This window comes from Microcebus murinus, chromosome 15 (assembly GCF_040939455.1).
Source record: "Microcebus murinus isolate Inina chromosome 15, M.murinus_Inina_mat1.0, whole genome shotgun sequence".
NCBI classification, from domain to species: domain Eukaryota; kingdom Metazoa; phylum Chordata; class Mammalia; order Primates; family Cheirogaleidae; genus Microcebus; species Microcebus murinus.
In genome coordinates this window covers 24,236,353-24,373,508 of record NC_134118.1, presented here as the reverse complement: position 1 = coordinate 24,373,508, position 137,156 = coordinate 24,236,353, and the positions used below count along the sequence as shown (strand labels likewise).

The following is a 137,156-nucleotide window of genomic DNA, read 5'->3' as shown; positions in this document are numbered from 1 at the left end:
CACGATTCTTTTATTAACTGGAACTTCAATTTTTCCCTTGTCACCAAATTCAGTCTGTCACCAAGTCTGGTGAATTCTTCCTAAATTCATCTTTCCTCTTTTATTTCCCCATCATGGTTGTAATTCTGACTCTTCTATTTCTTGTTTGGGCTGGCTATTTTACAACTTCTCATCCCTCTATGCTGTAATTCATCCTCTTCAGTGCTCACAGTGAAATGCTCCTCAAATGCACTTCAATTTTATATGCCCCATTTTCCTGTAGCTTTAGAATTTAAAAATAAGCTCTTTGGTATGGTATGCAAAGTCTTTTAAATGGCTTTAAGTCACTATTCTCGCAGTGTGGTTTAATATAACAAGCATGGAATTTGTAAACCCTATGAATTGTATTTGAGTCTGGTTTTGCCCTTTACAAACTATATCATCTTGGACAAATTATGTAACTGTTTCCAGTATCTTTTTCACGTTTTTTTCTTCCCTTTTTTCTCTCCCCTACCCTATTTTAAAGTCAAAGCATACTTCAAGCTAATCTAGTGGCATACTTTGAAATGTTTATATATGTCATTTCCATCTCTCAAACTGCATGCAATCTCTCATTCTTTTGCATTCCTACATCAATTTCTTTAAGGAACATTGTGATGATATGTTTTATATTATCAGCATACTTTCCCATTTTAAAATCTTCCTAGTAGATTGTAAACAACTAAAAGTATAATGCTGGTCTTATAAATATGGCACACAGTCATATAAAAGAACTTGCACAAATACATACAGGAATTTTGTGTGGAACCTGAACAGAACTCAAGTGTCCTTAACCTCCTTCCATTGCATTATTCTGCCATCATGGCTACTGCTGAAATGCATGTTTTCTGCACTTGTATGCCCTGTGCAGTACTATTGACATAGTAGTGCTTACTTCTGTTCTCATTTTAAATTGAATGAGAGCCACACCTGACTGGCTGGGGCCATTAAATATGCAGGGAAATTATGAAACAAGTAGCTTGTTCTAATTTCTACCACTGAGCTCTGAGTAGTCCATACTCTTCCTCTCCTTCTAAGGAACACTTTAATTCTAATGTTAATCTAGATAGAGAATTTATGTTTAGCAATCATATTTCTATTTAAGATAAAATAAAGGAATGTAAAATCACCCATGGTACTTTTGGTCCCTTCATATGTAAAGAAAGAAAACAATTCTGGAAGTAAAATAACCCTTCTGTACCAATATAAAAGAGAGAGAAAGAACACGATTTATTATTGAGTAAACATTAACAGATATTTACACACATGTAAGGTAGCACAAAAGTGACAAAATTAGGACAAAGTCTCACATATTTTACACAGTAAAGCAGAAGAAAGAACAATAACTTCTTCTATCTCCTTGAGATACAGAGGTTATAACTTGTGATAATCTCCTAAGAGACTTCTAAATGAATTCTATAGGTACATTTAATCATATGCAAAGGTTATTTGGCCCATGACATTGGAGATATTGGTACATTGTTAAAATTGGAGACTGGGCTTAATCCTTAGAAAGATTTATCTCTATTCTCAAGGGTAGAATAAAAATTTACACTTAACTATTTTTCCAAGAAAACTCTCTAAGAATAGGAGAGGAGAAATTACCTTTTTACACTATATAAATTAAGAAAATTATTACCATTTACCCTTACACATACCCACCAGATTATTGTTACTAGCATACGATTTTCATCCCAACATTCATGCAATTTCTTACTCTGCAATCTCTTTCTGTGTACCATAAATTCATGGAACAGCTGTGATGAACTTACTTCTCCCCACAGGTCATTGTGGAGGAAAAACCAAATATGATCCAACCAAAGCACCTGGAACTCCTCAAGGGTATTATTGATCAATTAAGTCTTTAAGTATTTATTATTTGGAGGAGTTCTCAAGACCAAGTTTTAGCAAATTAGGATAGTCTCTTAAGCTCATCACTTCGAAGGGGTGAATTTAAGGAGAGGAATTGAGAACAGCCAGAGTACTATAACATACCATAATAATTAATGTTTAGTATTGCTCATGTACAACCTAGATGTAATTCTAAGAATTTTGTATGGGTTATATGTTTAAATGTAAAAAATACTGTATACATTAGACTTTCTTATATATTTAAAAGAAGGATATTGAGTATAGGTTGCTCAAGATCACACAGCTAGTATATGGAACAGTCTGTTTCCATAGTTTGGTTGGATGCTATGAGGCCATCTGGTTGGGCTAATAGAATATGGTGAAAGATAATAGTGGTAACTAACTACAAGCTGTCCATGATTACGGACAAAATCAAACCATAAACTTCCAATTCGCAGCACAATAAGGTTCTCATTGCTTTGGGATATACATATTTATAAGCTTTCAATGCATCCCTCAGTGATTTTAACCTCTAAATGCATAAACTTCATGTATCTTTAGTTTCTTCAGTAGGACTATCTAGCCTCCATGCCAAAAAGCCCTGCTTAGTTCACTAGAGAGCCATAAGTCAATAAAAATAATCTTAGAAACCTAAACAATAAATATATGAATTACTTAAAATGATACAGAAAGTATATTATAAGGGACAACAGGGTGTACTTATTATTTTGTATTCTGGGAAACGTGAGGGACAAGTGGCCGGCTTTTTTGTGGAGTGTGTATGAATTGTTGACCTAGTTAATGTCTGTGAGTTTTCTATGTATATATATGCACAAGTATATCCCTAAGTAGGAGCATTTTTAAATCCCAAGCAAGGCTCTGCTGTTGCCTCAGGCCCCTCCTGGTTTCCTCCAGTGTCTGAGCAAATAACTGCGCAGAAGGGCGGGAACTGACTGTGGTTTCCGCCCCTGCTCTTGAGGTTTTCAAACAGGTCCGTTATATTATTATAAAAGGCTGTGTGGGGTTGTCAGAGTAATTCTGTTGGGAGGTTTGCGTCTGAGCTTTGACTATGTCTGGGCGAGGTAAGGGTGGCAAGGGCTTGGGCAAAGGGGGTGCTAAGCGTCACCGTAAGGTGTTGCGAGACAACATCCAAGGCATTACGAAGCCTGCGATCCGGCGTCTTGCTCGTCGTGGCGGAGTAAAGCGTATTTCTGGCCTTATCTATGAAGAGACTCGCGGAGTGTTGAAGGTGTTTTTGGAGAACGTGATCCGCGATGCTGTTACTTACACGGAGCATGCCAAGCGCAAGACTGTTACGGCCATGGATGTGGTATATGCACTCAAGCGTCAGGGACGCACCCTCTACGGCTTTGGCGGCTAATTCTTAAATCCAATTATTTTACAAAGTGAAACGGCCCTTTTCAGGGCCACCTATCCATTCATTTGAAGGAGTTGGTAACCATTTTGTAATAGTTGCTTTTTGTGAGTGTTTAGTAACGTGAGTCTGTACATTTCTCAAATGGTTTCTTCACCATTTGTTAATTTTTGTTTAGTACGTTTTCAACTAGTTAAAAGTTAATTATTCCATAATAATTATTCCATACTTTGTGTGTTTCTAGTGTGCCATAGTAAAGGGGTGTGACATTTTAGGACGGCCAACTGCAGGTAACACCTCCGAATAGTTGTCAGGTAAGCACGGCAGTAGAGGTGGAGGGCAGCATGGGAGGCAGGTGGCAAAGGCTGGTGCTGCTGCGAACAATAGGGGAAAAGCCTAGTTGGTGTCTAGCCCCCGGGGCCCTGTTCTATGCTGAAGATAAAATGGCGTCTTCATGGAGCTCACGTGAGAGGGAGTGTCGGTGGTGAGGACTAGCAAAAATAGTTTAAAAGTACGCTGAAGGCAGTAAATCCTGTGGGAGAAACAACGGACGTAGGTAGGATTCACAAAGTTTTAAGAGTAATGGTGGAACAGGCCAACTTGTTTGGCTCTGTTTCTCTAAGGTGTCCTCCCATCTATCCAGAACTACTGGTTTCTCTCTTTGAAGCCAAAACAAACAAACACTTTTATTAATGTATCCGTGGCCAGTTTAAATATATAGTTATGCTTACTTTAAATATATAGTTTAAATATATAGTTATGTCCTTTATGTTGGCTCTCTATCGTGAATAATGTTAGTCTTTATTATGAGTCTTTTACCTTAAATTACAGATGAGAGTACTGTGGTTGCATGCCACATGTGACAAAAAGTGCTGGAATGGGCCTTTCCAGCTCAGGTCGTCATGGTTCAAATCCTACCTTCTTTCCTCCTACACTTCAGGAAATGAGACAAAAATAAATCAGCAGTGTTCCAGTGGGTTATTCCATTTCTTGTTCTTAACCACTGTAGACTTACTGCAATCTCTTAAAACTGTCAGTATGCCATTGTATTATTTGGTGTGCTCACAATAAGTTTTAATCTGTGAAGAATATTGTCTAGGCTGGCATTTTTCCAATAAAATTTGTTCACTTTGTTATAATAAAGGCATAGCTGGACAGGCGGCTGTCTAACCTCCTGGCCTTTCTGGCAGCCGATGTGAGAATGTGGCTCAGTTTTTCCCAACAAATGTCAGTAGAACTTAACAAAAGTTATTTCCAGTTCTGGGCTTTAAAACTTTTCATGTTGCCGTATTCTCTCTTCTCATGAGTTATAATGGAGATGATATTTTGACGCAGTAGAGAACATCAGGCTCTAGGAGGTGACAGAACACTGACCTGGAAGGAATGAGGTTTCCTGATTGATCACAAGAATCAGACCTGCTCCATAGAGCTGGACAAATCATGATGGATCTGTTTCATGAGACAAAAATATTAATAACTGTCTTTAAGCTCTTTTATTGTTAAGTCTCTTTGTTATAGCAGCTTAACTTTACCATACAAAATACAGGATTTTTTAAAAAAACTTATTTAGCATTGAGGAATTTTCTTCCACTGAAAGCTTGAAAAGCTGATGCTAAATGAGCCTCTCAGTATCTCTTCCAATATGTTCTATTCTAGACAGAACACAGTGGAGCTCATTACATTTTAGAGACCAATGAGTGGACTATCCATATGTTTTAAGCAGTTGTAATCTGGATATTTTAATATACTGTGTCCCCTTAGGTGAGTAGTTCTTAACAATATATGGAACAGAAACTCTTTTGAGAATCTGTTGCAAAAACAGATATATGGACATAGAAATTTTATGGGGCACATATATCTTCTGGGGCTCAAGTAAATCCCAGGATTCCATGGATTTCTGCCAACAATTAGAGGTCCAGGATTTCAGGGCCTGAGATATAGACACCCAAAATTTAACAATACAGAGAAATAGGCAGACATAATACTAAAGAAAAGAAAAGAAAAAAAAAAAAACATTGAGCAGGTTTGGAGTTTATTTTGCCATTTATGTACTGAGTACAATAGACCTATATATTCTTAAGAAGTTAGGTCAGGTTTTAACATTTTATAACTCAGAATGCAAGGTAGCTTATTCTTAAAATTTTTGATTCAGGTGCCTGAAGGCCCAAACAGACTGAATTTCACAAGATTTAGTAGTGAATAAAAGCTGGGGAGTTTATCTTCCGCTTGATTAAGAAAGAAGGCCATGAATTTTATCTTGAGACCCTTTGAACATGTCTTTCATGGACATCTTAGTAAATATATTTAATAAGGCCTGAATTTGTAGTAGTCTACACCAGTAAGCAAATCATATGTTAAGTTTATACAAAACATTCCCAATACCCATCTTGAGGTTCTGGGAAACCTGTACAGAAGGATGGTTTTTTGGAATGCATCTTCAGTTAAGTTACTTGACCTCTCTGTGCCTCTGTTTCCTCACCCGTAAATTATAGTATTACTTAGCTTATAAGGTTTTGAAACAAATAAAGTTAAATATTTGCTAAGCATTTTGACCAGTGCATGGCACACGTTAAACACTTTATATTTTGACTGTTGTCATTACTGCTATTACTATTATTCTTATTTCTCATGACATTAGAGAGACCTAGAGAAAAAGAAAGTGGTGTTTGAACCATGAATATGTACTTGAAGTTCCTACTCTCCCATTTTGTATCTGTGTGGTCTGTAACAAGTTATTAACTACTCTTCCTTTATCTATAATGTGGGAGAAATTTCATATTTTTGTTAGGACTGAGACAATGTATGATAAATAATATGAACATATTCAACAAATATAAGCTTGTATATATTCTGAAAATGTGGTGAGTGTGTTAATTAAAATTCTTTTGGATGCCAATATCAAAAACCAATCTCAGGTAACAAAATAAAAACAAAAACAACTCTTTTGAAAGGTTGCTGACTACGCTTAAGACATTGATGAACACTTCTGTGAAGAGAAAGGCTCATCTTTCTCTTTTCTTTCCCAATTTCTAGAAAAGTGAATCTTATTGGTCCAACGGGGTAGGTGTCTGCATCAATCAGATATAACAGCCAAAGAGAGAGCTTATAGTATAATGTGACTGGTTGAGGCATGGCCCTAAATGAAGCTTTTCCCAGGGAAGAAGGAATAAGAAGCTGTCCCAGATAGTGGCTGGGTTGCTCTTCAGTACCCATAACCCACCTTCCGAGTGATCTCCATTTATCATATCCAAAACTTATGTTTGTTATCATCCAACTATACATCATACTTGCTTGGCCACATTCTCATTCTTCAAATAATTTATTCTTTAGACCTGGGGTCCCCAACTTATGTTGAGTTGTATAATTATTTCATTATATGTTACAGTGTAGTAATAATAATAGAAATAAAGTGCACAATAAATGTAATGCACTTGAATCATCCCAAAACCACCCCTACCCCAGTCCGTGGACATACTGTCTTCCATGAAAATGGTCCCTGGTGCCAAAATGCTGCTGCTTTAGACTTCTGCTGATTTTCTTCTAAGCTCACTTAACACAATTTTTTTTTTTTTTCAGACAGTCTCTCTTTGTTGCCCAGGCCACAGTGCCATGGCATCAGCCTAGCTCACAGTAACCTCAAACTACGGGACTCAAGTGATCCTCCTGCCTCAGTTTCCAAAGTAGTTAGGACTACAGGTGCAGGCCACTATACCCAGCTAATTTTTTTTTATTTTTAGTAGAGATGGAGGTCTTGTTCTTGCTCAGGCTGGTCTCGAAGTGATTCTCCAGCCTCAGCCTCCCAGAATGCTAGGATTACAGCTGTGAGCCACTTTATCCAGCCTCAGTTACTACAATTTAGGATTTTTTGCTATTTCTTTTCTCTGAAGTTTGGAGTGCTTATGGGATAAACTCACTGCTTTGGTCTGTCTTCATGAATAATCTCCAATCCCATTCTAGGCTGGCAACATTAAAATTTCTATTTCAATATTTTTATAATTTCTATGCCCAGTCCAGATGTTGCCTCTGAATTCCAGATGCACATATACAACTACTCATGGACATCGCCAATGGAAATGAATGCTTAAGGTATTTTAAAAATAGTTACATCCTATTCTCCCAAATCTCATCCTTTTCTACAAATTTTTGATCATCCATCCGAGAACTTCAATAGCACTATAGGGCAGTGGGCAATCATACAATCTCTATAGGCATACTGCCTTGTGTTGAATCCAGTCCCATATCTTGTTTATGTTCTAGTCAGTCAAAGGGTGAGAATAGTTGATTCAGATGATAATATATGCTAAGTAGATAAAGTGAGTTAACCATTGAAAAGAGCTTGGCACAGTTTCTGAAACATATAAAGGGCTCAGTAAATGTTAGCTACTTTTCCCCCACCCATTCAACCTAATCCATCAATAAATTCTTTTGGCTTTTTCCTCTTAATTCTAACTCTAATAATTTTACCAGGATTATTGTAATTTTCCATTTTTCTCCTCCTTCATTCTACTTTTAGTCATATCAAATTTATTTTCCACATAGTAGCCAAAGTACTTAAAATCTTGGTAGTTTGCTAAGACAAAATAAAAATATGAGTGCCTTCCTTTGGTGTATAAAGTTCAACATGTTCAGGTACCTATTTAATCCCAGCCTTATCACTTAACATTTTACCTCCGTTCACACAGGCCTTCTATTTTTTGAGCACAGAATTTCCCTGCCTTAGGGTTTTTTGTACCAACAGTTCCCTTAGCCTGGAACTTTTGGTCCCTAGACCATTGATTTCCTTGTTTAAATCATCAGCTAGTCATTATCATGACATTTGGTTATATTTTATTTTTTCACAGCACTCGGAACTCCTTTCTATTTGAAATTATCTTGCTGAATTGTCAACTTGTTTATTGTCTCTCTTCTCCCAATAGGTTGTCACCCCAGGGAGAGCAGACTCTTGTCTGTCTTGCTTACTGTGGCATCTCAATGCCTGGCACAGAAGGAATACAATTAATATTTCATGAAATACTGAATGCAATCCCTTCAGCTACTCTCTGATTTGTTTCTTTCATTCACAGCTCCATTACTGCTGCGATCTCTATGTCTTGCACCTTTAAAATGCAATTATCACTATTATTTCCCTCCAGTCCATCCAGCCTCCTTCCACCAGAGGCATCTTCCTATAACCAGAGCTGATTATGTAATTCCCTGCTCAGAAGCTTTCTATAGTTTTTTATCATCTGTAAAACAGATGTAAACTTCATAGTTTGACATCCAGACCCTTCACAAGCCTATATTATAACCACATCTTGACCACAAGGATAGTTCCACATGGGCAAGGATCTTGGTTAGTTTGTTCATCTCTATAGTAGATATTCTCAAAGTATAGTCCCAATCAGCATCTGTATTTCCTGGGAACTTTTTAGAAAGGCAAGTTCCTAGATCCCACACAAGAGCTAATGAAACAGAAACTTTGGGATGTAGACCAGCAAACTGTCCTTTAACAAGACCTCTAGGTGATTCTGATTTACACTCAAATTTGAGGACCATTGTTCTTCATCATCAGTACTTAATTCACTGCTTGGCACCTGAATATGAATGAGTGGCTATCCACTTTGTACATACTGGATGTTCCTTCTGTCTGCCTGGAGAGTCCTTGTATCAGGCAGTGCAAGTGCCACCCTAAAAGCCATTTTCCCTACTTCCTTATTAATACAACCTTGATTTTGTTCGGGTATTTCCTTGCTCTCTGCCTTGGGCTCCAGGAAAAGCAGGGTTCCTCCTGTCCTTAGAGATCTGATTATAATTCAACCACACCTATCCCATGTCCCTTACTAATGATTGGCTTTGCACTGAATATAGTGTCAGTTCTTTGAAGCTATGGAAATCCACAACAATGAAGACCAACTTCTCCAAGAACATTACGATTAAGGTGAGATGGTACTCCTTGATCAACAAACATTGTGTGTGTGTGTGTGTGTGTGTGCACATATTTATGTGTTGGGTAGGGGTATACAATCAGGGCCACTTCAGGTGGAGAAACATTGCAAAGGCCTAGAAGCTGAAGGGGTCTTGGGGAATTCTCAAAACTGGAAAAACAAAAACAAAAACAGAAAGAATGGAAAAGAAAAAAGCAAGGAAAGAGAGAAATAAAGGAAAGAAAGGAAGAAAAAAGAAAGAGAAAGAAAGGAAAGAAGGAAGGAGGAGGGAAGGGAAAGAGAAAGAGAGAGTGAAAGAGCTCTGATGTTGGGGTGAAGAGTTAAGTGAAGGCCAGAAGTTGCAGACATTGAGGACATACCATAGCATAGATTGCTGATTTTTTGCTTAAAGCAGTAGGGAATCATTAAAAGGTTCTGAGCAGGTATAATACATGATCTGGTGGGCTTTTAAAAAAGATCACTGTGACTCTGGAATGAAAACTGGATTCATTATTGATGGAGGAATTTCAATATTATCTCAAACTAAAACAAAGATGAGCAGATGAGATTGAACTGCAGCTGTAATTTGGTGACCTAAAAGTAAATACTCTCTTCTATCTTTGTGCTTATTTTATCTTGTCGAGAGAATGAACTGGCTAGGAAGGCTGGCTAGAAGTGTTTCTCAAAGGGCTTCCATAGGACAGTGATGGTAATTCTTGGGTGGATTTGGTATTTCCACTTATGAGTAAGGTGCCCCAAACAAACCTTTTTCACCTACTTCTCAGAAAAATCCTCTACCAAGCAGTGGCCTGAGAAATGGGGGAGGAAAAGAAGTTCTGCTGTTTATTTTCTGGGGTTTAGTCTCTTTGGCATTATGTGATCACAGACCTTAGACTTCCAGACCTCAGTGTTCAGCATTCCAATGTGAAAAGGCATTTAATTCCACATTTTTTTTCTTTCTCACTACCTCTAACCTGCCTGGGTCCTTTTCTCTTCTTCCTCTCCCAAATCGCTCATGGCTGTTGAAACGAGCAGAGGTAGGAGAGCTGGAGACAGGATAGGAGAGACAGACTCGGATTGGAACTCACAAGTAACAGAAATGGCTAGATTGGAGACTGCAGAGCCAATTTCTATATTCCATGGCCATACTACTGGGGAAACTGAGGCAGTTGCATGCTGTGAAGAATACTGTTGATGCGAGTCTAGGAGTCTAGTTTGTGAAGCGAGATAGGGCTAGGGTTGGGTGGGAAGGGAGAGAGGATTTTTGTCTTTTCCTTTAAATCTTAAAATAAAAATCTAATGACGAGAACCTTTAAGTAGTAGTTTAGGAAGAGAGAAATAAAGCAAATTAAGCATTAACTAGCAGCTGCAGCTGCCCCCTAAAATAACGTTTGTGAAAAACTTGGACTCTTGAAGGACTCTAAAAGCCCTAGGCAAAGGGTATGAAGGAGTAGGTAGGGTAAATGGAAACAAACAAGCAGCTTTGGGCGTGGGCGAATACGGGGAGGATCACAGCGAAACAATGTATGCTTTTTGCAGATAGGCATTTTCAAAAGTTACTGTAGCCTTACACAGTTGATACTTTACATAAAATAGAAACCATAGCTTCACCAAGCGCTGCCTCTAACCTACAGTGCCTACGTGTTTTTAAAAGATGCTCCTTCTAGCTACAATAGATCAAAGTGCCAGAGGAATTAGCAGTTTCAGCTCATGTTTGCTTACGCAGCCCCTTGTACAGGGAGCAATTGTCAGAACCATAGCTAGTGGGTGTGCCATCCGAGAATCGTGTAATGCTTTTGAGTGTTGCCACTTACCTTAAATAAGCATCTAATCCACAGCAAGATTACATGCTAGTGCACAGCTCCAATTATTAAAAAGGTAAGTGGCTCTCCTTGCAGCTGCGCTTGCGCTTCTTGCCATCCTTTTTCTGTGCCTTGGTCACTGCCTTCTTGGAGCCCTTCTTTGGGGCAGGAGCAGACTTCGCGGGCTCTGTCATAATTAACTTTAATATCTTGGGGGAAAAAAGAAATGAAGTGTGCAGCTCAGGATCTTGCTTATTTGTACACAGTATTATGTAAATGAAGACTTACTTTCCTAATCCCTGATTCCTTCTTTTGTTGTGGAGTATGCATGCAAATGAACGATTGTAGTTCTACTCTCCTATTGGTCATATCCTGAGACCAGATTTTCTGGCAATCAGGCCAACTTCTTTTACCTAATTAGCATTTTATATAACAAGTTCTTTTCTGCCCAAACAATTCAGATTAGTTTGCTTATTTTAAAAACTAGGAATTGCTTTATCCTATGTTTTGAAAACCCAGGGAGACGAAGCTCGTGGAGTCATGTCTTTGAATTGTGAGACTTCTTTAAAATCTGGAAAAGCAATATGTTTATATTTGAATCTAGGTAGATTCTAGGCCAGTGGGCCAGAACTGAGAACTAGGCGACTTGTGATCACCCAGATAATTCTGAGGACACTGTTTCCCACCTTGTACAGAGTGCACAAATGCATCATGAAAATAAAGGGCAGGGAACAAATCCGAAGACAGAAAGTAAAATAACATTGCTTGAAGGGAGGTAAGACAAAAAAGAATTCTTTAGTCAATATGGCTACAGTCCTTCCTACTGGAAAAAAGCGAAACACATCTAGTTTAGCCACAGAGTGAGGATAAGAAATAAATAGTTCTTCAGTCTAACTAGTAAAAATATAGATTTAAAAAAATCTAAAATGGAAGATCCCAGTATTTTACAGCTTTATTTTTATTACTGTTATTTCAGGCTAAAGCAGGTTTTTAGCTAATTCTTCCATTCCCATCTTTCCTTCTGCAGAGAGTCCTTCTTAAATGTGATTGTCCTTTTTTTAAAACCCTCACTACACCCTCCCTAGATGGTCTCTCCCACCCCTCTCATTCTCCAGGCAAAAAGGTGCCAGCACAAACAGATTTCCACCCTGTAGCTAGTTAATGTCTAACAAAAACGCACTATTGAATTTATTATGTCTTATCTTTATTTCACAAAATAGTTTGTTTTGCTCACTTCAATGATGAGGAAGAAACCTCACAAGGTCAATACCTTTATTTCTTCCTTATTACCAATTTAGCCAATGTAGCAATGCTCATAATAATAACTTTCTGTATTTCTATTTATTTAATTCTAAAAACCCTATGTGATGAATATTACTATTTTTTCCATTTTACAGAAATGGAAATTAGAGCACCCAAGGCACAGGATCTTCCCCTCCAATCCTACTTGATCCTATCAATTATAATTGGTGAAGCCAGAATGATGATTTTGGCAGAGTCTGGAGTCAGTCTAGGCCCTCAAAGGACAGACTCCAATTGCCCTGGTGGGTTGTGTTAGAAAAAGAGAGAAATGCTTCTTGTTGTTCTTTTCATTTTAAAAGCATAAGAAATTGAGTACTTCTTTAATGACTAAAAGAGATTGTTAAAAATGAAAAAGTTTTGCCTGTACAATGTACCTAGTCAGTAGAGAAAGAGTAGAAATACAGACAGAAAATTTAAACTGTATTAAGGAAAAGTAGCAGAGGGAGAAAGGAAAAAATTGACATAATGGAGAGGCAGAGAGGAAGTGTGGGATGAAAAGAGAAAGAAATTTGCCTAAAAAGGATGAGCCAATATCTTGGAAAGACACAAAATGTACATATACAGAGAAAACCATAGAGGGATCCAGTAATACAATCTGCAACTGCAAGAAGAAAATCAAGAGAAGTGCACATGAATGTCCGTAACTACATCTTAACTGCACATATCAAATGTTCAACTGATAAGACAGGATTGACACTTGTAATTGATTGCAATGAAGTAACATTGCCATTTGTGTTTTTTAAAATTCATGCTTAAGACTTTAACATTCCTACACTTTTATGTCTATTTAACTAAAAATGGTGATCTGGGACATAGGTAAAGAAGAAAATTATATGAGAATTTTTTAAATGTCAAGAATCTGAGTGGCCCTGAGATTCCTTATGCCTGATTTTTAAGTGTTTATTTTAAAATATTGCTTCCATATAAAAGACCTTATGCAACATAAACAAGAATTATGAAACAAATGCCTGATACTTAAAAATCCAGCTTAAGAATTAGGTTGCCATTAGTAATTTACTACTAAGGACCAAAATAATGATCTAAATCCCTTCAACAGATTAATGTACACTCCTTGGGCTAAAAGACCCCTGAAGTTTTAAATCCCTGGCCATGGCAAGACTGGAGGCTGGTCATGTCTCATTTGCTGCCAACTCCCTTCTCCTAAAATCATTACTAGATTTTCTCAAAAGCCAGCTAGGGAGAACAAAAGGCTAGGAAGACCCCTTCTATTACTTCATGAGACCACTGGGTGCCCGCCTGCTGTTTTTTATGGTTGTGACAAGACAGATACCCAGGTTCACAATGAATTCCTTCTTGATAAATGACTCTGTGCCATAGACTGGTTTTGACCAATCTCCTAAGAATCAGCAGAACTTGGTTCTTACATTTTACCTTTTAATGTATAGGACCTATTATAATGAATTTAAATGTTAAGTCTCCACCCTGCAATGAACATGGAATATTTGTTACTGTATGTTTCACATGTGTTAACCTAATGTGTCTCCTAGTCTCCTTCATGAATATTCGTAAGCCCCCTCCTGTATCATGTTGAATATGTATAACAACAGGATATAGCCACCCTGATTAGCATATAGTCTTACTTCTCCTTCCTCCCCACTGAAACACTGCTCTTGGGTTTAGCTTCATTTCCTGCCTGTGGGTCTAGCACCATTATAAATAAAGCTCTCTTTTAAAATTTACCTACCTTGTGACTCTTTTGCAGTTGACACGAGGCTTTGTGTAATTTTCTCCAATTTCATCTGTTCTCCTACCCCATGCACACCCCAAGATATAAACCACTATCCTACATTTTGTTTTAATCAGTTTTTGTTTTTCTTTATGGTTTTATCTAAGTGTGGACCCATAAATTTTACCATGTTTCATTTTGCCTATTTTTATCTTCATATAAATGAAATCATAAACTGTGTAATTTTATGATTTTTTTCATTCAAACTGATAGTTTTTGAGATTCATTCATGTTCATATATGTTACTTCAGTATCATCATTTTTAATTGCTGAATAGTGACATTGTTTTATTCAATTTATTGTAATAGACATTTGTGCTGTGTCTATCTGGGATTACTGAAGTCATTACTTCTGCGAATTTTCTTGCATATGTTTCCTCATATGGATGTGCACACATTTCTCTAGGATATATGTAACAGGATGAGAGGTTGTTGGAGATAGTCACATGGAGCTCCCCAGGATGAAGACACATCAACAGATGTAGGGCACAGAAAATGGGAGGCCTGGCATAGAAAAATGGCAGGCCATCTCCTCTGCCCCTTAACTTCTTTACAAGTTACCTATAATTGTTCTGAACTATCATAAATACTGACCATGAAAATATTAGGGTGGAGAGAAGCATTTTCTACTTTTTATTTCCCAGTAGGTAGTATTTTTCCAGCTGTTGAGATTTTAGAAAAGTCTCCAGAGCTTTGTTGTGGAGGAAATTGGGAGAATGAACCCCTATTGAAACTGAGTTAGTAAACCTTCCTTATAGAAAAGTCCTAGTGTTGTACATCCTGAAACACTCAAAGAGAAAGGCTGTTTTCCTTTTGTTCTTTCCAGTTCCAGCAGTTCCAAGCTTTCTCTTTCAAAAAGCAAGTCACTTTCTGTAGAATTAATACAAATCTTGTTAAACTAACCCTTATATTCTAGTTATTTTTCCACCATTAACTGCCCTAGCCCAAGCCCTTTTGTCTTTATCATGTTTTCATAATTACTACATTGTTGAGCTCAGTATATAAGCTCAACTCTAACTGCTTCTTTGGGGATTCATTTTTTTTTTTTTTTCAGATATATACCTAAAGTTACAAAGGTTGGTTTTTTTATGTAATTAATTTTTTGCTACCTCATCTTCAAAGTGATTAGATATCTACTGCTATTTCTTATTCCATCCTTGAAGTTAGATCATAAGTATTTGATTATCTTTAGAGGGGGCCCAACTCATCCCTTTATCCAGAACCTACTCCCCAGATAATCAATTCTCTCCCACTAAAATAAAATCAATCCATTCATGAGGGAAGAGCAATCATGACCTAATCACCTCTTAAAGACCCCACCTCTTAATATGGTTCCAACAGGGATTAAGCATCCAACACATGAACTTTGGGAAACACATTCAGCCATAGCATAGCCTGGCCTTGTTAAAGGGAGGGGGGAGGATAGAGGCATTCATGAGTCTTATTTAAGTCATATAGTGAAAGGTGGTTCCTTGCATTGAGCCACTTTGGAGACAAAAAAAGGTGGGAGCATTTCTTTAACCATTGCTGTTTTCCAGGATCACAGGGCTCAGATAAATGTCAATATCATCGGCTGCAGTCAATGACATCTTATTTAAATCTGATATTTACAAAAAAACCCCACATAAAATATTAAACACATTTGGTTTATTTTAATGTAATCTGAAATTAATGAAATATATTAATTATTTATATGAATAAATGTTGAATACCATGAAAATTGCCTTTCCAGGTATACCTTCTGAATCCCTATTGCTCTAAATTTTTTGAGGTAGTAATTATTCAGTGAGCTGAAGGGTGTTACTTATACCACAGGATTCTTAGTTTAAAAACAAAATTGGCTAGTACGCTTACAAATAAGTAGATTTCTCCAATAGACATTGATCCCACAAAAATTCTCCCCAGATCCCAAAACAATGATATTTTTTCCAGGTTTACATAAAATGGAACTCAAAATAATGGTAGATATTAACTTAAATGTAACATATTCTTTTTTTTCCTTTAAGAATATGCAGTACTTGACTTTCTTTTTCTGAGTTATTTCACTTAAGGTAATGGTCTCCAGTTCCATCCACACTGCTGCAAAAGTATTATTTCATTCTTTTTATGGCTGAGTAATACTTCATAGTATATATATACCACATTAAATGTAATATATTCTAATGTATTTTGCTGTATGACTATGATTTCACGAAATTGTATAAGTTTTCTTTTACCTTTCTCAGAAAAGCATATGTCCATATGTCAGTTTTGGAATATGTCAAACATTTTATCTTTTTATGATGTTTACTTTTTAGATAACACACAAGAAATGTATGTAATAAAATGTGCCTTAGAGAATGCTCTTCTTATCTGAGTCTGAAAACAAATCATGCATGGATTTTTAAAAATAGTAATCAAAAAATAAAGAAAAGGGACAAATATGCCTGAAAATATTTACCAAGAGAGTTCAAGTATAGCAATACTATTAGACAAAATAGAATCTAAAGAAAACGTATTTCTTGGGATAGAGAGAGAAATAAAAGCCCTCCTGAAGCAAAACACCAAAGGACTAGGGGACTAGGGAAACTACAATAAACACATGAGCACACAGTTGCCCAGCTAGCTAACTAAAGGAAAAATCTCTAATCCCTCCCCCCACCCTTAACCCTGGAACAATCAGAACAATAAAATTTAGAATCGGAAATTAGGATGATGAGCATACTAGCTTGGGTTTTCTGGAACAAATACCATTACTAGGATTCTGAGCTTTGGGAATTATGTTTGTCCCTTAAGGAAGAGAATTCTAGGTTCTTAAACAGAACTTAAGACACGTAGCATAAAGTCAGGACCATTTGAGAAAGGGTAGCATTAAAAAAAAAAAAAATCTAGCACAGGTTCCTAGGAAGAAAACTTGTTTGTCTCTACAGAGAACCATGCCTCAGAGGAGTCCGTCCAGTAGAGGCTATCTGGGCCATGTATTTAACACTAAATTTACATAAAGTCTCTGAGCTTTAATGAACATGTTCTGAAATTAAATCTACCCAGGTTCATAGCGCCTCCTAGTGCCTTACAAAAGCAAATGTAAAAGCTTGAGAAGGAAAGCATCTTGAACCCAAGTTCTTAAGATCTCCAAAGATTGTTTTGCTATTATTGAGCATCTATTATATATCATCAGACACTCTATCAGGAATTTGGATGTCCAAATATAAGATTATAGTAAATATTACCAAATCAAAAAGAAAAATAGATACTATGGAAAGTTAGACTTCTGAGCAAACAAGAGACTTCCATCTTCCCCTAAACCCCCAAAGAATTTCGGATATTGATATTATCATATAGAGAATAAAATTATTTACTAAAAGTTTAAAGAACAAAATAATTAAACAATCAAGGAGCAAGGGACAATCAAAGCCAGGCAGATTTGAAAAAGAACAAATTAGAATGTCTAGAAATGAAAACAAGCTATATCTCATAGTGATAAAAATACATCAATAAGACTTAACAATTGGGACCTTGTATACACCTGACTATAGAACCACTGACTATATAAGTCAGTAACTAGCAGAATGAGAAGGAGAATTTCAAATTAATGATTGTAAGGTAACATTTCAATATACTACTCTTAGAAACTCATATAACAAGCAAAGAAAAATCTTTACGGTTGCAGAAGATTTGAGCAAGACAATAAACAAACCTGATATATCTATGATTCCTGTATTGACACAGAGAACATCCAAGTTTTTTCTAAGCACATGTTGAATGATTTCAAAAATTAATCCTGGTTTCAGAAAAAAAATTATACACACTATGTTATTTTATCATAATCTACTTAAAGGGCAGTAGAAAAGTTATTTTTTTAAAAGATAGTAAAAATAAAATAATCTCTCTGTATGCTGGGAAATTAAAAACCACACTCCTAAATATAATGGATTAGACTGGAAAGCATAAGGGAAACTATATAATATTCTGAAACAAACACAAATGAGAATAATACATAAGAAAATTACATGATGTACTTGATGTGGTACTAAAAGAAAAGCATATGATGTTAAATGCTTACATTAAGGAACAAAACACATTGAAGATATGCAAACTAGGTATTCAGCAAATGTAGTTTAAAAAGAACAGGAGAGTAAATCAAAATAAAGTAGAAAGGGGAGACATTTTAAAAGAACAAAAATCAACAGAAAAAAAAAGGAGATGACTCATAAGCCAAAACTGTTCTTTGGGGAAAAACTTTTTAAACTGTGTGTGTGTGTGTGTGTGTGTGTGTGTGTGTGTGTAAATTATAGGAATAAAGGGAAAGTAATTCTCAAAAAGGAGATATAAACAGCCACAAGAGAGCCTTTTGTGGTCGTTCACTCCTGAAATGCTAGCACATTGGGAAACCAAGGTGAGAGGATCGCTGGGAGCCAGGAGTATGAGACCAGCCTGAGCAAGATGGATACCCCTCATCTCTAAAAAAAATAGAAAAATTAGCTGGGTGTGGTGGACATGCCTGTGGTCCCAGCTACTTGGAAGGCTGAGGCAGGAGTCTCTCTCAAGCCCCTGAGTTTGAGGGTGCAGTCAGCTATAATGATGTCACTGTGCACTAGCCTAGAAGACAGAGCAGCAAGACCCTGTCAAAAAAAAAAAAAAAAAAAAAAAAAAAAAACAACAAAAACAGAATGCTATGGATAACTTTTACAAAAAAATTAAACAATAAGAAAAAAATAAGCAAATTAAGTAATAGTTAAGCAGAATAAGCAAATTATACTGAATTAATAGAGTAGGCAGTTAAAAAACAAAATCTCTCCTATGCCCTTCCACCCAAATGATGCCAAGCTCAGATTTTTCAAGTTTTAAGTGAATTGATGATCTCTAGTTTTTTTAAAGAGACAGGGTCTTGCTATGTTGCCTAGGCTGGAGTACAAAGGCTATCCACAGGAACAATAGCAGTGCCCTATAGTCTCAAACTCCTGGGTTCAAGGGATACTCCTGCCACAGCCTCCTGAATAGCTGGGACTGAAGGGATACACCACTGCATCCAGTATGATCCATATTTTACATAATCTGTTTCACAAGAAAAATAGCTCTCTTATTTTTTCTTTTAAAATTGTATATCCTTATTATTCAAACTGGAAAACAACAATACAAATAAAAAAAGAAAGATAGAAAAAAGAAGAAAATAATTTATAGCTTTGTCTCAGTTAAGAACATCCATTTTTTTTAAGAGCCCTGTTTAAAACAAGATAAAATGGAAAACAAGAGGCCATATTATTTTTTTAAGAAAATAAAGGATGTTGTATGGAATTTATTCCAAGAATAGAAGAAATGTTTAGCATTATAAGTCTGTCGGTGTAAGAGATCGATAAAGAACTACAAAGTCAGGGGTGGCATTTTAGAGAAAAAAAAAGAACTATGAGGTCATCTCTATAAATGCTGAGAAAACATTTGATAGAGTATCTTTCATTTTAAACATTTTTAACAGACTAGAATGAGAGGAGCTCTTCTTAAGGAGTAGCTACCGTGAGCTAACAATTAATTGTGCAAGTTTGGAAGGATTCCACAGAGTCAGAAACAAGACAAGAGTCCTCAGGCACTACTCCTATTCAAGATGGCATCACAGGGCCTGGCCAATATCATGAGACAAGGACAGGAAGTAAGAAGGGTAAGGATTCAATAACAAAACACGATTATCTTTGTTGTTTCAAAATAATATAATTGCCAACGTTAAATTCCACAGTAATCTATAAATAAATAATTAGATCTAATAAGAACTCAAGATGGTTGGTGGGCATAAAATATAAAATGAATATGAAAATGCATGCCTTTCTATAGACTAGTAATTTCAATCTGAAATTGAGATAGAAAAGCCAGACATCCTTCACAACATTCTGACAGATTCTATATCCAAGAATAAATATTTAAGATCTACATGAAGAAAACTATGACATGTCATTGAAGGACACAAAACAAGATCCATTTAAATGACGAGACAGGTATATGCTGTACTGCACATATTTTGTGATGACTCAATATGCTATATGCTCAATAAAATGTTCATACATTCCAAAATAACCTAAAAACTAAAAAAAAATGCCAAAAAAGTCTGCTGGATATTTTGTAGAGCATTATAAAATTCATATTGATAATAAAAAAAAAAAACTAGTCAAGATGATTCTCAAAAGGAAGAAAGAGAGAATAGTGGGCCTTGACTTAGTACCATATATGAGGACATATGAACCTGCAATTAAAAGAGTGTGGCATTAGTCCTGGTATAATGAGCAGGTTAGTAGAATGGAGTTAGACATTCTTTTTATTTTCTGGGAGTCTCTTTACTGACATTTTCTAATTGTCAATTGATAGTTCTTCAATGAATGCTTCTAGCCTTTTAGTCTGAACTTTTGTATCTTTGGGAATGGGAAGGGTGAATATGTTAAAATATTTCTATGATCCCAAGCTTAACTCATACTATTGGCTAAAGGAACCTGGTTGATTCATCAAGTTGGTGAGTGCTTTCAATGCAGAGAATGGGGCCTTTGTCTGCATAGAAGATGTTGGTGTGTCATGCAAGATAAGAAGCATCCCTTAAGATGGAGGAGGTGGTAGTTGAGTGGAGGTGTACGTATGATATTGGGAGAAAAGTACTGTGCAGTACTGTTATGGGCAGACTGAAAAGTAGAAATCTCATTGGTCCTGTGAAATGCAAGGTTTTGTTTTTGTTTTTACCTGCTATTGAAATTCATTCCTTAGAGTTATCAAGAAATAATGTCTTTAGTGTAATGGTTAAGAGAAGGGACACTGGAGCTAAACTGCCTGTGTCAGAAAGCCTCTGTCATTTATTAAGTGCATGACATTGGGCAGCTAATTTTAAGATTCACTTGATATACTCATGGGTAAAATTGGGATAACAACAGTGCACAGGTGTGTTATAAGGATTACTTATAAATGTGTCTGAGTGCTTACAAAAAAAAGTAAATGAATAAAAATAACTCTGAAGGGTTGTCTGCTATATGAGACAACAGCTGCATTGTCTTCTTTTGATTCTAGGGGCTTTTGCCCTCGCGGACCCTTTCCTCTATTAAAATAACATTATTTTCTTCAACCAAAAACTTCGCTTTTTCTTCTGACTTTAGAAGAAATTAAAATATTTTCGTGAGCCTCTAAAAATACTGTGGGCCCTAGGCACTGTGCCTACTGTGCGTGTGCCCTAATGGATGTCAGTCCTGCTTGCATCTGAAGATGAATTTTTTAAATATATATGTTCAATTAGGAAATAATTATACACACTTATATATATACATACATACACTTAATCCTTACACCAAGTGCCCTACAAACGTGAGTCCAATAAATAAGGATGGTTCAAGCAATGTCTCCTTGGAGTTATGACGGGTGTCTTCAACCTCTGGAGAAGCAGGGAAGTGCTAGCTCCCCAAGAAAACAGGGAGAGGCTGGAATATTGAAGCTGAAATTTGCACCCTGCTTCCTCAATCCTCTCCTCTTGGTTCGAGCCGTCAGAAAAACAGTCGAGAGAGGAGCAAAAAGACCAAGGGAGGGTTGCTGCCCTGTTTCTCGGTCTTCAAAATTCTCGACCCTCTCTTTTCATCTGTAACTGGCCCCAGCCGACTTTTCACTCTCCAAGTCAGGTGGTCTGGAGGCCGCCAAAAGAGAGGGTGTGGGTCGGCCTGGGAACCACCAGGGGGCGACCAACCGGCAACCTTCCGGACGCGGGCGATGGGCGGATTTAAATGTACAGGCTTCTCCGGGGCCAGAGTGACGTAACGTGGGCGCCGGCGTAACGAGCGGCGCTGTTGTGGGTAGAGCTGGGGAGCGGCAGAATGGCGTTCTGAGCTAGCCAGCGTTGGGGGGGGGGGGGGAGGGGGCGTGGCGAGACGGCCCTATGAGGAAGCGGGCGTGGAGGGGCGTGGCGGGCCCTGAGAGTCATCCCCACACTTTGGTAGTGGCACTGAGAGTGGGATGGCGGCTGCCCTTTTTCAGGATCTCTCACCTCCAGTTTGAAATTCTGTGCGATTTTTCGGCTTTGTGTGGCTATATGGTAGTTGCATTTTAGAGCAGTTCCATGTCCTTTAAAACAAAGTTCTCCCAAATGTGGTCTCTGGACCAGCAGCATCAGCATGATCTGGTTTTAGAAGTGCAAATTCTCAGGTCCTACTCAGATCTAATGAATCAGAAACTATAGGGATGGGGTCCAGTAATCTGTTTTCAAAAATCCTTGAGGTGATTTTAGTGCACACTCAAGTTTGAGACTGCTTCAAAGTATTGTGTTTCTCTTAATCCAGCTACTGGAATCAACCTCTTAAAAGGCAATTTAGCCTAAACTAAGCTGTTTTAACTTTAGGATCATTACCAAAGCCAAACCAGTGCTTGGGCCTTACCCACTCAGACCTTGATGCCATAAAGTGAAGATAGGTAAATAAGTAGCTAGATAGATGTATAGGAAGGGAAGACCTTAGAAAGATTTGAATCAACAATGAATGCAGAATTTCAATTCTCTGAAGATTTTATTAATATTAATTATAACATTTCATTTACAGACTTTCTGCCATCCTCTCATTCAGGCTTTTCCTTGCAAAGGTAGTCCATGGTAAATAATGAATTCCCAGTAACTAGTTCTGTACAGTAGTAAATTCTATTTTTGTAACTCAAAAAATAAAATGAAAAAGCTGAAAACCTTGTTTACTTTCTTCCACTCAGGTAATGATCTTTTGTTGAATCAGTGTACAGCAAACCAGGATGGGTTGGATTTGGATGGGATACTGTATGACACTAGTCAATCATTCTCAGGCAGATCAGACTTTTCATATTTCATAACTTCTATGAATAGATTCATATTTGCAGTTATTTTATGCATTGATTTCTTCTCTGCATTCATATCTCTCCCCTGATTGAAGAAATAAAAAGGGTTTAATTGTTAGGTGCTGAATCTCTGCTTCAGTGTTACCTACACTTTAGTAATTATTAGCATTAACAGATAATGACTCAAATCATGCTTAGTCAAGAGATATCACTGAATAATATGATCTTTGTTTCAAATCCTCCAACTATCTCTCTGGGGTGGGATTCAAATAATTCAAAAGCTCATATTTTCTCCTTTTAGTTTTTGACCTGAAAATAGTTGGACACATTAATTTTATTTTATTTTTTCTTTTTCTTTTTTTCTTTTGAAGCAGGGTCTCACTCTGTCACTCAGGCTGGAGTGCAGTGGTGTAATTTTAGATCACTGCAACATACAAATCCCAGGCTCAAGTAATCCTTTTACTTCAGCCTCTTGAGGAGCTAGGACTACAGGCTCCTACCACAACACCTGGTTAAATTATTTTTTTATTTTATTTTGTCTGTTTGTTTTTTTGTGGTGACAACAGTCTCACTATCTTGCCCACGCCGGTCTCGAACTCCTAACTTCAAGGAATCCACCTGCCTTAACCTTCCAAAGTGCTGTCATTACAGTTCTGAGCCACCAGGTGTGGCCCGTTTTTCATTTGAATTCAGTAAAACGAAAAATATAATAATTGCTCACGATTGCTAAGTGCTTACTATATGTCCATCACTCTTTTAAGAGCTTTTTCATGAACTATCTCAATTAATACTTGAAACAACTTTAAGAAGGGGTCTACTGTTATTATCTTCTTTGAATAAACAAGGAATGTGAGTCCCAGAAAGTCTGAGTTACACCTTCAATCTCATTCAATTGAACCACTGTGACAATTCATCCCTGGGCTCTAGTCCTGTTGTTATAGACATATGTGCACTTTAATTACTTAAGTAATTATGTCATGGCAGGGCCTGGTGTCTCATGTTTGTAATCCTAGCACTCTGGGAGGCCGAGGCAGGAGGATTGCTCGAGGTAAGGAGTTCAGGACCAACCTGAGCAAGAGCAAGATCCCGTCTCTACTAAAAATAGAAAGAAATTAGCCAAACAACTAAAAATATATAGAAAAAATTAGCCGGGCATGGTGGCACATGCCTGTAGTCCCAGCTGCTTAGAAGGCTGAAGCAGAAGGATTGCTTGAGCCCAGAAATTTGAGGTTGCTATGAGCTAGGCTGATGCCATGGCATTCTAGCCTGGGCAACAGAGTCAGATTCTGTCTCAAAAAAAAAAAAAAAAAAAAAAAAAAAAGTAATTATGTCATGTTGCAAATACTTTTTGAGTCTACTGTGTGCCCAGAGCAGCCTTGAGCATTAGGGAGTCAGCAGCAAAAAAAGAGAATCTCCCTGCCCTGATGGACCTTGCAGTCTTGAGAATGGGATGGGCAGGCAAACTATAAATAAAATTTATGTTAGTGCTAAGCATAATGAAGAAAAATGAATAAAGAAACTTAAGATTGGAGATAGAAGGGTGTTATTTTTACATTTGCTGGTCAGAGAAAACCTCCCATATGTGGTCACATTTTAATCCACTTAATCCAATATACAAGAAACGTGGGAAGTATTTTAGTTACTATGTGACAAATATGACACCCAGCTGAGACATCAAATAAATAAAAAGGTCTATTTACTTTTCTGGTTCTTTTTTCCTTTTTTTCCCCTACACTTTGCTGCAGACTTGTACTTGGTCTCTAAACTTTTCCCCTCCCTGTTATAGTAACAGTTTGCTTCTTCCATTCCTTTTCTGAGTCCTTCTCAATTTCACCTTTTCTCTCTCCATGTGCCTCTCTCTTTCCTAGAAAGTAGCATAATTTGGCTGTAATATTTATAAAATATTGCATTGTATTTATGAAGTACAGCTTAACATTGCCAAAATTTTAAACAAAATAATATTAATATTACTGTATTTTGTTTATTACTCAAAAACTGAGATAAATATGTTTGTCTTAATGCAATTGTTGGGTCGTAGTTGTCTGTTCTTAGTGCGCTCTTGGCTGAAGAATGACCAGACACACCAAAGTAAGGCAAGCATGGGGTGAAGTTTATTGAGTAAAATAAGATACGTTCGTCAGACAATGAAGCGCAAGGACCCCCTGTCATGACAGGAGGGCATCAATTATGGTCTGGGGTCCTGTATTATATTGCCTAAGCTGGGTCTTCCTCTGGTTCAAACATCACCATTAAACCACTTTGATGGACAGTTGGGAGTTATATAACCTGAGTCTTACTGCTTATGCAGATCTCCCATGAGCCTGTCTGAAAGCCCATTTGAGGAAGTGAATCACAATGTAGATTTAAACTAATGACATGACAATTACCCTTAGGTTGTTCTAGGTCACCTTCCAGACCCTATTGTCCTGTGGCCTAGGGAATCCTCTGCATTCTTCTGCATTGGGCCTGCTAAATTCTGATTGGCAGATCGGTAGGGCGTTGCCTCCTCCACCAGACGTGGCAATTGCTCCAGGAGTCTGTCTCCTCCTGGGGAGGGCCGAAGGCTCACACAGTCTACCTAACGAAATGAGTCTGGTAGTCCGCTTGTGAGTCCAAGTCTATTCACTTGCCTGGAGAGTTCTAAACTACGAGAATTTTTTTATTTATTTTTATTTTTTTTTAGGCTTTAGTGAATGAGAAAGAAAAATGAAAGCAATTAGCTGGAAGTCTCCTTGACTAAGGCCTCTCCAGGAGGTCCAGTACCAACTTAGCCCTCTGTTTCTCCAGTGCCCAAGCCAGTGCCTAGCCCAAAGACATTCAGTGATTATCTCTTTAATAAGCTGATTTATAAATAAACACTGAGCAATAGCCATGATACATTTTACTAGGGAATTTTGACACATTTCAAGAATCTCCCTATAATCCTTTATGACTAAATTCTTCTATTCAGTTTCTTCTCTTTTTCCCACCCTCTGCTCTTAATCTGCTAACTTTAAGCACTGTATTTTTTACTTGGTCAATTATTAATCTTAAATTTTATATATTAAGTAAATTATTAATATATCTTTAACTTTTTGTTCAATTTTAAATTTTATTAGTTTGTTTCTTCCATATTTTCATAATCCACAGTATTTTCTGAGATTATAATTTTTACTATAAGTATTTTTCTACTTAAATTTGTTTCTTATTTCAAAAGACCAAACATATTTGTTGGACATTGTAACAACAATCATGCACCAGAGAATTGCTTTACAAATTGCTAAATTAGCTTAGGACTTCCCAGATGAATTAATTCAATACATTCAATACTTTTTTTTTTTTAAGTACCTGCTATGTGCTGCACTAATGTTTTATATAAATTGTAGAGACACTATTTTGTCCTTTACAACCTCGGGGGGAAAAGTCCATTATGGGAACACTTGAGGATTTTCTTGGTCTTTGTCTCAGGAAGTAGTGGTCAATTGTAGTCTAAATTGTCAGAATTCTTAAAGATCTACCATTTAATCAGATCTACATGATTTTACAGCCAATTTCTACCTATTCTTTCAAGCACAAATAAATACTTTTTACACTCAGATATTTCAAGAATTAAAAAAAAAATTGGGCGATGTTAGTTGTTATAAAATATGTTCACAAATTGCTTTACTATCCTTACCTGAAGGGTAGACTCTAATTCCCCTTCTGAATATGTGCCAGATATAAGTGACTTGCTTATAATGAATAAAATGGCAAAGTGTGAGAATTTCCAAGCTTGTTCACAAAAGACATTGTGGCTTATTTCTCCTCATTCTTTCCCTTTGTTTTCTCTTTGTAAGGATAACAGAGGCTATGTTTTGAAGATAGTTGGTGAGCCTTTGAAGAGGTCTAAGTGGCAAGTATCTGAGGCCACCAGGCAATGGCCAGCTCAAACTTGCCAGATATGCCAGTATGCCATTTTAGAAGGGAATCCTGAAGCCACATTCAAAGATTTGGATGATTGCAGCCTATGCTTATATCTTGACTCCAACCTCAAGAAAGGCCCTAAGTCATATCCACCCAGCTAAGTCAATTCTAGATTTCTGACCCACAGAAATTCAATGAAATATTAGATCTTCATTAATTTAAGCTGCTCAATTTTGGGATAATTTGTAACAAAGCAACATATAACTAATAGAGACAGCTGCATAATTAATTCTATAAGGCTACCATAATCTTAACAACAAAACCTGGCAAAGGTAAACCCAAAAGAGAAAATCATAGAATGATTATATATGAATAGAAATGGAAAAAATAATCATGTAAACTATTAACAAAATTTATCCAGCTATTATTTAAGATAATATAACATGATCAAATAAGATTTGGCCTAGGAATGAAAGTATGAATCAACATTATGAAATCTATGTATACTTCACTGCAACAGGTTAAAAAAGAAAAAGCATATGATTACATCAGATGTGAAAAAGAGATTGGATAAAATTAATAAATCATTCCTAAAAATAATTCTTAAAACATGATTAGAAGGAAACTACATTAACACAAGGAAGACTATGCATATGAACACATATACCCAGACACAAAAGTAAATATTATTATAAATCATAAAATTATCAAAGCCATTTCTATGACAAGGAGGAAAAGACAATGCCTGCTAGCATATCTAATATAGCATATTGTTTGTGATTGTAGCTAACATAATAAGATGATAAAGCAACTAATAGTTATTGGAAAGAGTTTCCAACATTTTTATTTGGTAATAATAGTATTATATGTAATTAAAATCAAGATAGTCTATTAAATATTGATTAGGATTCATAGACTGATAAAGTTAACTAGACACAAAATACATGTAAATAATCAATTGCCCAATTATCCTACCACATGAAGAATTTCTAACAGTGCTTTAGTCTAATGCCATATGTCAATATGGGACAGAAGGCACAATGTTATGAAAATCAATATTACATTTGTTGTAAGAATTTATAGAGCTTAATTCAGTGTCACACAGTGACCCCTATTTTGTTGTATTATTTTAATTTTTGTTCTATTATTGTATACTCTATTTAAATTAGTTTTAATTAAATGAATGATCCATGAATTCTAGACAATTTTCAGCCATTATCTTTTAAATCTCACATCTGCATTATTCTTTCTGGTTATCATCCTTCTAGTACTATGAGTAAATCCATGTGAGATCATTTTATTACTAATTTCAAGTCTTAAATTCACTCTTACATTTTTCTTTCTGCATTTTGGATAATTTCTTAAGATCTGGTTGTATAGTTCATTAAACTTCTTCTGCTAGGTCCAATTGGCTATTAATCCCATCTAATAAGCTTTTAATTATGTGTTATAATTATGTTTATTTTCTAGAATTCCTATTACATTCTTTATTTATCTGTTCACTCTGTATTTTTAGCCCCTCAGTATATTTTATTAACAGTTTTTAGTTTACTTTTTATGTCACTAAATTTAGTTATATAAAAGTCTGTATCTGTTAATTCTCTCTTTTTACTCCTTTTGCTTTGTTTGTTGCTCTTGTTCTTGATCATACTTCCCTGTTTCATGATATGTTTGGTTAATTTTGATTGTGAAGGTACACATTGATTTTCTTTGATATTTTATCTAGGTGCATTTGTTGAGGCCTAAAATTAAGCTTGTTCTTTCAGAGATGTCTTTTATTTCCTTCTATCAGGAGTTCCTGGGCACAAAACTAGCCTGGGATATCCCTAAATTAAATTTTTAGCTTGTGTATTTTGAATCCCTGTGGTTTGAATGGTGGGAACAAGCAAGCATCAGGTTGTTTTGTAGTCCATCCAAACCTCAGCAGCACAATCTACCCTGCTCAGCACCCAGGTTCAGAGCTGCCTCTTTCTTCTGCAATCATTCTGTGGAAAATATTTGTGTATTTCCAGTTCATCTCTCTACCCAGACAAGGTAGCTTTTGGTTTTGTGTCTCAACTTTACATTTATCAGGTTCCACACCCTGGTCAGTTTCCATACAACATCCTAAAAACCAAAGCTCAGCTTTGGGTAAAAGTTAGCTGTGGTGCTTCCAGTTTCACATGGGCCAAGTCCCTGGGTCTGAGTTCCTTACTTTCTTAGCCACTCTTTATTACTATTAAGAATTTAAAAAAATATTACCCAGGCTTTTTATTAGTTGTCCATCCAGGTAACATGAAAACCTGTCCCATAATCCATAAATCCCTGTTTGTCTATGACAGCATGAGGTTTACACAAAGATTTCTAAACTCATTCCTCCATCAGTCAATTATTAACAACCACCTAAATTCAGTGTCTCAGTAAGCACTTTACTTCAAGCCTAGCCTTGCACCTCACAATTTTCTTATCTAAAGCGTTGATTCCTTTTCTTCTGGCCACTCCTCTCCCAACTCTCTTGTCTCTTTTCCTAGATATTTTCCCCCCACAATCATCCATTCCTCTGTAGTGAAAACAATTTATCCAAGGCATAATGATATATATAAAAAAAAAAAACAAAAAAAAAAAACAATTTATACCATCATCCTACCTTGTGCAGCAGAAGCCACATCCTGCTAGAAGGGGTTTTCCTTCCCTTTCTACCTTCTCTTGTGTTTGGCACTCAGGGACATCCAGGAAAGGGTGAACCATATTGCAAAGGGGGCCTCAGTCCTAAGGTAACTATTGCCTATCTGCAGTTAGGCTCCTTAATGCATTGAACATTTGGCTTTTCTCTTGATACCCAGAGTATTTTCAAACTGAGTGCTGCTAAAAGACGACTATGAACTAAGACGTTTTGAGGAAGTATAGTAATTTGACAGAATTTTATGGAATCTCCAAGACAACTTCCTTTTTCTCTCCCTCTGCACCTTTCAGGTAAAATGTAGGATTCACCTTTCCCTCCCTGACTCGTAAGCAAACCAGAAATCTTTGTAATACTCCTACGAAAACTCACATTACTTTCTACCTTTTTTTACAGTTCCTACATAGCAAAAATTTTGAGAGAAAATGAAAAAATTTTTTTTAAAAAGGATGGCAAAAAACCCTCTGAACATAAGGAAGTTGTCAGGTAGCATGCTCTTTTGTGCTCAGGGTTAGCAACCATCACTGAGTCTCAACATCACAGCCAATTTGGAGACCTACACACAAAAACGAAGAGCTGTACATTTAAAATGACATCTCCAAATCATACTAGTATCTAGTCATGTGACACTAAATAAGATAACGATTCTATTGAACTTGTACGTGTCCATTAATGAACACTCAATTTCTGGTGGCTATTGCTATTTCCTGTACTTTACAAGTACTCAACAGGCAACACTAACATACCAAAAATTGGTAACGTAGTTTCAAGTATGGTGGTGAGAAAACCAAAGAATCCTTTAAACGAAAGAATTACAACTCATTTGTTGAAAAATATGCGTGGCTCTTAAAAGAGCCTTTGGGGTTGGGTGTAAAGACGCTTACTTGGCAAGTTTACTTGGAGCTGGTGTACTTGGTGACAGCCTTGGTGCCCTCGGACACGGCGTGCTTGGCCAGCTCTCCCGGCAGCAGCAGGCGCACCGCCGTCTGGATCTCCCTGGAGGTGATGGTCGAGCGCTTGTTGTAATGCGCCAGGCGAGAGGCCTCGCCCGCGATGCGCTCGAAGATGTCGTTGACGAACGAGTTCATGATGCCCATGGCCTTCGAGGAGATGCCCGTGTCGGGGTGGACCTGCTTAAGCACCTTGTATACATACACCGAGTAACTCTCCTTACGGCTGCGCTTGCGCTTTTTCCCGTCCTTTTTCTGCGCCTTGGTCACCGCCTTCTTGGAGCCCTTTTTTGGGGCTGGAGCGGATTTCGTGGGTTCAGGCATCCCAGCACTAAAAAACTACACTATCCCGAACACCTGGGAAAATAATCACCCCCAGCGAAGCCAGGTTCATTTATAGACGCGGTATTCAAATGAGGTTAATAAGATTTCGTTTATGATTGGATTAATTTTAGTGTGTCGTCACAAATGCCAATGTAAACGACACTTGAAGGTCTGTCTTTTCATTGGCTACCACGTTTCTCTACTTTGACCCAATCAGAAAGCCCAGACTAGGCTACCCAAAGCTACTATAAATAGGTCTCTTCAAGCAGGCTTCTGGAGCAGAGCAGTTATCTTTATGGGTCGGCAGTATTGTGGAGTCAGCACTCTATTCTCAAAGACGCCTCTACAAATGAGGTCTGAACCTGGAACCCGTGTTTATCTGTGCTGCAGCTAGCCTTTAAGATTATTTTGTTGCTCCTGCAGCTAGTCGCTCATGACAGCTACAGCAATAACTGTAGGCTGCTTTACTGTTCCAAGTCCTCTCCCTTCCCTGTCTACCGTAAATTCTGGAAATTGCTGCTTACGAGAATACCCTTCCCCAATCTGGCAATTCTACATTTTGGTTATACCCTAAATCCAAGTTAAGCTATATTGCACTAAGTAAACACTGCAAGTGTGCCGCTTAATGAGCTCTGCTCTTCCTTACCGCGTGCCCTGCATTTCAATATGGCACTAATTGGCTAGCATCCAGCACCAAAAATGGGTGCATGGTATTCGCGCGGGAGCTCTGCAGTCGGAGCAAACAGCTCAGAAACGGCCGGACTTTTTCTCTGGGCTTCTCCCAGATTCTTACACTAAAATGAGCTCTCCAAATCACACGCATACGAAAACAAAAGTACGGAAACCCTTCCACCCTCCCGGCTTCCTTCCCCGGAGGCCCGCCCCTCCTTAGTGGCGTTTTTCCTCCAGCCACGCCCCCTAACAAAGTGTAACAGCTCTTTTACTGAGATAGGTGGGTGGCTCTGAAAAGAGCCTTTGGGTTGTGTTGAGCGTCTAAGCAGTTGGCCAAAGGACTTTTATTTCTTCTTGGCTGCCGCCTTCTTTGGCTTGGCTGCCTTGGGCTTGGCGGTCTTTGGTTTAGCCGCCTTGGGTTTCACCGCTTTGGCCTTCGCTGGGCTCTTAGGCGCCTTCTTGGGCTTGGCTGCTTTCGCCTTCTTAGGGCTCTTCGCTTTTTTGGCTCCTGCAGCTGCAGCGGGCTTCTTCGCCTTCTTTGGGGTCTTCTTGGCGCTCTTCTTCGGGGCGGCTGCTCCTGTCGCCTTCTTGGGCTTCTTTGCCGCTCCTGCAGGCTTCTTGGCCTTGGTTGCACTTGCCTTTTTAGCTCTGGGCTTGGCTTCCCCGGTGGCTGCCTTCTTGTTGAGTTTGAAGGACCCCGAGGCGCCGGTGCCCTTGGTCTGAACCAGGGTGCCCTTGCTCACCAAGCTCTTGAGACCGAGCTTGATACGGCTGTTGTTCTTCTCCACGTCATAGCCAGCGGCTGCCAGCGCCTTCTTCAGAGCGGCCAAAGACACACCGCTGCGCTCCTTGGAAGCGGCAACAGCCTTGGTGATGAGCTCGGACACCGGAGGCCCAGACGCTTTGCGCTTCGCCGCACCTGCAGACTTGCGGGCCTTTTTCTTCACGGGTGCCTTCTCTGCAGGGGCCGGAGCGGCAGGCGCTGCAGGCGCAGTCTCGGACATGTTGAAGGCGGGCGTGAGGAAGAGCAATTAGAGCCGGAAGCAGAGGCACTGGCCGGGACTCGGGCCGCGGCGCTGCGCCCGCCCGTTTATATAGGGCGGAGCTGCGCCGTGATTGGTGCGCTGTCCAGCCCGCCTCGCTGGCAGCCGCAGAGTGTCCTCTTGGATCCCGAGTTGTGTTTGTTACACCTCAAAAAAAGCCAAAAATATCAAAATTCTCTACACTGAACTACCCAATTTTTCTCAGATAATGTTCCCCGAAGCCTCAGGCTTCACGCAGAACTCAAATTATGAGGAAAGCACAAAACCTTGTGCCAGAAACTAGCAATATTTCCCGCCGTGCTCGGCAAATTTCAACTCAGAGAAACAAAACTTTCTATTTTCTTCGTAAATTATAAACTGATCTTTAACTGTGGAGTTTTCTGACCTCTCTAATATGATTCTTCAAGTGGTTAGCTTCTTATACGTCCAAGAAACATGTCACTGGCACTAAGATTTTTATTACAAATCTGCACTTAAGTGAGGGAAGTAACACAGGCTCCTCGGAGAGTCCTGCCTATTGAGCCGAGGGCATTTGAGTTCATCAAACTGGTTTAGTTTAATGCCAAACAAATTATTGCCTATTTGGGGTTAAATTTTGGACCCCTGGGACATCAGTCTATGCAGCTATGGTTTTATTTCCGTCCGCTACACCTGAGTTTTTAAATAATTCCTTTGGATAATTCTTTCTCTTTCTGCTCCCAAGGGTTGGGGGCGGGGCGGTTGCTTCTCTCCTTTGGACAAGTGCTCCATGGGTTGAGATACCTTGATTTCAGGGTATTTGGGAGGGTAGGGGAGTCCAAAACATACTCAGGGTACAGAGATGAAAAAGGATTAATTTTCAAATATGTGTCCATAAAGTCACTGGAAGTGGAGGTGCACTTTACTTTGAAGAATTTATCTGCAGCCTTGCTGAGTGTTTTTGTCATATGCTTCAGGACCAAATTGTAATATACTAGTTAGAGCTGAACTTGAGCAATGATCATAAGGGAAAATAAATAAGAACTGTAGATCAAAACATATATATTCCCATTATTAGAGAAACACAGACCCTGTTATGACCGAATAGCTGATGGATGACTAGTCCACTCACCATACATGATATCAATCTCCATGAAGATTATAGCCCAGTGCTTCCCAGAGCTCCATAAAAAGGAAAATAAGTGACTTGTAGGGATTAAATGACAAGTTCAAATTTTGATCTCAGAAGCAGAGCTTTGAGAGGCTGCTCAAGCTAAGTCACTGCCCTCTAAAGATAGCAGCGAAAGATGCCATCTTTTGAAAGATGTCTGAAAGAATGAGTTTGTTTAGGTAGTTGTGCAACCAAGGAAGAATATAAATTGGCAATGACAGCTCAATGAAAACAATTATTTTTGAAAAACAATCTGGCTGGAATTGTCTTTTAAAAACTGCAAGCCATCTTCTGTGGAAACAAAATGCAATTTTACCCAGTGCTAAAAGTGCTATTCTAATGTTCTGTAGATGTAACTGTAACATGGTATAGGATATCACTTTAAATTTAGTTCCATTTCCCCAAATCTTCTCCACAGACACAAACTCTGCTACTGAAATGCATAGAATACATAAGTTTGATATAACATGAATGAAATGTTTCAAAATAGTCCTGTTTAAATTAATAATGAATTTGGTATAAAAGTGATGTAAATTACCAATATTTCTTAAGCCTTAATGTGTAAATATTTTCAATGTAATTTGTGCACACTAGGACAAAAATATATGCCCCTTGGTATTTATTGAAATAAAAAAGGTGGTGGATAAATCTCCAAAAGAGACTAGGGAAACTGTATGTGAGCATTTGATTCCGGAGTGGTAGGATTATACCCATTTCTTATGACAACAAAAACCACTCCTTTAAATGGCTGGAATTTGCATGCTATGTTGAAGTTCGCTTTCAAATGCCTCACTTTATCCTATGTATTCCCTACTCCTTGCAGGGACTTAAATCTCCAAATTACGGGAACTTTCAGCTCACCTCTGCTTGCTCCCTGTGGTGCTGTATGTTTTCTGACAAATAAAGCAATTGGACTTAGAGAAGGCATTGAGGATTGGTCACTGTTAAATCAAGCATTTGTTTGACACTTCTTTATGATGAAATACAAGCAATATCAAAAGCCTTCATTTTCTTAATGATCTGCCAATAGGCTGGCTACATTAAAACTATGTGTGTGCACATGCATGTTCATGTGTGTGCTTTAGATGTAGGTTTCAAGACCTTGTTCCAGATGATTCTGATCTAATAACTCTCCAGGGGGTCTTCAAAATATAAATATTTAACAAAATCCTTATGTCACTCTCATGCCCAATCAAGTTTGGGAATCACTGCTGCTGTCACTAGAGGTGACCAATAGGGCAACAGTGTTTCTTGACATATGAGTGCTCCCATGGATTTCTGGGCTTGCCTGTGAGATCTTGGAAAAGATGTTCATGCTGGTTACCACATATTGGGAGGATGGGGACAGCATTAGTCCAATCCTGACTTCCTTGAATTCACACTTGACTGGCAACTGTAGTGGGCTTAAGAAGGAAAAAGGAGAGTAAAGTTAAGCTTCCAATAATTAATTATTTTTCATCCACAGAGAGTGGGCTAAACTTTGGCTATCTATGGACTACCTGAATCCTCTACTAAAGAGTCTCTACTCTTTATTTCATTTTTAACATTCTTAATAATGATTATCTTTCCCACTTATTGGCTACTATGTGCTTCCTATATTCTTTGTCAATGCAACAATCTTATGATAGAGGTAGTGTCTCCACTTTACACTTGAAGAAATGCATATGCAAAAGTTAAAGAATTCTCTCAAGAAGACTGTTGGTAACAGGTACATTCCAGATTCCAGTTCTCATAGGTCTGACTTCAAAGCATATGCTCTTATTAACCAGTGTTTTCCAGACTGCAGGTCTGAACAAGTATTAGAAGTTGTGAAATCTAGTTAGTTGTGCAAGGCTAAAATATTTATTTTTTTTAATTAATTAGAATAGAATAGAAAATGCCAGAGTTCATGGCTTGTAGTTTTAGTTATATTCATAGCTCTTTGTGTGCTAGGTCCCTATGTAAAGGCAGTTCTTGCTGTGTAGGCTTGTATGTTCAGATTGGTTACTATGTTTTCCTCATGCACTTTTTAAAGTTTTTGTAGTCATGAAATATTCTCAGGTGTATTATTTTTTTATCAATGTAAGAAAGTAATTTCCTATCATTGACATTTTTAAACCTCTAAGGAGTCCTGAGTGATAGAAAACAGGGAACACTTTTGATCATTTTTATTTTAAAAATGATATCAACTGCATTAGGTGGAGCAACATGATTTGTAGAAAAGTTGAAAGGAAAGGGAAGATTGTGTTTAGTTTCTTTTACTCCACAATTGTGAGTTTCAAGTGCCTAATTCTGGACTTTTGCTATTTTAATATGATGCTATTATGATTGTTTTATTAAATATAGAGTTTGGAAAAGAGGTGCTTTATACTATACAAAGGAGCTACATAGTATCTAAAACATAGACTTTCTTTAAGTCAACAATTAAAATTGAAGGTTGCATATTCAGAGTTATTTATTGTAGCATTGTTTGGAATTATAAAATATTGAAAACAACTTTAATGTACATACATAAGAGATTGATCAAATAAACTAGGGCATATTCACACAGTGAAGTAATATGTAGCTACAAAAATGACTGAGGAAGCTCTCAATGAACTAATATAGAGTGAATTCCAGGATATATATTTAAGTGATAAAGCAAAGTGCAAAGGAATATTTATAGTATGATACCCTTGTGTGAGAAATAAGGAAATGTAAGAAAACACACAATTTTCTGTTCATTGGCACAAAAGAAATACAAGAAAAATAACCCAAAAACTAGAAAGATTGGTTCCTTATGGGAGGTAGGTAAGAAAGAAAAGGGTAGAAACAAGGAGGAATGGGAAGAGGGTAGCAGAGGTAAGAAGGGAGTGATGCTTTTTTTAGTATAACTCTTTGTATAATTCTGAATATTATAGTAATGTTTTATATACCCGCTAAATAAACTATTAAATAAACAAACTATTAAAACCAATAGAAATGGGGAAATCCAAAATGGAATACAAGCACTAACAAATGAACCAAACTGTATTAAATTAATGACAAATTAATAACAATAACACTGAGAGGATTGAGGCAGATAAAAGTTAACAAACTGTGGAAAACAATATTGACTGGACACTGTAAGGCTAACGGAAAAAACCCATATATATATGTGTGTGTGTATATATATTCACATTGTAGTCTAATATAGTACAGTGTGTGTGTGTATATATATATATATATATACACATATATGTATAATAAAAGTGTGTCTGTCAGGGATATGGGTTATCAATTCTGAAACTTTATGAGCACACCAGAATTGAATACGTAAAATTATCTATTTTGTAGATAATGAGAGTCAGTGTTCTCATTGGTTGAGAAAGAAGTATTTGGCTAAAATTAACCTTTTGTTGCTGGATTTGAATCAGAGGTATTAATATAAACTCATTTTTAAAAATAAATCTACAGTTATATAGAAAAACAGATTTGTGTGTGTATGTGTATGTGTTAGTATACACACATATATCTTCTTGCTCTGTCAGCTGAGAGAGTCTACTAGTAGCAATTAGCACACCTTACACATACTCTTTGGTTTTTAATACCATCCTCCAGTAAAAGAAAATGTAACTTCTTAAAGAAGTGGTTGATTCCAAGGCTGGGGTAAGGAAATTATAGCTACAAAGGGAAAGTTTACATTGAAAAATCTCAGCAGACATCACCTTAACTGAGCAAGGTAAACATCACAGTGTAATAACACATATATCCATCATGAATTTCTTGCACTGAGAAAGACACCTCATCATTTTTGTTGTATTTCCTCGCAAAAAAACAAATGTATTGAGGGACATTATTCAAAATAACTGATCAGCACTCTTCAAAAGTGTGAAAGTCATAAAAGACAAGAACAGACTGCAGAACTATTATAGACTAGAAAAGACTAAGAAAAAAAATAATGATGAATTCCAGGTAGGATCCTAAATAGGATCCTGGAACAGAAAAAGAATGTTAATGTAAAACTTTGTGAAATTTGCATAAGATTTGAAGTTTAGTTAATATTTTACCAATGTCTAATTTCTATTCCTGATAATTGTATATGGTTATGTAAAACATTAAGATTATGGGAAGCCAGTTGAGGGAATAATACATTTTTGTGCAATTTTTGCAACTTTCTGGTAAAACAAAGTTTAGATTCAAAATAAAAAAGTTTTCTTAAAAAAATCCCCTTAACATTTTACCATATTATAACACTTTTCATAAATGGAGAAGGGGAAAACTATATGATATAGATTCTCCATAGTGGTGGAAATACAAATTATTTTTATTCTTATGTCTAAACTTACATATTTTCAAAATTTCTACCAGAAGCATGGATTTCTTTATGATTTGCAAAGAACATGTTTCTCTTAAAAGTATGATAAAGTTTATTTTTTAAAATGTCTGCTGAATATCCCAGACCTTGCGCTTTCTCTCTGTTACTTAAACTTTTATTGAAATTATTTTCTTTTTTTATTTATAAATTTAGCTTTTACATATGTATCCATAAATAATATGGTTCGGTTTTTCCTGTTTTTAAAATTTATATCTTGTGAAACCAGAGTGTATTTACTATTTTGTGCCTTGCTTTTTTTCCCCTCAATAGAATCCATTCCTCTGTATTATATTGATCCAAAAAGCTTGTTTGTTGATTTATATTGCTGTTAAATATTATAAATGTGCCCCAGTGTATTTACTTATCTAGTCTACTCCTCATGGATATTCTCATGGTTATATAATGTGGCAAATTTAATTTAATTTTGTTGGAAACCTCAAGCTTGAATTTCTGAGCTGTCTCATGAGAATTATGTTGATTCTGAGGCCACCCTGCTGTGAAAAAGCCAAGCTGCAAATGGAAGATCCTGTTTGGGCACTCTAGTTAGCCATTCTGATCTTTAAACAATCCTACTTCAAGGATCAGAAATGTGAAAGGAGTCTCCATGTGATTCCAACGCCCAGAGGTGAAGTCTTCTCATCTGAAGTCTTAAACATCATGGCACAGAGATAAGCTAACTTCACTCTGCCTTATCTACATTTCTGATACACAGAATCTGTGGGCATAACAGAATGGTGTTTATACAAAATGAGTAGCCTAAACAGTAATGGTTTTAGTTTATTTTTGTGTATTTATTAGCTGATCAGTTATTTTTTAAGAAATATTTTTAATCATAACCAACATACAGAAACACATTTTACATCATGCATTCACACTCCTGTATGCACTTCCTAAATAAAATGAAAGTTTGAGAAAGTAATAGATATCGCTTTGAACGAAATTTTCCCTTTTCTCATTTCCTCCTTTCCCCTTCCCTTCACTCCCTTCTCCTCTCTTTAGTTATAATAAAGCTGATCACAACCTACTAAATTGATTTCATGAATAATCAGCAGATTGAAGGAACACTATGTTACAGGTTCCAATTTAAGAGGTGATCATCTTTTTATATATTTTACATAATATGTATGTATTTTTATATGTTACATATTTTACCTTATATTGATACATGTGTGCACATACACACGCAAATGCACACATATATTTTAAGCTCTCATCTCAGAATTAAATTGTTTCACTTAGGCCTAAGGCTAAGTAAATAAATAAAACCACAAAAAGTATGAAAAGAATAAATCTAATAAATGATTCTACATTTAATTTGGATGTTGAAGCATATGGAAACAACAGAAACCCATCATTATTTCAAGGTGAAAGCCTGAGAGAGGTGTTAGTGACTTGCCCTTTGGGCTGCAAGGAGGGACGTTCTATGGAATATAGAGGCAGGAAAAGTCCTCGCAAAAGATGCAGGTGGAGAGTTGTTTGGATCTGGGGATGAGATGGAGTGTTGGGATGTGCTTTCTTGGGTTGGGAGATTTTACGTATATAAGATGTGTATACATATTTACTCCTATGAGTCAAAACACAGGTTGGGTACAGTGGCTCATGCCTATAGTCCCGGTGCTTTGGGAGGCTGAGGCAGGAGGATTGCTTGAGACCAGGAGTTCGAGACTACCCTGGGCAACAAAGGAGACCCCCATCTCTACGAAAATAAAAAGAAATTTAGCCAGGCATTGTGGTGCTCAGAGGCTAAGGTAGGAGGATCCCTTGAGCCAAGCAGTTCAAGGTTACAATTAGCTATCATAACGTCACTGCATTCCAGCCTAGGCAGCATAGTGAGACTCTGTCTCTAAAGAAAAAAGAAAGAGGGCCTATTGAAAAAATATTAACTACCTTTCCATTAACCTTAATACAGAACCCATAATTATTTCCCTAATCAATCCCTTTAGCATTTATTTATTCAAAAATCTTGCTAGTATCTTTAGAAGAGGTGGTTCAATGAACGAGACCACATTGCATTTGGCCCTCTTATGTATATTTTCTCAGTTCTTCAGTTTCTCTTTATCATACTTCCTATTATTATTTCCTCAATATCTCTTTACTTTTTCCTCTCCATTTCCCTTACGTTATATGGATTTGCTGGTTTGTAAAGGATAATCTATTTACATAGGATCATTAATTCATATGTGGAGGGCAGTTTGGCATAATGATTAAGCAGATAGATTCTTATATGGTTCTCTATTGTTGCATAATAAGTTATCCCAAAATTTAGTAGCCTTAATAATAATAAACTTTTATTAACTCACAGTTTCCATAGGTCAAGAATTTCCATAGTTGACTTTATTCAGTAGTTTTGACTGGGGATTTCTGATGAGATTGAAGTCAAAATATTAACTGGGGCTTTAGTCATCTGCAGACTTAAGCTGAATAATGGGGCTAGAACTTTGCAGATGGCTTACCTGGCTGGCAGGTTGGTATTGGCTGTCAGCAGAAGGCTTTTGTTCTTAGGCATACAACACTCTGTAGAGCTTCAGGAAGTGTCACTGCATGGTAGCTGGCTTTCTCTAGAATAAGCAGTCCATGAGAGAGCAAAGCAGGAGTCACAATATCTATTTTGACCTAATTTCCAAAGTTACTATATTCTGTTAGCTACCTAAATCAGACCTATCCAATTTTGGAGAAAAATACACAAGTGTGTGAATACCAGGAGGTTAGAATTATTGGAGCCATCTTGCTGTCTGGATATCACAGTTCTGGAGGTAGACCACTCTACTTCAAAACCGAACCCCATCATTTACTAGGTGACTTTAAGAAATATACTAAATTCTATTTCTCAATTTTTTCATTCCTAAAATTTGGATGAGAATATTGCAGTAGATTATACCATTGCTCCCCATTTTTTGCTACCCTTTGTAGGAGTTTTAAACATCACTGTTCGTTGATATGATTTTACAATATCCCTCCCCATGTTAGAAGTACTCTTTCCTCCTACATCTACAACAGTCTTCACATTGAGTTGCTTTGGTCATTAAAATATGGGTAGAAGTGACATATGCCCACTTTCCAACAGAACCTTTAAAAGTAATAAAATCCCTTATGTCATCTTCTTTCAGCCTAAGTCCCTCTATGAAGAAGATATGAAGCAAAGCCATGGCTGATCCACAAAGACATATAATTTGGTTCTGATATGACCCTTCCTGTTGTTATACACCAAGATTTGGGGATTTTCAATTATATAATTTACCAAAACCTAATTGATACAACTATTACCTATGTAAGAGAAAAACTTCCCCTTCACTCTCTGGGGGTTCACTGAAAAATCAACTCACAGAAAGCAGACTAATTGTAGAAAAAGCATACATGTCTATTCATGTTCACACAAGGGAAATTCACAGAGTGATTACCCACTATCCCAATGGGGTACAGACTTATATACACTCTACTTCCTCAGGGAAAGGGAGACAGGGAAATGTAGATGATTTTAGAGGGATAATGAATTATTTTTAAGGGGATTCGATTGGCTTGCAGGATATACAATGGGCAGGGACAGAGTCTGCTGGGTTCACAGAGCAGACAATGGTTTGTGACAAAAGTCTGCTTACTAGATTTGTTGACAGACTTCAGTCTTTCTTCCTGCAATATGAGTTAAATTAATGAAAACTCAGGGAAGGGACAAGAGGTAATTATTTTTTTCTTTGGTAGGTTCAGACTTTAGGCAGATAACAGAACTTGAGAGAACAACTTCATCCTGTGCTTTGGGAGACACTGAGGGTTGAGGAAGGCAGGAGAAGGGCAAAAAATTATTCTCTTTGCTGGGTCTATTTGATCTTCATGCTGACAGAGGAAAAGTCTCTTCCAGTGTCTGTTGATCTCTAAGGGCCTTTAATTCAAAGTATTCATTATATCGAGGAGCCATATTTTGGGGTGAAGCTCCCTGCATTCCTTCACATACTTAGTAGGATTCTTGCTAGAATTAGATATTAATAATATTTTTGAAATGCTTACAATTATATCTGGCACATAGTGAGTAACGATACATGTTATCTATTAATGCGATTATACAGACCTAAATGCACATGAGATAGATTTATAATCCATATCATTAATTTATTAATATATAATAAAAGATACACTTGATATTAAGTAATATATATAATAAGTATCATAAATGTGGTTATTGCATTATTTTCTGGTCTAGAGACCATGACACAGATTAGAGCATACTTTCTGAGTATACAGTTATAATAAGGGATACTTTTGTCAAGCAGTGATCTTCTGATCAATCAGGTCCTCTAACCCAAGGATTCATGATGTACTATCTTGTGCTCTGTGGAAAAGATGCACTGACCAAGTCACTATTCTATGAGCTTTTCTTTTTTCTAGATAATTATCAACATTTCTTTTCTCATAGTTACTCTTCCCAGGACTCTACAGACTTATACTAAGTATAATATCCCTGTATAATTTACATCAGTTACAATATAAGTATAGTCAGTTACAATTTAAACTATCGCAACATATTTACAAAGTTTGCTATAGAATAGATACTATGTGACCGGGACTTTTCTAAGCACTTGACAAATATTCACTTAATCCTTATAATAACACTATGTACTATTATTACCACCATTTTCCAAAAAACAAAACTGTATATAAGATATTTAGTATATTAAAGGTCTTAAAACTAAGAGAGCTTATCTTCCTGCCTCCCTGATTTCTCTAATACTAATTTTATGATTCTTTACAAATTATTCTTACCCCAAGTAAAATGAAATGGTATTTTCATATTTGTCAATTTTATTTCTAAGAACTCTTCCTTGATTTGGGGGCAAAGTAGAAATCAAGGAGATAACTAGAAAACAAGAAGCAATCTGTAGGACAGTATACTTATTTTGTGAAGTCATGGCATGATCCATGTTAGCTTTCTTCATAGTTTCCACCAGTGACACTCCCTATTTGTGATGTGTACTTCAGGGTTTTGGGTTTTCTGTTTGTTTCTTTTATTTTCTTTTTTTTCCTTTCTTCCTACCTAACCTTCCCACTTTGGTCTCGTATAAAATGCCCCTACTTCCTTTCCAACCAGAATGCTACTTCTAAACTTTCCCTATGGAGAAATTCTGGAGTCCCCAATATTCATAGATTTAGGGGACCACAGATGTCACAGAGCCTCTCACTTTGCAAAGCAGAAAACTTGAACCCACAGTGGTGAAGGTACATCCTGAAGAAGTGTCCACCCTCTGTACCTCCAGCAGTAGGAGGGCAAAGAGGGATTTCGGGACTAGAAAACACTTCTAACACTGCTCTTTGTACATGAATTGCTCAGGAAAGGTCAAAGTTCATAAGTTGTATTCAGTTTAATGTTTGTCAGTGTACAATTCAGATAAACAAAGAGATGCTATTCTAGAGATTTTATATGGGAAGAATGTAATAGGGATTATCAGATAAGCACATAATGAAAGAATTGAGAAACCCAAGAGAGTCGGTGGGGATAACCCAAAGGTAAGTTGCAGCAGAAAGTTGCCATCTCTCCTTGTGCTAGAAGAACAAAGGAAAGAAGTGATACTGGCAGGAGTTGGGGCTGGAACTTCTATCCCAGTTAAGTGGGAGGAGAACAGGCTAACGCAGAATGGAGACCACCAGTAGAGATGGGCTATCTGGTGGGATTGGAGTTAGAGTATCAACAAGGCTGGAGAAGCCCCAGGAATCAAAGAAGAAAGGAGAGAATCACTTGAGCCCAGCAGTTCGTGGCTGCAGTGGGCTATGATGGGGCCACTGCACTTCAGCCTGGAGGACAGAGACAGACTCTGTCTCTTAAAATTAATTAATTAATTAATTAATTAAGAAAATAATAAACAGGAAGAGGAGAAATACTCTGGCTCCACCAGCATCTTTGATCAGTGTCTCCCATTGGCTAAATCTACTGGAAATCAGAGAGCAAGGAAACCTGGGAAATGTAGTTTTTAGTAATGTACACCAGCATCAGATTGTGAACAGGCAAATGATAGAAACAAGCATAAATTCAACACAAATATTTCTGCAATTTCAGATGCCTAAGCATGTGACCCTGTACCTGCACTCAACCAGGCTCCCTAGAAAAGACTGATGTGCACTTCAATTTTTAAAGATGTTAGATCAAGAAGACAGTTTCGCTTTATTTAAAACAGATTGTGATTTACCCTGTGTGGTAGGAATCTTCTAAGATGATCTCTGCCTCTGAGTGTTCATGCTCTTGCAATATCCCCTTTTTTGTGTGCTGCACTTAGTGACTTGCTTCTAACAAATAGAATGTGTCAAAAGTGACACACTTAGGTTACAAAAGATTGTGGCTTTTGTCTAGGGCTTCTCATTTGTTCCTTCTTTTCGAAGAAAGTAGCTGCCCTGTGGAGAAACCTACATGGGAACTTGACCCCCTTGATCTAACAGCCCTGAAATAACTGAATTCTGCCAACAGCCATGTAAGTAGGCTTAGAAGTGGATCAATTCTACATTGAGTTTTGAGATGACTGTAGTCTGGCGATCATCTTGGCTGCCGCCTTGTGAGAGATCCAGAGGATTTCGGTTGACTGAGCCCAGATGCAGAAGCTGCTAAGTTTGGGGAAAATTTGTGACACACTATAAGATAATTAATACACCCAGAGATGAACCAAACACCCACAAGGGGAAAGTGAACCATAGAGAGGGAATGGCTTTCAGTGTCTGTTATGTGCCAAGTACATTATCCCCATTTAATCTTCACATCCATCTTCTCAGGTAGGTCATCATGACTAGCTCCATTTTCTGGACAAGGAAACCAAAAATGAGAAGGGAAAATAATTGACTATAGGTCACATTGTGATACAAAGTAGGTACCTGATGGATGGTCAAACCTGTGCTTTTATTTCTTTTATCTCACACTGTCCCCAAAATCAAAATGATCAGGCTTTAAGATTGCTGTTTCCTGGTTGGGTAGTATACAAATAAAAATAACAAATTGTTTAAAATCAAATGTCTTCTCACTTTATTAAATCCAATCCTTATTTATTTCTCTCCCAGATCATCATAACTAACAAAAATAAAAAAAGGATTAGGGCCTCATTTCAGGTGTTTCTTTGTTGAGAATTAAAGTTCAGGGTACAATATGAAATTGGAGTAATAAGTAACCAAATGAAATCAAATAAAACAAAACCTCTGAAGAGCCAGGCAAGTCTTAGTGTTGGGACTCAGAAAACAATACCGCAAAATGAAGGCCTCAAAAGCAAATTTTTTTCTCTGACCTTCTCCTGATTCTTGTCTCTGTCTCATCCTTCCTTGAGGCTAATGATAGACTAGAATCCTTCTTCCTCAAGGTGAGTCATAGAAACCAGAACCACTTTTCCCCAAAGTTAGCCATAAAACCTAACTCCCACCCCTGCACACATCTTTTGGTATAAAAAACAGCTATAAAGAAATTATCTCAACTACATTGTTTGACTGTAGTTCATAAGACCCCCACTCCAGAAAGGAGCCTGACCCATGCCCAGAAGAAAGTAATGCACACTTAGAGAGGCCAAGAAGAATCTGAACAAACAGGCTTTGCTGCGTTTCCCCACTCAGTCTATTATTAATAGCATTAGATCATACTTTTTTGTCCAATAATTCTACATGGCTGTCCATACTTCATTGAACTTAAGCATGAAAATGGACAATTTTCCCTGTATCTTTGGGTCTTCATTCTGAAAACTCCTGTGTCCATGTTAAATAAATGTGTATACCTTTTCTCCCATTAAGCTGTCTTTTGTAAGTTGATTTTTCAGTGGAACTTCAAAGGGGGGAACTTTTTCCTTGGCCCCAACATTAGTTGCTTGGACTAATAGACCACTGATATCATTGTGTAATAAAATAATAACTATCATGATAACAACAGTAACAAGTAGCAAACATCAAATAGCATTTCTTGAGAATTAATTCCCTTCGTGCTTGGCACTCTTCCAAGGCCTTCCCATGGACCTTCTCAACAACACTATAAACCTGGCCCCTGTGCTTTAATCCTACCTGCACCACTTCTCCCCCCAAGCTCTGCTATCTTATTAGGTATGTGACATGGGCAAGGTACTTCGTTTCTCTGTGCCTCAATCTCCTCACCTAAAAACTGGAATAGTACATGCTTCATAAACTTATTATGAGAGCTAAATGACATGAGCTTGGCATATAGTGAACATCCTAAGCTAATTCATGAAATGAGTTAGAAAGTATATTCATTACAATCCTAATCTTGTTTGGATAGCAGAGCAGTAAATTTGGGCAACAAGGAATATCTGATTCTGAGGAACAGCTTCTGATCCAAAAGTTAGTTCCAAGAAATTTGGTTCCTAAACATGGAGTCAGAAGACTGATCCACATGTGCCACTCCACAACGCAAATGTGGGGCACCAGAAATCAGCTGCTGAAGTCTCAGGTGCTGCATGACTGGGTCCCACTGGAGCATCCACGGAGTGCAGAGGTAGGGCCCCCACATATTTCAACACTGAAAGATGCTTTTTCAGAATGCTCCTTTAAAAATAGCTGATGCTAAGTGGAGGAGAAAGAGAGAGAGAGTAGGGAAAGAATGGACAATAGAAAGGCAGGCATGCAAGTGGATAAATGGAAAATTACAGGAAGAGCTGTTGCTTTGGGTTTTTGTTAAGAGCATTTGAGAAGATGAGATACTACATAGTTAGAATAATGATTTAAAAGTTAGATCCTAGGCCCATAATCAAAGTTTGTATCCACTCATTTCCACTGACTGCCACCTCTAGAGGTAATTTAACTCCTAACAGGTCTACCCACTCTTGCCTTCTGTCTTTCAGCAGGCACAGTCACTTGTGCCAGCTGGAACTCGTAGGCACAGGTTAGCAGACACACAGTGCCCATTCTCCTGCAGCTTGCAGATCTGTGAGCCTGGGAAGTGGGTAGCCTGACACACAGGGGGCTGTGCTCCAGAAGGGGCCCCACATACAGCCCATGCTGTTCCCTTTTCATAGAGAAAGCATGAGAGCAGACGTGAACAAGGAGAACAAACATTTTCTGTGTGGGTGTCAGCTGGGAAAGCCAGCCTCCCAGCATCTGGGAACATTGGCTGATCCTCCCACAGGGAAAGCAGCAGCCCTTGTTCCCATTTCATTGCCAGGCAACCCAGAGAAAGTCCCTGGGGTCATCAGTTAAACAGCTCTGCTTGTGTCTTCACAGTGCCTTTGCTCATGGCATTCCTGCCATGCTGTTGCTGGGAGTCCACACTCCTAGTATCACCACCCAGCAGAACATGGCCATTCTTTTAGAAGGCATCTCTCCATCTGTAGCAGGAGAGGAATGGTCAGGGAGGGCCTCACTGAGAAGGCGAAATTTGAGGAAAAGACTGACAGAAATAATGTATTGAGGCAGGTGAGTATCTGTGAGAAGTGTGTTACAGGAATCCTCATAAAGTTTGGAAAGCAGACATGGAGAAGGTGAGAAACAATACAGACATGTCTCCACTGAGTGCTGATGATAGGAGAGACTATGGAACTTGAATCATGCCAGATGTACAGGGGTCATTTGGGGAAGTGAGACAGTACCCTTCTAGGAAGGAAAACAGCACGATAGAGTGAGCCAATGTACATGGGGGTAGGTGAGATAGAGGGAGAGAGAGATGCGAGATGAGACTATCATCACCAGGAAGGAGCAGAGGATATTTAAAGCAATGGTGGTGTGCTGGCAAATGTTGAGCAACAGGCTCTCAAGAAACAAAACAAAAACCCCTAATTTGTAGCATTTGGTAATTCTCATGGTGTAAACACAGCCATTATGGCCAATTTCAGGCTACCAATGTTACATTGAAAACACAGTAGGAAAGAAGGAAGGATTCAAAATGACACATAGATTTTCAACTGGAGACCTAAGAAAATGACTATACCAAGGACATAAATATAATTCAGTGTGTGGACAAGGACAAACCACTGACCTGTTTTTGTGACATGCACAATACCAACTAGTTCAGAGCCCCAGTGTCTTCATCCTCCATCTGTAGGGACTGTGTTAAAGAAAATAAAAGTTTCCTTCTGTGCTCTGCCCTGCATTTATCCTTTCCTCCCACAGAGACAATGTACCTAGGGCCCTGCTCCTTAAGGGACTTTCTCATCTTGCTTTCCTCCGCAAGGTTGCTAAGGTACCTAGTAAGGATGAATTCTTCATATCTTCCCTGAAGGCAGGGAGTCAAGTTGAACCAAAAGCACAATGGGAAGAGTGTGGAGCATCCCTGTCTCAGGAGCTTCTTCTCCTGGAAAGGTGGCTCAGCTGAGTTTGGAACACAACCAGGGCTGCTGCTCCTGAACCCTGGGTTGAGCTGGTGGAGGTGTGTGGGTATACTCCACCACCATTCCAACATGGCACATCTGCCAGGCTTCATTCTGGAGCATATTGCAGCCAGAAGCAGTTAGTGCTTTGGCCTAACCACCCCAATTACTTCAATTTTTGCAAGTGGAAGCCAGCAAATCTCTGATGGAAATCCCAATATCTTTTCCAGTTTTCATTTTTCCACATTTGGAGATAGTTAGATAGAGAGATAGTCTTTATATAATCCTGCACATGATCATATCAGATTTTACAAGGAACACAGTGCTTTCTTAAGTGCCATTTTGTTCAATAGTTTTTCACAACTCTGGGAAGGACTATTATCTTATTTTATAGATGGCAAGCCTAATTTTCTGAGATGGCAGGTGACTAACCTCCAGTGAGATACTAAGTGGCAGAGCTAGAATGCAAGCTCAATTATTTTAGCTCCAGATTCCTGTCTTTCTAGAATACTTGACTGCATATGTATGTCTGTGTGTTCACACACACACAAAATCATTTTTATAGATTTATTGTGTAGTTGTTTGATATGAATAAGTTAACAACCCTTAACCTTAACCCCTTCTTCTTACTAAGCCTGTGAGATTGGGTGACTCTCCCACTGGCTTCTGAAAATTCAGGGCCAGAATTGAAATCTCTACCCAGGTAGGCCTCATGAATTTATTAGCTATTTCTTGAGTAACTACTATATGCCAGACAATATTAGGCACTGTCCTGGTAGTTGGGAATACAGAGTAGACCAAACAGGCTGGCTCCTAACCTCCTTACTAGAGTAGCAGAGATATTCTTAAAACATGACCTGGACTTAAGGTAAAAAATTAGGCATGAGGGGGCAAGTAGGTTAGGAGCGTATGTTTTCTAATTCCTATGTAGGCAGGGAAGAAAATGGCAATTTAATTGGGAAGGTGTCCTAGACAGGCAATTAATGGTACTGCCTTCCTCCCACTTACTATCACCTTTTATTTCCTCATGCCAGGCTGGAATTCAGGGATTCTGCTCCTATCACAATGTATCATATATAACTCTCACACACATACACAAAAGGTGTTGAAAATGAAATAATTTTATTTCTGCTGATTTTTAGAGCTACAAACAACCCATATACATGATCTTTTTCATTCTTATAATCACTTAAGATAGGTATCACCTCTATTTTACAGACAAAAAAATTGAGGTTCAGAATGACCTGGTGACAGTCACATAGTTTTTAAGGGGAAGAACCTTGAGTCCAACTCAAGAGTGACTGGAATTTCAGTTTGCTGTCCACTATCCCAGCAGAATAGGAGAGCAATTTCAATTTTGATGCAAATCAGAATTAATCATTCCAGAAATGCTTTAAAGCAAAAGACTAGAAACAAGTGAAGTGCCGACCAACATGACATGGGTTACATAAACTACAAAGCATCCCTATAGTGCAATACCATGCAACTGTGTATGGGAAGCTCCATGTGTTTTCATATGGAAAGTTCTCCAAGATATATTGTTATGAACAGAGCAACTGTATACAGTCTGCTACCTTGTGAGAAGGAAAAGGGTGGAGATAAAACATATTCATTATTGATTGACATCAGCACAAATTAACACTGGGCAGATATACAAGAAAAAAAAAGTGATGGGGGGGGAGTTGAGGGGTGGATTCTCAATACACACCTTTTTATTATATTTTAAGTTGTCTGAACCCTGTGAATGTAATACTTATTCAAAAAATTAAACACATTTTACACTAAAGAGAGATTTCCCTCAATAGTATTCTTTCTCTTTCCTCCACCCTCCACATTCCCCTCACACACAAACAAAAATAAATATACCTAGAGCAATTTTCTAATATAAAAACATTTGCAGGTGCAGAATCAATCAGTGACATAAGAACATTAACACCATCCAGTCATCCATTTATTTCTGAGAATTGATAGGTTTGGCAGACACTCAGGATCCTAGCATTTCTCTGTAATGAGAAGCTTTTGAAACCTAAGAGAGAGAAGAAAAACATTTGGGAAAAACATTTGGGAATCTCCTTCTCAGCCTTCCTCACACATACAGAAAAACTTACACATACCTTTACTCATAATAAGTTAGCTTCTCTCCAGGTATCAGCCCTTCTTAATTCCTCACAGAATAACTCCCTGTGGTAAAAGAAGCCAACCTCCCAGGGAAGATGCTCTGATTTTGCTGTTCAGATAGAATTTCCAGATTTGACCAATAAAAATACAGATTGTCCAGTTAAATTTGAATTTCAGATAAACAATATTTTTAGTATAGTGTGTCTCATATAATATTTAGGTGACATATTTCTACTGAAACAATTATTTGTTGTTTATCTGAAATTCAAATATAAATGAGTATCCTGTATTATATCTGGCAAACTTATCCTCAGATGCCGCCCGGAGGAAGCTGGTTATGTGCTCTTGAACTCATTAGCCCAGAGGGACAAGAAGTATATAGCTCAATCCAATCCAATACAACTTTCTGTGATGATAGACACATTCTATATCTGCACTGTTCAATAAAGTAGCCACCAGAAACCTGAAATGTGGTTAGGGAGACTAAGAAACTGAAATTTTAATTTAATTATTTAATTTAAATTGTAAAAAATCACATGTGGTTAATGGTTATTGTATTGTAGAGCACAGTGCTAGAACTAGTCATGTATCTCCCTTCCAAATCTAGCAACTGGGATTTAAGATTGAATGGTAGTTAAAATTGTGAATAAACTCACAAATCTCTGTGGTTTAGACAGTGACTACTCCATTTCCTCTCACTCATGTTTTGCTATCAACATATTTATTCTGAGTATTTGCTCTGAGTCTTTACTGAAGATGTATCACATAGGAAGGATATGAAGGGCCAGAGTACAGAGATGAGTAAGGTAGAATTCTTCTAGAAACTCACCCTGTAGATGAATATTAATTAGATAATTCCAGTATTAGAATATAAAAGGTAGTGAGGTTCTGTTATTACACAGTAAACATTGTTAAGTGGATGAAACAGCACAGATGTGGTCACACACCCCAGCTGTGCGACCCTTTTCTTTCCATGATTTAAAGCAATCTTCTATTAGCCATAGACTCAGAGCATGTTAAAGTTATTTTATGCATGATACCAATCAGCAGAAAACAGGCCCTCAAAGAATTAGTGCCTATCTGGGCAACTGAGGGTTATTGTGACACACTATGTTTGGAGGAGATGTTTGTGCAGAAACTAGGAGAGTATGGAAAAACAAATGGAGTGTACTTCGAAATTTCACTATGTTCCTGGTAGCTGGGTAAGGTTAGTAGGTAATGTATTAACAATGGAGTTTGTGAACAGACATTTTTATACAGAAATTTAGATAATGATGCCCTGGGCAGCGAAAGAACTTTCTGGGCCCAAACATCTGTTCTCTTGTTCATTCACCAGATATCTAAAAGTTCACTAAATGTCAGGCCTTCTGCTAGACAGAATACTATAATCCTAGCACTCTAGGAGACCAAGGTGGATCGCTTGAGGTCGGGAATTAGAGACCAGGCTGAGCAAGAGTGAGCCTCTACTAAAAAAACAGGGGGAAAAAATTAGCCAGGCAACTAAAAATAGAAAAAATTATCTGGGCATGGTGGAACATACCTGTAGTCCCAGCTACTCGGGAGGATGAGGCAAGAGGATCACTTGAGCCTAGGAGTTGGAGGTTGCTGTGAGCCAGGCTGATGCCATAGCACTCTAGCCTGGGCAACAGAGCAAGACTCTATTTTAATAATAATGATAATGATAATAATAAAAACAAAACAAATTAAAAAAAACAGTGAATAGACAGGCCAGGTTCCTACTTCGTGGAGCAGAGTCTAATAGGGACAGAGAAACAACATGGGCTCTGATAAATAAAATCTCAGACTGTATTTTAAAGAATATAAACAGGGTGATTGAGAGAATGTAATCTGAGGTGGAGAATGGAGAAAGGGAGATAACTTTTTGGTTTCTCTTTTTATACTTTAAGTTATAAAGTTAATACACGTTTAACACTTCACACAGCAATGTTTATAAAAGTTTATCTCTCTTCATCCAATTCTAATTTCACCTCCCTGAGGTAATTAACATGATGGGTTTTCTTCCACACCTTTCTCTATATTCATTTATTCTCACCATTTGCGTGTGTGACTCTGTCTCATTGCATGATTGTTTTCGGGAGCTGCATCTTATTCCAGAGCATAAATGCATGTTGCACTGTTTGCTTAAGTCAACAGTATTCTTAGTTGTGGTTATTTAGATGGTTTACAGATAAAATCATAATTTTGTTTTGTTTCGTTTCTCATTACAGTGTTGAAAAAGAGTCCTTACACCTATAACCTTACATAGTGGGGTCTTCATTTCTGGATGGTAGACATTCCCCTTTCCCAAGTATCTATTTTAAAAGCTTAGTAGATATTTCCAGGACAAATTTTCAGAGACTATTTGACACTGGCAATTATTTTTCATCCTTGGTAGTCCTGAATATTACTGGGTTTAGTGGTTATCTATTTATAGGTGAGAAATGGTATCCCTTTGTTGCACTAATATGCATAACTTAACTACTAGGAAGATTAACAGTTTTGGGGTTTTTTTTTGTTTTTCATATGTATTAGCCATTTGAATTTAATAAAGGATATAAAATACTCTGTTTAATCAAATTTTATGTCATGTTGTTTGTCTTTTTCCTAACAGCTTGCAGCTCTTCTTTGTAAATTGAGGTCATTAACCTTAAATATGTTTTGCAAATCCTTTATCCCAATTTATTCCTCATTTTTTACTACTTTATTTCCATATATTGTGTCTTAAACCTCTTTTTGGCTTATACGGTCTATATCCTTTTCTACACAGCTTTTGTGTTTCTCTCTGCAACACACACACACACACATATACACACGTACATACACACATGAGGTGTACAAAGGGTCCCCTAAAATGTCTTCTGATATTTGTATTTCATATTTTTAGTCTTTAATACACCTAGGCGGGTCTATTTTACATAGGCTGATCTGAGAAACAGCTGAGACTTGAAGGGTGAAAATGAGCTCACCAGAAGAAAAGTCAGAGGACAGGCACTCCAGAGAATGAGTCCAATAATGTGAACATCTTGAGGCAGCCGACTTAGCTGCTTGGTGGAAAGAGACCCACATGGCAAAAACAAGCAAGGGAGATGAAGTCAGAAAGGTGGACAGTGGCCAGAGGTGGTCATGTGTGGTCCCTCAGGTACTGGTAAGGAGTATGAAGAATGAATTAAGGCATATATTGAAGGTGTAGGTGATGTGACTCAGAGTTTGTGTTTGTGGAGATGAAGGAAAAGTAGTGAGTCTCACTCCTAAAATGTCAGATTGAATAAATGAACTTATGTCAGTGTCATTTACTGAGTTGGGAGGACTGGAAGGTATAACAGGCCTAGGGATCATAATGTTAAATCTTGTGTCTTGGAAGTATTCAGGTTGAGAGAGACCTGTTAGAGTTCCAAAGGAAGATGTCAAGTAAAAATTTAGATACATATCTTTGTATTCAGGAAAGAGATCAGGGCTGCAGATGTTAAATTGGAGGTTTATTGGATGGAGATGGTCTTTGAAAGTGTAGTATTAATGAATCCCATCAAGGAGACAAAGCAAAGAACTGGAACAAGAAACAAGCTCCAAGTTTCTAAAATGTAAAGCACATTACAGTCCAATCATTGTGACATGAATATTTAATGCAAGGACAATTTGTTGTAGAATAAAGTCCTTTCAGCTATGGCTATTAACAAATACAGGAAAGAATGGACATGGTCATCTGCCTGGTATTTGTGGGATAACCTATATGCCAGGAAGAGAACCTCACCAGAAACTGATTCTGCTGACACCTTGATCTCAGACTTACAGCCTGCAGAATTGTGAGAAAATAAATTTCTCTGGTTTAAGCCACTGGTATGTGATATGTTGCTATGGCAGTCCAAGAAGGCTAAGGTAGATTTGGGTATCAAGAAGTGGAGTGCTGTTACAACAGATCCCTAAATATGTGAAAGTGGCTTTGGAACTGAGTGATGGGTAGAAGCTAGATGAGTTTTGAGGTCCATGTTAGAAAAAGCCAAAGGGACTATTGGTAGAAATATGGATGTTAAAGGCAATTCTTGTAAGGGCTCAGAAAGAAAAGAGGAGAACTAGAGAGAAAGTTTCCATTTTCTCAGAGAATACATAAATAACCATGAATGAATGTTGGCTAAAATATGAACATTAAAGGCCATTCTGGTGAAGTCTCAGATGGAAATGAGGGATAGATTATTGGAAACTGGAAGAAATGTAATCCTTGTTACAAAGTGGTAAAGAACATGGATGAACTATATTCTAGTACATATTTAGCAAAAGAGATTTCTAAAGTATTGAAGGGCTACCTTACTGCTTATAGTAAAATCTAGGAGAAAAGAGATGAATTGAAAAAGGAATTTTTAAGCAAAAAGGAATCAGAATTTGGAGATTTGGAAAATTCTCACCCTATCCGTATTGTAAAAAAATTGAGAAAGCTTTCCTTGAAGAGGTATGGTTGAACAACTATTTGGTAAAGAGATAATGGGTACAACTCATGGACATAATCAGCCATCTCAGCAAAAGTCAGGAAGGGAAATGGGATTATAACAGCAGGGACACTGCCAGTTTGAACTAAATTAGAGAAAATGGGAAGGAATGAAGAAGTTTGTCAGACTTTTTGGATTCTACAGGACACTGCCAGATAGTGAATATGTACTATCTTTCAAGAAAGGGAAGAAGGACCCCAAAGGCAATTCAGAGATCATTAGGGCTGCCACTCCTACCTCAGACTCAGAGTACCCAGGCAGAGATAGGATAGGGATGAGAGTGAGTAGGAAAGGCTGACTCTACCTCAGTTTCAAGGAGGAAGGATGCCCGACAAAGCTGTGTGGAAGATGTCCTCACAGAGAGCTTCCCCTGTGGGAACCCACCAAACTGAAGAGCAGCGCTTGAGGCAAGTCAAAGGGAGTAGGCCACCCCCCTAATCATGGAGGTGACCCTGCAACACCAGTGGGCCTACAAGTCAAGGCCTTGAGCCAAAGAAGATTATTGTCAAGCCTTAAGATCTAATGGACTTTGCCTTGCCAGGTTTTAGTCTTTATTACGGCTCATCGCTCCTTCCTTCTTTTCTATTTCTTCGTTTTGGAATGGGAAATCTCTATTCCACACCTGTCCCACCATTATATTTTAGAAAAATGTAACTTGTCTGGTTTCACAGGTTCACAGCTGGAGAGGAATCCACATCAGGATGAATTGTGCCTTGAGTCTCATCCATATCTGATTTAGATGATATTTAGATGAGACTCTGGACTTTAGAATTGATGCTAGAATGAGTTAAAACTTTGGGGGCCGTTTGGATGGAATGTATGGATCTTGCATGGAAGATGGATATAAGTTTTGGTGGGCCAAGGGTGGAATGTGTGGAACTGTGTCCCCCAAAATTCATATATTGCAGCCCTAAACCCCAATGTGACTCTATTTGGAAATAAGACCTTTAGGAGATATTAAAGTTACATAACTTATATTTATTTGACCTACTAACTCGATGAAATACAAAGTTTTGTTATTGGATCCCAGAGAATAATTCAAACTCAAGTCTTTATCTCCTTTCCTCACAATTAATCAGTTTATCAACTCCTATAGCTTTTTACCAAACCATCTTCCTACCTGTTCCTTTGTTTCACTTGTCATACTTTAAATCAAAAGTGTACTGGCTTTTTTTCTGGGCTTACAGTATAAACATATTGTTAAGATTTACCTCTCTTCCTTTAAAGAGGAATTTTCCCTAGAATCTAGTAGATTCTAGGGAAAATTACCTCTGGTGCTTCCCTTAAGTTCTTCAGAGTTTAGAATGCCATTAGTAACATTCTGCTATGTGGACAAAGTTCACTCATCATGTTTTTTTTCTTTTCTTCTTTTTTCCTTTTTTTTTACTGTTTCCATCTTTCTGACAATAATCTCTTAAGAGAGAGGTGGTTATAGAACATAGAAAAGCCGGCAGTTAGAAGTACTGGCTTCCTGTCGTTGGAATTTAGACAACAAATTTGGAACTTGTTTAAGTTCTGTTCCTTAGTTTCCTCATCTTTAAATTCAGAATAGAGCTAGAACCTGCCTCTAAGATTGCTGGATTAGGCCGGGCATGGTGGCTCTCACCTGTAGTCCTAGCACTCTGGGAGGCCAAGGCGGGTGGATCACTCGAGGTCAGGAGTTCAAAACCAGCTTGAGCAAGAGTGAGACGCTGTCTCTACTAAAAATAGAAAGAAATTAATTGGCCAACTAATATATATAGAAAAAATTAGCCGGGTATGGTGGTGCATGCCTGTAGTCCCAGCCACTCGGGAGGCTGAGGCAGAAGGATTGCTTGAGCCCAGGAGTTTGAGGTTGCTGTGAGCTAGGCTGACCCCATGGCACTCACTGTAGCCTGGGCAACAAAGTGAGACTCTGTCTCAAAAAAAAAAAAAAAATAAGATTGTTGGATTAAATAAATGAATATGCTGGAAGTACATAGAAATGTGCCTAGCATATAGTAAATGTCTAAATACATAATCTTTCTCGATCAGCCTATGTTCTAATTTCAAAATCCACACTGCCAAGGTAGGTTCTTTTCATGGCAAGGGAGCACAGGCATGCCTGAAGAGTTGGAAGCAGGAAAAGCAACACTGCCAAGGTCATGCACCTATTGGAAGCTGTGTTGAAAGGCAATGTGACACGTTAATCAAAAGGATCACAAAGCTGATATGAAGCAATTCTGACCTAAGGATCTATGTTCTCCAACATGAAGGAAATGCTGGGAGGAAAGCATCTAGTTCTCACAGCCCACAGGGCCCAGGAGCCTGGTGAGGCCAGACCTCCCAAGTCTGATGATTCAGCCCAGCTGTTAATTAGAGTCATTGTAACTTTAAAAACTTCTCCAGAAATTCTAACACGTGGCCATCAAGGTGATCACTTGTTTTTCTGCCACTTTGCCTTCACCTTAAGTCCTGGACACCCATGTCTTTTCCTTTGAGGGTGGCTGCAGTGGAAGGAGGTAGAGAGAGGCAGGAGGAGAAGAGACTGGACCCCCCCCCCCCAAACTGGTATCAGTATCTGGAAAGTAGGAGACCAGTCCACAGGAAGCATCTCCTTGGATTAAAAAAAAAAAAAAATTCTCTCCGGGTACACACTTGGGATTCCAGGTGAACAGCTTCAGTGGAACTCCAGGAGCATTGGACTAAGCGGCTGCATCTGCTTGGCTAGTCTGAGCAGTTGCACGATGAAGCGTGGGCAAGTCTTAACTCCCAAGTTGACTTGGTTAAGGTTTGCCCACTCTTATTCTCTGCTCACTCTTTTCCCTGCCAATGCACAAACCGAGTCATCATCCAGAAGAAAAACTTGCCGAGACTCAAATAATGGAGGAAAATCGGACCCTAACAGTTCTTGCACGGTTCCAGATTATCTCTTCTTGTGGTTGGAGCAGTTGTTTCCTGATTCCTAGGAGCAAAGGTTTGGGGGAGGCCTGTGGCCCTACTCTACCTGCTTTTCCGGTTGTGTTGGGAACCACAAGTCTCAAGACAATAATAGTATTAATTGCAGTTCGTTGAATGTCAAACTCTTCCAAGTTAAGGATATTAGGTTGTTTAACTGGCACAGTCTACACCCAATTTAACAGATAAAATTTGAGTTTCAGAGGTTAGAAATTGGCTGAACCTTACCACTGGCAAATGGAAGAGCTGCTATTCTAATCTACGTTCTATCGTAAAATATTACATACCAAATCCGAGGGACCAATTTTAGAGACTCCTTTCAATGTCCTGTTTAAATTTCAGACTACTTTGAACATTAACACAAGTAGACCTTAGAACTTAACAAAATTAGAAAAGGCGGACTGCCTGCAGCCTAAAACGAGGACAAATCCAAGGGAGTCTAAGCCAGAGAACTGTAAAGGTTACCGATCAGGTTGCCTTCAAAAACTTCTGAACACTTATTTAAAGGAATAAGAACGAAGGTTTCAAACCACAGGGCATCTCCGCATTTAAGCTGTAGTTAGGAATCCCTGACCATAGTCAACCATTCAACCTTGGAAAATGCGTCCAGAAGAGCACTTACTTCGTGAAGATATGAAGTACATGCAAACACTAGATCTTTATTTCCTACAGGTAAAGCTATTTTCCGTTTCTTAACACTCACCCTTACTCCAAAAATCTCAAAGCAGGAATATAACTGGCTATCCTAGCTTTAGTTATGGCTAACTTACCTTAAATACTTTTTCTTTGTATCTAAAACAGTGAGTTTAGCTCTTCCTTTGAGAGAGTTGGGGGGGCTCTGAAAAGAGCCTTTGGGTTTGATAGCCTTTCCGCAAGTTCAGATGCCTGTCAAATCACTTGCCCTTGGCCTTATGATGACTCTCGGTCTTCTTGGGCAGCAGCACGGCCTGGATGTTGGGAAGGACACCACCCTGTGCAATAGTTACACGACCAAGAAGCTTGTTGAGCTCCTCGTCGTTGCGGATGGCCAGCTGTAGGTGGCGCGGGATGATGCGCGTCTTCTTGTTGTCGCGAGCCGCGTTGCCCGCCAGCTCCAGGATCTCGGCGGTCAGGTACTCCAGCACCGCCGCCAGGTACACCGGGGCGCCGGCTCCGACCCGCTCGGCATAGTTGCCCTTGCGGAGCAGACGGTGCACTCGGCCCACGGGGAACTGAAGGCCGGCCCGAGAAGAACGAGACTTCGCTTTAGCGCGAGCTTTGCCTCCTTGCTTGCCTCGCCCAGACATCGCAAACGAAAAAAATAATTACACTCCTAAGATCACGAAAATAAGTGAGATCAGGAAGTATGTAAAACATGGCTGCTTTTATAGGTATTTTCTGGGGAGTAACTCCGATTATCTGATTGGTTAGGAGAGAGAGTAGACAAGTAGCCAATAGAAAAGCTGTATTTCCATACTTCATTTGCATAGTTCAGCCCCTGGATGACAGCTCCGCTGTTTGTCTTCCAATTAACTAAGCCGGCCTTTGAATCCCTCATTAGCATAAAAAGCCCTATAAGTAGCAGAAATCTGCTCACTTCACACACTTCTGGTGTTTTAAGATTTTAAAATGCCTGAGCCAGCTAAGTCTGCTCCTGCGCCGAAGAAGGGCTCCAAGAAGGCTGTGACCAAGGCCCAGAAAAAAGATGGCAAGAAGCGCAAGCGCAGCCGCAAGGAGAGCTACTCGGTGTATGTCTACAAGGTGCTGAAACAAGTCCACCCTGACACCGGCATCTCCTCGAAGGCCATGGGCATCATGAATTCCTTCGTCAACGACATCTTCGAGCGCATCGCGGGCGAGGCCTCTCGCCTGGCACATTACAACAAGCGCTCGACCATCACCTCCAGGGAGATCCAGACGGCGGTGCGCCTGCTGCTGCCGGGAGAGCTGGCCAAGCACGCCGTGTCCGAGGGCACCAAAGCAGTCACCAAGTACACCAGCTCCAAGTAAATTTGCCAAGTAAGCGTCTTTCCCTTTAATACCAAAGGCTCTTTTAAGAGCCACCCCCATATCCACAAAGAGAGCTGTGACCAGACAGTATATTCAGTTTGAGAGTTTGTTGGAAAGGGCTGGCAGTAAGCATTACTTTTTTAACTTTAAATGAATAGTGAGCCCTGAAAGGCAGTTAATCAAAATGAATGGTAACTAACAGCCTAAATTCAAAATGGAGCCAAGCGGCCATTTAATGACTAGACGCCACACACGTACTCGGCATTCCCACAAGAAACCGCACATTCCTATGACTTGAGAGGCTCATAGCTGTTACTGTTTACCCCTGCTAAAGCAAAGGCTGGTTGGAAGCTGGTGTCATTTACTTAGCGGACCGGAGTGAGAACTGGAGCAGGAACTTTTTTTTCCTACACACATTAACCCTTTTGTGTTCTTTTGGAGCACACATTTGTTCTTTAACAAGGCTGCATCTCCTGCCCTTGTAAACTGTTCTGGTAATAAAGTCTCTTAACCTAATTTTTCTTTCTCAATAGTTTTGTTAGTGGGACGAATGCAGTGCAGAACTAATGTTGACGTAAACCGTTGGCAGATGCTGCTTTATTTGTCGTAGTCCTCTATTCACTTGGCTTATCTACTTAAGATTCAAACCAACGCTTGTTTTTTTGAACCCCAGTGCTCAATCTCTGCCAAAATTTGTCTGGTGGTGTCTCAGCATTAAACCTTAAATTTAAATTTCGTAGGTGGCTGGCAAAATGCAAAAGTTGTTGAAAAGCTCTCATTTAGGAGAGGCCAGCTCAAAATGCTGGATGAATTGACAAGCCTCCACTGGAGACTGACTGAAGGCAATTAAGCTGGACAGAAGGTGGGAGAAAAGGAGGGAGTGAGTATCTGTTAAACTTGACACACTGTATGTCTCCTTAGAGAACTTTCCCCTCCAGGCCGCTTTGTAGGCTGGGAAATGCCATCTTCCCTGAAGCACTTTACTTATGATCTTTCTTTCTGGCGAAGATTTTAGTTGAAAGAGTAGAAGCACTCTATTTTATTCAAGCCTAGAACATATTTTCAGCTGTTAAGACTGAAATTTGCTTTCTTCATTAAAAATGAAAAATAACTTACTTTAAAAAGATTATTTTAAACAATTTTAGGTAAATACTATGTGATTTAGATTTAGAATATTATGGTAATTAAGGTGATAGCCCAGATGTTGGACACTGACAGATGTTTGTCACTCATGCTCCACAGCCAAACTCAAGATTTCCAGAGTCTCACAACTGAATTCTTTTTTCTATGCCACTAGTGGCCCTATTCAAGGCCTTGTGTTCAATCCTGAATAACCTACTCCTAACTGCCAACTGATCAGTTTAACCAAAAACTGCAAACAAGATTCACTGTTCTCAGACCAATTGCAACGTTTTTTGCCCTCTACCTTCACCTTTCTCTTATATAAATTCTGCTTTGCCGGTCTTGGATGAAATTTATTGCTTGTTCTCTCTTTGATACAAGTAAATGGTAGGCTGATCATTAACTCCTTGACCATTTATTTCTGGAGGTTCCACCAAGACATTGTTTACCTGACTCTTGCAATAAGAGCCAACAGAAATGTGTGGCCTGAAAGTACACTTTGTTGAGCCCTGGGCCCATTGAATTTTCTATCCACCTTACCCTGGCTTTTGCATACTAAAACTTTATTGCCCAAATTTGCTTCTTGTCTTGGTTATTCTGATTGCACTTGGCTGATTGGCTACATATTAATAGCAGTAGTGCCAGTTTAGTTAAGGTTTTATGGCCACATCATTAAGTGATTAGTCAGTGGCAAGGACAGGAAATCTGGTTCATTTATTAATCTTTTTTGGGTTATTTGTGTTTAAGGATGTTGATATTCTCTTTCTTTGAGAAGACAGGGTCAGAGATTTGTTTTTCTTTCTGGCCTTTAATGAAATCCACCATGTTTGGTGTTTTGTGTTTGTATGCCTCTTTCCTCCTTCCAAAACTTTTTTCATGTTTACTCATTCTGACTCCAAATAATTGTCAATATCTGCAAAAATAGCATTTATGTGTCAAAGATAATATAAAATGGCTGCTTATGGTAACTTTTGACTTTAAGAAAATGTTAGGAGTAACAAGAGACTTAGAACTAGACAGAAACCAAGGAAACTCAATGTCTTGTCTCTTTAAGTACTATGCCAAAGGCTCTAAAGGTTACAATTCAATAATTCCAAATTATTGTCCCTTCAGGCTCTTTAAGTAAGGTTAGAAATAAGAGAAGAGTTCGTGACCAGCCTGGGCAAGAGTGAGACCTTGTCTCTACTAAAAATAGAAAGAAATTAGCTGGACAACTAAAAATATATACCGGTAGAAAAGATTAGCTGGGCATGGGGCATACATGTAGTCCCAGCTACTCAGGAGGCTGAGGCAGTAGGATTGCTTGAGCCCAGGAGTTTGAGGTTGCTGTGAACTAGGCTGATGCCATGGCACTCCAGCCTGGGCAACAGAGTGAGACTCTGTCCCAAAAAGAAAAAAAGAAAGAAGAGAAGAAATATGATGTTATTATAAATTTGACAATTGAATCAGAAAAAAAAGTGCTTCCAATACCCATATAAAACAAAGACTTAGTATTTTCTAAATTGTAATGAGTTTATTGTAAGGCATATGGCGCTGAAAACCAGAATTTTCTATCATTCTTAGAAAGGAATCAGAGACATATTTATATTCTCAGCTGTTTATTAACTCTTTTACAGGAAAGTTTAGCTGTGAGTTTAATTAGTGGTCTTAGTTAACAGGGTAAAGTATAAGGAAAAAAAACCCAGAAATACTACACTATTTTTAAACAACTTAAACATTTTAATACTTGGTATATAATTTTATAGAGAAAAAACATAATATTTCTAATCAATATTACCTTTTTGACCAATTCTCTAGCTTACTTTTCAAAATAGTTTTTTTGTTATTATCATAATGTAAAATTATGTTACCATAATATTCCAGTGTACACAAGTCTAGGGTTCATTTTGTAAAAAACCCAAAAAACTAATTAATTTTAATTTGCTAAATATCTTCCACTAGGTTTACTGGTTATATGAATTAACATCACTTTATTTATAATTTTAAAATTATAAATTATCCATTATACTAATAGAATTAATTTTTATTGTCAATTGTTATATGTCACAAATTATAAGGTCTCACTCAATATGTCTGTCAGCTTGCATACTGAATTCACAATCTATGATAACTTTAAGAATTTAGATGAATATTAAATTGAGTAAATTAATGTTTAATCTTGGATACCTGGACAATTTCTAAATTGGAGGGACAAATATAAATCACTAAAAAGGTTACTCTTTGCCATTACCATCTTTACATAGTTTAGAACCATCAGTTAACAACTTAGAGAACATATGAGTGTCTTAGAAAAATGACAATAGATATTCTAGCTTTTGCCACTTTGAATTTGTAAAAGGAATATGTAATGTATATGTGTGGCCCCAGACAACCTGGCAGGTCTTGGGTGACCATCTACCTTTTTCCTTGTGCCTAAGGAAACACAGTTGCCTCCTTTGTATAATTTAAGAGCTGTTCATCCAAACAGCTCTGACTCTACCAGGTACTATTCTAGCTACAGAGAAACACACATGAGCCTACAACATAATGGCTATGTTTAGTCTTTATTTCTTAAGAAAATTTTTATTGTTAATGTAGTGTATTGAAATTAATATATTGTCATTCTAAATTAAGACTGCAATCTTTTTCTTGTTTTTATATACCATGATTGATGTTCATGTCTTAATATAATAACCTATTTTCTTACTTTATTTTTTACCCATACTAAATTCAAGCTCTAAATTCAAAGGAATAAACTATTAAGATGCATTTTACACTAAAGTTATCTCTGGATTTTCCTTGATAGTCACTGGGTAGTCAATGATTTATTCCCATACGTTAATGAAAGAAGAAGGATGCAAGGTAATTCAACATATTTGTATTTTTCACATTTCACTTGCAAAATTATTATTCAGTCTTTTTAATATAGCTCTTAAATGTTGTTCCAATCTAAATCCAGCTTCCAGACCTCCTTCTGATTAAGGTGACTCTCATGACTTTCTAACAGCTGTTATCCCACTAAATCTGTTTCATTCTGGTTTGTCTAATGTTCAACCCTAATTACAATCTGAAGAATAATCAAAGTATACATGTTACTGTTATGTGCTAACTTAAATATTCTATAAACAATAACTCAGTCCACGTAACAGCTCAGATATGAGAATGTCACTTTGCTCAATGCTTAACAACAGATATACTTACAGTGGATATGTCTGGAAATTGTTCATTACATTAACTTGTATGAGAACAAACGGATTTTCTAACTTATTTCAACAGCTCAATAAATATGGTGAAGGTGGATAATGATTCATGGAAAACAGAGGGACAACTAACAGAGGGAAATCTCAATAGTTAAAATTAAAGGCAATGCAAAAGAAAATGCCCTGAATTCTGTGCAAAAAATAGCTCTATACAAAACATAGCCCTAATGATTTATCTCCATTAGTAATATAATGATAATTGTCTAGTCTGATTTCCAAATTAAAAAAAAATAAAATCCAATATGACCAGCCCCCTTAACAAAAATGAACTATCTGAAATCTCATACTGCTTGGTGTCATCCAACGATCTCCAGACTTTATAATCATGTAACAAAAAATAACTCCAAGAGTAAAGACAAACTAGTTCAAATTTTATAAAAATGTTGATTAGCCCAAAGACTTAACAAGTAACTAAATCTTCCCTTATCTATAATTATAAATTGAAAAACTATAAAGTCAGGGCAGTACTTCAATGTCATACCTCAAGAAACACAATATTAGCAGGCTGGGTGCAGTAGCTCACACCTATAATCCCAGCAGTTTGGGAATTTGAGATATGAATTTTGTTTTCTTCAGCTAAGAATGCCTTCAATACTTTTAAATGATGAAGAAATGAGATCATAGGTAACCTACTTTAACATATATATAACAGTATACTTACTAGACAAATCACATCAGTCCACATCATTTCCTAACTACTGAGAAGATTGCACAAGATAATTTAAAGTAAAATTTGCCAAAGAGTTTAAATTTACTGTGCCAAAATTTTACTCTTAACCCTAGTAATAATGATAATGGTATAATGGTCTATACCCAAAGATACCTAAAAATTCTCACCATTTGAAATTGCACTAAAAGACCCATGTAACTTGGTTTTTCACCTCTTTTGACATGTTTCATCTTAGCTATACTGTCATATATACAACAAAGGCAAGCTACATTTCTAAAAAGCATATACACATACTATATAGCTAAAGACTATATTCAAAAAGACTCTAACAGATGTCAACTTTATAACAATGCTGGAAAGTGTCATTTTCAGAACTTTAGCAAAAATTGCTTTTAAGCGTCAGAACTGATGGATATGTGCTTCTCTGTGTAAACACAATTAGAATCCTACTTGGATATACACTTCCATTGGAAATAAAATTCTGAGACTTCAGAGACCTTCAGAATTCTGGAAGTAGGAAGTTCCGTCCTGAGAGACTATAGATCAAAATGAGGTCTAGAGTAACCAACCAACCTCTTTCTTCTTTTTCCTGTGGTACTATTCTGTTTTATTCTTTTCTCCTTTATTAGTCTTCCCAGAGTCTCAATCTTTAAGAGTGTGGCATGCTAACTTTTTATATGTTTTTCACAAAGACCTTTATACCTTGACTAAAAGTTTCAAAACAAGAATGTATGCTAGCTACATAATTTATTTCTGACTGTGGTCTGAAATAGAGTTGAAATAATCAGGAAAATTGAACTTGTTTAACTGAAGTTGAGCAAACTGACTTTGAGACCTATTTTCCTAAGATTAGCTAATTAATTTCTTAAAGGCAATAAGGATTTGAAATAGTTTTTATAATATTTGTGATTATACCCATTTAACTGTTTTTTGGCCCTTCTTTGTTTAATATACAGATGATTACATGTTGTTACAAAGCCATTGTCAATAAAAGACTAAAACCCACATGGTTGACTCACTCCTTTTTGTACCCAAAATGGGGAGTTGAGAACTCTGGTGCCAGAAATTTCTATCATAGCCCTCCTAAGAAATGTTCGAGTGTCAGTGGAAAATATTACAGAGACAGCCTGTCATGATGCTGCAGGCAGCCAATCTTAAGAGTTTCTAGAGAATCATTAATTGTTTTCTTTTAAAAATTTTCTTCATTTATTCAAGGACAGACTATCCATACCAAACTCTTTTCTACTGAAATTTATTATTTATGTCCTTATGTATGTCCTTAGGAATATGCCTTTAGAGCATATGGGCAAACAAAATATACCATTTCTAGAGAGTCTACAGGTTTTTCTCACTGTTTCTGTTATATAAGTTATTCTTTTTTTTAATTTTGTTGTATCAAATCAATTGATTCCTTGATATACTTTGTGAACAAGTAAACAGTGTGCTAATAATTAACTAAATGTGTTACTGTTTAACCAACTCAACCATCCTGAGCTTTTAGGGTGGTAATAATTACATAAACATAAAGATGAGATGAAAATAAAGTAGCAAATATAGAATATTTATCCCAGAAATGATATCATGCCAGTAACATGACTGCACAGCATTGCTCCATGATGAAAAAAGTGAAGTCTCTGAACACAGAATCTTCAAGTTTGACTCCCAGATCACTGGTTATTAGCTGTGAGACTTTGAGGTGAGTCATTTAATTTCTCTGTGCCTCACTATCCTCTTCTGTACCATGGGGATGGTGGCAATAACTGCTATATTCTAGAAGTGTGCCAGGAGTAAAGATCTTTAATGCTTATAAAGCACTGTTTGCTCCTGTTTGACAAATTTTATTTATAACCATCCTACACTCCTAAAAGAACTTGAAGTAGTTTATGACTTAAGACCTTGGTAGGAGTTGGCCTTTTGTAAATGATAGGAATTTCACAAATTGTTCGATATAAAAATTCCAACTGATTGTATTGTGTTTACCTTGGTCCAATAGGTTGAGGGAATAAAAGAGTGTATGTAATTAACACTTTGCCAGACAGTCTCAGTTGTTCTAAATTAAAAGATACTAAAAATTAGTTAGCTTTTCCAAATTTTCACCCTGTGCAATCCTGGCTGACTAAGCATAAAATTAAATTTGACAGAGTATACAGCTGTCTGTGACCTTTCCTGTGAAATATTCTAGGGTCTGACTGAATTCTTTGGGCTCTGAAAATCAGCTTGACATATTCTCAAGTACTGTGGGTTCATTATAAATTAGGAGAAAGGTAATAAATCTGGAGAATGAGCTTGTTTCTTTCTACCCCCAACCTCAGTTCTGAGAAGAATAAAATAATAATAGTAATGGGACTTTGTTTGGCTCATTTAAAGACTCGTGTAATATTATTATCAAATGAGCAGTCTGTAGAATAATTAATAGATAAGGCTACATCTGGCTGTGGTTGTTCATGCTTTGTTATTAGATCTCCTTGTTACTGGTTCAGAAGGGATAAAGGAACAAAAATGATGGTGCTCATCTCTTTCTTTCAGGAGACAGATATATCTACAGGAGCCAACCCTGGAGTAAAATCTTGTCCTTATCAGTTACAACCCTAGACTTGTCCTCTGACCATATCAAGTTCTCCCAACAGTAAAAGAATTGGATTCAAAAACAATAAGAATAAAGTTTTCTCACTTTTTAAAAAAATTTCTTTAACTTAATTTTTTTTTAATTACACTTGCCTGACTTGGAAAGAAAGTTTATTTTGTGGAGATGAGATCTCACTATTTTGCTCATGCTGATCTTGAACTTATGACCTCAACAATCCACCAACCTTAGCCTCACAAAGTGCTAGGATTACAGGGCGTGATCACCTTTCCCAGTCCTTACTTTTCTTTTCTCCCTCCTGTCTTCCCTTTCTCCCTTCCTTTATACCTTGTTCTTAATTTTCTTCTCACATTTTTCTCTACTATTATCAGCCCAAACTCAGCTACAGGATAGCACATAAAAATACTGAAAGGTATAATGCGCCCCTTTTATTGTTGGACTTTACTTAAACAATTGGAGTGATGGACCTTGAGTACTAGATTTTAAAATACCCACACATTTGGGCTTTAATGCACTGAAGTATATTTCTAAAAATTAAAAAAATAAAATTGTGTATTTAAGACTTCTACAGAGACAATACAGGCTTGCAATTTTGAATGGAAGAAAACCTGCTAGCCACAAGTGTGGCTCAAAGATGCCCAGCAGGCAGCAGCGTAAGAGCTTGGAGGGTAGAGTACTCAGGATTCTAGGATCTAAGAATCAGAGATTGAAGTTGGCCCAGTCAATTCTAGACATAAATAAGGCTGAGTGGATTGGGAATTTTAATCAGCTGAAAATGAGGAGAAGGGGCAAAAGGGTCTCCATCCTGCTTGCATTTGAGCTGGAGTGTCATGGGTGGCCTGGAATGGGCCTGAAAGAGCTTAATCTTGCCTTTAGGATACTCTAAACACAAACATGGCTTTTCCCCTGCCCATTCTCTGGGGCCTCTTGTGCTCCTATCTCTGCCATGCTGTGTACAGCAGCCACGTATACACACACCCAACTTTTCCTGGTTTCCTGATCTTCACATGTGCTGGACCTCCTTTTTTGATATATGTATATTTTTTCCGTTTCCTGTCTCAGAAACTCTTACTCATTCTGCAAGCATTAGCATGGGCATTGTATTCCCTAGGTGGTATCTCTGACCACCTCCTCCCAACGGCTTTGTGTAACCTTTGCACAATCTGCCCTCAATTGTCATTACTTGTCTAGTTGTCACGCTCAAAAGGTTCTGAGCTTTGATTTGGTTAACACAATATCCCTATCACTGAGCCACAGTTTTGTTATCACTGGGACACAAAAATGATCGAATTTATCAACTCATTCTATAATTTTTTTGCATACCTGCTATGTGTCAAGCACCATTCTACATGTGCATATGTCAGTGAAAAACATCACAAAGTCTTTACCCTCAGAAAGCTAGGACTCTAGTAGAGTAAGACAGAAAAACATAATAAATAAGCAAATATTTGGTCTATTACAAGGTGAGTGTCATGGAGAAAAACGAAAAAAAAAAAAAAAAAAAAAGCAGGATTAGGTAGGACTATGTAAGGGTGGAGGAATTGCATTGATGATCCAACAAATGAAATGCTAAGCATGAGACCCCAACAGCAGATGGTCTCTAGGGAACCAGCTAGTGTATAAAAAGTTTTGAGGTGCTGAGGTTTGCTAGGGGATAATATATGTTAATAATTGAATAAAAGACTAGATCTGGGAGTAAAGCCTGGGTAAGATAGACTGGTGGGGATCTGTGCTATTATGGATGGCCATGTTGAGTTTGTTTCAATAGATAAACCTCAGATCAAAACAAGGTAAGGAAGTAGGGAATGGTGGCAAGTGCCTGTGGTCCCAGCTACAAGGGAGGTGGAAACAGGAAAATCCCTCAAACCCAAGAGTTTGAGTCTGGCCTACGTAACACAGCAAGATACCATCTCTTAAACAAAACAAAACACAAAATAAGTAACACTTGCTGTTGTATTAAACCTACCCTGAAACTTAGGTCTAAACACAATAAAAGTTTATTATGTCATTATATTGTTTAATGCTCACTTCTATGATCTTTCAGGGACAAGGTCTCCATCCATCTTGTACCTTCAGCATCCTGGAGTTTCAAAGGTCTCTGCTGCAGCCTCAACATCTGGACCACAGACTGAAGAAGAAAGAAAAATTTATGAAACTTATGAAAGAGATTTTTCATAAGTCAGGCCTGGAAGTGGCACACATTATTTCTGTCCACCTTTGGACCAAAACTAAGTCACAGGCCCACTTACCCACCCGGGAAGCAGGGAATGCAGACTGGCTGTGTGCCCAGGCCAGAAAAACAAACAAGTCTTCATGGATGAATTTTCTGGCTGCAAATTCTGTCTGTCATCCTGCCCAGTTCTTTGTACTTCCCCTCTAATGCTTTTCCTTTTCCCTCTTCCTCTAACTCTCTGTACCTTTAAAAAGGTCTCACAATGACTTCTCATCAGCCGGTTACAATATCTAGCACAGAGAGAATGTAGACAGAGTCTTGGGAGGATCTAAGGAGGGGTTTCTTCCCTCTCATTCTGAAGTACCATCATCTGGCTCTTATACCTTCAGCTGCTCAGAAGCCATCTTCAATGCCTGTCTCCTTGGAAAAGGACAAAGTCCTTACCCTCATGGAGCCTACATCTCAGCTGGGGAAAATAGTCAGCAAACAATAGTTATTATAAGTAATTATATAGAATGTAAGAAAGGGTAAGTGCTAGGAAAAGGGGAAAGGGAAAGCAGGAAAGGGGGATTAGGCATAGTAGTAAACATGATAATATTCATATTAACATTTAATGTAAATGCTTAATATAACAATAGTAGCTGGCCCTTTGTATGTATCAGGCACTATTCTAAGCAGTATACTGTATTAACTCAAGAAAAGTACATAAGAATCCCTGCAAGGATAAACAAGTAGTAAAGAAAATAAGAGAAATCAAAGCCCCATTGGTTCTACCTCTGAACTATTTTGAGTACCTTTCCCTCATTCTCTAGTACCATTGTCACTGCCCTCATTAGGGGTGTGAGCTTCTGAGGGTAGGTGTAAAGTGAGTATGAGCACATGGTGGGAGAGCTGTGGTTTCCTCAAGCACAGTCCTTAAATTTGGTGCCTTTTCAACAGTATTTAAAAGAACATGTGACACTTGAAATTGTTAAGACTACTATATTTGAACCAACCATGAGTCTATTATAGATACCTTTGGAACATCACACCTTGAGTCAGCAGAGGTGGTCAAAGGTTTGTTGGAGACACCATGCCGCTCATCAACTAGACAGAGAGGACTGCCTCCCCCATGCCCACCCCCACTACCATCGTCGGGCTTTGTTTCCAGGGAGATCTTTTTTAAAGCCTACCTAAATGTGACTTTGACTACTGTTTTTCAAGTACATGCAAAAGAGATAGCAAAAGCCTCTGTCTTTATAAAGTAAAGTGATGTCTGGGTGTTAGCTGTGTGAAGCTTGAATCACAATTATAAGCCTTCAGATTAGCTGAATGTGTGAACACTTGTCACAGAAACCTCTACCTCCTAGCCAGACTAATGTATCAGCCCACAGGTATTAAAGGGGATTCCCTATTAAGCAAACCCTTCATTCATTTCCCTGCATTGGATTTGGACACACGGAGAGCATAAAGTTTTACCTTTATTAACTTGTCAAGATGAGGTGGAAAATGTATTTTGTAACACTCCAAGAAACATACTAAATGTTTATTTGGGTGATTTTCCACTAGGTATACTTCATTTAGCTTTACTTATTTTAAAGGAAGGTGGAGGTGAGGGACATGGGGGTGACTTCCTCTGCCAGCAGTACAGAGGGATGAGCTGATGAGAAGGGAAGTTTCTGGAAACTGTTACAGCTGCCCCATGTGGGAATAAAAAGCATAAGCTCTATAACCTGTTGTCATGTAGGGACCTTCCGTATCCCTCATAGGCAGCTCCCCAGGGCTCACCACCAAACAGATGTTCCCATCTTGGACAATCCTTACCACCTGGACTTTGTCGCTATGTCTCCTTTATGAAAGTCCTAATTCTTTTTCTCATCTGACAAATTCCTATCCTTCAAGACTTAGATCAAATGGAACTTCCAGGACACTGACTCAGTCACAATGAATGTGACCTGTATTTAAGAGAATATCCAGACTCCAGCGCTAGAGTGTGGGTTTACTGCAGAGGCTGTGCTACCTGGGAAGCTCAACCTCTCTGTGCCTTAGTTTCTCATCTATAAAGCAAGTAGAATGACAGCAGCTACCCATAAGTTGTTGTAATGACTAAATACATTGATATCTATAAGGTGCTTAGAACACTGCCTGGCATGGAGGAAACACCCAATGAACATTAGCCACCATCATTATTATCGTTATTCTCAGAGTCAAGTACAATATCAGATGTCTAGTGAATTACAGAAGTGAATCAATAAATCTCTCTCTTTTTACATGAGGAGGCAACAGCCTTTAGACATGTTGTTTTCACTACTTGTCACTGCTAGACACTATTTTATCTCACAAATAAACCAATGAACTTGAGTGATACTAGAAGAGGATAAACAAAGGTATTTTTTTGAACAATCAAGGAAGGACCAATAAGCACCTGGCTAAAACATTAGCTTTTTTTTTCCCTGAGTATAAAAATATTAAATGTTCATTTTAAAAATTTGTGAAAAGAGAAACATATGAAGAAAAAAAAGTAACTCCTATTCTTTTTATATGCTTGCAAGATATATGTATACAAGAATATGAATACATATGTTGTACATACAATAAATATATATCATATATAAAGCAAATGTAGCTGTCATGCTATATATATTTAGGTAACTAAATATTCTGAGAAATAATTTTTATGGATTTGTAATATTTATTTATGAATGTGTCAATACTTATATGATTCTGTTATTGGTTATTTCAATTGAATCTCATTTTTATGCATTATAGGTCATACAGATCATGTATCTTTGTACGTAAATATTTGTTCAAATATTTGATTATTTCCTTAGGATAGACTTCTCAAAGTAGAAAATACTAAATCAGAAGTGAAAAGCATTTTCTAACGTCCTTAACATATACACTGCCGAATTACACTTCAGAAGAACTATGCCAATTTACAATCTCAACATAATATGGAAATTCCTGTTTTATAGCATTCATACTTACAAAGACTTTTTTTTGAAGCATTGTCAACCCAACTGCCTCCCCTCCAAAAAAACTCAAATTAAATTTCCTTCATTATTAGCAAGGGTCGTTTTACCCCATGTTTTTATCTGATTATTCCATATTCCAGATTGCAGTACAATAGAAAATTCACCCAAATTCTAATGCTTGTGTCTCTTTGCTTTCAAAAACTGGCTCATGTAGCTTGGAAAAATTATTCCAGTCATCCAGCAATAAGCTGATCATAGACACATTTTGAACATTAGTCTGTGTGGCTAGCATTATACATATTAGTCACAAATTAAGAAATACCATGATGTGGGTATGTGTCTTTTTCTTTTTTATTTCAGAATATTACAGGGGTACAAATATTTTGGTTATATGGATTTCTTTTGTACTGCTTGAGTCAAAGTTATAAGCAGGCCCATCACCCAGGTAGTGTACATTGTACCCATTAGGTATGATCTCACCCATCCCTTCCTCCCCAGTCTCACCTGCTTGATTTCTGTTGAGTTTTACTTCCATCTGTGCACATGAGTGCCGATCAGTTAGTTCCAATTTAATAGTGAGTACATGTTATGTTTGTTTTTCCAGTCTTGTAATAGTTCACTCAGAAGAATGGTCTCTAGTTCCACCCATATTGTTACAAAAGGTATTAATTCATTTTTTATGGCTGAGTAGTACTCCATGGTATACATATATTACATCTTATTAATCCACTTATGCACTGATGGGCACTTGGGTTGATTCCACATCTTTGCAATTGTGAATTGTGCTACAATAAACATTACAGGAAAGTATCTTTTTGATAAAATGACTTTTTGTTCTATGGGTAAATACCCAGTATTGGGATTGCTGGATCAAATAGTAGGTCTACTTTTACTTCTTTGAGGAATCTCCATACTAGTTTCCATAGAGGTTTTACTAGTTTGCAGTCCCACCAACAGTGTGTAAGGGCTCCTTTCTCACATGAACAGAAGCTTTTCAAAAGAAGATAAACTAATGTCCAATAAACATATGGCTCAATATAACTAATCATCAGAGAAATGCAAATCAAAACCACAATGAGATATCACCTAACCCAGTAAGAATGGCTTTTATCAAACAGTCTCAAAACAATAGATGCTGTCATGGATTTGGATATGTCTTTACTTACAAATAAATAACTAATAAGAGAGGTCGAAATGTCAGGAAGAACAGGAATAAGATTACCTAGATGGCTCCCCCAGCTGTATTTTCCAGCTCTGCAAATAACTTCTCTTCCAGGTCAGATATTTTCAGTGCATCCTAATTAAGTGGTGGCCTTAAGCTTGGTTCCTCTCTCCTCTTAGATGTTTTCCAGGACTCTGGAAGATGTGTAGTTTACAAAAGAGCAAGAGAAACCTTCTGAATGAATCATTTGGATTCATCCAACAATAGAGAGGACAGTATTCCTGCCATCTCTCAAAGTGACTGCCTTGAGACCCTGAGACAATTATTACCCTTGACAGTGATTTAGGCACCTAATAATTGTTGTCATTGCATATGTTAGATCTGATCTGCTAAAATAAATGGCAATTTCTTTAGTTTATTGATCAAATAATATTTTTTAGTTAAAATATGATTTTTTTTGTTCCTCAGCCCTGAAACAGCATCATACCTGCATTTAATATTCAATAAATACTTGACTTTTGGAGAATTTTAGAGATGATTTTTACAAAACATGGAATTGTTCACATAACCTTTCTACAATACAAACAAATTCGTTACTCAATAGTTCAACAAAATAAAGCAATCAAAATAATTCAAAAATGATGAAATCAGATGAACTGAGAGTTAAGGCTGATCTGTGAAATAATGTCTGTGAAGATTGCAAACAAAATATAAAGTTCAAAAATAGTTCTTGAAAAAGGAACAAGCATATGAATAGGAAGTACTAGTTTTAAAAAGTAGGTCTAAATATCAGAAGAAGTGAATACAGGAGTGGAGCAAGTGAGACCCTGCTAATCTCACAGAGCACAGCAAAATTAATTGATGCCTTTATTTTATGTGCACACACACACACACACACAGAAATAAAAATATGTGAAAATATTACCAAAAATTACAGACTAGAATGTAAAATTAATATTAAAAATAGGCTGTACACTTTTCATATCACCAGAGATATGAATTTATTATTTACTTTTTTAAAGAAATAGTTCCTTTTATTTTCTTTGTGACTGCATTCATTGATTTACTACTGAGAAGTTACAGATGCCAATCAAAATTTATCTAAGATAATGTTTATGGGAGCTTTATTTCAATAATGAAAGTTCAGAGGACCGAATTTCCCACAATAGAGAATTTTTAAAAATAAAATTCTATTTTATGTATTAAAAATATAAATATTTTACAAATAAAAATACATGTGTATTGCTCCACACACAAAAAAAGGTTATTTAAAAATGTTATCATATGAACATATAAGTCCTGACATACTAAGTGAAAAAGGAAAAAAAAGACCCCAATATATGTAATATTTGCAGCTACTGCGGAGAGCCCCAAGAATGAGAGGAAAAGAGGGGCAAAGCCTTTTAAGGCGGGACTTCTTGACTTAAATCCTAGTTGTCCTGCCTGCTCACTGGCTCTAAGATCTTGAGTAAGTCCCATGATATTCCTGTGCCTCGGTTTCTTCATCTATAAAATGAATTTCAACATTTTGGGGAAGAGAAAGAGAAAAACTTAGGACAATGACTGGCACAGGCTAAGCACTGTATACTATACGTGTGTGCGTGTGTGTGTACAAGTTATTTGTTTTTATGGTACCTTTTTAGTCTAATGCAAAATATGAATCATGGTTCTTTTTCTGGGTCTTAAATTATGGAATCTAAGAATTGTCTAAATTCTCCAATTCTGTTAGTATTAAAGCATGGAACGATATGTTTGGTTAACTTGTAAATATAAAGATCAACCTGAGCCACAATTTGACCCCTAAGGCACTTACAATTAATGATACAAACACTCAGGGATTACCAAGGGTCAGAGAAACCAAGTAAGTATAAAAACAAAGAGTTCTTGGAAAGATGTACCTGTAGTCTCTATCAAGAGAAATATTTCCATGCTGAGGGTCATAGTGCATTAGTATGTTGTGAAGTCAGTTTCATGATTTGCAACCAGTGTTTTTTTAAAAATGAAATAGACTAGTAGTGTTGTTTTCTGAATTTTTGTTTCAGGTGTTTGTGTGTGTGAGTGTGTATATGTTTGAGATAGAAAGAGAAAAAGAGACTTTTCTACCTCACTTTACAATCAGAAGGTAGAAGTCTCATCCTTTGGCTTTTGCTTCAGAAATATTTCAAATATAGACTCACCCTCCCCTTTCCCACCCCGTGCCTCAGGCAAATCTTTTGGCAATCTGACACTACTGCAATAGACTCCGAAGCTGGGCCTTCTCACTAATGATTTACGCAATAATTCTAAACCCAAGACAACTACAACAATAACAATACAACAAACTCTTCAATTAAAAACCTCTTATGGCTCCCTGGCTCACAGAAGAACTACCAAATTTGTCACAGGAGTATTTGGGGATCTTCACAAAATGGCCCTTACAAAGGGTTTCCCTTTGCTGAAACCCTAAGGCTCTGGTCACCCTACACTGCTCCGTCAGCATCCTCCAGAAAGGCCTTGGCCTTCACGAGCGAACTCTTAACTCCAGACTTCTCATAAAGGCCAGTCGAAGCTGGCCTCAGGGGAGCATACTGGACATTTTCTCAACAACCCTTTTCCCACAGCTCTGCATCCACGCTTGCCAGCCCCATCTTAGATCAGGTCCTGTGGTTTCTCCTGGATTCTTCAGGCAAGGGTTCCTGCCTCAAGTTTTATAGTTCATTGAGGGGAGGCACTGTGTCTGTTTATCTAAGGGAAAAGGGGAATGGAGGGGAGTTGAATAAAGGAAACCAGAAGCAAAACTCAGTTGAAGATACCAGACCTGAGGGTGGACTGATTTTGGCCAAGCAGATACCATCCTTGAGTCTTCTATAAAGCTCAGAGACAGGGAAGTGGCTTTAATCACAGACCACCCATGTGCCTTATAAACTCTGGTTTATTAGATTGCACTTACCTAAATATGGTCATCCTCTGAAGTTTTTAGACAATTCTATACATATAACTCCGCAGTGAGACAGCTAAGAGATCTGTGTTACTTCCCTCACATATATAAATTATTTTCAATACAATCATGGCATGAATAATTTATTTTCTCCACCCATTGGAAGCCACCCATTTAGAAGACCACTCAGAAGAGATGAGATAAGTCTCCTGCAAAAAATTACATTTGATTTTACAAGGAAAAGAGGAAGTTTTGTTCTTGGCCTTGAATTTGGCTGAAAATCGAGGGCTTTCTTGAATAGTTTTGGCATGCAGGGTCATTTTTCATTAAAAGGTGAAAAGGTATGTAAAATCTGAGTCCCCACGGATCATTCAGCAGTAGAACCGAGGAGATTAGGTACAGAGGAGTTTTGCAGGATTCAATTTTTCGGGGTAAAAGAAACACAAATGCTCCTCCTCTGAGGGGCGGGGGCGGTGCCTAGGCAATGCACCAATCACAGCGCGCCTTGCCCTATATAAGGCCCTGAGGCCCCGCGGCAATTTACGCTTCTCCGTGGTTATTACTTTCTCTTCTTCGGTGCTGGGATGTCTGAAACGGCTCCTGCAGCTGTAGCCGAGTCTGTTCCTGCTACTATGGAGAAGTCTCCAGCCAAGAAGCGAGGGAAGAAGGCAGTTGGTCTGTCGGGCGCAAGTCGCAAGGCCCCAAATCCTTCTTTGTCTAAGTTGATAATTGAAGCTCTGTCTGTGACACAGGACCGAGTGGGCATGTCGCTGGCTGCGCTCAAGAAGGCGCTGGCGGCCGCTGGCTATGACGTGGAGAAGAATAACAGCCGTATCAAGCTAGGCCTTAAAAGTTTAGTGAGCAAGGGGGTTCTGGTGCAGACCAGGGGTACCGGTGCCTCTGGCTCCTTCAAGCTCAGCAAGAAGGCTGCGCCTGAACCCACCAAGGGCAAAGTCAAGAAGTCAGCTTCTAACAAGACCAAAAAGTTGTCTTTATCTAGGGATTCAAAACCATCAAAGAGTGTCAAGGCCAATAAGAAAGCCAAGAAGCCGAGGGCGGCAGCTGCAGCTAAAAAAGCTGTGAGGAGCGGAAGGAAGGCTAAAGGAACCAAAGCCAAGCAACAGCGGAAGAGCCCAGCAAAGGCGAGGCCTGGGAAGCCCAAAGCTGCGAAGCCAAAATTGACCCAGCATAAAGTCAATCCTAGAAGGGCAGCATCTAAGAAGTGAAGAGCTTCCTCAAGCCAATTTCCAAAGAACCCAAAGGCTCTTTTAAGAGCCACCCAAGTAACTTCAAAAGAGTGTGACACTGGATATTTCTATAAGTCAGCCTAACTCACAACAAAAGTTAGACTGACGGGGTAAAATAAATGGTTTCCTGTTACGCATATAATGCAAACAGGTCCAGAAACTAAAATACTTGGATGTGCAATCCAGAGAAACTAAATTGTGTTCTGGAATAGGACTTGTCTAAATTCTGGAAATACAAAATGTTTAGGAAGGGAGTGGAATTTATTTGCCTGAACATACATAGCTTGATTTGCTTATTTATTTTTGTATTTATTTTTAAAACTTAAGTGCTGCATTCCAGTCTGCCTTTTCCTGTGGTATCATAACAGATTTTTTAACATGGTGTACACAGACTTCAAAGGGGTTTTTGACCCCTTAAAGTGTCCCAGAATATGGGTTAGGAAATTTCTTTTTATTCTTCTATTTCCATTAACCTTTACCTAAAATTTAGAATTTCCTAACATTGGGACTGATAGAAATCAGAAATATTTTCAGTAAAGTTACAAGAATCTTGAAATAGTGTTTATGCTCATTTCCAAAATACCATTGTTACTACATTTTATGATACATTAACAAAGATGCACATATTACTGTCATGTTTTTAAAGTGGTTTAATAATTATTTTAATACTATTGTAATCCTATGTATTATTTTATGTATTTTATTTACGAAAAGAGGCTATAGGCTTCATGGGACTCCAAGAGTATTCCGCGGTCTGAAAAAATGTTAAGAACCCTTATGGAAATGTTTGAGGCTGCACAGTTAGGGTCTGAATTCAACCTTCCTAAATCACAAAAATTGTATTAGGAAAATTCTGGGTCCGAGCTAAAGAACCTTTCTCTTAAATTTTAAACAAAATTAGTTTCACTTTTCTCTTAATTTCTTATATAGCATATTTGCTTAACAATCATCATAAATATTAAATTATACTAATGTTAATCTATTTTGGTTTGTGGTATTTGGGACTACTTTGAATAAAACCCATTGCAAAACTATGCAGTGCATTATTTCATATATGAACATGTCCAAATGGTTCAATAGGACCTCGCCTTTCTAGACTCATTTGTATAATTAGGCCTCTTAAAAAAAATAGTGTCCTAAAATAGAAAAACAGTATGTTCCTTGCTTAGATATATTAATAACAGCCATTGTTTCTCTATGAGACTGGAGTTGTGAGGATGGTGCCAGAGTATGTTTCACTTGCCTGACATAGAAGTGAGCCCTTCTAACCGGAGTTTCCAGCAGTGGGCTGACTCCTGACCCTCATCACAACGAGGAGGATAAACGACTGGCCTCGTCCAGCAGCTTGCCAGTCTCCCAACACTATGGAAATACCAAGACAGGGCTTTGTGCACCTTTGTTCCTCACACCTTCCGGCACCTGGCATGAGTCGGGTTAAAAACAGAACCAGCCAAAGTTCTGCCTCCAGTAGGGGTGTGGGGTGGCTATTAGACCGCTTTGTTTCGGCCAATAGTTAAATAATGGTCATAAAATCTATTCCTTCGCTTCGCTAAACTACTTCTATCCAATAATCGCTAAAAAGGCTTCATGTACATATCCGGCAGCGGCATACTGTGAGTCAAACGGTGAGGACCTTTATGCAACATGCCTTAAACCATCCAACTTAAGTCCAAACTACAGTTCTTGGAATGATCTCAAACACGCATGCGTACTTTATGAAGCCATTTTATTGGCATCATTTGTTCGCGCTCACTCTCAGAAGTTTGAGATCTGCCTTTTCTCTATGAAAAAAAATAACTTCAATTTCTTTGTTACACTAAATCACATAAACATAGCTGCAGTACAAGAAAACCCACAAAACTGTGCCTACTTGTCAACAGCCTTATGCAGATTGGCACTAACTTAAAACATTACAGCAACGAATTTCAGCTCTTTATCTGACTTTGTGAGCGGCCCTGAAAAGGGCCTTTTTTTTTTTTTTCTCCAATTTTAAAGTAGCTGTATCCTACCCCGTTTAGCCTCCAAAGCCATAAAGGGTGCGCGCCTGGCGTTTTAGCGCATAAACCACATCCATGGCGGTAACCGTCTTGCGCTTTGCGTGCTCTGTGTAGGTGACAGCGTCTCGAATAACGTTCTCCAGAAAAACCTTAAGCACGCCCTGAGTCTCCCCGTAGATGAGACCAGAAACACGCTTGACACGTCCGCGCCGGGCCAGACGCCAGATTGCGGGTTTGGTGATGCCCTGGATGTTGCCACGCAACATTCGGTGGCGCTTAGCACCCCCCTTTCCTAAGCCCTTACCGCCTTTGCCACGGCCAGACATGGTTCCTAACGCAATGACAGCCCAGAAATTATTGTCTCTTAAATACCTCTTTTGCGGATCTGATTAAAAACAAAATTCGTTGGCAGCGTTTGTCCAAATTAGGCCACTAAGCGGGTAAAGCAAGAAAAAAAAAATGTTTCATTAGGATATCAATGTTTTGATTGGTCAATAAAACCTTGCTCTTGGTGGGAAGGAAAGGTACAGATTTCACTGGGTTGCAAAGCCTTAGTTTCTCTTTTGACTTGCTTTATTCTGTCCCAGCGCATCTACAAGTTTAAAGTACTGTATTGCTATCAGCTCAATGATGGGGAGCAAGGAGCCCCATTCCACATTTCTTATTATTTCCACTCAGTAACTAATAAATTAAGTAATTCCTTGGGGAAGGTACAAATATATAGGTTAAGGGACTTTCCCTCTCAGTCATTTTAATATTCCTATTTAAACTGACGCACTTTTATGGACTTCTCTGTGCTGGACCAAGTATAAGCCTGGCTACGAAGCTCTGCCCCTAAAGGTCCTATATTTGGGAAGACAAAAAGGTAGACAAATAATTGCAAATTAAAACTTCATAAGTGCAAACTTCTTCCTCTTTTCTTTTCCTACCTCAATTAAAATATTTATTGACTGAGTCCTTTTTATGCAAAAGTCTGAGAGGCAAGAAACAAAGCTAAACTGTAATAATCGGTTGCCCCTGGACCCTCTTCCTGGCCTGCTGCATCTATCTGTCTGGTGTGTCTACAATTCCAAACTCTTCCCTTCTCTCCTTTAATAATCCCCTTTCAACTTGCTCCAGCTTTAGAGACAAGAACATGATGTTTTGTAGAGTTGGGGATTAATTGAAGTATAAGGCTAATCCTTGATTAAGGTCATTTCAAAGCGTATAGGGTCCTTGTCTGGGAGGACTTTGATAAGATTATTGATGCCAAAACAAGGCTAATCCCAACAGAATTGGGTTTGAATGTGATTTGAAGAGAGAGACTTCTCAATTCAAAATTTTCCCCTTAGTTTCCTCCTGCAATTGTTGCAAATGTGCACGGTAAAAACCACTCTTGTTTAAAAAAATAAACAAAAAACCACCACCCCCATCACCACCACCTTCCAGTTAATAAATAAATGCCTATTGTGGATACTTAGAATGAGAATGTGGCCTGTGACATATTATAACCTCAGACTTGCTCATATGAAGAGAAGAGACCCAAAGAAGTAGAAAAAAGATACAGGAGAGGACAGGAACATTATAAATGTCATATGGTTTGTAATACTTCTGAAATAATTAAGTGGGTTGGATTCTTCTACCCTAAATTGAGAGATTTTTAAGTTCCTGACTCTCACTACGCACTCCTTGAGACAAACACACACCTTATACACAGGGGACTTAGGAAGGAATACCAAACATTACAGAGAAAAGGTGCAAGGACTGACATCATACGTGAAACTCTGAAATCTCAATGTGCTATTTGATTCATGAAAAAAATAAAAATATAGTGTATACAATAATTTCATGCAAAAATACATGGTATGAACTACCTTGAAACACATCCCAGCAAGTTTAATCTGCATTTAATCCAAAGGCCTAGGATGTCTTTCCTTTATTTTGCCTATTGTATCGTTAAAAAAAACCCTCACTTTTATTTTGGAAGGCAGCTATGCTCACAACTATACCACCAATGCTGCCATCACTTTTATTTTGACATTTATTTTTTTCCTTTTAATATCCTCTTTTCTAATTTTTCTCAATGACCAGTCACTCAAAAACAAGGAATGTCAGGGCAGAAATTTAAAGGGGGCATATATATATATATGTAATTATATATATATAAAATATATATATTATATACATAATATATAGGATATATAATATATTACATTATATACATAATATAATATATAGGAGATATATATATATGGATATATATTAAATCCTTCCACTCTGGGAAGAATGCAGGTATTACTCAATCATGTGGTTTGGGAGAAGAGTGGCTCCTCCCTGAATCTATATGGCTTCCTGTTCTTTCCTTTTCATGTCCTCTCACCTTCCATGTGAACCTCATTCATTCAACATGTTGGGTAGGCTCTTTAGATAAAAACTCTGCAAACAAGTTGTGGCTAATAGGACACACAAAACATTCAAACAAATAAAACTATGATATCAATCAGAGGTCTTATAAAAATATGAAATGCCCAGAATTACCCTCCACAGACTAATTCTATCAGAATACCAGATTTCAGGGATGGCATATGGTGTGTTTGGGGGTGAGTATACATCTTGTATATGGCACCTGCATATTCAACAAACAATTCTGATATTAACACCTTCCAACGTTGAGAACCACAAGCAGTCCACTGGACACACACCATCACTTTTAAGTGTATAACTGCTTTAGTACAAAGTGAAGAAATCCCAGAGTAGAAATACTTTCGAGCTATATTACAGTTGAGAGAATGTATAAGTACAGTGTCACTCAACTTGGACTGGAGCTTTATAACATCACAACAGTTATCCGTAGCCATTTGGGGATACCACTCCTGGTCTTGTGCAAACAGCTTCTCTAGCCAATGACTGATGTATCTCGCTCCCATCTAAAAATTCACTGAATTTCACTTTTTCAACAACCTAGCCTATACTCTGGTTAGGAATATTTAGTTTCTTATTCATTTTTCTGAACTGTAATTCCCATTTGAACATCTTTCTTTCCACAGCACATATCCTATGTCTCTGCATATTTTTCTTACTTCTACTCCTTACTTTTGTAGGAAAATGTTCCTGCTTTTTCTTTTCAGTCTAAACTCTTTTACTAAAAGGTTTTTTCATTTGCACTTGCTAAGTTTGCTGTCCTTGTGTAGGCAGTCTCCATAAACCCTCTTAATACCCTTTGACCTATTTAAAAAAATTTATTTGGACAGAGAATTCTAACATTATCCTTCCTCAAATATTTGGTTCAAAATTTTTCTAAACATGGTGGTAATTAAATTTGATTTTCAAAATTCCCTTGAATACTTTCTTATTTGCACACAGAAAACACAAAGTATTTTACATTTGTTTTATTGATTAAACTGTGAACCCAAACTTACACAAAGACTCATATTTAAAACAGATGTTTTCATATGCAAAGTAAAACTCTTTTGGCAATAATGAAGTTGGTTATTGATAGTTTTATGAAAGTGCCATTATGGTAATTCAGTTTAAGAAATAAGCTCAGGATATTTACTTAACTCATAAAGTTAACTAGTAACACTTGTACTGAAATTTGTACAAATATTGGTACTTACCCCCCAAAAGAATGGATTGAAGACTCCAAAATTCTTTTTAGAATCTTCAGATAAAAAGACAGAATTTGTTTTTTAAAAAATAATTAGAACAATATTTTGTACCCAAATTTAAGTGGATAAAATGATTTGCAGATGCTTCAAGCTACCCGTCCCCAAATTTCTCCCTGAATGATAAAGAGAAATTCAATAGTTAAAAATGTGTACATGAACCAAACAAAATATTCTGAAATTTAAAAACACACCTGAGAAATGTTTCAAAATATTTAGGAAAAAATAACAGGGAGCCTATAGAAAACATCATGGGTGCTACTACCAGGCAGCAGAATCAATAGTTTTCAAGTAGTATATCAACAATATGGTAATAATACCACACCATATGTTTTCTTGACCCAAATAAGATTGTATAGTGGTTATGAAATTGACTCTGAGCCAGAATGGCTGGAATAAAAATCCAGCATAGCCATGTTCGGCTGTGTAACCTCTAGCAAGTTAACTAAACTCACTGTGCCTTGGTTTTTCCTAACAACAAAATAAGGGCAATAGCATAACAATAATTTCTGCCTCATAGGATTCTTTGGAGGAATTAAATTAAGTATAGAACAGAGCTTAACATCTAGTAAATATTTAATAATAATCAGTTGAAAATTTAGTTTGAAAAAAATATTTACACCAAAGAAGACCTTCAATATGCAAATTCATCCAGCCAAGAAATAGAAGATACAGAAATATCTATTCAAAACACATCATATCTATCTCTTCCACACCTTAAACAATTACTCAGAAACAAAATGCTTGAGATACCAGAATGCACACCATGCCAAATAACAAATGTGTGCAAGATGTTGTCAAGGCAGCCCAGGCTTTCTAATAAAATACTTTAATATTATCTTAATATTCTACATGTTAGAGTGTAGAAGTTAATCACGGATGCGAAAAGGGAAATGAACACATTATGAGCCAAAGTCTACAAAAAGAATCAAAATTACAAATACCAGCCTGCATGTGGAAATCTTCACTGTTCAAAGCCATGCATGTTTGAGTGCTAGTCATTATTAAATCAGAGTGTGGTTAGGAAAAACATGGTAGTTTAAAAATGATACCATATAAGAAATTTTTGCATTTTAGAGAAAATGCTTGGTTTTAAAATGTGTGTGGGTCCATGAAGAATGTTTTATAATACACAAAGTATACACAGCACTATAAGATGACATTATTACAACATAACATAACAAGAATTTTGGCCTGTTTCTCCTACCAGGCTTAAGTCACCTGCTGTACTTGGCTCAAAGATTACTAAAATTATTTGTTTTCTTTTTGTTCTGTTCCCAGTTCAGGCAGCTTAACAGTGGCCTATGATTCAAATAGGTGGTGAGCAGTTTGTTTGTCTTCTCAAATTTTCGGCAGCTTTTCTCTACAAGTGGTCTCCAGTCTACCATCCTTGTCCAGCCCCTTACCCTCAGGAAAACCTCCAGCCTGGGCATTCTCCAGTCACGTGACACCTGTGCTGCATCCACCTATGGCCACCAGGTGTCACCCTTCTCCTTACTACCATGCTTTGCCTCTGAGCGGTTTTGCCAAAGGGGAAATAAAACACAGAATTTAAAATTCAGGTCTTTGATTTTTCAAATGAAACTGGCCTCAAGAATTAATGAACACAGCCAGAAAAATTAAGCTAAAAATATCAGAAACAAAGCTTAAAAACACTGAAAGAAAATGGTGATTTATAATTTTATTTAAAAATAAAATTAACAGGCCACAGTTGCCAATGCTTAGCAAATATGTTACTGTGAAGACTAGTAACACTAGTGTGAAATACTAGTGTGTTTCTTCAAATCTTAGCCCATGTGAAATAAAACCAATATAAAACAAACTGTTACCTAATTAATTAACATATTCTTCATGAGGTAGAAGAGCAAGTGAAGCCTTTGGGCAGTCCACTTTGAATATAGGATGATATTTAGAGAGGAAGAACTTGTTAGTGTGTTTTCAGTGTGGTTTGGAGTTAAAATAACCAATGTCTTATAACTTAGATGATTAGGTCCCTACAGTGAAGAAAAACAATTAATTCAGTTACCACAGTTCAATGAAAATATTCCATAAAACAAAATGTAAGAATATTAGAAGCAATACAAATATTTCCAAAATGACATGCTTAAAGTATACACATGAGATGGATGATAACATCAGTAAAATCATGCAGTATACAACACAATTATACATTTATTAAAATATATGTATTTGTTAATTTTATATATTTTCATACAGCAATAATACTAACAGGTAATATGCAAGTTGTTAATAAAGTTGATCACTGGCTAATTAAATAATAGCTTTACTTTTATTCATCTTTTGACTTTTCTGCAATGAGCACAAATTACTTTTGCTTTTTTCTACATAACTTTCATAACAAGACAAAAGCAAAAAAGGTTTTTACAAAAATGTTGAGATCTCTTCACCCAAATTCAGTACCTACAAAACAAATTTTTGAGCTGTGCTTGGTCTCCTGATGGGCATCTGCCCTCCAAGACAGCGTGCTTGTACCACAGCTATGCAGCCCAATGTATGTAATAGCATAAAGTAAATACATGCCCTCTGGAGATATATGTATGATATGTCAGATTAATCTCTTTCCCAGTATCCAGTAATTCCTGAGTGGCTGGGTTAGATGAATTTTTGTTGAATGTGCACAATTGGAGATAAGAACCAGAATCCTAGTGACGCCAGCAAGATGATGCTTGGGCATCCTTCAAGCCATTTGGTGGTTTCTGTTTTAACCATCTCAAAATGAGACAGGTTGCTCCAGTTCATCAAGGGAAATACCACTCAGGAAGCACTGAGTGAGAACACTGTGTCTAAAGCCCAGCACAGCCACTAAGTGTCCCCACCAATCACTGTCCTTGTATGGGGTCCAGAGATATAGACGCCAGAGAGAGCAAGAGAGGAGAAAAGGAGCCACATTCCAGGGACTTCCCACAGGGACTTTGAAAGAAAACATGGCATCTGAGGATCAATAGCTTGTTTTCTCCTGTTTCTCTTCATTTGGTTAGAGCTCACTGAGAAGAAGCACAATGAGACAAGGGAAGAGCCATCTCCATAGCCATCTCCGTCCCTCTCCATTAACTCTGTGCATCTAAAAACCACCAAAATGCAGTGGGGAGTGAGATGGATCAAACAGCAAGAATGACTGTGTTTGAAACCTGTCTCCATCCCCGCAAGCTATGAGACACTCTGTATTTCACTTTCTCCAACAAAAAATGAAAAAAAAAATGTAGATAATAGTGCTTACCATGTAGTAAGGCATGTAAGTAGGTGCTTCGAACACAGTCTGGCACCAACTAAGTGTTTTTATTTTTAATAATTATTAGCCACATTATCATTATTACCACAATCTTTATCATGATTTTCATTATCAGAACAAGGAGAGTCAGCAGAGATCAGGTGGAAAATTATTGTGGTACTTCAGGTTTGGAATACCAGAGCAGCATTGCAGATGTAGGCATCCTTAATCTTTGAAAGCCTATAGGACATCTCTGTGCAAATTAGAAAAAGACACCACTCCCCAAGGGCCTTCAAGACACTTTCCTCCCATTTGCTAAACCACCCATCATAATAGACATAAACATCCATGATGCCTTTTCTAGGAAAGTTTGTGCATTCCCCAGCCTTCACAGATGCACAATGACACAGATCACACTTTGATGGAAGAGTCCCCAAGGCTTGGTGACAGATGAGTTACTGGATAACAAAGAAAAGATTCAAAGGAAAGGTAAATAAGTCCAGGAAATGCCTGGATATGTGTGCAAAATTCTGGTAGGGATATGAGTGTGCATGTCCCAGGGTGAAGAAGGTTCATAGCTTTTCTCATGTTTTCATACGTTAAAATGACTTGTGAGTCCTCAAGGTTTAAGCAGCCCTCTTCCAGAGGTAGGAGATGAGATAGCTGTATGGAGTCAGAGGTGATGGAGGAAATGAAGGAAGCCTCTCTATGCAGTTTGAGATTCATGACAGACAGCTCTGGGGGAGAGGTCACAGCTGGGGTCACTGGCATGCTGGAGCTCAAAAACCTAAATGAGGAAATCTTTTTGAGAAAATGAATAGGGAAGGCTAAAAGCAAAGAGTTCTTCATGCAGTTTCTGTCTGTTGGGTCCAACTCTGTCCTGAACATGAAGAGCTCCACAAGTGTGCCCCTCTTTGAGTCTCTAGTTTTTTCTTTTCCCCACAATGGGTCTGTGGGCTGCACATCAATCGCATTCAGCTAGGACGTAGTCCCCCATGGTTTCTCCTGTGAAGACAAGAGACCCAGGAGAGAGGCATCACAAACCTAGGCATCATCTTGCCTCTTCCCCGTCCCTCACCTTCCTCATTCGCCCATCTCGATTTTGACCACTGTCATCCCAGTGCACTACTGGATTTATCTCTCATCTGGAATTGCTTATTGCCCTGGTAACTGGTCTCCTCACCTCCCATCACACCTCCTTACAACCCATTTGGTACACAAGGGAGATCATGTCCCTCTGTGCTTATGTTCCTTTATTGACTCCTCAATGATCATAACATAATGTCCCAAAAGTTCTCAAGACTCTATACAACCTGGCTTCGGTCTGCCTCTCTTTTCCCTACACCACAGATGTTCAAGGGGTAGAAATGCAGAATTGGTGCCTGACAGGTATACAAAGTCAGGACAAGGTACAGTAATTACTTCTCACCTCCCCATATGCCTCACATTCTCCCACTTGGCATGGTTGTTCCACCTGTGTAGAACAACCTCCCCTCATCCTCAATCTCACCTGAAGAAATCCCACTTCTCCTTCAGGAATCAGAAGCCTTTCTTTATCTTTAGCTGAACAGGATCATTCCTTTGACACCCAAAAGTATCTGCTTCCTACTTGCCTTCGGACCTCAGGGGGTCTTCTTTAACTGCATCTACTTGTCATGGACTCCATTCCCTACTAGATTTGGGTTCTGAGAATAGCAACAGTGACTTTCTCAACCGCAAAGCTCCTGCATCACCTTAAACAGCACTTGCGAAATAGTAGGTGCTCAAAAGATGTTTGTTGAATTAGGAACTTTCAATATGGGAAAAACCATTACTTCCTTTCTTGTTCCCAGGAAGGTGCTAGTGTCCCCGAAGAAAATAAGAGAGAATAAACCTTCCCATGGATGTCAAATCCCCTCTGCCCTCCCTCTGCCCCACTTCTTGCAAGAGGACAGCTGTATCCTGGGGCCAGAGGTACTAAGATACTTCCTCCTTGTTTCTACTCACTTGAAGGCTGCCTCTTCCTTAATATTCTGAACAAAGCTCCAACAAAGAAGATAATGACACAAATAGCAATCCCACTGATGACTCCAATGACCAGGGTGTCAGATGGCAAGGGCTCTAAAACAGTGAAAGCAAGTTAAAGCCTGTGACTGCCAGCCCCAGCCCAACCCCCAACAAAGAGCAGACCCTCCTCTCACTGCCATGTTGATCCCCCAGGGCCCTCTCTTCCTATCCCCTACCCCTTCCCATTTTACCCACAACGGATTTTCTCAGCTTCTGGCTCTCATCTGTCACATACCCCAGGTGGCAATGAGGGGCTGATCCAGGCCAGGGTGTTCCACTTGGCAAGTGTATCTCTGCTCTTCCCCAGGGGGCACAGCCAAGGCTACCCTGCCCTGGTAGGTCCCATCCCCATTAGGCAGCACATTCTTAGGCTCAAACTCTTTGGCATCCAGTGGCTGCCTGTCCCTTAGCCACTTCATGGTGATGTTCTGGGGGTAGAAGTTCAAAGCCTGACACTGAAGAGTGGTCACTGCAGAGGTCACATGATGAGTCACCTTCACCAAAGGAGGCACTGGACAGAAAAGAGGAAGGATGAGAAGAAGGGATATTTTTAACCTTGCCAGGAAGACTGGAATTTTCACTTCCTTCTAAGGGTTGGAGGAAGGAAACACCCTTTCCCGTCCTTAAAAAAAACAACAACAACAAAAAAATAAGCTGCAGGAGAGACACACACCATTTTGTGTCCTAAAACTCATTCCAAGATTGGGCTCTAAGGCAGTGTCACATGTAACACAGTCACAGTCATGTCAGCCTGTTCTCTTGTCCATTATGTAAATATGTTACCCATATTCTCTGTTCTGACAGATGAAATTGCTTTTTATGTGCATCAAAAATGATTGAATACAGATTATCAATTTCACCTGGTTCAATCTAGTAGGTATTCTCCTTGCAAGAAGGGGTTTTGTAAAAGAACCAGCTTCAGTGATTATTGCTATGTTCTGTGAAAGAAATTTTTAACCTAAAGGAATCTGCTGCTCTGATGGGTGACCTCACTTGTATTTCCTCATCTTGGTAGTCATGTGACAATTGACATCTCTGAATTCCTAAAATGTATAAATACATATAGGATTGTTGGTTAAATAGAAAAAAGGTCATAGACGTCTTTGGCCATATGCATGGAGAAGAAAAATTAAAACTACAGCTCATGGCTGTGTTATATATCTCAATTATAAGATGGAGACCCTAGGATTGGGTAAGTCTGTTCCCAGAACTTGGAGAGTCCCACTTCAGCCACCTCTGAAACCACAGCAATATATCCCATGCCTTGTATCCTTCTCACTCTGCCACTAGAGTGTGGGCACAGAAGTTTCCACCATACCTTGCTGGTCCAGAACACCTCTCCCCAGCTCCAGTAACTGCTTAAGCTGCTCAAGGCAGTCCCTCTCCAGGTATGCTCTGTTCTGCTTGGCCCGAATCTTGTGCACTTCCCACTCCAGCTTGGTGGCCTCAGCCCTGGGCTCTGCTGCTCTCCAATTCAGAGTCTCAGGGCAGAATTCGAGGTGGTCCTGCCCATCATACCCATACTTCCAGAAGCCCCTGGTGCTGTTGTCCTCTTGCATCTCACAGCCCAGGATCACCTGTAGGGTATGGGACTCTAGAAACACCCCCAGACTTGTTACTGAAACCAAAGGAGTAGGTCCCTGTTTCCACCATCCTCAAGGACCAGTCTCGGGAAGCAAACATCTTCCCTGCCTCCCAGACCTCAGACTTCCAGCTCTCTCCCTCAAGATGTAACCCTGAGGTGGTAAAAAGCTCCAACGACCTCAGAAAGGTGAGGCCCCCCCACTCCACGTACCCTTGCTGTGGTTATGGTTGTCCATGATAGTCCAGAAGTCAACAATGAACATATGATCCCACCCTTTGAGGTTTTGACTCAGCTGCAGCCACAGTTGGCTCGAGGTTCTATTCCAGACCCACGCGGCTCGGGGCTCTGCTCGTCGACTCTCATGATCATAGTACACGAACAGCTGGTCATCCACGTAGCCCAAAGCCTCAAACAAGGAAGGCCCAAGGTCCCGTTCTGAAGCACCCATGAAGAGGTAGTGCAGAGAGTGCGAACCTGGAGAGATAGCAACAGGCCTTTGCCACACCCAGCAGGGGGGACTGGGAGGAAGAGGCGCCACACAACAGAATCAACTTGTACCAACAGCTGTGTCTGGTCCACACCCTGTGAAAAGTGAGACAGAGTCCTGTCTTCCATCCATATGACAGTCGTGGCCGCTCTCTTCTTGTGTACCTCCCTCTGCCACATGTGGCTGCCACCCTTTCGCTGCCCCAGACCCTGACTCATTACTCACAATCAGGCAGTTTCCCCTGGAGTGGACAGACTCCAGAAAATCCTAAGGTGTCTCTAGCCATGGTAGTTGAGCTCAGAAGTTGGTGCTCAGAGCAAATCAGATCCAAGTCCTGAGGAATTTGCTCTTCTGTCTTTTTTTACCACTTCATCTCTAAACCTTTTCATGTACAAATATTTCCTGTGAAATGTTGGAGGATCTGCTGATAACTAGCTCAGGGCAACGTTTTAGCATCACAACAGTTCCAAGCAAACACAGGAGCCCCCCTTCCCTCAGTTATAGAATGAGGGAGTTCAGAAGTGCATCCCCCATGCCTAGAACAGCACCTGGCATGTAGTAGTTGCTTCATAAATATTTGTTGGAAAAATGAATAAATAATGGTTCTTAGATTTTATTTTTTTTTTTGAGACAGAGTCTCGCTTGTTGCCCAGGCTAGAGTGAGTGCCGTGGCATCAGCCTAGCTCACAGCAACCTCAAACTCCTGGGCTCAAGCAATCCTGCTGCCTCAGCCTCCCGAGTAGCTGGGACTACAGGCATGCGCCACCATGCCCGGCTAATTTTTATATATATATATATTAGTTGGCCAATTAATTTCTTTCTATTTATAGTAGAGACGGGGTCTCGCTCTTGCTCAGGCTGGTTTCGAACTCCTGACCTTGAGCAATCCGCCCGCCTCAGCCTCCCAAAGTGCTAGGATTACAGGCATGAGCCACCGCGCCCGGCTGGTTCTTAGATTTTTAATTCTGGCCCTGAACTCTACACTCTTACAGCCAACTGCCTATGTGACATCACCACTTAGATACCTGACTAGAATTCAAACTTAACATGTCCAATCCCAGGCAGCTGATTTCCCTCCAAACTGCTCTTTCCTCTGCCTTCACCATCTCTGAAATGGCATCACCAATCAGCCCATTGCTCAGGCCAATAAAATACAATTAAAATTAAATCATTAAAGAATAGTGCCCATTTTGATTCTTCTCTCACACAACATAGAATCCTTTGGCAAGGATTCCTTCAAAATATATCCAGAATACAACGTTTCTCACCCCCTCTTGTCCTCTCACCCAGCTCACTCCACCACCTCTTGCCTGCAGTAGGTGCAACAGCACTCTGGCTGGGCTCTCTGCTTTTAGTGCTGCTCCTTTCATTCTGTTTTCCACATAGCAGCCAGAGCATTCTTTAAAACCTGTGGCAGATCAATCATGTCACTCCTTGGCTAGAATCCACACCATAGCCTATAGGCCCCACATAGCCTGGCTTGTGGCTCCTCTTCTGAGCTCCTTACCTACTTCTCTGCCTCCAGCCCTGACCCTCCTTGCTCTTCTTTCAACATCACAGCTCTTAACCCGGACATTTTGTCTCCCAGGGGACATTTTTGATTGTCACAAGTGAAGGAGTGCTGCTATCCTGAGTAGAGGGCAGGGATGATGCTAGACATCCTACAATGCATGCAACAGCCACCACCTTCCCTCAGCCAAAAACGAAAAAAAAAAAGTCAGTAGTTTTGAGAAAACCTGCTTCAACCTAACTTGCCAGGCCCACTCAGTTGCCTGGGAAGCGCCACCCCAGTCGGCATCACCTTTATTTTCTTTGGGTCTCTGTTCAGCCTCAGAGAGGCTTGTCCTGACCTCTCTGCTTCACATGTCTTCACAGCACCCATCACTAGCCAACATTGTATATCTTTCTGCTCATTTGTTTGTTGTCCTCTCTCCCACTAGAATGCGAAATCTCAGAGGGCAAAAAACTTGATTCTCTGCTGCCCCCACCCCCGCGGCCTAGAACAGTGCAACACATGGCTGGGCTCATTCTACACTTGTGAACAGTGACTATTTCGGTTCAACATCAAATTTTATTATTCAGCCTCTAATGCAGTGTGACGTCTGAAAATCACAGCTGTGATGTGGAGACATGGGCTCTGCCACCAAAGTCCAATGTACCATAAAACAATTACTAGTATGCAGGCTGCTGTGGTACTGCATGTAAATCGCAGAGCACTGTGCTAGACTACAGGGCAAAATCACTGTCAGCTAAGATCAGAAGCAGTGGTAGAATCTGATTTAACATCAGAAAACCAGATTGTTTACCTTCTTTGTAACCTGGAAAGAGTTACTTAATTTGAGGGCCAGTTAACCACTAGTAAAATAAACCTATTAATAGCTCCTACCTCCTAATGCCTAATGAGAGTCAAATAAAATCACAGATATGAATGCTATTTAAAACTGACTTCATTGCTTAAATGAAATGCTATAATTATTATTACTTTGGCATCCTTTAGAAAAAGCCCGTTAATTATACAGCACGTTGCAAAGTCAACAAAGCCTGGCTGAAAAAGAGAACTGTTATGTTCCGTTCCAAGGTTCAAAAACAATATATACTTAATTTTCCAGTCAAAAGAACAAGCGCCAAGAGTCTGGAAAGGCCCAAGGTAGGCCTTTCTCAGGAGCCTCCCACCCCCAGCGGCCTCCACCTCCCCAAAAGGGGGTGGAGTGGAAAGAATTCAGATCCCAACCCCACTCTTCCACACCTGCACCGCCCCGCGCGACTGGTGCCGAGGTGGAAACCCCGCGCGAGTCCGCGGCGGGTTAGCTCAGGCTGCCCTGCGGGCGCCCGGCCCGAGCCGCCCTCGGTGAGAACTTCCTGTTTGGAGACGACTGGGGGAAAACCGCACAGCGGACATTAGCAACAACAGCAACAGAAAACGGGATCCGAATCAAAGGAGCCCCAGGCTCAGCTCAGCTCAAGTGATTAACTACTGGATTTATTTAAAAGAGTCGCGGTCTGGGGAGGGGGTGGGTGGTTCCAAATGTCACTCCGCAGAGCGAGGAGAGAGGGGGTGGCGGAGGGGACAGGTCTTGGGGCCGGAGATCCCGTCTGCAGCGACCCCTTCCGGGTCTGGACTCTGAGTAGCGAGAAGGGGCTGCGGATGGGGCTGAGCGAGTCCTCGGAAGTTAGAAAACTCCCTAACGCCAAGCAAAGCTAGTTTCGGTTTTCCTCCCCCGCCGCGCCCCTAGCTCGCCCGCAGCCCTCGGACTCACGCGGCTGTCGCCCCTGCGGGACCGCGGTCCGCAAGAACATCAGGAGGAGAAGCGCCGGCCTGGCTTGCGGGCCCATTGCCCCGGCTCGGACCTCGAGTCCCGACGCGTCCCCGCCCCTGCGGGGGCGGGGAAACAGAGACGGACCAAGAAGTCACCCTGGAGCCATTGCCGAGGCTCCGGGGATGCCCAATAAAACTCTCTTGTGATTGAGATCTCTTTCTGAACCCCTGGTGAAAAGAAATGTGTCTCCTGGGCTTGAATTTTCTCTCTTCTGCAGCAGAGGTTACCTCCTTGTGAAACAGTGACCCAGCCGCCCCCTAGTTTCTAAGTCCTGAGGAGGCGTTGCTGATTGAGGAAAGTATATTTCACAATTTTCTGATCTAAATATTTAATAATTTCAAAATTCAATTCTACATTTTTTTTTTTTTGAGACAAAGTCTCCCTCTGTTGCCCAGACTGGAATGCAGCGGCGACATCATAGCTCACTGCAACCTCAAGCTCCTGGGCTCAAAGGATCCTCCTGCCTCAGCCTCCTGAGCAGCTGGGACTACAGGCACATGCCACCACGCCAGGCTAATTTTTTTTCTTTAATTATTTTTTGTAGAAACAGACTCACCCAATTTCAGGCTAGTCTTAAACTGCTGGCCTCAAGCAATCTTCCTGCCTCTGTCTCCCAAAGGTGCTGGGATTATGGGTGTGAGTCACTGTGTCTGGACAATTGTATATTTTGAAATTTTCATCTCAAGCTTAGTCCATCTTGCCGATTTTGTTATTTGATTTAGAAATATATTTTTCATTTTGTTATTTGATTAAAAATTAATTAAATCATAAGATTAATAAATTATAATAGATCCTACTGAAACATCTTTTACAATTCACATAAATGAATTACCTGACAAGTGTTTTACAAACTTTACAGCACATTGGAATTTCCTGGAGTATCATTAAACATTGAAGCCCTGCTCCTCCTGCCCTCCTCAGACATTCTGATTTAATTGGCATGGGGTGACAGCTGGGCATTGGGATTTTAAAAGCTTCCCTTTCCTCCAGCAAAGTTTGGGAATTAATGCCTTACCAGGGGTCCTCACACTTTTTAAACAGGGGGCCTGTTCACTGTCCCTCAGACCTTGGAGAGCCAGACTGTAGTTTAAAAAAACTATGAACCAATTTCTATGCACACTGCACATATCTTATTTTGAAGTAAAAAACAAACGGGCAAAAACATCCGCATGTGGCCCGTGAGCGGTAGTTTGAGGACGCCTGCCTTACACATTTCAAACCTTATTAACAACTTTGTTACATCTGGGTGCCCTAAACCTTTAAATATCTAACAAATTCAGCAAGCAATATCTTTCTAAGCATGTATGCAAATTTTGACAATTCAAGAAAAATCAAACTTAAAAATCAGGCCCTCTTAACTGTAAGCAAGTAGATGGAATAAGATTGGAAAAATGTTGAATATTAGTAGCTGGTAGATTGGGATTGGTGATTATACTACCGTGTGTGTGTATGTGGTTACAGGTTTATTGAGATATAATTCACATGCCATACAGTTCATATATTTAAAATGTAAAAATCAATGGGTTTTAGTTATATTTACAGAGGTATGCAAGTATTGTCACAATTTTAGAACAATTTCCATCTCCCCCCAAAGAAACCCTGACCCCTTTAGTCATTGCCTTCTCACATCCCTCCGTCCTCCCTCCTGCATATTTCTATGATAAAGACTACACTATCCTGATTACTGTAGCTTTATAGTAAGCTGAAATCAAGAAGTGTGATTCCTTCAAGTTTATTCTATTTTTTTCAAGATTTTATTGGATATACTGGGTAGGTTGAATTTCCATATGAATTTTATGATCTACATAACAATATTCTATTTTTGTGTATGTTTTTAGATTTTTATATGAAACAAATGCATTTTAGCTTTTTGGGTTTTTTTTTTTTTTTAATATGATGAAAGAAAATAGCCCAAAACAGAACTCTTGTCCATGCCAACATGGACAGGCAAGAGAAGGATACACAGTTTACATATAAACCAAAAAGAAATGATCAACCATATTCTGAAAGCCACAGAGTAGTTATAGTACCAAAAGTGGCAGAGAAATGAAGTCAGATGCAATCTGAAATTTGCTCATTGTATTTGGACATTAAGAGACCCCAGATTTTAACCAGGTGAATGAAGTGAGCAAGTAGGAAGTTACAATTTCAGGTCTAAAAAGTACACTAAGCTGATGAGGAAGAAACCTTTGACCCAATTTTGAGTCACTTGACCCTGGGCCCACCTTCCGCTCCAAGCACACAGAAATACTCGAATTCAACACTCACAGAGAGTGGTACACTGGATATGACACCAAATGACTCCTGAGGATGTCAGAATCAGAATTAGGCCATATTAGCTGGGGCTCAAGTTTCCATGTACACTTGGAGAGGAGGTCAATTTACAGTCCTGTGCATGAAGAGAACTGGCATAGGCTATGTTCTTAGGTCAAGATTTGAGGTGGATCACCCCACCTGTGAAACAGAAGTAAGGAAATTTTATTTACACTTCAAAAAGCTAGTTTTTGAAGAGCTAGTTGGTTGAAGAGCTAGTTTCCCTTATAAACCTATTACAGAATAGGGTGACAAATATGTGTTGAAGAAAGACATTGGGTGGGCCCTATGTTGATGCAAAACACTATGTCCCCACATTCCACTTATTAATCATCCTTTTCCACTCATTTGTGGGATAGATTGTGTCTCCCATAAAGATATATTGTCCCAACCCTCAGAACCTATAAATATGACCCTATTTGGAATAAAGTCATTGAAGATATAACTGGTTAATATGAGGTCCTAGTGGAGTAGTGTGTCCGGAGTGGGTGGAAAGAGGGCAAGGGGTTCCAGCCAGCAACTCACCCACTCCATTCTCCAAAAGGGCTTTGCTTTATAGGAGGCTAGAAAAAATAAAAGGAGAAGCAGCAGTGGCTATGATGCAGATTAAATTTTCCCAAAGTGATGCTCCAAGTTGGGGGGGAGCACTTAGGCCAGCTGTTGCAACTTCTGTTGTCCTGTAGACACAGTGAGTCTGCGCGCCTACCTGCTGTGGGCTTGTGCCAACCTGCGAAGTGCTAGAAACCTGGAAAAGGCCGGGAATTGAATCTTTTAAAAGAAGAAATCTCAAATTGTGTTCCCCAGACCAGGAGCGTTAGCATCGCCGTGGAACATGTTACAAATACAAATTCCCAGGCCTGATCTCAAACCTACTGAAATACAACCAGTAGGAGTGGAGCCTACCTATAGGCTCCAGGTTATCAGATGCACGATAAAGCTTGAACACCATTGTTCTTGAGGTTTCTCATTTTATCTGCAGAGTATTAAGGGCTGGGCAGAGCAAGGCTAGAATCCAATAAATCAACTTCCATTCCCTTCTGTGAGTTTCATCCCCATGGCATTTCAATTCTTACCCTTGCAGCTGCAGCTCTAACTATATCTCACTAAAAATTCCAACTGATATTAAAAAATATATCATTTATCTATTTGGCATGGATTTTGTGCATAATTCTAATTATAGCAATAGATTTACAAACTCAGAACATGTTTATGAATGAAAAATTGAAACCAAACAAGCAAAAAGCACCTACAGCCGGGCGCGGTGGCTCACGCCTGTAATCCTAGCTCTTGGGAGGCCGAGGCGGGCGGATTGCTCAAGGTCAGGAGTTCAAAACCAGCCTGAGCAAGAGCGAGACCCCGTCTCTACTATAAATAGAAAGAAATTAATTGGCCAACTGATATATATATGTAAAAAATTAGCTGGGCATGGTGGCGAATGCCTGTAGTCCCAGCTACTCGGGAGGCTGAGGCAGAAGGATCGCTGGAGCCCAGGAGTTTGAGGTTGCTGTGAGCTAGGCTGACGCCATGGCACTCACTCTAGCCTGGGCAACAAAGCGAGACTCTGTCTCAAAAAAAAAAAAAAAAAAAAAACACCTACAACCCTATCTTCCAGGGATAAAACTCCATTGACATATTCATGTAGATTTTTCTAGTAGATAAAGCTATAGCTAAGATGTAATTTTATAAACCAAGTTTATGACTTAACCAAGGATGTACAAGGCATCTCTGAAGAGGTACAAGGCAGTTCTCACAATATCTAGTTAGAAGCTCTCGAAAGACAGTTCAAAGAAAGAAAACTTTTCACTAGCCACAAATGGGGCACAACTTACATTTCTGTCTGACCATATTTTCTAGGGTTTTAGCTTTTCAGCTGACCAGCTGCACATAAAGGCCCAAAAGTCTTGTGTGCCACCCACAGATGGAAGAAAATGGGAACTCAAAAGCTGTCCATGGAAGAGAAAAGAATGGTACCTCAAAAAGTCAAAAGTCACACAAACACAAGGCCAAGAGGGACTGGTTCCCTGACTAGGTATCAAACCTAGGACCTGGCAGTGAAAGTGTAAAATTCCAGCTATTAGGTCACAAGGTGGAGTGGTTCTTATTATTGATCCCATGGGCCATCTAAGTGGGCAGTTTGAGAGTACAAAAGATTTTAACTTTGTTTTGTGTTAGATTTTTGCTCTTTAATTTAGTAAAGAGAATGTCTAAGGCTAATTATGACACTATTGTGTGTCTGTCTTTTAATTTGATCTTCCCACAAATTATTTAGAACAAGATATCTCTAAAATCTTTCTTTTTCTCCCCCTTTTTTCTTTTCTTTCTCTCTTCCTTTTTTTTTTTTTTTAATTTAGGAGTCTAATGCAAAAGATCCACCTTCTGGCCATCAACAATTAGAATTTCCAGTGGTGACACAATTCAATAGCCTCTTCAAAGAAGCCATTCCAAAGATCCCCCACACTCCCAGAAATAGGCTGGCTAAGATAGACAAACTCTCCTGAGAGCTTGATACATTTGGAACAAAAAGTCTTGGGTTCCTGGTTGTTTTCAGATTGGTCACCTGATATGACCCAAAAAACATGCCCTCTATATGGTGAAGACCAAGAGAATGCTCCCACCTGGTCACAAGTCAAATTCTCAAGGACATAAGGCAAGACAAGAGAAAATCTCAACCAGTACCCCTCTTTATGACAGAACAACACAAAGTTAAAGAGAAAGGAAAAGACTATTTTTAGGAGGAAACACATCAAATACTATAAATATTCATACCACAAAGTGCCAAAAGGACACCAGAGTCTACACCAAGACTATTCACACACAAATCCCACTAGTCAAAATTTTCCCATTAGTCAAAATTTTGCAGAGGAAACAATGATTTTTACCTTGTGCTCAACTGGATTGCACAGAGATAGAGAGAGGGAGCCTGGCTGCTAAACAATTTTTACTCTTTTGTCACCTTATCAGGTCCTGGATTCCTTTTACTGTGGCTTCTAGGAGCAGAGTGGCTCTGGTGATCCTGTTTGTGATGCCAAATTGTAGGGGCCACAGGAAAAGTTTCACTTTACCCCTAGAAGTTTTGATGAAAAATCAACTCACAAAAAGTAGATTAGTTGGAGTAAAGGCATAAAAATTTATCTAATGTGTACACATGAGAGCCTTCAAAAGGAAGAACCAAAGGTATAGGGGAAATTGTCCATTTTTATGCTTAGGTTCAACAAAGTATGGACAGGTGTGTAGAAATACGATTGGACAAAAACAGTATAATCTAATGCTAACAGAGTGTGGGGAAGCCCAGTGAGGACTGTCCGTTTAGGTTCCTCTTGGCCTCTCTGAGCAGCATTCCTTCCTTCTGAGTATGGGGGAGGACCCTTTCTGGAATTAGGGTCTTATGACCTACAGTCAAATAAGTTAGGTCAGATAATTTGTTTATGGCCAGTTTTTACACAGAAAGGCAGAGGGAAAGTTAGGGTAGTATTTTTAGGCTATATGGCTGGCTTCAAGAAAAAGGGGTTCTGGTTTCTATGGCTCTTCTTTGGGAAAAGGGATTCTGGTTTCTATGGATAGCCTTGGGACTGAGAGAGAGGAGAGCAGGAAAAGGTCCGAAAAAACTTTTATTTATGAGCCTTTCATTTTGGAGTATTGTTTTCTGAGCCCCAACACTATCAAGGAATTTACAATCAGGTTAAGAAGATATTCCCTGATAGAGTGAATAGCCAAATAGCAATGCTCTGGAGTTCTATTGTATTTACAACCAATGCCAATGATGGTAACAGATGAAGATATAAATGTTCATGAGTTTGTAGTCCCCTTGACAATTCCCCTTAATTCTCCTCTTAATGCAAATATCTATCATCTATAAGTCCAAAGATCTCCTTGTTCTCTTCCTCCTTCTTTTTTTTCTTTCTTTCTTTCTTTCTTTCTTTCTTTCTTTCTTTCTTTCTTTCTTTCTTTCTTTCTTTTTTTATTTGAGACAGAGTCTCACTCTGTTGCTCAGGCTAGAGTGTCATGGTGTCAGTCTAGCTCACAGCTACCTCAGACTCCTGGGCTCCAGCGATCCTCCTGCCTCAGCCTCCTCAGTAGCTGGGACTACAGGTATGTGCCATCTTGCCCGGCTAATTTTTTCTATTTGCAGTTGACCAGCTAACTTTTTTTTCTATTTTTAATAGAGATGGGGATCTCACTCTTGCTCAGGCTGGTCTCTAACTCCTGAGCTCAAGCGATCCTCCCACCTCAGCCTCCCAGAGTGGTAGGATTACAGGCACCCTCCTCCTCCTCCTCTTCTTCTTTCTTCCTCTTTAAAAAGATAAGGATTCCCAGTGAATTTGAATTCCTGGGCTCAAGGCATCCTTCTGCCTCAGCCTCCCAAGTAGCTAGGACTACAGGGGTGCACCACCCTGTGCCTGATGCTAAAGATCCTATACTTTACTATACAATTACCTTAGTCCAGCTTCTCTAAACCTCAACCTGCTCATCTGTAAAAAGGGAGTAAAAATTTCTGATCACGAAATACTCTATTTGCGTGACCTCTTACAACTGCTAATGAAACCAAGGGGTTAATTTGATCAGGTCTGCCTGCCTTGCTTGCTTTTAGTTACTTACTTTTTGTTATTTATTTATTTCCCCCCCTTTTCCATGAAGCTATAGGCTGTAGTGCTGCTGAATGCTGAAACTTAACATCACTGGCTACTTCGCAGATAACTTTCATAAGTCACCATGGTAATGGGCCCTTCAGTTGTTTTTCAGGAACTTGGGCCAGCTCCTGTCCAGTTCAAACCAGCTGTGATCACATACTCTTCAACTGGGCCTGCTCAAGCGCCTGAGAGATGGCCTTTCAACATTGGAGGGCTAAAAACTCTGCCCTCACATCTTGCTAACACACCATTTTCTGTGTATATTCCTATGAAATGTCATGAACCCTGACTTTGCTTGGGCAGAATAAACATGTTACTTCATTTTCCCCACTGCCAATTACCTTTCCCCTCACCTTGAAACACCCCACTTCCCTTAGCCATAAATATCCCTAAGCTTTATCTTCAGGGAGGCAGATTTGAGAGTTGTTCTCCTGCCTCCTCATTCTGTCCATCATGGCCTCACAATTAAATCTTTTCTCTTTGGCAAAACCTGAGTCACAGTAATTGATTTAAAGTGTGCAGGCAGAACAGACCTGGACCTGAATAATAACATTAACAGGTATAGACACCACTAGAAGGTAATAATTATAGACCTGACAGGTCCTAATCCTGAAAGATTAGGAATATGCTGCCTATAATGCATTTTGGTTTAGAGTGCCATCTTCCTCTCATTAGAACTAACACACAGTAGTACCCATAAATGTCTGGTTCAGATGGTGAGGATTTGAGGCCAAGGCACAACTATTTTTGTTATTATCCTTCAGCTCTTTCATGGCCTAGATACTTTTTGGAAGAAAATTTCCTCCACATATGGTATCTTTTACTGGAAACTTTCTTTATATATTATTCATTATTGATGATGAAAAAACATAGTTTGCTATTACTTTTATATAAACTGAGTTTTTGTAAACTGCCTTATTTTTTCTTATTTCTGATATATGTTTCAGTATATTTTAAAGGCATAGCAATTATAATCAATCTGCAAGGCAGCCAAAGGTATATTGTAAAAATTTTTAAACAGTTTAAAATTTCTTATTTGTAAAGAAGTAATAATAATAGTTATTTCAAATGATGATATTTAGAAGTAAATTTAAAAATCAGAATTGATAAATGAAGTCCTTAGTGCAGTGCCTGGCATATAATCAAGGCTAAGCCAGTGTTTACTGTTATTACAAATCCTCATACATCACTACTACTACTAAAATCAATGACATTGCATATCTGAGTATGTTGCTCTCTACCAGGTTCAGTTGCTCTTTTACAAATTACCTATATTGTGGTTATCTCACAATTAAAATAATAATAAAATCAAAAATTATACAGTCTCTGTAGGTCCCTGGGGTTTGTTGGAACTCAGAAAACAATATCCCAAAATGAAGGCCTCAAAAGCTAAAGTTTTTCTGTGACCTTCTCCTACCTTCTTGTCTCTCAGTCCCACTCTTCCTCAAGGTTAGCCATACAAACTAGAATTCCTATTTCCCAAGGTGGGTCACAGAAACCAGAACCCCTTTTCCCCAAAGCCAGCCACAAAACCTAAAAATATTACTCTAACTTTCCCTCTGCCTTTCTAAGTAAAGATTGGCCATAAAGAAATTCTCTGAACTGCCTTGTTTGGAGGTAGACCAAAAGACCTCCATTCCAGAGAGGGTTCTGCCCCATCCCCAGGAGGAAGGAATGCATGCTCAAAGAGGCCAAAAAGAATCTATAGTCAGGCCTTGCTGTGTTTCCCCACTCACTCTGTTAGTAATAGATCAAATTACATTGCTACATGGCTGTCCATATTTTGTTGAAGCTAAGCATAAAAATGAACCATTCCTCCTGTATCTTTGGGTCTTCATTCTGAAGGCTGCCATATACACTTTAATAAATTTGAATGCCTTTTCTCCTATTAATCTTCCTCTTGCAAGTGATTTTTAGCAAAACTTCAGAGAGTGAAAGGGAAGTTTTCTCTTGGCCCCTACAAGTACTTACACTTAATTTGTTTCTCTCATTTAAGACATAGTTGAATTGGCTTTTCCATGAAACTATGTCTACTCCCATTATTTGTTAAAACTAACCATTTCCTGTTTTGGTCTATACTGACAGACATAAAACATCACTGCCCATTCTTTTCCCTGGTCTTTTACTTTTTATTGTAAATAGTACAAACTATGAAGGTCATTATTATTACCTCTGCTTAATAATTGTTTGGAGAAATGAACGAATAGACCCACATGAGTTTCCTGTCAATTTGACAATTTATTTCTCTTTAGAAATCATATTAACTCTTAAGTTCTTGGGAGCAAGCCTCTGTAGTTAAATGCTCTGGGCCCTTAGTGCAGTCTTACAGCTTCTCAATACTGTCATCATCAGTTGTGGGTAATAATCATTTCTGACCATCAAAAGTCTCTGAATTTGAATGACTTTTGAAATCTACTAACTAATACAATGTCAACTCAGAAGTTAATGATTCGCCAGGCAGCCTTGGTCGGTAGCTGTCCCGCTACCGACAAGTTTAATATGGAACGCCATCTTGTGTCCACTAGCGCAAACAACATCCTACGCTGCAAATGCCTTTGGACAGGGAAGCATTAAAGCCAAAGCAAATATATTTTTTGTTTGTTTGTTATCTTTCAGCAGTTCTGGTAGTCTTGAAAAATTTGAAAGTTTTTTAAAAAATAATCTTTATGTTTAATTATCTACCTAAAACTCTTTGAAAGTGCTTGTTAACAATTGGATGTTTTCAATTTCATTAATTTATGTTTTGCATTCACAGATAAAGAAACAATGGTAGGGTGCCTTTTCTGTTGGGATTTTATACAACCTCCATTTAGTGCAGTCTGTTTTTTAGGGTCTTGTTTTGGGGGGGTGTTTAAGGGAATGTGGGTTACAATCAAGATATTGGGCTGATCCCAGGCTCATTGTAAAGTCACAAACCCCTTGATTCTCTGTATCCTGATTGGCATATAATGATTAAAAATTTATTATTATTACTATGATCGCCATCATTATTGATATACCTTAATCAGGAATTTCATCATTTTGCTCCCTGTCAGGAAACAGCCAGTTCCCGTGTTACAATATTTGTGCAGCAGTATTTTCTTCTGTTATCCTCCTCGCGGTGGTCATTTTACTTTAAAAATGAAAAGAAATATAATATTTTTAAAGTTTCCCTTTAAAACTCTATTTTTAACCTCCATCCTCAGGTAAAATTGATTATTCTTCCTTTTCACATCCACTCTGACCTCTTTTTCACAGCCAATATTATGTATTTTTTTCTAGGTCCTCGTCCCCCAGCCTCCACCACGAAGGTAGAGCCTGTCTTATTTACTTTCTTGTCCTCTGAAGTCAGCACAGTATTGGGCTTATTGAAAGTGTTGATTAATTCTTTGTGGCGTGAATGAATTTGCCAATATGATTTTTGTAGAGCACTTAGACAAGAGTCCATGGCACTTAATTTGTTCCATGTTCTTGCCTGCCTATGAAATCACTGTAGTCTCATGGCTTCTCAGTGCCTCGGAATTATTATCTGTCAAAGAAGGATAATTATTTCTGTTCACCGAAAGAGACAGAAAACTAAGTGTATAACTAGAGGTTAAAAATTACCTCGATGCCAGGAGAAACAGGAACATAAGCGTCTTCAAAAACAAGCGTTCCTAGTTTGGAGCGCCATCTGGTGTCCACCAGAAAAATAGCATGACATAATCTAAATTCCTGTGCTTCTGAAGAGTAAGATGTGACGTTGGTCGATGCAGGATGTATTTGCAGGGGTGAAAACGCCTCCCCCTACAACTTAATGTATTAGTAAGTAGTTAACAGTTGGGGGTATATTTTAATATTATGCATTTTATAGATAGAAATTAAAAACCGTATCTGGTTTGACTTTAGTTCAGTTGGTGTTTTAATATTCGTGTGTTTAAGATACATGATTTATAATCAGTGTGCAACGCTGTCTTGGAGAAGTCTGAACTCTATCTCCATTTCCTTATTGGTGGAGTGATAATGACTGCAATGGTAGGTATCTTATAGGATGTTGGTAGGCAGAATGAAAGCAGTGCATATAATGCTTGGTGCACAGGAAAGGTTGAGTTTAATATTATCTTTAAGAGTATTATTGACACTTTTAAACCAACAGTTGCAGAAATCATCAATTTACACACAAGGTTGTATGTACAATATTTTGAAACAATTATTCTTAATTCAACAAATATATGGTTTTTTGCACTTAAAATATTCCAGAGGTTGTTCTACGAACTATTTAAATATTAACTCATGAATCCTTATTAACAACCTATGAAACAAATAGTTCTATTATTGTCACTTTACATATGAGAAAACTGAGGCATACAGATGTTAACTTTTCCAAGTGTGCACAGCTGGCAAATGGCAAAATTGAATTTGAACTCAGACATTCCAGCTTTCAAGGCAGTCAAATTAGTATGTTGACTAATATACTAAGCTGCCTCATATTTCCTGGATTATTTTGTAAAATTTTGAGGAAAACATCAGTGTTACAGTTAACCATGAAAAGTATAAGCGATCTATATATTAACTGAAACATAGCCACAAATACTTAGGTAAGCAAACATAGTAAGAATTTGGTCCCAATCAAAAGTTTTATTTAACTGGAGCAGGTTGAGATGAGTTCAGTAATAAAAAATGCAGAGTGATGGAATATCATGGTCCTTATGTATTGGCCAGCCACACCTGCCTGCTATCTAAAGTATGCACACAACTGGGATACAGGAGGTGGGGATTGGGTGATTACGTGAGTGTCACCATAATCCTTTCCCATTGTGTGTTTTCACAAGCTCGAGTGGTGAACAAAGAAGGATCCCCCAGGACACTGATGTGGGAGTAGATCCTCAAAAAACAGGAGGGTCTTATACTGAAAAGATCTAATGGAAATAAAGCTCAAATGAGAGGTACTGTATGCTCACCTCAATCCCAGAAACTGTATACATATTATCTATTAATAATTTAAACCTCACTAAATTCCTGTGAGAGGTGAATATTATTCCCATTTTACAGAGAAGAACTTGGCAGAGTTACCCAGCTGATAAGTGGAAAAACTGGGATTAAAAATCAAGCTTTCTGGCTCCAAAGCTGCTATTTTTCCAGTCCTCTGCACCACCAGCTCAGCTGTGTTCTCCACCTGCAGGCAGCCTTAAGTTTCAGATTAGCCCAGAACTGCCAGAACTTTATATAAGCCAGGGAATGGGAAACTCTGGGGTTACCATTTACATATGTAAATATATAAATATATATAAAACACATATAAATATATAGTATACAAATACATATATATAGTAGTTACATGTAAACTTATATTTATATACATATATAAATTCTATATAATTATAAATACATATAATTAATTTTATAATATTTTTAAAGGTTATAAATCATTATTAATCTAAATTATTACATCATTTAATGTTCAGCTTCATTTTCCAAAGTGGTAAATATGTATGGATACAATCTACATTAACAAAAGATTTTGGATACTTTGCTAATTTATAGGAGTCTAAAGAAGTCTTGAAATCTAAAAGCTTAAGAATTGCTATTCTAAGCTCTTATATCTTATTTTCCCAACTGGATTGGTAAGTACTTGAAGGCAGAGGTTTAACCAGCACATTAATATTTTTATTTCTTATTCTTCTGTTGTCTCAGTGGCTGTGTTTTTCCTATTAGATTTTTTCACACCGCGTGATAGTTATGTTTGTGTCAGTCTTACCAGGCATAAGTTCTTAAGAGAACACACTGTTTGGTTGATCTTTGTTTTTATTTTATTTAGTGGCCTGTGCTTAACAAGTGCTCAGTAAGTGTGTGAAAAGCACAGCATAGTGAAGGACTAGGAATAAAAAAATAATATGTATTAACAAATCTATTAAAATTTATATTTCCATGTTTCCTACAAAATAGTCCTTGTATGAGACTATGTACTTATTCTGATTAAGGCTATTGCCTAATAAATAATTGCATCTTGTGCTTTATAATTGTTTATTATTATAAGCCTAGGCTGGGAAAGTGTAAAAATGTACATATTCTCATAATTGACAAATTCTTATTTTTTTAAGGTAGATTTGACTGTTGGAAACAGTTTAAAGTCATTCAAAAGCAAGCTTGAAGAACAAGGTGGCTATGACTTAGCTTCCTACATCACATATAGGATTCTAATGGCACTTTCAATGTTAGGTAAAAATGTTTTGCAATGTATTATTCCTTTTACAACATTTTCTCCGTATTTATTAAACTAATGTATGTGCAACTATGTTTTGTATCAGGGTAAGTCAGGGAATAAAGATGCAGCAAATTTGGTCTTAGCCCTTGAAGTGAGAAAACATTTAGGCTCAGTTTTAATGTCCTAATTATTGGCCATTTGCCTACAAAGATTGAAGAAAGAACAAAAACATGTTGCTCTGCATTATTTGTAAACATAATTTGTGGGGCTGAAGTGAGGTAACAGACTGGAGGGCCTACATCTTATTTAGGCTGCAAATCTCTTGAAGTGGCTTCTTGTGTAGTTTCTCTTAGGCTGCCCTATATATTTTTGGTCTCCTGTGGACAGCAGCACTGATACTTCACATTCATTGAGGCAGCCACTACCAATGGGGGTGGCTGTTGTTAGCCTCATCCATTGGTGAGTCAGGAAAAAAACAGGTTTTAATCATTCAAAGTTGAGGCCTATACAGGGCTAATTAGGATTAGTTTAGCTGCCTCCAAACACCAATAGAGATCTCTGGCATGGTAGGTGGAGGGAATAAAAGAAAACTCAGTTGTGAGCCCTGTTCCTTACACTTGTCCTGACAATTCCTCTTACCTTCCTTTGAGTGTGTCTTGCTGTTTGAGACTCCCTCTCTCCAGTTTTGTTAATGCCTTTTGGACTTCACATTCTGCTCTACATATTTAACTTCATCCACTAGGGTTTCCAGAGCTTAAAGAGTGTAGCATGAAACAAATTTAGCCAACCTATACTAGTCATGATATGTACAAATACAAGATACATATATTGCATTGCAATATTTATTAACTGTCTCATCAATTTGTTGGTGGCTATCTTCCCACTCCAATTAAGGCCATCAATTTGGAGTGGGAAGACTGCATCCTTAATCTGAACTTTCCCTTGGAGTTCATTTTAATAGATGTTTTTGTTGCTCACAGGCTTTTTCAATCTTATTTCAAAATCTTCTAACCTACTAGATTTCAGGTTGCTTTAGAGTTGATGGTCAAAAATTTTGTGTCTTCTGATTTTCAGAATGGCTTCTAAAGATTCTAATTCACAGCCCTTAGAATAAACTGACTAACCAAGTGTCAAAGTATAATTTGCAAAAAGTGAAAATATGACTGGCATACAAGTACTGTATGTAGCGAGCTTGTGTATCGATGAAAATATGATTTAATCTGTTAATGAGGGATGACAAATAGGTCAAAGGAGGATATATGAGAATAAAATATGTATTTAGGGAAAGCAAATGCTAGCAGACTGAAAAACCAGATACAAAATTGGTTAATGTTAATGTTAGGCAATACAATCATAACTGGGTTATTTTTTTTCTACTGGAAATAATTTATTTACATCTCTACTAGACAAAAGCCTTATTAATTTATTAAACTTCTATAATGAACATCTAACTTCATGTAATCTGGGCCCAATGAAAAGTAAATATTAAGTCAAAGTTCTTTTTACTTAGAGCTATGCTGTCCACTGTGGTAGCTATTAGCTACACATAGTTGTTGAGCACTTGGGATGTGGCTAGTCTGAATCAAAATGTCCTACAAGTATAAAAAACACCACATTTTGAAAATTTACCACTTAGAAAAAGAATGTAAACAATCTCATTTTTAAAAATATTGATTACATGTTTAAGTGATAATATTTTAGGTACATTAAGTTAAATAAAACATCATCAAAATTAATTTCACCTGTTTCTTTTTATTTATTCAAATATGACTACTAGACAATTAAAAATTACATATGATTTGCATTCTATGTTATTGTCTAGTGTTGCTTATAGCATCAGATGACCCGTAAAAGGGCTTTTTAGACAATTCTCTAATACAGCTTAGAAGGATATGAAGAAATACATTTGCCTTGTTTTTAAGTTTAACTTTTCTCAACACAAGTTACAAGGGATCTGGGGAAGGGTTGCCTGTTTCTCTACCTTATGGCCTCTTCCATGCTGCCAGGAGGGTGGGGGGCAAGATTCTGGGTGGCTGGAAATCCGAGTGACTTGGGGTATGGACTTGGACTTCAGATTTGCATGTGAAGAGATGTGATTTGATTGATTTGACCTGAATGATATATTAAATAACTGAATCACCATAATCAAATTTACATATCTATGTTGTATAAAGGAGAGCACCAATTAATAGTGAAAGGAGGTCCAGTGAATAGGTAATCAAGACTCCACCCAGCTGTTTTCCTGGTGGATACAATCACTTAGCTAAGCTTCAGATGAGGAAGTGGCTCGTTGCCCGTAGAATCAGAACAAGTGACATGTTCTTATTTTATTGCTTTTACTGAAATATATTAGTACAATGTATGTGCTTCAGTTGTTTGTATACTTTCAATAATTTATAACAATTTCTATACCCAAAGTCCCTCTGAAGGACAGCCAGTCTAAAGTGCTTTTCTATAGCTGCTAATTCATCCATCACTAATCTCATTAGACTGTTAATTCCCAAAGGACATGAGCAGGAGTAGACACTGTTTCCAATTGTTGAACAAATGTTATTTAATAAAACCGTGGGGGTCATCCTTAGTCTACAAAAAGATGCTTTATTACTCATTCATCATTGAACTCAATTTGTATAATCTCTTGACTTTACCACAATCTAAGGCTGACATCTTTACCACATGTTTTCATGGAAACATATATCTGAACGGGAATTTTCGGTGAGTTATAATACTTCCTTTGTACCTAAATATAAACATGTAATCATATTAAATATATGATAGAAAAGTTTACCTTAACTTTTCTCTCAAGGAAAAAATATGCAATTACTTGGAGCCAAAAGGTGATATATGAAGTAGCAAACCTTAAAGCAGCTAAGCCAATTCAGAATAGAATAATTTTAGAGGGGTTAAGAAGAGGTGATATTAAGCTCATCAACAGCAGATGGTATAATAATTTATGATCTAGTAGTTTTCCTATCTTTCTGTTTAAATTTTTGCTATTTATTTTTTTCCTATTTCAACTCTATGGTCCATCTTATGTCAAAAGTGTGTTTTATTAAAGCCAATTGTTTATTTCCATCTGTAACTTTGAGTTCCCACTTAGAGATTGTCCTTCTGTAATCTATACAGTGACATATGTTAGGCACTTTACTGGAAGTAACCTAAAATTTACATGGGCTGAATGAAGTTCATCTTCATATTGCAGCATACAAAAATAAATAAATAAGTGCTTGTTTTCTTTGAAAACAGATCATCTCAATGTCTTTAACTGCCAAGTCTATTGGGTGTTCTTTGCAGGCTTAAGGGGTCTCCCTTCTTCCCTTATTATCCCTATTCATGAGGGCCAGACCCCCTGCCTTGCACAACTCAGAGGGGGGAACTCAAAGCTTTTTAAAACCAGCCCAATTTGTCGCTTTTAGAGAAGTGAAAAGGATGCCCCGCCCCCATCTATCAAAGAGAGATTTGATAAAGATTTGCAATGTCTTTAAATCAAAGATTTAAGTCTCTAACCCCCCACTCCTCTGGGTCCCCCACCTAAGGCTTATGAACCCCCTCCCATCCCACCCTAACTGCTTCGGACTGGCTCTGGAATCCCTGTCCCAGTCCACAGTTCCTGTGGGTCTGTACGCAGAATTCACAGAGGACCTGTGTTACTTCCCTTGCGAAGAAACAGAATTATCGTGAAAATTTAGGTGGAAAACCTTTCGTTTTTGTCCCCAAAATAAGGGAAGCATGTGCCCAACCACCCCTGCAAAAAAGAACTTTGAGGGGCAAAGGAGCGAACAGGTAATTTAGAAGAAAAACAGAAAGTGGTCTCTGACTGCCCTGGACTTCCTCAGGAGTTGGGGGAATTGGGGACGTCTGGACGCGTTGTCCTTGTGGTTATGGAAAAAATAATTGGAGAACACGAAACTCGAGGCTTCTCGGATCCTTTTCTGACCAAACCCAGGTGATTTGGTGCGGGACATTTTAATATTTTCCCCCTTTTGTGAGGTGGAACAAACACAACTTGGGCGCAGCGCAGCGGCTCAGAGCCTGCCAGCCAGGCGGGCGACCAGCGCACCAATCAGCGCGCGCCTGCGCTCTATATATACGGCGGCCCTGCCCAAGCGCTGCTCCATCGGCACTTTGCCACTTGTACCCTAGTTGTTGATCTTCAATATGTCGGAGACTGCTCCTGCCGCACCCGCCGCCGCGCCCCCGGCGGAGAAGACCCCGGTGAAGAAGAAGGCAGCCAAAAAGCCCGCGGGGGCGCGCCGTAAGGCGTCTGGCCCCCCGGTGTCAGAGCTGATCACTAAGGCTGTAGCTGCTTCCAAGGAGCGCAGTGGGGTGTCCCTGGCCGCCCTCAAGAAGGCGCTGGCGGCTGCGGGCTACGACGTGGAGAAGAACAACAGCCGCATCAAGCTTGGTCTGAAGAGCCTGGTGAGCAAGGGCACCTTGGTGCAGACCAAGGGCACTGGCGCTTCTGGCTCCTTCAAACTCAACAAGAAGGCAGCCTCCGGGGAGGCTAAGCCTAAGGCGAAGAAGGCAGGCGCAGCCAAGCCCAAGAAGCCCGCAGGAGCAGCCAAGAAGCCTAAGAAGGCGACTGCTGCCGCCACTCCGAAAAAGAGCGCCAAGAAGACCCCGAAGAAGGCGAAGAAGCCAGCCGCGGCTGCTGTGACCAAGAAAGTGGCCAAGAGTCCCAAGAAGGCTAAGGTTGCCAAGCCCAAGAAGGCCGCCAAGAGCGCCGCTAAGGCAGTGAAGCCCAAGGCCGCCAAGCCCAAGGTTGTCAAGGCCAAGAAGGCAGCACCCAAGAAGAAGTAGATCTGAGCATCTGCTTCTAAAACCCAAAAGGCTCTTTTCAGAGCCACCACTGACCTCAAAAGAGAGCTTAACATATCTGCCTGCTTGTTTAATCTTCCTGTAACTCGTATTTTAAGGCACCATAAAGATTGCAGCTGATAGAAACTGTAATGGGGTGGGGGAGAGTGGCTGCAGTTAGGTTAGAACCCGTTGACTTTCCTCCCATCCCACGAGGGAGCTTGCTTGTTCCTGGCCGCTCCGCACTGTTAGCATTCTGGTCAGCTGTTCTGAGACGTCTTTCGCTGGCTGCTGTACTTGGGATAGCCGCCAGCCCCGCCCAGCCCCAAGCTTGTGAACTGCAAGAAAAAAAAAAAAAACAACCCGCAAAAACAGAGTCTTTTAGTCAAAAGGGGCACCCGATTGGCCTGAGAAGTAATTCAAAAGTCCCGCCCTGTTCTCGGGTTGGCCCACTCCTTCAGCCCGTAACTTTCATCTTGCATTTAATTGGGTGATGGCCGGCTTTGTTTATTCTTCTGTGTTTTGTTTTCATGGAATTTAAAGTTTCGTCTTTCTCCTGAAAGAAATGGGTCTGGTATTGGGACACTTGCTATGTTATCGTTAGTCAAGTTGGTGAATTCTGGGGGCGTTGGTAACATTCAGCCCTGGGACAGAGTGGGTTTCGGGTGCCTTTGTCCTGCATTCCTCTGCCATTAATTTCTGATAGCTGTGGCAACTAAGAAACGCATTTAAAAAACAGCTACAGCAGGGGCACCAACTCTCCCTTCCACCCAGGGCAATGGGTGGACCAGGATCTTTTTGTTCCTCCTATCGTGCAGCTCTCCGCAAAATAGCGATGGATTTGAGCGCATCATAAACACAACTTTTAGCCAGCCATTTTGTCCTCCCATGACGGTTACTGATCCTCACTTTGGACAGACATCAGCATCTAAAAATCGAAGTTATTCTAAACGCATTTTGTACAAATGTTTCTACATCGAGAACAATAAGTATTGGTTCTATTAACTATTGAAAGTACGTCTATGGATGGAAAGCATGTTTCTAATAAAGGCCTTTAATTTTCATTAACAGTGTTCCCTGGATTCTTTCACATCCACAGTGTTTCTCCTGGATACAGAAAATTCATCCCATTTCTTTGTTTTGTGTGTTTGTTTTCTTCTGGTGGACATAGATTGTGATGAGACCCAAATTATGGGGACAGGGGTTTCTGAAGACCTACAGCTCAGTTATTTTATCATTTTCACAATGATGAATATAGTGCGAGCAAATTTCCCCATTAGTGGTAGTGACCACGGATTTCATCCTCAGGAAGGAAAGGAAGGGAGTGAGGGGAAGGTGAGGCAAGCAGAGGCAGGGAGGCAGTGAAGAAGGAAAGAAAATATTCCCGTGGGTTTCTTTAAGTCGTTTTTGTGTTGTTAATTTTACATTAACATTAAATAAACAAGCTTCCCTGTATTTTAGTGTAAAGTTCAATATATGGACCCATTTTTCCACCCAAGACCATTCCCTCCCCAGTTTGGATCCCACCCTTATCATAGGCTAAATTCCATGGACAGGTAGAACAAATCAGGCTTTTATTTTGTTTCTTTGGTATTTCTGGCCCTTTCTAAGGTAGGATCATACTATTTTAAATATACATTCAGTGTTCTCTTCAATGCTGAGAATATCTGACACATAGCAGGTATTCAAATAGTAACTAAATATTTAGTACTTTAGTCAACAATAGCCTAACGCTATTTCACAATGCCTACCCCATTCAACTCACTTCATCTCATCACGTAGGCACTGTTATCATCTTACAAGAAGGGTGAGTACAGTACAATAAATTTTGAGAGATATCATATTCACAACTTTTATTACAGTATATGGTTATATTGTTCTATTTTATTATCAGTTATTGGTGTTAACCTCTTACTGTGCCTTCTTTATTATATAAATTAATGTTGTCATAGGTATTTATAGAAAAACATGGTGAATATAGGGTTTGGTACTATCTGTGGTTTTACACATCCACTGGGGTTCTTGGAACGTAGCCCCCCAAAATAAGGAGGAACTAATTTAAATGAATGTTTAATGAACTGAGATGTTATAACAGGACTTTAAATGCTGATAGAGCTAATTCCCTCTCATGACTCAATTTTTCAGAATTGTCCTGTTTATTCTATTTTTTATTTTTCCATATGTACTTTAAGATGCTTCCCCTCCCTTCCTACTCCTCCACTCCACGTCACACTACATAAAACAAACAAAAAAGCCCTCAACACACAATTAGTAGTTTTACTGCGATTGTGTTAAACTTATAAATTAAGTTGAGGATATACTGAGTTTTCTTATTCAGGAATTTTTGTTTTTTCATTTGTTCAATTATTCTGTTATCTAAACGGAGTGTGTTAATTTTCTTCTAAATATATCTTACCATTTCTTCTTACCTTTATTCCCAGATATTTTATCGTTTTTGTTGCTGTTGGAAATGACAACCTATAGATTTTAGATTCCTTGAGTGCCAGCATCTCATAAAGTGCACATTAAAACTATTCAGTTATTGAAGATCTATACATGAGTTAATTAACAAATTGTAAAATAGTACTGTCCTTAGCTATATAAGGGAAAGACAAATGCAAGCTGCATATGTAATTTTAAACCTTCTAGAAGCCACACAAATAAGGAAAAACGAAACAAGTGAAGTTATTTTTAATAATATGCTTTATTTAACCTAATATCCAAAACATTATCATTCAACATAAAATCAATGTAAAAATATTTAGGAAATATTCTACATTCCTTTTTGTTTCTCATATTAAGTCCTTGAAATCTCATTTGTATTTTACACTTATAGCACATCTCAGTTTATAGTAGCCCATTTCAAGTACTGTTAACCATATGCGGCTCATAGAGATGATAAAGACAATACAACTCTATAATGCCCTTTGGTCTCATCCTGACCTCGTTTTTTTTGGGTTCAAAGCTTGAATGCTAGTGTTTCCTAACATGCACTGTGTTTTGTGTACTAAAATTTTGAGGATAATGGGTGCCTGGCCTTAAGCAATGGTAGATTGGTCCAGAGGTCATTGGGCCAATTTGAGCCAATCAAAAATTTTCTAGAAACTAGAATTGAGTTAGATAAGCTGAAGTGACCTGATTTCAGGGGGTGGGGTGCCTTCTTAGACACAAAATAGAAGAAACCAAACGATCTGATATGCAAAAGGAGTAGAATGAAGGTAAAGTACAGAGAAAAGCAGAGATGAGCAATGTACAGAGCTGCTCTATCTGGGTTCCTGACATCTCCTGAGTTCTTGGTTCTTAGAGCCATCCGAAATCCTGGCATGGGGGCTACCTCCCTTAGCTCAGGTTGGGTCGAGTTACAGCAACTTGGAGACCTAATTAAGAATATCTCCAAATATAGTCACAATTAGTGCTTAAAGTAATGGTACCATGAACTTCTTTGTTCCTTTCTCCCTCAAATACTTTCAATTGTACCCATTTACTTGATTTTCACATCAACTCCAAAAGTTAGGCAGGAGAGGAATCAACCCAAGGGAAGCCAGCTGAGTTTCTAATTTTCCTTCAAAGCCTTTGGGGTCGCTATTCATTGGACTTATATACTTACCATTAATCCTGAGATTGAATGTCTCCTGTAAACATATTTCCATAAATGACAGATGTATTCTCCTTTCAAATGAAACATATTCCCCAAATTAACAGAAAGTTAAAAACTGTAAAATTTTCCAGTTACCTAGCTTTTAGATTCAGTCTTCAATATGTTTCCTCAGCTTTGTGCACATTCTTTAGTTTTGTTTCATTCTATCACAATTGTTCATATAGTTGACAGGCTTAGGTCTAATGAGCCATTCATTTGAATTTAAAAATTGGCTACTTTAAGACACAAAAAAATCTTGTCTTAATTTTATTTAGTTTATGAAACTGTCAGGTGGAAAAATATTTTCTCTACCCTCTTAAAGAGGTTTAGTAACTGGAGGCTTGTGAATTTAAATGTCAAAGGACAGATTAATAGAAGAAAAAAGCATACAGTTTTATTACAAGCACAGAGCTCACAGAAGCAAAAAGTGAATCTTTAAAAAAGCAGTTAGACTGTGAGACTTATTTATATACTATCCTAGCAAAGGAAAGGCAGTTTGGGCTTCATAGGACAATAAATTATAGTGAAGTAACTGGAAATATACAGGCAAATCTAATGGAAGATAAGAATTATTTTAGTAAGGTTTGTTTTTATAGACTCATCTCAATGTCAACTGACTATCTCTAGTGATAAAAATTGTTCTCTTTTCCCCAGTATAGGAGACAAGGACACTTTCACAAGGGAAATTTATGTAACCTTCAAAAAGAGAAATGTATGTCTTAGTTTTAGTTGAGTAAGGTAAAGACAGAAAACTCTTCCTATATTTGTTGATTCTCAATTGCCTTCAGCTGAAAATAATTCTTATGTCAAAGTGACGTATTTTGGGATGACATTCTGATTCTCTTCAAAACCTATATTTTATTTAACATTATTGATAGTATCATTTCAAATTTTCATTTAGTTCTCTAAACAGCAACACTATATTCAAATACTTCCCTAAACACTGCTGATTAGCCAAAAATGTCAGTGAATATTGCATAAAGAGCTGACTGATAATTCAACCATGAAAATTCATGAATTTGTTCATGTATGATAGAAGTGTAATAATTAAATCAAATCCTTCTTATAATATATTATATTATTCAAAACTTTCATATACAGTGCTCTCATCTCATGGCTAAAAAATTAAGTATCCTACTAGTTCCCTAGGCAAAGCTCTAGGTATTTTGGCTATGTAAGCCTGAGGGAAATGTAAAAGGTGGCTTTGTGGTTAAAATCCATGCCAGAGTTGAACAGGCCCAGTGTAAAACAGGATTACATCATTAGAGGATTTCTGAAGAGAATGGGGATTTAGGGTACAGTGGCAACAATAACTTTGAGAGCTAGTATTTCTTGAGCACTTATTTACAACATACAAAGCACTATTCCTAATTACTCTATATTTACTTCTAAACACATTTTTGTCACCACACTTGGAGGTAGGTGTCATTATTATTCCCATTTTAGAGATGAAGAGCCAAGGCTTGGTGACATTAAGGATGTAGGTAGGTAGTTTCTAATCTGTGAATCAATATAATTATTCTCCACATACTAGTAGTGTCCCCTGCTGATGTAAGAACCATATATGTAATTTCAAAGTTTCTAGTGACCAAATTAAAAAAAGTAAAAAGTAACAAGTTAAATCTATTTTAATATTTTTAGCTCAGCATAAGCAGATATTGTTTCAATAAGTAATATAAAATACTGAGTTTTTATTTATTTATTTATTGGTACTAAGTGTTTGAAATCTAGTTTGTATTTTACACTTAAAGCACATTTTAATTTGGACTGGCCACATTTCAAGTGCTTAATAGCCACATATGACTAGTGGCTACCATCTTGAGCAGTACAGTTCTTATACTATGGGAAGAAACACAAGCAAATACCTGCTCTGGAGCAGAATCCAGATATTTCCAAGGAAACAATTTTTCTGACTTAATCCTGAAGCCCAGAGAGCATTCCTAAGACTTAATGTTTTATTGGCTCATCCTACCCACTTTACCTCTCATGGGCCCCTAACCAGAGGAGTCTAACAGAACTTAGCCCAGGCCAGGCTACACAATCCCCTCCTAACCACCTAAGGCAGCTCAATTTCTGAAAGAGACTTATCTTTGAGGAGGAAATTATATCTGACAGCCAATTTGGGGGTAATTTTATTGATCAGAAGATACTACGAGTGTAGATTTGGTGTGAGACTGCCTGCCTTGCATTATTATTTGCTAGTAGTATGAATTTGGCCAATTTACTGAAATTCCTTTGGCTGAAGTTTGTCTTCTATAAAATGGAGACTGAGAGACCAATCATTTCACATGCTACTTGACCCATTGAACACTATCAATGATAGCTAATTAGGCTGACTCCTCTAATGAATCCATTGTTTTATTGCTCCTTCCTTCCATGAAGACCTCTCTAAAAGAAGGTGATATTCAGTACAGGAGCTATAAAACCTTGCAAAGTTGTCCCAGAAAATTCACCTTGGTCCTGAAAATGTTCATATTGCTTAAAGTTGACTTTTTATCCTCCCCACTAAGCTTTCTCCTCTTGGTATATCTGAGAACAGCACCATCATCCAAAGCAGTGTTCTACCTCAGATGCCTGGGAGTCATCTCAGACCAGTGATTCTCACTTCTAGGGTCGTGTTTGAACAGTTGCAAGATGCTGGGGAAGGCCATGTATAATCTGGAAAAGCATAGCCAGAGGTAGATTTATCCTGAAGCTAATGAAATTCAAGTGTCAAGTGCTTTTCCAAGGCCCTGGGAGGGAAGGGCTCTACAAATGTATTCGTGTTGTCTCTCTGTATTTTTTTTTTCAATTTGCCATGTTAAGATACTTTTAGTAAATGGTTAATACCATTATTTTATTTGCACTTGATCTTCTCTACAATTACCCATTGTCTGATTATGTTGCAACAATGATGAAAATGTTGGGATTTGGATAAGAGAAAATTTAGTTGAAGATGCATTTAGTGTAGCATTAATAAATTATATAATGTGATTTGCACAGATGCTCATATTTGGTTCATTTGTTGCTAGCCAATCTGATGTAAGAATTTCTTCAAAGATATTCCTAATGCACACTGGAAAAACTCACCTAGACTCCTGGCAAGATGCTGGGCCAGAAAACGTCATGACATCCAAATATTCATAATACTCACCCAACACTGAGAGTGGGTACATAGTAGAGTAGAAATGTGTAGAGCAAGAAGCTAGTCTGAGAAGAATTCTTACACATTTTACGACTCACATATGAATAAAAGGCTTGACAGGATTTTCCAAATTTCAAAACAATCCTAAAAACCTGACATAACCAATAATGTTTTAAAGCTGAAACTCTTCTAAATTATCAAGAAAATAAAACAAATTATGATCAACCACCCTGGAGGAAAGACCAATTTCTCTTTCCACTATCTATAAAACATTACAAAATAATTATCTTAAGATGGCATCAGAGTATTTGGTCAGAAATATAGAAAAAATATATACTATAGTGTCTGAGTTAATAAAATGCTTATTTTTGTCAATTTTGTGATGAGTATGGCTTTTTTACACATATAAAGGCTGTGCTTTTTTACACATATAAAGGCTGTATGACCAAATGCAAATAAACAGGAAAAAAGTGTTCGTAAACTAAAGAGAAAAGTTTGTAAAGGCCTCAAAGGGAAATTCCCTTAATTAAAAGTTTTCTTTAGCCTCCATTTCCTGTACCTCTCCAGACCCCATATGACATAGATAGGGATCTCTCTCAATGCAAAGCGCCTTCAAGTGTAGTGCACAAACATAAAGCACTCACCAATTACTTTCTTCAACGTGGAACAAACGAGACTTGACTGCATTTTGTCTCAGTAATTGAGAAAACTGTCACAACTACTTTCAGTGGAACTGTGGGTGGCTCTGAAAAGAGCCTTTTCAAGTAGAAGCAAACAGGCTTGATTTATGCCCTTTCCCCACGGATGCGCCGTGCCAGCTGGATGTCTTTGGGCATGATAGTCACTCGCTTGGCGTGGATGGCGCACAGGTTGGTGTCCTCAAACAGGCCCACCAGGTAGGCCTCGCAGGCCTCCTGCAGCGCCATCACTGCCGAGCTCTGGAAACGCAGATCGGTCTTGAAGTCCTGCGCGATCTCTCGCACAAGGCGCTGGAAAGGCAACTTGCGGATCAGCAGTTCGGTCGATTTCTGGTAGCGGCGGATCTCTCGCAAGGCCACGGTGCCAGGCCGGTAGCGGTGGGGCTTCTTCACGCCGCCGGTGGCCGGGGCGCTCTTGCGGGCCGCCTTGGTGGCCAGCTGCTTACGCGGCGCCTTCCCGCCGGTGGACTTGCGAGCTGTCTGCTTAGTACGGGCCATTTGGAGCGACTGAAAACCCGCGGAAAGTCTGTTCAGAACTGAGCTTAAGTTCCCCTTAAATAGAGTTAGAAGCATTCTGATTGGCCACATGATATTTCAAAAGTCCCGCGCGACAAGATCATTGGCTGAAGAGTGACCAGAGATTGGTTTATTAGTAGAGAATCTGATTGGATGAACTGCTACCGCCCGGCTTAACCCTTTAGTTCAGTCTGTTATTTGAGAAGATAAACATTCTGATGTTCTAGTTCATCCCACCACCAAGTAGTGTACATAATTCAAAGCATTTAAGGATCGTGTTAAAATGTAAATTTTGATTCTGTGAGTCTGAGTGGGACCTATAATTCATGCTTGTAAGTTATCAATGCTGCTGGATACCCACTGGATCACAGCAAATGTTCCCCGATTTATGCTGGACAATGTTTTGCTAAAGATAAGAATTTGTAAAGTCCCCACTACTTTGTTATTAGCCAATGGCAAGTTTCCTTGCCCTTTGTCTCCCCCCCCCCCCCAGTCCAAGTGACATACCTGCCTCGCCTTTATTCTCGAAATGTATTTTTTGATTCGTCTTACCCGGTATGCCCTAAAATGGAGTGCTTAAGGGGCGACATGTTTCCTCGGAACACATTTAATGTCTCAACATCACTATCTTTCACGAACACTCAAGGTTTGTTGCTAACACGAAAGAATTAAAAAAAAAATCTCTGAAACATAACGGAGTTACCAGCTTTTCTTGTGAAAATATGATGGCTCTGAAAAGAGCCTTTAAAATAGCACAGCATAGGACAAGTGAGCTACGTTTTCCGACCTAAGTTGATTTTACTTGCCCTTGACTTTATGGTGGCTCTCAGTTTTCTTAGGCAGCAACACGGCCTGAATATTGGGCAGGACGCCGCCCTGAGCGATGGTGACTTTGCCCAGCAGCTTGTTGAGCTCCTCGTCGTTGCGGATGGCCAGCTGTAGGTGGCGCGGGATGATGCGCGTCTTCTTGTTGTCGCGAGCCGCGTTGCCCGCCAGCTCCAGGATCTCGGCGGTCAGGTACTCCAGCACCGCCGCCAGGTACACCGGGGCGCCGGCTCCGACCCGCTCGGAATAATTGCCCTTGCGAAGAAGACGGTGGACTCTGCCCACAGGAAACTGTAAGCCTGCTCGAGATGACCGAGTCTTGGCCTTAGCTCGAGTTTTACCTCCCTGTTTCCCACGTCCAGACATAGTGACGAGCAACCACAGCAAAAAACTGCGTACAAAAGGAAGAGAACGCAGTACAAGCTGAAAAAATATATTTATAGACAGTGCAGGACTGTGACAGAAAACTATCCTATTCGTCGAATAACGTTGTTTTCTTGTCCAATAGGAAAAGAATACGTCATCCTTTATTTGCATAAACACCACCCCTTAGAAAATGTATTCCTTTTGACCAATCCGAAGCAACAAATTTTGAACCCTTATTTGAATAACAGGACTATAAATACTTGGGTTCGGAGTAGTCGCCTGACTCTCTTGTGGAGAATTTGATTAGTAGTTTTATTTCTTGTGGGAAAAAACTATGTCTGAACCTCTAAATCTGCTCTAGCGCCTATAAAGGGTTTCAAGGTTATGACTAAAGCACGCCAGAAAGATGGTAAAACGCAGCCACAAAAAGAGCTTTCTATTTACGTGTACAAGGTGCTGAAGCAAGTCCATGCCAACACAGGCCTCTCTAAAGCTATGGGGATCATGAATCATTTGTTAGTGATATTTTCATTTTCTTTTTTTTTTTTTCATTTTTTTTTTTTTTTTTTTTGAGACAGAGTCTCCCTTTGTTGCCTAGGCTAGAGTGAGTGCCATGGCATCAGCCTAGCTCACAGGAACCTCAATCTCCTGGCTCAAGCAATCCTTCTGCCTCAGCCTCCCAAGTAGCTGGGACTACAGGCATGCGCCACCATGCCCGGCTAATTTTTTATATATATATATATTAGTTGGCCAATTAATTTCTTTCTATTTATAGTAGAGACAGGGTCTCGCTCTTGCTCAGGCTGGTTTCGAACTCCTGATCTCGAGCAATCCGCCCGCCTCGGCCTCCCAGAGAGCTAGGATTACAGGCGTGAGCCACCATGCCCGGCCTATTTTCATTTTCTAGCGAACCGTGGGGGAGGTATCTTTGCCTGGCACATTACAACAAGCACTGTACCATAACCTCCTAGGTGCTCAAAAGGGCTGTGTGTTTGCCGTTGCCAGGGGGACAGGCAAGCATGAGGTGTCTGAGGGCACCAAGGCTGTCACCATGTACCCAGCTCCTAGTAAATATTAGGCACTCCCTAATCTAAAGGCTTTTTTCAGAGCCACCCACTTTGTTGAAAGGGAGCTATAACATTTAAGTGTAGATAGTGCTATGGATTGATTACTAATGAATAAACTTGAATGTTGATAAGGCAAATTTGGAGCCGAGGTTGGTGAAGGACTTGAACCGCCGTTTTGCTTAAAACAACACGCACCCAAAAGATGGCGACTTCTATTTCTTGTCTATGTATTTAACATACGTCCTCATTTCCTTTGGGTGTTCATTCATACATTTACTTTGATGTCACTACCCCCCTTCCCTACCCAGCGTATTTCTGGTGCAGACTGTAATTCCATGCTGGATAAATGAAGTAGTTAAGGGATTTCAGGGACGGTGGGCGGGGAGTCCTGAAGAGATGGGGGAGTGAGTCCCTGTAAGGATGTTTATTCCTGGAGCTTGAACTCACTGTGAATTCTGGCCTCAAGCGCTGGGGAAACAGCAAGAGAAGTCTGAAATTCCCCTGGGCACCTCTTTGTGGTATATCTCCAGGTCTTTGCACGACGAAATGAAATTCCTGTAATCTCGCATTATAACTGTTTATCGATAACAATAGTTAAATAGCATTTAAATTTTTCATGCATCCCAGAAATCCAAACTCTCATTTCCTGGGCCTCTTACCATTTGGGTTTACAGCTAGAATGGGGTGTGGATTTTGGTTTAAACTCTGGGAGGGACAAAGGATTTAAATCTCATGCCCCTTCCCATCTGGCGCCATCTGATAGCTGACTGGGCAGGCTCCTCCCCAGTAGATGAGGGAGACACACTGGTTTCCTTCAGGAGACCTTTTTGGAAGAATCCTGAACTCTAAAAAAGCTAGAAAAAGACAGGAAGGGCAGTGGTTGAGGAGGAAGAGTCAATCAGGTCACATTTGGGTCCAGGACTTGGGGATGGGAAGAAGAGCAGGAAAAAGAACAGCTGTTGACTACTTATTAAAGGGGGAAAATATTTTCCTTCTGCTTATGAGCACCTTATGTAGGTGATGTTCAGCAGTGTCTTTGGATGAAGAAATAAAATTTAATGTTTCTCAAACAGGACCTCTTTTGTAAAAGATTGAAAAATAAAATTATCTTCTAGATCCCACACAAGATGTCAGTGAAGTGCTGTATGAGAAGCACTTACTATTTCAGTATTATACATTGCAAACTATCATTGTGAAAGACAGATTTGGTTTAAAAATTATAAAACAACTTTCTCCTCTAAAAAAAAGTTATGACCACCCCAGACTTCAGTTTAAGAAAGTGAACTTTAGTTTATTCTCTTTAGGGAGTGAGACCTGGTGGTAATATTATTTCTTAGCATTTTCACAATGAACTCTTGAAACAGAGATTATTTTCTTGTCTTGTCATTTGCACCTTTGTTGTGTGCCTGCCTCCTTCCCTACTTCATTTTTTATTCTTTCCTTCCTTCTCTTTCTTTCATTTTCTTTTTTCTTTCAAATAGAAATCCAGAATTTTTTGACTGTTTTTCTAAAACTATACCCATTTTTTTTTTTTTGAGACAGAGTCTCACTTTGTTGCCCAGGCTAGAGTGAGTGCTGCGGCTTCAGCCTAGCTCACAGCAACCTAAAACTCCTGGGCTCAAGCAATCCTACTGCCTCGGCCTCCCAAGTAGCTGGGACTACAGGCATGTGCCACTATGCCCGGCTAATTTTTTTTCTATATATATTAGTTTCTATATATATTAATTTCTTTCTATTTTATAGTAGAGACAGGGTCTCGCTCTTGCTCAGGCTGGTTTCAAACTCCTGACCTTGAGTGATCCTACTGCCTCAGCCTCCCAGAGTGCTAGGATTACAGGCATGAGCCACCGGCCTGGCCTAAAACTATACCCTTAATTGTCAAACCCAAAACAAAACTTAGGCCTCCTAAACTCAAAGGTAGATCTTTTTGCTATCCATACTGTTATTTGGCTGATCTTTAACCAGTGACTAGGGAATTAAAAATAAAATCAGACTCCTGGACTCCATGGAGAGTGTAAAGAAGTCAGAAATGTCCACAAATCTGTCCAGTTGATTCTGATGAGGCTCCAACTTTGGACACAACAGGACCAGAGGGCAAGCCCATCAACTTGAGTGAAATTAGAAGGGTTTATATGCTCCCTTCCCTAATAAACTCCCACATTATCTCCAAAGTTGCAGTCTCTGGGTTACAAAGTAAATGGGAGAAAAATAACCTGTACTACAGCCTCAGCTCTCCATTTATTCATGGAAAGACTTGCTTCCCCACTCCATTTAAAAAGAAGATCTGAAAACAGAATGAGCTGAATTTGTAGAGGCAGGGAGAAGGAGTTGCTCTTAACTGAGTCCTGGGCAACTGGAATAAAGGGGTTTGGGGAGAGGTTGACTAATCTGGAGGCAGGTTGACTAAGAATTTGGAAATAATAAAGGCCCAGAAAATCCTCAGACTGTTCATGATTTGGGAAAGAAAAGGCATAGTCAAAAGATAAGGAATGCCCTTGCCCTGTTGCTTGGCTGATAGGAGAACATAACTTCTTAGTTCTGTCTTCAGCAAATAACTCTCAGCAACACTTGCTATTTTTTTTTTTCCATTTCCAGTAAATAAGTTTAAATGAGTTTTTTTCTTTTTTACTTCCTGGAAAAGTAATCCCCATGCATTAATTTAAACAACAATAACCACTAAAACAATTTCAAATAAATATGTTGATTGGATTTAGTTCATGCCACCCCAAAATATGGAAACTTGAGATTTGAGAAAACAGCAGAAACAGAAAGGTCATTCTCACTTTCCCCTCTTCCTTTTTCCCTGAAGCAGGCCATACAAACAAGGAAAAAATACACTCATCTTCTCCTGAAGCAGGTCATGAGGCTCTTATGAGAGGTGCCCTCCCTATACTTGGAGGAAAGGAATGTCCTTATCTTGGTCACAGAGAAGAATCTGAACAAATAGGCCTTGCTACATTCCCCACAGTATATTACCATTACCCTGCAACCGATCATACTTCTTCACAGCTATCCACTCCTTCACTAAATTTACTATAAAACTACACCAGTTTCCCTGTTTGAGTCTTCATTTCTTAAGGCTCTCGGGTCATGTAAAACTTATATTACATTGTATGCTTTTCTCTTGCTAATCTGTCTTTTATAACAGGCGCCTCAGCCGTGAACCTAGTGATGGGTGAGAAAAAAAGAAAGCTTTTCTCACCAACAATATAGACATCAATTATAATTTCATCATTCAGGATATTTTGGTGACCACTCTCATTAAAATTTTACATCATGCAAGTCTATATGCACAGATATAAAAAGCTTTTTATATGCCATACTTTTGCTTTTCTATTATCCTTTTAAATTAATAGAGATTCTAATGATCATTTTCATGACTGCATTTCATTGTAAGGAAGTGAGTAATTGCCCTTTATGAATTGGCCTTCCCTTTTTAAAAACTATAAACCATGTTACTGAAGGAAATAAAAATATTTTACCCCAGAAAATATTTTTTGACATATTTTGAGATGGCTGTCAGAGAGCCAGCAAACAGTAGTAGCCCTGTAAAACTGTCTTTTCGGAGAGAAATTTGTATCTGTAGAAAATCTACATTAATGCAACCAGGCCTTTTCTTGTCCAGATGTAGGAAAGATTAAGTGAGCATCTGACACCTTAAAGATCTGGGGGGAAAATAAAGTTTATTATCTCTTTTCTTTGAGGGCTGCTATCTGGTGAGGTTTCATCTATATAAGACCACCTTTGCTAGCCAAGTCTCCTCTTCTCTCCCTCCCATAACCTGTTTTGCCACTAAAACCAAATTTACCCCCTTAACCCTTTTGGGGTATGCTGTGAGCCCACATTCTTTCTGTAATTTCACGATAGCATATAAACTTCTGCACCCCATTGGAGGGGTTGGGTAATTGCTCTGTGATTAGCTACAAGGTAAGATTTTTATAAAAGGTAAAATTTAGTTTCTCCTTTAAACAAGATTTTCATATAGTATAAATAGAAATAGTAGAAGAGTTTTATTCACCTTTTCAATCAACTACCAAAAATTTTTAAAAAGAGCAAGGAAGGAAGATAAAGAAAAGACAGGTTTCTTTTTGCCTTACGGTATCTTTGTTAGGTTTATGGTTGGGAATCTGAGTTTTAATCAAAGAGTAAAGGTTTTTGCTTTTTAAACTATTTGAATTATCATTTTGGCTAAATGAATGACTACTATTTTACAGTGTCTTGTTATCCTATTTTGAAAGGCAGCCACGCTCACAATTATATCACCATGCACTTCTGTGATCCTATTTTTAGCAAGTGTTTTAAACCTTTGATATTTGACAAATTTTCAATTGTTAAATTTCAAATTCTAAAATTAAGTCTTTTTGATACAAACTAACTTGGCATAACAAGAACCCCCTAATCTGAGACATATCAGGCTTATTTAGTATGTTAAAATCATACAGGAAACATTGCCAAATTTTAAAAAATGGTGTTTAACTTTCTTTTCATTGTATTTATATATATAATGTGTTAATAATATTTATTCCAAATGTGTATGAAATTTCTAAATTTCTCATATATCCTATATATATTATCACTCATGATTATTATGTTAAATTGTAGTATAACCAACTACCTTCTCAATTGTGTTTTTAACCATGGATAGTCTAAGATTTGTCATCCACAATTATTGTTTTACTTTGATCATTCTCAAAAAGCAGTTTATAATCTGCTACAGTCCAATATTTACTTCTTTATAGTCATTCATGAGAAAGAATCTACCAAGTACTATTAAATACAGATTTCTGATAACTTTGGAGATCATAGCATCAGACTAGGTAAAAATGTCAGGACTCTAATTAAAAAGTGAATGTGTTTATGAGGACTGTTAACACAGAATCAAGGGGAACAATTATATGTGACTGAATTGACACAGACTGAAATTTTTTATGACTTTTTTTGTTTAAAACATTACTGATTCTTTTTATATTTTGTTTTCCAGAGTCCACAAAACTTTTTTTTTCTTTTCAACTATTTAAAGCTGTTTATAACAGTTGGGTAAAATATACCTTTACAGATAAAATTAAAACATTTGCCTTTCTCTCTACTTGATTTTTCCAAAATTTATAAACTATTTGTGAGTATATTTAATTTATAATATAGTTATTTATGTAAGTTCAATAAAAATCTGTTTTCTTTTGTAACAAGGCACAATTGAAGATGCTATTTATTTTACCAAGGCTTTGACTGGAATGACATATTTTCAAATATGACTTTTGTTTCTATGTTGGCTGACTAGTGAGAGTTATAGCTTTAAAGTGGCTGAAGGCAGTTGTTTACAATAAATGGTTATTACTATAGGGGGCTACTCATTTCATTGAATGTTTAGATAAGAAAGGTGTGGTTTAAACACTTTTTAAAAATAATACTTTATAACAAAGTATTCCTTCCTAATATTCTAAGATTCTTATATCATTTTCTGTCTTTTTCAACAACTTCCTTTTGCCATTCTTCTATGGATAGGCATGCTGGTAACAAAATTTTTTCTTTTGTTTTAGCATGTCTTAATTTCCCCATTAATTTGTAAGCTGGAATCAATAGTTAAGGATTTTAGTTTTTTTCTTTTTACTCCTTAAAAAATGTTATGTCTCTTCCTTTGGGCACATGGTTTCTGATGAGAAATCTGAATTGATTTTTCTATGAAAAGCAAAGTTTTTTGGTTTTTTGTTTGTTTGTTTGTTTGTTTTGGTCTTTTGCTGCTTTTAAGATATTTTCTTTATTTTTAGCTTCCATAAGTTTGATTATGATATGTCTTAGCATGGGTTTCTTTGGCTTTATTCTATATGGGGTTTGTTCAACTTACTGAATTTGTGGGTTTATGTCTGTTGTTAAATTTAGAAAATTTTCAGCCATTATTTTTTCAATACCACCTTCTTTCTTGTCTCCTTCTGAAACTTTATAGACATGGATGTTAGGTCTTTTGTTATAGTCCAGGACACATGAGGTAAAAAGATAACTCAGGGAGCACACAGCTGTGTCATTCCTCAGATGTCAAGGTTCATAGCCAGCCCACCTTCTTCATTTCACCTTGCACACACTTGGGTTTTTTGTTTGTTTGTTTGTTTGTTTGTTTGAGAGATGATCTCACTCTGTTGCTTGGGCTAGAGTGCAGTGGCATTATCATAGCTTACTACAACTTCCAACACCTGGGCTCAAGCCATCCTCCCACTTCAGCCTCCCAAAGTGTTAGGATTACAGGCATGTGCTATGGTGCCCGGCCTTAGAGTCTTACTATGTTTCTCTTATACATAATGTCCAGGGTTTTTAGCTATGCTTAGCAGAAGGAATAGAGAGAAGTGTGTCTATCTTGTTTCAGAACCAGAAGTTTTCAAGTTTTTGAAACAATTTGTATTTGTTGTTTCTATGTGATGATATAAGAGAGTAGATTTCCATCTATTTTTTTCAAACTAATTTCCCCAAAGAACACATGATGGGTATAAATATAACTTTATACTCGATACATTTTTAAAAATGAATATAATCATTTTTTAACAGTCGTTTTTGAAGTACTGAAAATATCTCATCTGGCTCTATTACAATTTCTGTCAGATAAATGCAACTTACAGATCCAAAAAAGTGTAGGGAGCAAAGGCCCCTGGCCCTCTAAAAGTTCACTGAAAAATCACCAATATGAGAGAGATTAATTAATAGAACAAAAGACATACAAATGTATTTAACATGTATACATAAGTGCCTTCAGAATGAAGAAAGACCCAAAAATACAGGGAAAATTGTCCATTTTTATGCCTAGGTTCAACAAAGTACGAACAAGCATGCAGAAATATGATTTATAAAAATGGTATGATCTAATGCTAACAGGCAGAATGGGGAAACCCAGCAAGGCCTGTCTGTCTAGATTCTGCTTGGCCTCTTTGAGCATGCATTCCTTCCTTCTGGGTGTATGGCCAGGACTTCTCTGGAAAGGGGCGTCTTATGGACTACAGCCAAACAAGGTAGGTTAGATAGTTGCTTTATAGCAAGTTTTTATATGTAATAATTTTAAATTTTATAGCTAGATTTCAGAAGGGGTTCTGGTTTTTGTGACTTACTTTGGAGAAAAGGGATTCTAGTTTCTACGGCTAGACTCAGGGAAGAGTCGGACTGAGAGGGAGGAGGACAGAAGATCAGAGAAGAATTTTTGCTTCTGAGGCCTTCATTTTGGGGTACTGTTTCTGAGTCCCATCAAAAATCAACTACAGCTGTCTTTGAAGCTTTGTTATCAAAATTAACCTATTTGAAAATGAGGAATCATTACATCTTTTTTTAACCAGTGTTTTATAAGGTGTTTAAGGTAAACAATGGGTAGCTGCTGAATAAATTAAGAAATGATTATAAAAGTGTTTATGGTTCTAACTCTTGCAGTGTTCAGGTGAGTGACAGAGTCTAGTCTTGAACACGTCAGCTCAAAACAAATCTAGAATCTTATAAATGCTTCTATTTTACCATTTTAAAGCAAATTTATATTTATATGCCTATGTGCTATGATTTGAATATGTCCCCAAATTTGCATGTATTGGAATATTAATCCACAAATTATATTTATTTGAGGTGGGGATATTGGGAAGAAATTAGGATTAGATAATGTCATCAGAGTAGGGCTCCCATGATGGGACTAGTGGCTTTATTAGAAGAGGAAGAGAGATTTGAGCTGACCAGCACCATCTTCCTCTCTCATCATATTATGAGGCAGTAAAAACTCTCTTACCAGATGCTGCTATAATGCTCCTGGACTTCCTTGCCTCCAGAACTGTAGGAAATAATTTTTTTTTATACCATTACCCAGTCTGTGGTATTCTGTTATAGCAAACAAAATGGATTAAGATACTATGTCATGATCATCTTATATAACAGACCCCTCCCACTCCATAAACACACATATCACATTTAGAACATTATTGGGGTTTCCACTATCCAACGGAAATATACTGCAAGCCTATATATATAATTGAGCTTTTTAATAGCTTCAATAGCATATTTTACTTAACTCTTATAGTCAAAATATTATTACAACATGTAATCCATATGAATGATTATTTGTGAGATATTTCGCATTCTGTTTTCACACTAAGTCTATTTCATACTAACAGAATATCTCAATCTGAATGAGATTCAAGTGCTGAATAGCAACATGTAGCTAGTTGCCACTGTTTTGGAGAGTTGTGTTTCAAGATCAGAAACCCATGTGCTTGGAAATATGCAATTGTACAGAAGTAGAATATCTTCCTTTCTTTGTTCATCCTGGTTTTTACCCTTTACTTATCTCAGGGAGGGCTGTACAACCACCTCTGGAGTCCTGTGTTCCTCTCTATTTCCTTCCAAGCTAGATTTTCACACCTCCTTCTTTATACTTCCACATTACTGACTTTCAGGAAGTGGCTGGGTGCCTTGTGCCACCTTAACTGTCTCTTAGCAACCCTTTCTTAACTTAAAGGAGTTTAGAAAATGCCACCACAAAATATGTCACTCTGATACAGTAATTGTTTTGAGCTAAAGGCACTTGAAAAGGAGCAGATACAAGAAGAGCACTCTTACCTTCCTAAAAGTGGGAAATAAAACTCCTGTGTAAAAGGAGTAAAACTCCTTTGCACCTGGGGAAAGGAAGACATTGCTATTCCATGATGGGGAATCAGGGCTAAGGGAAATCTGTACAAACAAACCTTGTTAAATTAACTTTTATCTTCCCAGTCACTTCTCCAGGATTAGCTGCCCTTGCCCAAGCTTCTGTGTCTTATCACATTTTCACAGTTTACTACTCTTTCCAATTTAATATATATATTCAGTTCAAATTGCTTCTTTGGGTCTTCATTTAATTATGAGGGCTTCCATGTCACATAAAACCCATATTAAATAAATTAGTATGTTTTCCTATTAATATGTTTTTTATAATAAGGTCCTAAGAACCTAAGATGGATACAGAAAAATTTTTTCCTCCCCTGCATTACAATAAACTTGATGCTGGCCAGTTTTTCTACAAGTGTGCTCAAGTCACATGATACTTTTATGACTTCTATTAAGCAAAGAACAAATATTTCTTTCATTGTTTATGCAAATTAGTGGGTGTCAAATTGTCTCACTTTCACTGTTCCTGGAATTGGAGTTGTTATTGGGGAACAACTACTTGTCCTTTCATATTTATATGGAATAAATAACCTCTAATATCTCCCTCCCCAATATCTGTCTTCTACACATTATTCAAAGGCAAGTTCCTAGAATTTAAGGTTTTTTAGGCACTTGCTGACAGAATTTCATCAAGTTGTTTTACTAATAGCAGATGCCAAGTACTTGTTGATTTGCTTGACTAAAGGTGACTTGGATGAGTGGAAGTTTTTTCTCATCCATGACTCAATGGAGTATAGATTCCTGATGATTTGAGTGCATGTACTTCTGCTTCTAGCCAGGTTTTTCAAGCAGCCCTTAGTCTTGGCTTCTGTTTTATCTAGTCCTATCTATCTCCACTGCTCCATCCAAAATGGCCTACAATTTGTTCAGGAAATTAGAATAGCTGTGACTTCTGACTTTTGCCTCTTGACATTTTCCTGGCTTGTAATACATCTGGCATTGTATTGAAGAATTTATTCTTCCTACTTAGCTGGCTTCTTCATCTCCTTCAGGTCTGAACTCAAATGACACCCTCCTGGTGACACTTTCCCTCCACATCCCCATTGTGTCTCTTATCCCCTTTCTTTATTTTTATCCATAGCACTCATCATTTATCTCTGCACTTTTACTATATATTTACCTTACTGTGCACCTTTCCCAATGAAAAAAGTAGCACCCTGAGGACACAGGTCATTGTCTGCTTTTTTCACTGCTATGTTCCTTGCACCTAGAATATTCTCTGACACTTAGCAGATTTTCAGTAAATATATGCTGAATAAATTCTGGATGCATATCTACCTCAGAAACTCCCTTGATCCTTCTAGTTTACAGTAATCAATCTTCTCCTTCATGTGCTTTCATATTATTTATTGCTCAACCTTTATTTTGGATGAAGAATATGCACTGCTATTTAATTTTCATATATATCAGTCCTCCCTTCACAGAGTTAATACTTGCTGGGGCAGTGTCTGAGATACCTCTTTCACATCTCCATCATAGATCTTGCAAATTTCAACTTTTCATTAGCTAGTGGTTATTGATGTTTATTGCTGTTCTTGATGGTGAAGATAATTTTAAAAGGAGGTTCACTATTCTGAAGAAAAAAGGTTGCAGGAGACAGAAGACTTTAGAAAAGGCAAAAACAAACAAACAACAAACAAACAAACAAAAAATGAGCACCTTTACTCTCCTGTCAGATTCCCTGAATCAAACCATATTCTCTGACAGTGTTAGCTTAGCAGATTTTCTGGCACTCATGACTCTTGTTCCTTCTACCATCCTGTTTTGGTATAAGTAGACCTTTGGGCTTGAGCCCTCAGAAATTCCTAAAATAATTATCTAGCTCCACCTGGACCCCATCTACTTCTGTAATAAAAGCAAGATTCCTCTAGGCAATCTCTCTTGATTTTATGTTCCTTGACATGAAAGCTTAAGATCAGTTAATGGCTCTGTATGTTTTATAATACATAATCTCATTTTGAGTATTTCTATGTCATGGTTTGTTCTCTCATTTCCTAAAAGAGTCTATGGTATGTGCTTCAATGATACAAAAGAATTCAGGAAATGCTACCCCAAAACAAAATATGCCACTTTGGTGTGCTGATTACTTTGAACTGAGGGCACTCTGGGAACAGTAAATGTAGGGTATTTCTCTGAGCTCCCCTTATTTAACTAAAGACAGATCCTCCAAAAGGAACTCAGTTGTCATGAATTCACTCCTCAGGGTAACCTCATCAACCAGGGGAAATCTCATAAACCAGAGATTAACTGTATCACAAGAGAAGAGATAAAGATCAACACCACACCAGACACTTTGTCACAGGCTATCACCTAATTTTTGTAAGGGCTACTCATCTTTCCCCCAAACTATATACTTTCTCCTAATATGCCTAAATCCCTCTCCCCTATTCCTTATTAAGAGAGTATATAAGCTTCTAGATTTCACTGGGTTTTTGACCATTCACTTTTCTTTCCTGCAATGACCCCATGCATGTAATAAATTCGTATCTCTTTTCTCAAGTTCATCAGTCAGCTCTCAGTTTATATTATAGACTCAGTTATCCAACCCAAAGAAGATAGAGGGTAAGTCTTCCCGCCCCTATAGTTATCAGTTCTATATGAGAAATGGGTATAGCACAGGATGATGTGGAGTTTTTGGAAGTATCTAGAATCCTGTGTGTTGTACCCAAGTGAGAAAAAAGCAAGGAGTGGAGTGTTGGGAATGGCTCTTATCTATGAGAAAGGTGTATCCAGGCAGAAAGTGAGAGTCCTTGGTCTCACTAACTCAATGTTGTCTTGGGCAAGGTTAATAATTGTTCAGGGTCTATCAATTATATAATTTCTAAAATGAGGACAGTACTCACTCTACATGCCTTCAAGGTGATCTGAAATCTTTTACATATAAGATACAAGTGAAATGTCAGGGGCTGGTCATCCAACCCTTGCCCTGTTTTCATTGCTCAGCTAGTTTAAGAAGAATTAGGCCACAATAAAGAATCATCTGCCCCCCCCCTTCTATTGAGAGTTTTGGACTCAAAATAACACCTGGCACAGAAGCATGTACTTCTGGGTCTGGTGCAATGGCTCATGCCTATAATCCTAGCACTGGGAGGCTCAGGCAGGAGGATTGTTTGAGCTCAGGAGTTTGAGACCAGCCTGAGCAAGAGGGAGACCCATCTCTATTATAAATAGAAAGAAAATTAGCCAAACAACTAAAAATAGAAAAAATTAGCCTGGCACAGTGGCATGTACCTTATAGTCTCAGCTACTAGGGAGGCTGAGGCAGAAGGATTGTTTGAGCCCAGGAGTTTGAGGTTGCTGTGAGCTAGGCTGATGCCACAGCACTCTATCCGAGGCTACTGAGACTGTCTCAAAAAAAAAAAAAGTATGTACTTCTTAAATGTTATCTATTTAGAAATTGTTTCAAGTCATTTTCTTTCCATAACCAGGAGGCACAATCCCAGAAAAGTACCAGTGGCCAAAAGTCAGCACACCCCCACTCCCTGTTTAAGAATGGTATTTTGAGAAAAATAAATCGATTCAATTATTAATTTCCAAGTTAAATGTTCAACAAGCCGGATTGGTGGTTAGTTCAAACGTGAACCCTACACCAGAGGGAAGGACCATATGCAAATGATGGATGCAGAATCTGATTTCCTATTGGGTACTTGTAGTTAGCCAATGAGAGAATTCCCCACAGCCTACCTCCAGTCAGTATAAATATTACTCTTGCTTTCACTTCAAATGCATTCTAACTACATTTTTTGTGACATCTTTTTTTTTTATTGCTGTAGCAGTTATGTCAGGTCGGGGAAAACAGGGCGGCAAAGCTCGAGCCAAGGCCAAGACTCGGTCCTCTCGAGCCGGGCTACAGTTCCCTGTTGGCCGTGTGCACCGCCTGCTCCGCAAAGGCAATTACTCTGAGCGAGTAGGGGCTGGTGCGCCGGTGTACCTGGCGGCGGTGCTGGAGTATTTGACCGCCGAGATCCTGGAGCTGGCGGGCAATGCGGCCCGTGACAACAAGAAGACACGCATCATCCCGCGCCACTTACAGCTGGCCATCCGCAACGACGAGGAACTGAACAAGCTTCTGGGCCGTGTGACAATCGCGCAGGGCGGCGTCCTGCCTAATATTCAGGCTGTGTTGCTGCCGAAGAAGACTGAGAGCCATCATAAGGCAAAGGGAAAGTAAAGTGCGGACTACTTGCATTGGCCTTTACATTTTCCGTGAGAACGAAAAATCGGGCAAATAACAAAGGCTCTTTTCAGGGCCATCCACCACTTCCGTTAAATGAGCTGTCATGCTTGGGATTGTAACACCTGTAATAAAGGTTATGAGGCAAAATGAGGTGTGCTTGCTGACACTCCTAGCAAATTGCCCTATGGAAATACTGCCCTGTAAAATCCTTGGCAGACATTTTGGGTATGTGGGGGAAAAAGTCATACACGTAAAACGTACTCTTCTTGGGATGACTTGATAATTTTTCGCATAGGAAAAGCAGTTTTACATTTTGGAGAGGAAAGCACAGCAGTGAAACGCATTGGATTTCAGAAAGTATGTGCTGAAATTGCTAAGGAACACCCATGTAACACACTCCACCTAGGTTAAGGAACACCCACATATTTATTCACCAAGGCTCAATAATCTACACACTTGCTGTAGCAATTGAGAGTATGTTGCATACACCTTGACACATCATACTTAACATCTTCAGCACGTATCTTCCCAAATCAGGAGCATTTTCCTAATTGCCTACAGTATCCATGTCACACCCAAGAAAATCAGTTTAAATACAGCTCCTATGCGAGTTTACTAAAACCACCCCTCCCCCCGCAAAGTATCTGCTTTTTTTCTCCTTTTCCACCAGAATTTATTGGAGATTTCCTCATTACTTTGTGTGCTTACCTTGTTTCAGATTGTAAGGCAGAAGCTTGCAGTATAGGATTTTTGTCTACAGGGAATACAGAAGCGAAAGGGTTAATAAAATGACGTCAGAGTAGTTTCTGTAAAGGGCAGGGCATCGGATTCATCAGCCTAAAAACCTTTCCTAATCGGCGCAGAAATGGACCAATCTGAGAAGAGCGCGGGGACTTTTGAATATTCTTGGACCCAATAGTTGGCGGTCTGACTCTATAAAAGAAAGGTGGCTCTTTGTCTTACCTCAGACGTCTTTGTAGGTGTCTTTTACCTCCCCAGCCATGGCTCGTACCAAGCAGACTGCTCGCAAATCCACCGGTGGCAAAGCACCTCGTAAGCAGCTCGCCACCAAGGCTGCCCGCAAAAGCGCTCCGGCCACCGGCGGCGTGAAGAAGCCCCACCGCTACCGGCCTGGCACCGTGGCCCTGCGCGAGATCCGCCGCTACCAGAAGTCAACCGAGCTGCTAATCCGCAAGCTGCCTTTCCAGCGCCTGGTGCGTGAGATCGCGCAGGACTTCAAGACCGATTTGCGTTTCCAGAGCTCCGCTGTGATGGCGCTGCAGGAGGCCTGCGAGGCCTACCTGGTGGGCCTGTTTGAGGACACCAACCTGTGCGCCATCCACGCCAAGAGAGTGACCATCATGCCCAAAGACATCCAGCTCGCGCGCCGCATCCGCGGAGAGAGGGCGTAAATGTAAACCTAGTTCCTGGTCTATTTCTGTAGATAACCCAAAGGCTCTTTTCAGAGCCACCCAATTATTCCAACGAAGGAGCTGTAGTGAGTCTACCAGTTTGATAAAAATACTGTGCGTTAGTGTGGGGGCCAACAATTGAATACTGAGTTTTTAAAGGTGCGAGGAAACTGCCAAGCTATGGTTTCCATGGTTCAGTAAACGCAAAGGAATGATAAACTCGGAATTGTCCCTTATAGGACAAAATCCTTGTGACCTGTTAATGTATAGGGGAAAAAAAAAAAAACGGGAATAGTTAGCAAATGATCACTATTGTCCAATAGGTTTTGGTAGAAGAGTTTGGAGTCCACAAGTGAGTTACGATGTTTCTCGACATATTCGATGCACGTTCATTTATGGCTTTTTTTCTTTATAATTATAATCTTAATTCCTTTTACTGTTCAGGTTAACCTGAAGTTTACTCTTGTGTAAACGCGCGGTAGGGATTTGACTGCGTAAATACTGGTTGTATTGCTTGGTCTTCTAGGACTATACCCATGACATGCCACACACTTTTTGTTAAATCTTATTCCTTACACCTAACATTCTTTGTGTACTTCTAAGATGTGTATTGATACACCATGCTAAAATCATTTGAGCAACTGTCAACAACACCAAAAAACCACACACAAAAAAAATTAAGTTAGAATTATATAGTTTACTTGGATTTGTGTTCCAGGGTTTTAATAAAGCAATTTTTAGTTCACGAAATAGTATTTGCATATTAAAATGATGAAGACGAACATTTCTCTGTGTTTTACATTCATTTTTGTCAACTCCTAAAGCAACTCTGCATGGCACACACACTTGTTACCCCTAGGAGTCTATTAGAGGCACCAATGTACTGG

At 38.6% G+C, this 137,156-nt stretch overlaps 13 protein-coding genes across 15 annotated transcripts; 6 read left to right on the top strand and 7 right to left on the bottom strand.

Moving 5' to 3' along the window:
• Nucleotides 1-2,882: 2,882 nt before the first annotated feature.
• On the top strand, nt 2,883-3,317 carry LOC105858308 (histone H4). Its single transcript, XM_076010515.1, has one exon. The coding sequence runs from the start codon at nt 2,939-2,941 to the stop codon at nt 3,248-3,250; it is 312 nt and encodes a 103-aa protein (XP_075866630.1). The 5' UTR covers nt 2,883-2,938; the 3' UTR covers nt 3,251-3,317.
• Nucleotides 3,318-22,467: 19,150 nt separating this feature from the next.
• Nucleotides 22,468-30,680, bottom strand: LOC105858300 (histone H2B type 1-M). The gene is made up of 2 exons (XM_012741331.3): nt 30,207-30,680; nt 22,468-22,866 (listed from the first exon to the last, which is right to left on the bottom strand). The coding sequence occupies exon 1, from the start codon at nt 30,594-30,596 to the stop codon at nt 30,216-30,218; it is 381 nt and encodes a 126-aa protein (XP_012596785.1). The 5' UTR covers nt 30,597-30,680; the 3' UTR covers nt 22,468-22,866; nt 30,207-30,215.
• Nucleotides 30,681-31,549: 869 nt separating this feature from the next.
• Nucleotides 31,550-32,345, bottom strand: H1-4 (H1.4 linker histone, cluster member). Its single transcript, XM_012741312.3, has one exon. It carries the CDS (start codon nt 32,270-32,272, stop codon nt 31,613-31,615), a length of 660 nt encoding a protein of 219 aa, XP_012596766.1. The 5' UTR covers nt 32,273-32,345; the 3' UTR covers nt 31,550-31,612.
• A 22,848-nt stretch (nt 32,346-55,193) lies between these two features.
• LOC105858298 (histone H2A type 1-C) lies at nt 55,194-58,888 on the bottom strand. The gene is made up of 2 exons (XM_012741328.3): nt 58,297-58,888; nt 55,194-56,310 (listed from the first exon to the last, which is right to left on the bottom strand). Exon 1 carries the CDS (start codon nt 58,810-58,812, stop codon nt 58,420-58,422), a length of 393 nt encoding a protein of 130 aa, XP_012596782.1. The 5' UTR covers nt 58,813-58,888; the 3' UTR covers nt 55,194-56,310; nt 58,297-58,419.
• A 198-nt stretch (nt 58,889-59,086) lies between these two features.
• On the top strand, nt 59,087-70,568 carry LOC105858301 (histone H2B type 1-C/E/F/G/I). 3 transcript variants are annotated; one of them, XR_012923225.1, is made up of 2 exons: nt 59,087-60,009; nt 69,175-70,568. XR_012923225.1 is itself a non-coding variant. In XM_012741332.3 (2 exons), the coding sequence occupies exon 1, from the start codon at nt 59,135-59,137 to the stop codon at nt 59,513-59,515; it is 381 nt and encodes a 126-aa protein (XP_012596786.1). In that variant the 5' UTR covers nt 59,087-59,134; the 3' UTR covers nt 59,516-59,524; nt 69,175-70,568. The 3 variants fall into 3 exon arrangements, 2 of the variants coding, with proteins under 2 accessions (XP_012596786.1, XP_075866629.1); XM_012741332.3 differs by having other exon boundaries at nt 59,087-59,524; XM_076010514.1 differs by lacking the exon at nt 69,175-70,568 and adding an exon at nt 67,073-67,229 and having other exon boundaries at nt 59,087-59,524.
• A 6,336-nt stretch (nt 70,569-76,904) lies between these two features.
• On the top strand, nt 76,905-77,589 carry H1-6 (H1.6 linker histone, cluster member). Its single transcript, XM_012741317.2, has one exon. It carries the CDS (start codon nt 76,921-76,923, stop codon nt 77,560-77,562), a length of 642 nt encoding a protein of 213 aa, XP_012596771.1. The 5' UTR covers nt 76,905-76,920; the 3' UTR covers nt 77,563-77,589.
• Nucleotides 77,590-79,597: 2,008 nt separating this feature from the next.
• On the bottom strand, nt 79,598-79,906 carry LOC105858309 (histone H4-like). Its single transcript, XM_012741339.2, has one exon. It carries the CDS (start codon nt 79,904-79,906, stop codon nt 79,598-79,600), a length of 309 nt encoding a protein of 102 aa, XP_012596793.1.
• Nucleotides 79,907-86,502: 6,596 nt separating this feature from the next.
• Nucleotides 86,503-94,081, bottom strand: HFE (homeostatic iron regulator). The gene is made up of 6 exons (XM_012741308.3): nt 93,829-94,081; nt 90,295-90,558; nt 89,818-90,093; nt 88,735-89,010; nt 88,440-88,553; nt 86,503-87,458 (listed from the first exon to the last, which is right to left on the bottom strand). The coding sequence occupies exons 1-6, from the start codon at nt 93,902-93,904 to the stop codon at nt 87,418-87,420; spliced, it is 1,047 nt and encodes a 348-aa protein (XP_012596762.1). The 5' UTR covers nt 93,905-94,081; the 3' UTR covers nt 86,503-87,417.
• A 17,028-nt stretch (nt 94,082-111,109) lies between these two features.
• On the top strand, nt 111,110-111,835 carry H1-2 (H1.2 linker histone, cluster member). The gene has a single exon (XM_012741316.3). It carries the CDS (start codon nt 111,151-111,153, stop codon nt 111,790-111,792), a length of 642 nt encoding a protein of 213 aa, XP_012596770.1. The 5' UTR covers nt 111,110-111,150; the 3' UTR covers nt 111,793-111,835.
• Nucleotides 111,836-114,596: 2,761 nt separating this feature from the next.
• LOC105858310 (histone H3.1-like) lies at nt 114,597-119,996 on the bottom strand. Its single transcript, XM_012741340.2, has one exon. The coding sequence runs from the start codon at nt 119,834-119,836 to the stop codon at nt 119,336-119,338; it is 501 nt and encodes a 166-aa protein (XP_012596794.2). The 5' UTR covers nt 119,837-119,996; the 3' UTR covers nt 114,597-119,335.
• A 301-nt stretch (nt 119,997-120,297) lies between these two features.
• Nucleotides 120,298-121,016, bottom strand: LOC105858289 (histone H2A type 1-D-like). The gene has a single exon (XM_012741318.3). It carries the CDS (start codon nt 120,953-120,955, stop codon nt 120,563-120,565), a length of 393 nt encoding a protein of 130 aa, XP_012596772.2. The 5' UTR covers nt 120,956-121,016; the 3' UTR covers nt 120,298-120,562.
• Nucleotides 121,017-134,425: 13,409 nt separating this feature from the next.
• On the top strand, nt 134,426-135,266 carry LOC105858299 (histone H2A type 1-B). Its single transcript, XM_012741330.3, has one exon. It carries the CDS (start codon nt 134,459-134,461, stop codon nt 134,849-134,851), a length of 393 nt encoding a protein of 130 aa, XP_012596784.1. The 5' UTR covers nt 134,426-134,458; the 3' UTR covers nt 134,852-135,266.
• Nucleotides 135,267-135,801: 535 nt separating this feature from the next.
• Nucleotides 135,802-136,559, top strand: LOC105858307 (histone H3.1). Its single transcript, XM_012741337.3, has one exon. The coding sequence runs from the start codon at nt 135,859-135,861 to the stop codon at nt 136,267-136,269; it is 411 nt and encodes a 136-aa protein (XP_012596791.3). The 5' UTR covers nt 135,802-135,858; the 3' UTR covers nt 136,270-136,559.
• The last annotated feature ends 597 nt before the right edge of the window (nt 136,560-137,156 follow it).

What these genes read in the sequence shown, in the direction of transcription:
- LOC105858300 (XM_012741331.3), bottom strand. Translation starts at nt 30,596, where the DNA reads ATGCCTGAACCCACGAAATCCGCTCCAGCCCCAAAAAAGGGCTCCAAG.
- LOC105858310 (XM_012741340.2), bottom strand. Translation starts at nt 119,836, where the DNA reads ATGTGGCCAATCAGAATGCTTCTAACTCTATTTAAGGGGAACTTAAGC.
- LOC105858298 (XM_012741328.3), bottom strand. Translation starts at nt 58,812, where the DNA reads ATGTCTGGGCGAGGCAAGCAAGGAGGCAAAGCTCGCGCTAAAGCGAAG.
- LOC105858308 (XM_076010515.1), top strand. Translation starts at nt 2,939, where the DNA reads ATGTCTGGGCGAGGTAAGGGTGGCAAGGGCTTGGGCAAAGGGGGTGCT.
- LOC105858289 (XM_012741318.3), bottom strand. Translation starts at nt 120,955, where the DNA reads ATGTCTGGACGTGGGAAACAGGGAGGTAAAACTCGAGCTAAGGCCAAG.
- LOC105858309 (XM_012741339.2), bottom strand. Translation starts at nt 79,906, where the DNA reads ATGTCTGGCCGTGGCAAAGGCGGTAAGGGCTTAGGAAAGGGGGGTGCT.
- H1-6 (XM_012741317.2), top strand. Translation starts at nt 76,921, where the DNA reads ATGTCTGAAACGGCTCCTGCAGCTGTAGCCGAGTCTGTTCCTGCTACT.
- LOC105858307 (XM_012741337.3), top strand. Translation starts at nt 135,859, where the DNA reads ATGGCTCGTACCAAGCAGACTGCTCGCAAATCCACCGGTGGCAAAGCA.
- LOC105858299 (XM_012741330.3), top strand. Translation starts at nt 134,459, where the DNA reads ATGTCAGGTCGGGGAAAACAGGGCGGCAAAGCTCGAGCCAAGGCCAAG.
- HFE (XM_012741308.3), bottom strand. Translation starts at nt 93,904, where the DNA reads ATGGGCCCGCAAGCCAGGCCGGCGCTTCTCCTCCTGATGTTCTTGCGG. An exon ending in CAACCATAACCACAGCAAGG is followed by an intron (nt 90,094 to 90,294) that starts GTACGTGGAGTG and finishes GGGTGTTTCTAG; the next exon opens with AGTCCCATACCCTACAGGTG. An exon ending in AAGGAAGAGGCAGCCTTCAA is followed by an intron (nt 87,459 to 88,439) that starts GTGAGTAGAAAC and finishes TTGTCTTCACAG; the next exon opens with GAGAAACCATGGGGGACTAC.
- LOC105858301 (XM_012741332.3), top strand. Translation starts at nt 59,135, where the DNA reads ATGCCTGAGCCAGCTAAGTCTGCTCCTGCGCCGAAGAAGGGCTCCAAG.
- H1-4 (XM_012741312.3), bottom strand. Translation starts at nt 32,272, where the DNA reads ATGTCCGAGACTGCGCCTGCAGCGCCTGCCGCTCCGGCCCCTGCAGAG.
- H1-2 (XM_012741316.3), top strand. Translation starts at nt 111,151, where the DNA reads ATGTCGGAGACTGCTCCTGCCGCACCCGCCGCCGCGCCCCCGGCGGAG.